This window comes from Corythoichthys intestinalis, chromosome 8 (genome assembly GCF_030265065.1).
Source record: "Corythoichthys intestinalis isolate RoL2023-P3 chromosome 8, ASM3026506v1, whole genome shotgun sequence".
Classification (NCBI taxonomy): Eukaryota; Metazoa; Chordata; class Actinopteri; order Syngnathiformes; family Syngnathidae; genus Corythoichthys; species Corythoichthys intestinalis.
This window is the reverse complement of record NC_080402.1, coordinates 33,073,267-33,192,132: the sequence shown is the minus strand read 5'-3', so window position 1 is coordinate 33,192,132 and position 118,866 is coordinate 33,073,267. Positions and strand designations below refer to the sequence as shown.

At 38.8% G+C, this 118,866-nt stretch overlaps 4 protein-coding genes across 12 annotated transcripts; 3 read left to right on the top strand and 1 right to left on the bottom strand.

Moving 5' to 3' along the window:
* Positions 1-6,666: 6,666 nt before the first annotated feature.
* On the bottom strand, positions 6,667-27,060 carry synpo2b (synaptopodin 2b). 3 transcript variants are annotated; one of them, XM_057842524.1, is made up of 4 exons: positions 26,954-27,060; positions 16,996-17,694; positions 14,398-16,373; positions 6,667-7,568 (listed from the first exon to the last, which is right to left on the bottom strand). In XM_057842524.1, the coding sequence occupies exons 2-4, from the start codon at positions 17,651-17,653 to the stop codon at positions 7,098-7,100; spliced, it is 3,105 nt and encodes a 1,034-aa protein (XP_057698507.1). In that variant the 5' UTR covers positions 17,654-17,694; positions 26,954-27,060; the 3' UTR covers positions 6,667-7,097. The 3 variants fall into 3 exon arrangements, with proteins under 3 accessions (XP_057698507.1, XP_057698506.1, XP_057698504.1); XM_057842523.1 differs by lacking the exon at positions 26,954-27,060 and adding an exon at positions 24,275-24,360; XM_057842521.1 differs by lacking the exon at positions 26,954-27,060 and adding an exon at positions 24,115-24,257.
* LOC130919894 (solute carrier family 22 member 7-like) lies at positions 26,928-36,102 on the top strand. Its single transcript, XM_057842525.1, has 10 exons — positions 26,928-27,305; positions 29,355-29,458; positions 29,538-29,692; positions 29,765-29,933; positions 30,004-30,127; positions 30,208-30,317; positions 30,706-30,920; positions 30,992-31,100; positions 31,183-31,389; positions 35,477-36,102. Exons 1-10 carry the CDS (start codon positions 26,931-26,933, stop codon positions 35,505-35,507), a joined length of 1,599 nt encoding a protein of 532 aa, XP_057698508.1. The 5' UTR covers positions 26,928-26,930; the 3' UTR covers positions 35,508-36,102.
* A 1,922-nt stretch (positions 36,103-38,024) lies between these two features.
* LOC130920627 (solute carrier family 22 member 7-like) lies at positions 38,025-45,713 on the top strand. Its single transcript, XM_057843974.1, has 9 exons — positions 38,025-38,405; positions 38,490-38,593; positions 38,831-38,985; positions 41,640-41,808; positions 41,889-42,012; positions 42,108-42,217; positions 44,848-45,062; positions 45,142-45,250; positions 45,369-45,713. Exons 1-9 carry the CDS (start codon positions 38,025-38,027, stop codon positions 45,577-45,579), a joined length of 1,578 nt encoding a protein of 525 aa, XP_057699957.1. The 3' UTR covers positions 45,580-45,713.
* A 3,727-nt stretch (positions 45,714-49,440) lies between these two features.
* LOC130920055 (myosin-10) lies at positions 49,441-118,446 on the top strand. Of its 7 annotated transcripts, XM_057842890.1 has the most exons (45): positions 49,441-49,584; positions 52,691-53,075; positions 58,374-58,530; positions 69,898-69,925; positions 71,044-71,146; positions 71,341-71,370; positions 72,002-72,019; positions 74,847-74,939; positions 75,099-75,162; positions 75,251-75,349; positions 75,554-75,697; positions 75,972-76,067; positions 78,226-78,344; positions 79,119-79,271; positions 79,340-79,513; positions 79,603-79,776; positions 80,230-80,344; positions 80,512-80,574; positions 82,443-82,636; positions 85,332-85,453; positions 85,531-85,600; positions 85,679-85,839; positions 87,392-87,500; positions 87,577-87,708; positions 87,795-88,001; positions 88,075-88,212; positions 88,371-88,494; positions 90,805-90,976; positions 93,945-94,157; positions 94,239-94,383; positions 94,489-94,695; positions 94,779-94,883; positions 98,901-99,053; positions 99,116-99,364; positions 99,463-99,675; positions 103,302-103,514; positions 103,586-103,747; positions 103,820-103,948; positions 105,567-105,655; positions 105,747-105,870; positions 112,943-113,032; positions 113,114-113,232; positions 113,369-113,477; positions 116,685-116,857; positions 116,918-118,445. In XM_057842890.1, the coding sequence occupies exons 2-45, from the start codon at positions 52,731-52,733 to the stop codon at positions 117,054-117,056; spliced, it is 6,036 nt and encodes a 2,011-aa protein (XP_057698873.1). In that variant the 5' UTR covers positions 49,441-49,584; positions 52,691-52,730; the 3' UTR covers positions 117,057-118,445. The 7 variants fall into 7 exon arrangements, with proteins under 7 accessions (XP_057698873.1, XP_057698874.1, XP_057698876.1 ...); XM_057842891.1 differs by lacking the exon at positions 72,002-72,019; XM_057842893.1 differs by lacking the exon at positions 80,512-80,574 and having other exon boundaries at positions 116,918-118,436.
* The last annotated feature ends 420 nt before the right edge of the window (positions 118,447-118,866 follow it).

The following is a 118,866-nucleotide window of genomic DNA, read 5'->3' as shown; positions in this document are numbered from 1 at the left end:
TCCATAAGGTCGGGTTTTTGGATCACACACATAATTTGTTAAACAATCAAAGCTGCTAAAATTTAACGATCTTGTAAAGTATAATACATCAATAATCCTCTATAAAGCATTCAACAAAGTATTACCAATTAAATTGCAAAACTTTTTTTGTAATGAAAGAGAGAAGTCATAACTTAAGAGGATATGGAGACTTCTTAATACCAAAAATTCGAACAACTCGTAAAAGTTTTTGTGTGTCTGTGTGTGGAGTGAAACTTTGAAATAATCTGGGAATGCAACACAAGCAATGCCAAACTATCTACAGAATTAAAAGGTTATACAAATTTATGGTCTGGTCACAGTATACTGAGTATGAGGTATGAGTGCTGGTTGTTTCTTACCATTGCTGGTATATTTTCCGTGACCGTTGTTGGTATAGTTATCGTTGCAGTTTATAATTTGTTGTCCTGTGTGTGTGGCCTTTACCATTGTTGGTATGGTTTTACTTTCATTTACCATGTTGGTATGAAATTGTTTTTGGTTTGGGTGTTACCTGTGGTAACTTCATCACAAGGGACAAAATTTGTTACAAAAATGTATATGTGCAAAACTGTTTGGACTGATTTTTTGGTTGCCTATATTTTTGGAAGGAAGTTGCAAGAATTTTTTTGTTCTTAATTAGATGAGAATAGGGGTGGGATTAAATAAGTTTTCTTCTTCCCACTCCTTTTCAGGCATGTAGTTGATGTTGCAATGTTACTTAGCTTTGCTGCTCTTTTTTGTTACATGATTATATGAGCTGTATATATTTGTCTTGACAAGGAATCATGGCCTGAAATAAACGAATAAACAAACAAACATGTCTAAATGTTTTTATACAACTCGCCACCTTCCTGAAGGAAGCACCGGACGAACCGACGATGAATGAACCACGTAATTCGCCGGTCCATTCCCGACCACGGTCCGGAGTTGAAAGCACTGCAACTTACCAAAACTGCAGATTGGTAACAATTTATACGAAATGGATCGCCGTATACGTTCTCTTCAAGACAACATGGCCGTGCCAATAAGCCGGCATGTTGCAATAACAAGGTAAGAAAATGTAAATAATAGATGAATAGTAAAACAAACCCTTTTAATTTTATTAGATGTGAAAAATATCATCATGAAAACAATTATTTACAACATGAAAGTTGATTATTATATCACTGTCGTTCGGATCAGGTAATATTGTGCTGACATTGGAACATGAATCATGCGGAATCTTTCTGTCTCCATCCCTGTACCTGTGTAAAACGCGCACCCATGTGCGAGGAAAAGCGTTATATTTGGGGAATTACGGTAAGTGTCCTTGAACCAGATGCTGAACCCTAATTACCCCAAGTTACTTGGGTGGAAGCAGCACCTTTGGTGAATGAATGTGTATGTAACTGGGTAAAGGTGAGCTAATGTAAAACTCTTCGAGCACGTGAAAACGTTTAGACACACTAAAAGTGCTATATAAGTCTTTACTATTTAAGTACTCTGAATTCTGTTGAAACAAACAGCTGTCCTACTGGTCACCTGAGTGTCCCCCTCGGTACTGTAAATGAAGTCATGATGACTCTTATACTACGTATATGCTATCTGACTATAAGTTGTGTTACAATCATGTTTTTGTATCCCCGTTCTCCATATGTTGTTGTTTTTTATCTTGGTGTTGTATTTATGCATAAGTGCAGTTGTTCGTTAAGTACCATATATTGGATAAACATTCAAGAGAAAAAAAATAGACCGAACAGTTTTATATTGGATAATTCAACAGAAACAGCAGGTATGATCATAGGCGTTTTTGTCCTTTCTACATACTGTGGTCAAAACAGGTTATATGCAGTAGACCAAGAATGCAAAATAGTGAATATGTATATATAGATATCCTCCAAACCCTTTTTGTGTTAGATGGTATGTCTCTTTGTGAGGTTGGGTATGGCACCCATCACCTTATCAAAAGTATATACATACAATCAAGCTACTCGAACACCCACATCTATATACAAATTGAAAAGATTGATAGTGGGGGAAAAAAATCAAATATAACATTGAAAAAAAGTCTTTTCAATAAGGGTCTAACTGTACATGTATTTGTGTTGAACCGTTTCGGTACGTGGTCCTCGGTTCAGTACGGGGGCGTACCGAACAAGTTTCTGACGTAATGTAAAGTGCTGTCAAATTTAGCACGTTAACGGGCGGTAATTAATTTTTTGAATTAATCACGTTAAAATATTTGACGCGTTTAACGCAAGCGCGGAATGCTCGCTCATGCGTCCCATAATCCCACTGTTACATCCCACAGACGGCTGCTAAGGGCGTAACATAAAACGAATCACGCACACAAGTTGCAAGTGGACACAAATTTGTTCAACCAAGTCGAAATCGCAATGAACAAAATATACAAAATGCGGAAGAAGCTGGCTTCAGCGTAAGCCCGGGCCAAAACAACAAACAAAATGAAACTACACTTGAACCCCACCCGCTAAATAAACCCTGATCGTAAAAAAGAAAAAACAATACAGCCACTACCCTGGCTTCTACACTAAACAAAACGGGTTGAGCGAAAACGGCAGTTTACCTCTACTGATGCGGTGCTTTTATTTACAGTGGTGAACAAAAACGATCCAATAACGAATGAACACAAAATACATCACCGAAAAAGCGGAAGTGTACCAAAATAGCGATCAAATGCACAGGTGAATGAATGGCGAGCAAACAGCTGGCGAGGAGGTACTCGGCACGTATGCTGTCAAATGCGAAGTTGCGAACTCTGAGTGTTGGCTGTAAAATGACGAGCGGTCAGATGACTTTTGTTAACGCTGCCTTTATTTGGTTAACAAGACTCAGGCACAATAGAACACACACGCGGGTATACAAGCTCAAACAACGGCCTAATAGTACTACCGTGTATCGGATTAGCGGCCTAAAGCAAGTGTCGTTATTGCCGCAAATGTAAACAAAGCGCTGCATAATGGATACATGTCAGATAGCGGCTAGTTCGGGTGGCCCGTCAGCAGCGGTGACGTCGTCTGCCCGTCCGGCGTCAATCAGAGTACGCTGCATTGTGAGGGGATGCAACCACCTGGCGGATGCGGTGATCAGATGACTGACAGTCTCAAAAAAGATAACAATCAAACGGCCAGGGCCGTCGTACCACTCAGAAGTGCAGTGAGCAGCTTGGGTAACGGTTAAATGTTAACATGGAAGATGGGTGGTCCTCTGGGTGGGGAATTCAAATTAAAAAAAGAATATAGATGGAACAACTCTTCACTTCAGTGTTGCAATTGTTCAATTTTGCACATCAGATATTTATTTTAAAGAAAAAGTCTAAGCCAAAGTTTATTTTGTTTTTCAAAATATTTACATTTCAGAATATTGTATTTTCTATTTTTGAGCAGAATTCTAGCTTTGTATAGGCTAATGTTCCTATTGTTGAAAGCACAAAAGTGTGTAATAAACAACTAGCACATTTATATTTTGGATTTTGTTTTCTTACTGTACCGAAAACGAACCGAACCGTGACCTCAAAACCGAGGTACGTACCGAACCGAGATTTTTGTGTACCGTTACACCCCTACTTTTCAAAAATATTGACAATAAACTAGTTCAGTTTGATTTTTCAAGCATACCACTCAGTTTCTATTCGAACAAGACATCACACAGCCCACTCTTCCGTCGTTTGCGCACTGCTGTTAGTCTGTCACTCTTCTAATTCACCAACTCATCGGAAGAAAACGATAAATTTATCCCATTGTCTTCCTCGATTTGATTAAATAAAGCATTAGCTAGCGCAAAATTTAGTTTTTGATTCATTCCGCACATTTTAAAGTCGCTCGATACCACGTCTCCCTCCCCTTAGCTGGCGCCTCGCTCGGCATTTAAAAAAAAAAAAAAGGTTCACATTACGTTTAGCTTTCGACCTCACATTGGCTCCTGCGATATGTAGATTTTTGTGGTGCTTTCGGTTTTGAAAAAGGATAAGGAATTATGGAAATATAGACACAAACACATGGTCCATGCTGTGTTTTAATGATTGTTTAAGAAGGCAAGACAACTGCAAAGGTCAAATGGCATTATCTTCCGATTTAGTTGCTCAATTGACCTCTAGTAAAAACGGGCTTGGACCTCACCTTCATCACTTTGAAATGAGACCAACCAGCGGCACATGGGTGACGTAATTGCAGCGTGACGAGGCTTCAAAGATGATATCCGTAAACGAGTCGCCGCCAACACATTTGGTCTTAAAGGGTTAACCAGACTATTCTTATTATCTTGGGAGTCTAATGATCTGACCACATTCTTTGAACAATTCCTGTATGAATTTAAAACATTCTACAAGGTTTACATTTTCCTTCCACTGCATTGAGAAAAAATGTTCACATTGTCCTTAACATTTTCATGTTTTAATACTGTAATTTGTGCAAAAGGTACCAACAAAATGGAATTTTCCAAATCAGTGATGCAAACAGGGTACGTATGCATGCAACAAACACACCACAATGTTCAAATTGATATAATAATTTTCATACTGATTTTCTTAGTGATTGACTATCACACACAACTGGCAGAGTGGCCTCTCATTATTTCTGCTCTTGACATGCTCTTGTGGAAAATTACATTGAAATGCTTAAAAAAAAAAAAAAAAAAAAACACAAGGATGTTTTAGTGGAAAATGTCACAGCACAAGAAGTGGACATCTTCTCAACACCACTTTTAAACACTTCAAATTCACTTTTAATATCATTAACACAGTGAATCTATTGAAAAATTCCGACAGTGTATCACAAAAGTGAATACACCCCTCGCAGTTCTACAGATATTTAAGTATACCTTTTCATGGGACAACACTGACAAAATGACACTTTGACACAATGAAAAGTAGTTTGTGTGCAGCTTGATGATGGAGTTAATTTATTTTCCCCTCAAAATATAGCCATTAATATTTAAACTCCTGGCAACAAAAGGGAGTACACCCTTTAGAAACTACGTACATCCCTAATTGTCCAAATTGAGTACTGCTTGTCATTTTCCCTCCAAAATGTCATGTGACTCGTTACAGGAGTGCTGTCAGCATTGCTGCAGAGATTGAAGAGGTGGTGGGTCAGCCTGTTAGTGCTCAGACCATACGCCGCACTCTACATCAAATGGCGTACCGCACGCAGGCTATTTTTAGACCGTGACGTCGACTCGTAAAGCGGAAGTAAAGCCGAAGTGGGACATTTTAGACCCGCACTCGCATAGACTCAACGTAATTTGTGCTACTTTTCGCCGGTAATCTTTCAAAAACGAACTTGCTGATCCCGCATTGCTTTTTTGGAACTTTTAGAAACACTCTAGACATTACGACACATGAAGGATGTTTTCTTCATACGTTTCCGGAAACCAAAAACTCGGGAGGAAAAAATGTGAAGACTGAATCAACTTGCGCGGACTTTAACACCAGCTCGGAGAATCCATTCACATTTCATATGCATGAAACATTATGTTGGGTTGGCATGGTCTTTCTGAGGACAAAGAGGTAAGCCATTTTTATATTTTTAACTTATTTTTTTTGCGTAACGTTGTGCCGTACTGCTTCTGACAATGAATGACCTGAAAAGAATTACAATGGTATCTGACTGCCACTGTTACCGTTTCTGTTATATATGTATTAAAAAAAACAACTTTAGTATGGAGGAAGTGTAAATAATTTATAGGATTAAGATGTGTTATCAATGAAAAAATTAAAAGTGTTCGTTGGCTGTCACTGAGTAGCTAAGTGGCAACAAAGCTAACTAAATTACCCCCAAGAACGGTAAGAGACGTAGGACAACCAGAGGATATACTGTATAAGAAAGACAGGGCTGATGGTAAAGGATAGCTTGTTGAAACAGGAGAATGTCATTGTCAGTCGCGTCGATAAAAAAGCTAAAGCTATGCTTAGGTCGGCTCGTTTTTTTCGTCTTTTTCAGCCTTCGACACGAAAGCCATCTCTTTAACTGAACATTTTTATGTTCTTCCACATCTTTGCCACTCAATTTGGCACCAGGCACGTCATTTTCGTAGAGAATTGGTAGGTTTAGCGCTGTAAACATCTCCTTCGTACACGATTTCCATTCATTTCCTATTAGGGACAAATGGTGGCTTGTCCTTACTTAGCAACAGTAGCTAATGTCATGAATAATAATGAGCGGAAGTGACGTGTTGCTTGCGGTACGCCATTGGTGTGCATGGCTGTCACCCCAGGAGGAAGCCTCCTCTGAAGAAGGTACACAAGAAAGCCCACCCGTCTCATCAGACCATAGGACATGGTTCCAGTAATCCATGTGCTTTGTTGACATGTCTTCGGCAAACTGGTTGCGGGTTTTCTTGTGTACAGCACACCAATTTGATGTAGAGTGCGGCATATGGTCTGAGCACTAACAGGCTGACCCCCCACCTCTTCAATTTCTGCAGCAATGCTGACAGCACTCCTGTAACGAGTCACGTGACATTTTGGAGGGAAAATGACAAGCAGTACTCAATTTGGACATTTAGGAATGTACGTAGTTTCTATGCGGTGTACTCACTTTTGTTGCCAGGGGTTTTGATATTAATGGCTATATTTTGAGTTATTTTGAGGGGAAAATAAATTAACTCTATTATACGTGTAAGTTGCACACAGACTACTTTTCATTGTGTGTCAAAGTGTCATTTTGTCCATGTTGTCCCGTGAAAAGATATACCTAAATATATGCCGAAATGCGAAGGGTGTACTCACTTTTGTGATACACTGTATTAAGTGAATGTGTACAATATACCGTACCATTGTGTTTTGGATGCCGAAACACTTTCATGGTGCTTGTTGTGATTTGGGTCCACTCTGGATTTATTGTAAACCAATCGCAAGGCGTGTGTGTGTATACAAACCCTTCACACCTGTTAACATTACGTCTTTAATGAACATAACGTGTTTAGGATTGTGAGAAGAAAACTTACGAAAGCATTGTGAGAAAATGCAAAATCAACGAAAGGCCTGAATTAAGATTCAAACCCAGAACCTCAGTACTGTAATGCAGACACACAAACCACTTCACTACTTAACGTGCTGTCTCAAAGTGTTAAGCCTCTTATATAAGTCTGGGTTTACCAGCCGGTTTAAGTGAATGGGATGGTCTAAAAGAAGGCCTGTATGCTGCTGTTGTTTCGACGCATGCACTTTTCATCCTCATGGGTGCTGAGGTCATGTAAGCAGGGGCCATACGACAATGACCCTGACTGGCAAGCGGTGGATCAAATGACACCCGACGCTTCCATTCCTCTGGAGGCTCAGGCAGGGACCTGCGGGGCCCCACGGCCCTGACACATGAGGCGAATGTCGACGAGACGCTTTGGAACAAGAAGGCATCATCCACTGAACCAAAGGGGCTCCTAGACGCAGCCTCCCAGGGCGTGGGTGGCTTGTAGGAGGAGATGCTCGATGCTCGATTTTGCTTTGCAGGGGAAAGATATGGGCGAGGATCCTGTGTGCTCACTGGTGACAGCGGCCCAGAAAAAGAGGAGTATCTGGGCAGGCTAAGGGAGCGACTTCTACCTTGTCCCTGAAAGAAAATACACAACCTGTTAAAGATTACTAAGATTGTTGAAAAAATGAAAAGCTTTTTCCTCAGTGTTTGTAACAAAATAAGACCAAATTCATCCTGTTTTAGATCAATTTTACCAGAAAAAAAAACATTTTTGAAGTGAATTTCGCATTACTTTCTTCAAACACAGACGTTTACCCTTTGTAAGACAGCTACGCCTTAAAACAATTTTGATCAATCAAAATGATGAAAACTATATCTGTTTATAAACAACAATTCAGTTCCCGATAGTTAGAGACACACCTGGGAATGTATTTGAAGACACATGTGAAGCATATGTTTTTTTACCCTCATTGGATTGTTGAAAAAATTAAAATAAAAAACAACTACGATATTGGGAAGTGAATTGTGGACTTGAACAAATATTGTTCGTCCTTGGTTGCAATGTCCAGCCAGATACTACTCAAATATTGAATAATTACACGTGTTGTATAAATATCTACACAATGTCCAGCTCTTGAGGATGAAGGTGGGTTCTGTGGCCCAAGTCGTGTTACCAATTAAAAAATGAAATGTTTGAGAAGCGAGAAGAAAGTCATGAAAAAATGTCTCCAAAAATAATTTGGCTGTCTGGCATTTAGCTAGTTGCGTACAGTATAGCGAATAGGTTTAGTCTGACTTCAAACAGTAACCACACACAAAAAAAATAACCAAAAAAGAAAATGTGTGTCTTTTGTATATGCAAACATCTGGCTTTAATTAACTACCGTAGTTTTCGAAATATAAGCCGCTTTTTTTTAACCATCATTTTGAATCTTGCTGTTTATAGTCCAGTGCAGCTTATTTTTTTATTTATTTGGGTTAATTGGTAACACTTTATTGGACAGCAGCGTCATAAGACTGTCATAAGACCGTCATAATTGTGACATGACACTATCATGGGTATTACTGAATGCTTAAGACAAATTTCATTAAGTGTCATCCGGCAAGTTATGTCACTAACTCCATTTATGTCCAATTTGAAACCTTTACATCCATTCAAAAGTGAGTTAATTTCCCAGATGACACCAAATGACATCTGTTATAAGCATTCATTAATGTTCATGACGGTGTCATGTCATAATTATGATTGTCTTATGACAGTCTTATGGCACCACTGTCAAATAAGGTGTTACCAAATACCATAACTAGCAATTAATGAAACAACTAGAACAGTTACTGAAGAAATAATTCTGTATTCATCTGTATCGCTGCAATACATGCTAGGAGGCATGTTGGAGGACAACAGTGTTGACAGAAGAGGTTGACCGTCTCCCCCAAGGGAGCAGTAATGGCCAAATGAAGTTTCTTGAAGCAACAAAGCTCTGCAGCCAATTGGTTCAAAGCTTCATGGTGGTTCATTTATGACAGTATTATGATGCTGCTGCCAAATAGTGTATTAAAGGTTAATATCTTTAGGTGTAAATATCCCATATTGTAGTGAGGACAGCTGCTGCTTATAGTCCAGTGCGGTTTATCTATGAACAAAAGCTGTTTTCGTGTCAAATTTGGTGGGTGGTGGCTTATAGTCAGGTGCGCCTTATAGTCCGGAAATTACGGTATATGCGTTCTCGCTGGCTTTCATAAAATAAAATTACCACTTGATCCACCTGGTCAGAGCTTATTGTGAGTATATCGGTTTTGTATTTAACTGCACAGGCCCAGATGGCAAACAAAATCGATTTTTGAGTGAACTATGACAAAATCACTATGATTTAAGTCTATAATTTGTGGCATTGTTTGATAATGTGAAAAAGGATTTTTTTTCATTTGGTAATTAATTGGCTCAAAAGAACTGTAAGGCAAACCGGTCCTCAAGGGCCGCTGTGAGTCCTAGTTTATGTTCCTACCGAGTGAGCACACACCGTTTAACCAATGTGGTTTCTGCTAAAACAAGCAGCACCTGACTACAATTGTAAGACAGTTACAGTTGTAAAACACCAAATTAGTGCAAAGGTGTCATCTAGTTTTGTTGGAAAGAAATCCAGCACCCACTGCGGCTCGATGTGGAATAGTTTGGGGACCCTGTGCGGTGCTGAGTTATTGGAAAAGCAGATTTGTTGACTTTGCTGCCATCCTCTGGTTACATTTTTACAGTGGTATGAAAAAGTGTAAGAACCTTTTGGAATTTCTCACGTTTCTGCTTGAAATCACCATCAAATGTGATCTGATCTTTGTCAAAATCACACAGTTGAAAATACAGTGTCTGCTTTGACTAAAACCACCCAAGCATTTATAGGTTTTCATATTTTAATGAGGATAGCATGTAAACAATTACAGGAGGGGGGGGGGAAATAAGTACAGTGCCTTGCAAAAGTATTCGCCCCCCTTGAATCTTGCAACCTTTCGCCACATTTCAGGCTTCAAATATAAAGATATGAAATTTAATTTTTTTGTCAAGAATCAACAACAAGTGGGACACAGTCGTGAAGTGGAACAACATTTATTGGATAATTTAATCTTTTTTAACAAATAAAAAACTGAAAAGTGGGGCGTGCAATATTATTCGGCCCCTTTACTTTCAGTGCAGCAAACTCACTCCAGAAGTTCAGTGAGGATCTCTGAATGATCCAATGTTGTCCTAAATGACCGATGATGATAAGTAGAATCCACCTGTGTGTAATCAAGTCTCCGTATAAATGCACCTGCTCTGTGATAGTCTCAGGGTTCTGTTTAAAGTGCAGAGAGCATTATGAAAACCAAGGAACACACCAGGCAGGTCCGAGATACTGTTGTGGAGAAGTTTAAAGCCGGATTTGGATACAAAAAGATTTCCCAAGCTTTAAACATCTCAAGGAGCACTGTGCAAGCCATCATATTGAAATGGAAGGAGCATCAGACCACTGCAAATCTACCAAGACTCGGCCGTCCTTCCAAACTTTCTTCTCAAACAAGGAGAAAACTGATCAGAGATGCAGCCAAGAGGCCCATGATCACGCTGGATGAACTGCAGAGATCTACAGCTGAGGTGGGAGAGTCTGTCCATAGGACAACAATCAGTCGTACACTGCACAAATCTGGCCTTTATGGAAGAGTGGCAAGAAGAAAGCCATTTCTCAAAGATATCCATAAAAAGTCTCGTTTAAAGTTTGCCACAAGCCACCTGGGAGACACACCAAACATGTGGAAGAAGGTGCTCTGGTCAGATGAAACCAAAATTGAACTTTTTGGCCACAATGCAAAACGATATGTTTGGCGTAAAAGCAACACAGCTCATCACCCTGAACACACCATCCCCACTGTCAAACATGGTGGTGGCAGCATCATGGTTTGGGCCTGCTTTTCTTCAGCAGGTACAGGGAAGATGGTTAAAATTGACGGGAAGATGGATGCAGCCAAATACAGGAACATTCTGGAAGAAAACCTGTTGGTATCTGCACAAGACCTGAGACTGGGACGGAGATTTATCTTCCAACAGGACAATGATCCAACACATAAACCCAAATCTACAATGGAATGGTTCAAAAATAAACGTATCCAGGTGTTAGAATGGCCAAGTCAAAGTCCAGACCTGAATCCAATCGAGAATCTGTGGAAAGAGCTGAAGACTGCTGTTCACAAACACTCTCCATCCAACCTCACTGAGCTCGAGCTGTTTTGCAAGGAAGAATGGGCAAGAATGTCAGTCTCTCGATGTGCAAAACTGATAGAAACATACCCCAAGCGACTTGCAGCTGTAATTGGAGCAAAAGGTGGCGCTACAAAGTATTAACGCAAGGGGGCCGAATAATATTGCACGCCCCACTTTTCAGTTTTTTATTTGTTCAAAAAGTTTAAATTATCCAATAAATTTTGTTCCACTTCACGATTGTGTCCCACTTGTTGTTGATTCTTGACAAAAAAATTAAAATTTTATATCTTTATGTTTGAAGCCTGAAATGTGGCGAAAGGTTGCAAGGTTCAAGGGGGCCGAATACTTTTGCAAGGCACTGTAAGTGAACCCTCTGCCATAGGAGACTTAAAGAGCAATTAAAACCAATTTTTACAAAACATTTTAATTCAGGTGTGTGCCTATCACTTATGAGTGTTTTAAAGCTGCCCTGCCCACTATGAAACACACAACTGGTAAGAAATGTCTTGAGAAGCATTGTCTGATGTGCATCATGGCTCGGTCAAAAAGCTGTCTGAAGACCTGTGATCAAGGATTGTTGATTTATATAAAGCTAGGAAAGGGTACAAAACCATCTCTAAAAGTCTGGAAGTTCATCAATCGACAGTCAGAGAAGTTGTCTACCAATGGACAGAGTTTGGCACTTTTGCTTCTCTCCCAAGGAGTGGCCGTCCATCAAAGATGATGCCAAGAGTTCAGCGCATAATACTCTGGGAGGTAAAAAAGAACCCTAGAGTGTCTGCTAATGACTTACAGAAATCACTGGCACACTCCAATATCTCTGTGCATACAGAAACGAAATGTAAAACTATGGCCAAGAATGGCGTTCATGGGAGGACTCCACAGAGGAAGCCATTGCTGTCTAAAGAAATGTTCGCAAAAAGGCACTTGAACACTCCACTGAAGTTTTGGCAAAATATTTTGTGGACTGATGAAACCAAAGTTTGGGAGTAACACACAACGTCGTGTGTGGAGGAAAAGTGGAACAGCTCACCAGTATCAACACCTCATCTCCACCGTGAAGCATGGTGGAGGGAGCATCATGATTTGGAGCAGTTTTGCTGCCCCAGGGCCTGGACAACTTGGAATCATGTATGGAAGAATTAGTTCAAAAGTTTATCAGGATGTTTTGCAGGGAAACCTTAGGCTGTCTGTCAAACAGTTGAAGCTATAAAGAGAATGGATGCTGCAACAAGTAGTAAATATCTGAAGTAAAAATCTGAAGTAAATCAACTTCAGAATGGTTTCCGAAGAACAAAATACATGTTCTGAAGCGGTGAAGTCAAAGTCCAGACTTGAACCCCATTGAAATGCTGTGGCATGACCTAAAGACAGTGATTCATGCTACACATCCCAGGAACAAAACTGAACTGCAGCAGTATTGTAGAGAAGAATGGGCCAAGATTAGTCCTGATGGATGTGCCAGACTGATCTGCAGCTACAGCAATCATCTGGTTGAAGTTATTGCTGCCAAGGGGGCAGGGCGGGGCACAAAAATATTAAATGTGATGGTTCACTTACCTATTTTTCCCCCTTGTCTTTGTTTGCATACTATCCTCATTAAAATATAAAAACCTATAAACGTTTGGGTGGTTTTAGTTAAAGCAGACAGTTTTTTCATCTATGTGATTTTGACAACGATCAGATCACATTTGATGGTGATTTTATGCAGAAATGTGACAAATTCCAAAAGGATCAGATAGTTTTTCATACCACTTGTAGTTCAATACAACATCTTTGACAGTGGTAAAATGACGGGATCATTATATGTCACGTCACTATTAAGTAAATATTGTACTCTTATACTTTGGCATGCTTCCAATATAGTAAATGTAACATACAATAATGTTTGTCGGTTTCTTGTTACCGTATGGTAGATTGAATGACTTAGGAATATGAGCAATTCTATAGATCCACTGCAACTGCTGTAGCTAGGTAGCCTGTTTAAAAAAAATGTGTCCCTTGTAAAGTGTAATTAGTTCATATTAATCGGTTGGTGAGCTAGTTGCTCTGTTCTGGTATTTCGATTTCAACCTCTAACTTTCTGGTTCCAATCCAACAAATATCTGTTATACTTAGAGGCTGCCATCACACAACATAAATAGAAATAAATATCGTTGGATTCAGGCTTTAATTTGATACCATAAACTGATGAATTTGGGTAGTAAATCACCGGACAGTAAAACAGATGGCAGTGGAAAAGACAGATAAAAAGAAGAAACAGTAGTTGGACACATAGAAAGTGCACAAGAATGAGAAAAGAGAATTTTAATTCTGCTGACACAAGATGTGTATGAAACAGTTTCATACTGTATTAGAAAGAAAGACAAAAAGGAGAGAAGACATTTTTTTTGTCACTAAATGTGCCACTTCAGGCCATGCGCAATCAATATATTTAACATATTTGGCATAGAATATAAATTGTCTCAGGACTTGGAATGAGATTGAAGGAATTCAAAATGGCATACAAGAAGTGCATGCACTTTTCTCCTAAACACACCTCATGATTAAAAACATTCTCTCAAGACACCAAAAAGGAGTTATTGTATTTCAAATCTTTTTTTTAAGTGTACATACTATACAACGTCAGTGTATTATCATTTCGGTAATATTTTGTACGGATGAGTATACAGGTGTAGACAAAACATCTATTTATCATTGTTGAATTATCCTGCACAAATAAAAGCACATAATGAGAATCATCCTTTATTCTCCTTGACTTCCTGTTTGAACAACTGTCAGAAAGGTGACCTAGAAAAGCTTGAGGTTTCTATTCCAAAGAAGCATGCTCAAGCTCATACTTTGACACATGCTGTCAAGTGAAGCATTTTATTGTCTGCTTTTTTAAACAACTGTTTTCCGTCATCCCAGTGTTGATTGCATTGTGACAGCAGTACGTTATTTCTGGAGCTAATTTAGCATCGCAACAGGCCTCCACTGTTTGGTTGTCGCTACCGACTTCTTAGCAGAAAATTTGGGCCGAGGAGCCAATAGACGTGTGCTTGGTGCGATTAAAGATGCAGAAAAGAAAGAAGAAGCTAAGCCGCCGCTCCTAGACGACTGCTGGAAAAGCGTGTTTGCAGCTTGAATGCTCGGTGCTTGCTTAGCACTTGTGTGATGGCCAGTATGCTTTTCATCCAAGTGACCGTCAACTGCGACAAGCTGAGCCGATTTGGTGGAGGAGGTTGATGAACTTACCGGTCCAGAGGACTTAGCTGAGGACTTGGCAGAGGTCTCTGACTTGCTTTCAAAGTCAGGCTCGGGGATATTAGGAGAATGAGAGTGGGCAGATCTTTGTTTGAGTTTTTTGGTCATTTCAAACTTTGACGGCGGTGCGGGTTTGGCACTGGGGCTTTTAGCCTCTGGAACTGCTTCATAGTGGAAGAGTGATGAATCCAAATAATGCGGCTGATGTTTCATGACATCTAAAGTGTTGAGATGTTTTGGGCTTGATTTGGTTATTACTGTGGTTTTTGTTGGTTGTGTTTTTTTCACTGCTGGTGGAGTATAAAAAGGGGAGTGAAGCGGATTGTATGATAAAGGTGGTGGTGCACGAATATTGGATGAATATCTCCAGGAGTTGGGTAATGACATTGTTGGAGAGGTGCATCTAGCCTGGTTTGATGTTGGATTGCCAACTACAAACTTCTCCATTCTGGATGGTCTTTTGGAAGATGACTCTATGCCTTCATCCGTAATGGTGCGATCAAAACCTCCACCAATGACTTGACCTTTTGGAGGAGGCAGTGGCATTTTTGATGTGAATGGTTTCATTGGTTTTGGTGGACAAGAGGCAACAGAACTTGGAACACTCTCTTGCTTACTTCGCACAGTTGACTGTAAGTGAAATGGGCTGAAAGAAGGAGAGTGTGTCTGCATACTCACAGCAGTTCTTGGTAGTGGTTTGCTCCTGCTGGTCGTGGTTGGCTGAATATGAGGCTTAAAAGAGGAGCTGACCGATACCCGGCCAATGGCAGGTGTTTGAATAGTTGCCTGTGCTTGATCTGCCTCCGAGCAGTTGGCCAACTTTTGAGGTTGAGAGCAGTGCTGGTCCAAGTAACAGTGCTGTTGCTGGGGCCCCGAACGATACTTGGCTTGTGAAATTGAACTCCTTGGAGGAAGACAGGGTTCACTCGGAGGGCCTCTTATCCATGGCGGACTTTTTGGATTGATAGCAGGCTTTGGTGCAACCGGGGGTGGATTCTTGAGTTTAATTGCTCTGGGTTGCATGAAGTTACATGCTTCCGCACCCAGACTAAAACAGTCTTCCTCTGACTCCATATATGCTTTGTTTTCCCGAGAATCTGATCCTTGTTTTTTGGTTGTCTGATGCTGTTTGTTAGAGCTTTTACGCCTTGACTCTGGCAGACTGCAAGCCCTTATTGCAGGTATAGCTATTCGCTCGTCTCTGGAGGCTATGATGTCTGCAGTCGGGGACCAAACATGTGGGTTTGAGATGATAGGAACATGTACTTTAAATGTTGATTCAGTTGATGGATTTTTTCTCACTGGAACAGCAGGGCCAGCAGACATCCTGTTATAAGCTGGACCAGGTTCAACTCCTAAAAAAGGCTTCGCTGTCCTGTTTGAAACCAAAGATCTTTGCTGATTCATCTGATGAATGTGTCTATCCATGTAGCTGACCGGTTCAGAATGATCAGACATTTTCTTCAAGTTGTATATATTCTTTGCTACTGGGAATCCAGGTTCTGACGGCGCTTTCAAATATAATCCTTTATTATGACGTTCTTGCTCTGAAACAACTTCTTCCATGCGTTTACGGCGGTGCGCAAACATCAAGACTCCCTTTCCTGTTGTCCCAGATAACACTTCCATTTTTTCAACACTTCCCCAATTCACACTTAAATCATGTTGCCTGTGATATACGGCGTATTCTTCTCCAAAGTCAGAATCGTCAGTTTTGACAAAGTCAAACTCAGCCTCCTGGATATCACCTGCTTTTTCTTCCAATTGTTCTTGACTGTCAAACTTACTGTCACCAGTCCCATAACTTACAAGTGTATACTTCTTCACCCTTTGCTGACGTTTTTTAAACAAAAGGGCTCCCTTATTTTGAGGGTTGTGTGCCTCAGTTAGAAGGCGAGCAATTCGCTGACATTTGGACTTGTTCTCCTTAACCTGCCTTTGTGATTGGCTTTCATCTTGACCAAGCCCTAATGCAAAGATAGGGAAAGAGAATAAACATGTCAATAAAAAAAAAAAAATCAATGATTTAGTCAACACTTGGGTTTCTGAATATCCCACCTCACTTTCAGGTTAAAGCCATCCTTGTTACAGTTGTCACTGTTAAATGGATAAAGCAAACTAATAGGAAGTCATTGACGGGTCCTAAAGCTCCCAATGCAAAAGCAAGCGCTCTAATAAAAGCATCATATTCACTTACTGCTAACTTAGGGAGGGAGTCAAAGTTAGGAACCCACTTTGGACAAAGGATCAAATGACAGACTGGGCTGACACATGCTAGTGTCTATCAAATAAGGTTATGACGCCGTATCGTATTGTAATATTTTATTCTGATCTTTCTCTGAATAATAAAGCCATGGGATTTTTTCAGCAATTCTCCTTTAAAAAAATCTGCATTTTGCACTTTGCAAACATACTGTTTTATCTGAGCCAATTATGACATTTAAAATCAAAAGAATGTCATGACTTGACATTATTCAATTTATGTACATACAGTACATGCATACCTCAACTTTACATCTTTTCCTACCAAAGCCATCCAAAAATAGCAGGGTTAGACAGGTTAGTGTAAAATGTCGATACTTTACTTACGTGTATACCTTCCCTGGTGACTGTCCTGTTTGCAGAGACCTGTGTCAAAGCCTGGATTTCGCCTCTCTGCCTGCTCAGCACCCTGATCTGAGATTCCAAAGATGAGTGTGGCAGGAGCTACTTCGCTGCTCCCTCCTTCTTCTGAAGATCCAACCCTCCTGTTTCCAGTCCCTTGGCCCTGCCTATAACTGGCCCCCAGGGGCTCAGTGTTCAGGGTCATTTCAGGAGCATGTCCAAGGGAGGAGGAAGATGAATGTGTAAGCGGCCTTGGCATTTGCCCACTCTCAGGGTCTTGGCCCTTTGATTTTGAGAACCGTGAGGTTGGTAGGGTTTTGTTGTGTGCAGTCTTTCCCGGGTCATAAGAGTAAATGTCCACTTCTTGGGATGAACCTTCCTCCTCACCACCACTCAGGTCATTCAAAGACTGTTCCTTACAGACCAGTTTTGACTCTAGTGATTTTAGACCTTTTTGGTACTCCACATCACACTTACAGAAAGAATAGGGCTGTGTGTCCAAGCTTCTTTCTCCATCACTATACTCAACTTCATCATCGGATTCGTCCGGGGATTCAAGGAAACCACAATCTCTGGAACCATCAGAACCTGACCAGGGAGCTGAAGGTTCAATGTTCTCTGGGTCCTCGGTTTCTGCGTCCATTTCTGATTCACTTACAAAATGTTGAGCGTCGCAAACGATACCTTAAATAGAAAGAAAAAGAGCTGTTTCAGTCGCATTTATGTTTTCATTGCAAAGATTAGCTTATGTAAGCATAGGCGGTTGTTTGACTTTTGGGGCAGGGGGGTCACAACATGTTGACGACCCCTAAACGCATAAAAACGCAGTGTCAGCAATAAAATTAACTTACATGAATATTTATAATAATAAGTTGGCAATGAGCGTTTTTTGTTTCCCATCATTCTTGAGGGGAATTCTAAATCAGGCTGCTTAGGCAGTACTTTTCACCAAGATCGTCAACCATTGAATATGGTATGCCCGCCGGTGTCGTACCAATGTGGTTACCCAAGTCAAAAATTGCATCCCCTGGGCGGAGCCATGTGGAGGTAGATTTGTGTCTTTATTATTCAATCAAAAAAAAAGTTGCTTCAATAAAAAAAAGTTGCTTCAATCAAAATATATAATTTCAATTTTAAAAAAGTTGCTTCAACCCAAAAAAAATATCTGAAACTCAAAAAAAATGCACGTGAAAGCTATTTTTCTTTGATTGAATTTTGGGGGGATTGAAGCAACTTTTTTGATTGAAGTAATGTTTATTTGAGTTTGGGCCACATTTTGGCTAGGACGTTTTTGTCTTTATTATTCAATCAAAAAATAAGTTGTTTAAAAAAAATTTATATTTTCAAAAGGAAAAATCACTTCAATCAAAAAAAAAATAAAAATTTAAATCATAGAAAACATTTTTGAATGCGAAAAAAATACTTGAAATTGAAAAATTTGCATTTGAACACTTAATTTTTCATTTTAAAAAAAATTATTTGATTGAAGCAATCCTTTTCGTGTTTGGGCCATATTATGATTAGGACATTTGTGTCTAAATCATTCAATCCCAAAAAAAGTTGCTTCAATCAAAAAAATATTTTCAATGAAAGAAAAATATTATTTGAAAAATAAAAATGCCCTTTCCCAATTTTTTTTTTTTGGGGGGGGGAATTATATACAAAGCAAATGACCGTCTAAGGTGCTAGTCACATGATCTGTTCGAATTATAAAAATATATTTTTTTGTTCATTTCATTCATTTTTGTTGGAGTTATATTGCTTTACAACTTTATACAGTGCCTTGCAAAAGTATTCGACCCCCTTGAACCTTGCAACCTTTCGCCACATTTCAGGCTTCAAACATAAAGATATAAAATTTTAATTTTTTGTCAAGAATCAACAACAAGTGGGACACAATCGTGAAGTGGAACAAAATTTATTGGATAATTTAAACTTTTTTAACAAATAAAAAACTGAAAAGTGGGGCGTGCAATATTATTCGGCCCCCTTGCGTTAATACTTTGTAGCGCCACCTTTTGCTCCAATTACAGCTGCAAGTCGCTTGGGGTATGTTTCTATCAGTTTTGCACATCGAGAGACTGACATTCTTGCCCATTCTTCCTTGCAAAACAGCTCGAGCTCAGTGAGGTTGGATGGAGAGTGTTTGTGAACAGCAGTCTTCAGCTCTTTCCACTGATTCTCGATTGGATTCAGGTCTAGACTTTGACTTGGCCATTCTAACACCTGGATACATTTATTTTTGAACCATTCCATTGTAGATTTGGCTTTATGTTTTGGATCATTGTCCTGTTGGAAGATAAATCTCCGTCCCAGTCTCAGGTCTTGTGCAGATACCAACAGGTTTTCTTCCAGAATGTTCCTGTATTTGGCTGCATCCATCTTCCCGTCAATTTTAACCATCTTCCCTGTCCCTGCTGAAGAAAAGCAGGCCCAAACCATGATGCTGCCACCACCATGTTTGACAGTGGGGATGGTGTGTTCAGGGTGATGAGCTGTGTTGCTTTTACGCCAAACATATCGTTTTGCATTGTGGCCAAAAAGTTAAATTTTGGTTTCATCTGACCAGAGCACCTTCTTCCACATGTTTGGTGTGTCTCCCAGGTGGCTTGTGGCAAACTTTAAACGAGACTTTTTATGGATATCTTTGAGAAATGGCTTTCTTCTTGCCACTCTTCCATAAAGGCCAGATTTGTGCAGTGTACGACTGATTGTTGTCCTATGGACAGACTCTCCCACCTCAGCTGTAGATCTCTGCAGTTCATCCAGAGTGATCATGGGCCTCTTGGCTGCATCTCTGATCAGTTTTCTCCTTGTTTGAGAAGAAAGTTTGGAAGGACGGCCGGGTCTTGGTAGATTTGCAGTGGTCTGATGCTCCTTCCATTTCAATATGATGGCTTGCACAGTGCTCCTTGAGATGTTTATAGCTTGGGAAATCTTTTTGTATCCAAATCCGGCTTTAAACTTCTCCACAACAGTATCTCGGACCTGCCTGGTGTGTTCCTTGGTTTTCATAATGCTCTCTGCACTTTAAACAGAACCCTAAGACTATCACAGAGCAGGTGCATTTATACGGAGACTTGATTACACACAGGTGGATTCTATTTATCATCATCGGTCATTTAGGACAACATTGGATCATTCAGAGATCCTCACTGAACTTCTGGAGTGAGTTTGTTGCACTGAAAGTAAAGGGGCCGAATAATATTGCACGCCCCACTTTTCAGTTTTTTATTTGTTAAAAAAGTTTAAATTATCCAATAAATGTTGTTTCACATCACGATTGTGTCCCACTTGTTGTTGATTCTTGACAAAAAAATTAAATTTCATATCTTTATGTTTGAAGCCTGAAATGTGGCGAAAGGTTGCAAGATTCAAGGGGGCCGAATACTTTTGCAAGGCACTGTATATATATTAGGGGTGTAAAATGATTAAAAATTTTAATCGAGTTAATTACAGCTTTTAATTAATTAATCGTAATTAATCACAATCGCAATTCAAACCATCTATAAAATATGCCATATTTTTCTGTAAAATTATTGTTCGAATGGAAAGATAAGACACAAAATGGATATATCCATTCAACATACGGTACATAAGTACTGTATTTCTTTATTATTACAATAAATCAACAAGATGGCATTACCATTATTAACATTCTGTTAAAGCGATCCATGGATAGAAAGACTTGTAGTTCTTAAAAGATAACTGTTAGTACAAGTTATAGAAATTTTATATTAAAACCCCTCTTCATGTTTTCGTTTTAATAAAATTTGTAAAATTTTCAATCAAAAATAAACTAGTAGCCTGCCATTGTTGATGTCAATAATTACTTACACAATGCTCATGGTTGCTGAAGCCTATAAAATCAGTCGCACCCAAGCTCCAGCAGAGGGAGCCAAAACTCCGAAAAACACAAGTACACGTTTCACTGTGCTGTCAATGTAATCTCTCTGAGCAGGGTATTTGTGCGTTAATTGCGTCAAATATTTTAACCTGATTAATTACAAAAAAAATAATTAACGCCCGTTAACACGATAATTTTGACAGCCCAAATATATATATATAGGAAGGTCAATTTCATGCAATGACACATTTCGGCCACCGGGGGGGCCTGGTCCCCCCCCCCCCCCCCCTTAAAATCCGCTTATGTATTTAAGGAGTAGATTTCCAGCTAGGTAATATTTTAGTCAGAGGTCTTATAGGGAGCGCAACTTTGCTTTTGCCATTTCACTCAAGCTCTAAATGGAATGGTATGTAATATCATGAGGAAACAGTGTTCCCGTCCAAGAGCAGAAGAAAAACAATTGGGTGGATGCTCTCCAACTTCTGCTGTTTATAAAGGGAGGGTTGATGTCACCTTAATGAGCACTGCAGCAACATTTCCATTTATGACCTAAAGACATTACTTGTTTAATGTTAAGGAGATGGTAAAGCCCAGCTACTAAAGCCATTGTTTATTATTCAGTGGGTTAATATTTTTTTTTAGCTGAATTAAAAAAATAAATAGATAAAACTGTCACAAAGACCTTGGTTTGGCATACAGGAGTAAGCCTTTACGAGACCATTTTAACATGCCTGTTTGTAGCTAGTTCCACAAGGTGGTGGCATAGTGGTTATATTTGGGGGACAAACCTGATACACATAGATTCAAATATAAAATGGTGAACATACAGTAGTTGGAATCAGCTATTATTCTTGGAAAATCATAAAATCTTTAACAGTGTTTATTGCTTTCCTAAGGTTATATTCTGTCCTGAAATTTAGCCAAAGGCACTCAAGTAATTTGTACATGGGATTGGCAGACTCGGGTGAGGAGTGTTCAAAATTGTTTGACTATTAAAGTGCCTGTGACAGCATTAAAAAATCATCTTAAAAAGCATTATTATGTGAATAAGAATCATATTTTGAGATGATTCGACTATATACAACAATTTGGCAAAGCGCAGGTGACGAGAAATTAGTCTTTTAATCTGCCGTTTAGCCCTGCCTGTCATTATAGCGCTCTAGCGTTCCCAGCTGAAGTATGATGTCGGCAGGGTCACGATTTCATCTGATTTAAGAATTCAGCCCATTGAGGGGGAATTATTCAGAATGAGGAAAATGCGACAAACAGAGCAGCAAAATGCCATTGTTTCAATCTCTCCAATATTTTTACAGGATATTCATTTTATCCAAGTATTTTTCCTCAATTGCTAAATAAATGGTATGGTCATGATAAATAACAGTCATGTGCTAAATTGAATATGAAATATTAAAAATGTATTTATTCAGTACGACATGGCAAAATTACTCCATAATGGTCAAAACTGTCGACTTCTTGCCCCTCCCGATCGATATTTTATGCCACCGGAGTTAGTCCGGCTTTTGTCATTTCCCTGCCCCGGCTTCGGAGAGCGTAAACAAACCAGGAGGCCCCCGGTTCATCTCACATGGCAGCTGGGTGCGGTTGTCGATTGTCTTTGCTGATCAGCAACCCCCCCGGTGGCGAACAAGTTACAGCTCATCGTTCCCCTGCTGCGGGCAGGAGAGCTCGTTCGCCGGGGAAGCAGCTGGAGAATGACCGCCGGACAAACCGGCCGACGTTGGAGGAGCGCGTAGCTGCTCGAGCCCAACCCAAGGATAGTGGTCTATTTCCAGCCACGCGAACAGGACGATATGGAGAACCGCACGAGCATTAGCCGAGTATAGCGCTCACACGAAGAGGACCGAGAGAGGTGTACGACAAGCCGCCGATCATCGGCCGAGTGGCATTCTCGGTGGACAAGGAGCATTGTGAGCCACAAAATGCAAGCCACCTCTGTGTTAAAATGTCTGCCATGATCCCAGTATTTGACGTAATACAAAACACGACGTAACCCTAACCCTGACCCTTTACTCACTTCCTCGTATGTCCAACAGTCCCACAGTTGTCGGGTTATCGGGTAACCCTAACCCTAACGGGAACTTTTTAAAACCCAAAAAGGCTCACACGCCTCTCCCTGGTGCGGCAACAAAACCCTGCAGCACATTTGGTTGGCGTGATGCGAAAAATATACGAATTAATCTGCAAAATCAGTTGAATCTGCAGTCAGTCTGCATGCAATGCTGTATTGTGAGATCCTGACCCGGGTGACGTCACATTCGCATTCCTCCTCAATACAGGAAGTTGTTCAATTTCATGGCGCAGGATTCGAAAAAATGAGTATATACAATAAATTGATCGCTTCCACTCACATCCAATCGGTCCATTTCATTCAGGAGCATAAAGTACCGCGTGAAATATGAAATAAACATGCTTTTTGCTGTCATAGGCACTTTAAATTCAATTTGCTTAATAAATTTTCACTGTAAACTACATGGCAACACAATTTGTTAAACTGAATCAGAATTTCACTTTGTGTATTGCATACATTATTGCATCGCATGTTGGGACAATATATACATTGCTTCAGACTACAACATTAATGTTTGTTCCAGCTTATGCCTTCTCTCGCCCCCTCTTCACTTTTGGTTCCACTTCATTTTACCACTTAAGACTTAGTGCAGCAAGAATTTCTGCTTCCTAGTAAGGCATTACTTTTGCTACGGTTGCCCATCTCCATGGCAACAGGAAGTTGATATTCTAGAAAAAATGAGTGATGTGGGTATGACCCCCCTTTAGGATTGACCTCGAGCAGATTAGATCTTTCCATAGTAATACCTCAACAAGGAGGTAATGATTTTAGTGATGTCAAAATGTGTAGCAGGATGACCTAAACCTCATGGTCGACCGACATAAACCAGACTCTATGAAATTATGGGTTACCTATAAAGAAGCTTGGTCAAAGTTAACATTTTTGTTTTCCTCGTTATAAGATCAAAAGAAGCTAATAACACTCGTACAGATTTCTCTTTAAACACGTACAGTAGCAGCATGTTTTTCTCTTAATTTTACATTTTATTACACCAAACAATATGTTTGAAAAATGTTTTATTTACAAATAACATTGCTCTAATGTCATGCTGCAAGGCATTAGATAGCAGCAACCAAATTATAAAAGAAATTCAAGTACTGTATATACTGTATGCATATGCAATGCATACATACTAGCAGTAGCACAGTTGTGAAAAATTGTTACTTACAATTATTCCGAGCTCAATGTGCGTCCCTGAAATGGCTACTCTCTTTAGTTGATAACAGCTTTTTATACTCTTAATCTCCTTGTTTGGAAAACCATTGATGGAAAATAGAATCCAAGCACAGACAAGAAAACAGAGAATTGAAGAAGTTTGGGTCACCTACCAACTGGCTGGAGTGACTTTGCTACTCTATTTAAAGAGTGAGAAAAGGTGTTGAAGCTCCCTTGGACACAGTTGAGTTAGCATCTCACATGGCTCCAGTAAGGACGAGTCATGTCCTTGACATTAGCATAAATAGACTTCTTTCAAATTGGGCCTTCATATTCCAATGAAATACTTTTTGTAGAGGTACTTAAGGCTGTGCGTAAATTCAGCTCTACAGTAATCACTTTTCGGCAAGATGTCCCAATATGGGCATAAGTCTAATCTGGTTCATTTTAATTAACTGGATTTTCTTATTATTGCAGTTGAAATGTGTAATATGAATGGAAAATGGGCAAATATCAGAACAGTAGTGTAGCTTTTCCATTTATCGTAAACCATCCATGCATGTTTCAGATTATTATGTACAGGTCAGATAACAGTCATGTTTGCCTTCACCTACCATCATTAAAATAGAAAATGCTTGGAGGTTAAACACAAAAATTATAATACTGTATGCGTGTTGCGTATGTAGCAGAAATTTTGACTTTTGGGGCAAGGGGGGCACAACATGTTGATGACCCCGAAACGCAGTGTCAGCAAAAAGATTAATTTACAAGAATATTTATAATAATAAGTTGAAAATTGGCGTTTTTTTTTTTGTTTCCCATCATTGTTGAGGGGAATTCTAAATCAGGCTGCTTAGGCAATACTTTTCGCCAAGATCGTCATCCATTGAATATGGTACGCCCGCCAGTGTCGTGCCAATGGAGTTACCCCAGTCAAAAATTGTATCCCCTGGGCGGAGCCATATGGAGGCAGATTTGTGTCTTTATTATTCCATCAAAAAAAGTTCAATAAAAAAAAAAAAGCTGCTTCAATCAAAATATATATTTTCAACCAAAAAAAGGACCTTCAATAAAATTTTTTTTTTTTTTTAATGTGTTTGAATCCAAAAATAAATTTGAAACTTGCATGTGAAAGCTATTTTTCTTTGAATTGTTATTATTTATTTATTTATTTATTTATTGGGGATTGTATTTTGGGGGACTTTTTTGATTGGAGTAATGGTGATTTGTGTATGGGCAACATTTTGGCTAGGACATTTTTGCCTTTATTATTCAATCAAAAAATAAGTTGCTTCAAAAAAACATTTATTTTCGAAAAGAAAAATCACTTCTGTTAGGTTTTGTGTTTGGTTTCTCCTTGTGTGACTTGTCCCTGTGATTACCCATTGCTCTCACCTGTGTGTGTTTTCCCAGTGTATCCTGCAATCTGCATCCACCTGTGTTACCCAGCTGTTCCTCGTCTCGTTACCCCTTGTCTGCGTATATAATGACCCAGTTTCTTGCCACTCCTTGTTGCGTCATTGTCTATGTCAATGTCTGTCTATGCGAACGTCAATTTCAAGTCCGGTCAACGCCCTCGTGTACCAGTCCCTCTGTTTAAGTAAGTTTTGGTTTGAACCTTGCCGTTTGATCCATAGTCTTTTTGTTTGTACTTTGTGATTTTTGTTAGCTATTATTAAAACGTTTTTTGAGTTCACTGCCACCTGCCTCGCTGCCTTTTTCGTTTTCCCTGCATTTGGGTCCACACAACCTGCCTGCCTGCCCGCTCATTCCTGACAACTTCAATCAAAAAAAAAAAAAAAAAAAAAGCAAAATTTCAATCATAGAAAAAGTTTTTGAATGGGAAAAAGTCTTTGAGATTGAAAAATTTGCATTTGCACACTTAATTTTTCATTGAAAAAGTTTTCTTTGATTGAAGCAATCCTTTTTGTGTTTGGGCCATATCATGAATTGGATATTTGTGTTTAAATCATTCAATCCCCAAAAAAAAAGTTGCTTCAATCAAAAAAATATATATATATTTTCAATCAACGAAAAAAAAACATTTTTTATTTTGTTTTTTGTGTGTGAAAATTATATGCAAAGCAAATGACAGTCTAAAGTGTTTGAAAAATAATTTTGACCCATTATAAAAATATATATTTATGTTCATTTCATTCATTATTGTTGTAGTTTTTTTGCTTTACAACTTTTATATATATAGGAAAGTCAATTACATGCAACAACACTTTTTGGCCACCGGGGGGGACTGCCCCCCCCCCCTTAAAATCCGCTTATGTATGCCACCCATGATTTTGCTTTAAATTATGTAAAAAAGTTGAACCAGTACTTCAACCATTTTATAAGTGGTGCTGAAGATGAATCAATCATAATTGCTACGGCAGACGATTCGTTTTTTTGTGCAAAGAAACTGTGATTTGTTGTTGTCATTCATGAAAATTGATAATAAAATATAACATATGTATATTTTACATGCAATATTTTCTATTGGTGTGAAGCTCTTGGTTTCTTTTTTGTTAAAAAAAAAAAAAAAATCTATTCCTTATTACATAAGATGATGGACACACAACACACCATTGAAAATAAACTTCTTAAAATATAAACCGGAAAACAATTATTTATATAGAATTATTCCAATGTAACGTAAATAGGGTCCCAAATGATCCCATTCAGTCGTATTATTCACTGAAATAATTTGGTGGCTTGAGAGTTAAGGGAATTTGTAATTATTAACAAAGCAATGATAAAGCTTACCTTGCTCAGGGCTGAGCGCACTTTACTTCCATCTATGTTGGAAGCTCATCTCAGTGACTCCAGAAACAAATCAAAATGAAATTTGACAACATACTCACAGAAATTGGCGGGGTTGGAAAATTCCAAATTAAGTTAATCTTGATCCAGGTCCTTTCTCGAGTCACGCTACCTTGTCACTTCCTGCTGAATAACTTCATGGCTGCGGTTCCCTTTCACTACTGCAACATCAGCGCACTGGATAACTACAGCATCTCCTCAAATTTAAGCTTGGAGCAGAAGATGGCTGTTGCTATTCCGACAGAGTTGGATGGGACTCTGAGCTCCTGTCTAATGTTTTCCAAGCCTCGACATCCGCATCTTTTGAACAGCAGTGAGGAGCCATCTATTGTTCAGTGTCAAAATGGATGGGTGTATGACAAACAAGATTTTCAATCAACGTTGGCAACAGAAGTAAGTTAGTTTTTCTTTCGTTTTGTAATCCACTCTCCATAGCTACAAGTCACAGCTCATGTAATTTCAAGGCCGTTATGATTTTGAGTAAATCTAAAACCTCATCACACATTATAAAACTAACTGGACCCTGACTAGCAGTCTCACATCACATTTCTATTATATTTATATTTAACTATATCTGTTCATGGGACAACACTGAAGATATGACTTTTAGACACATTGAAAAGTAGTCAGTGTACAGCTTATATAACAGCGTAAATTTATTCTTCCCTCAAAATAACTCAAAATACAGCCATTAATGTCTAAACCACTGGCAACAAAAGTGAGTACACCCCTAAGTGAAAATGCCTGAATTGAGCTCAGTCAGTCTTTTTCCTTAGTGTCACGTGACTCACTAATGTTACATAATCTTAGGTGTGAATAGGTTGCACTCGTGTTAAATTTGGTATAACAGATCTTACACACTCACACTGAAAGTTCAATGTGGCATCTCATGGCAAACAACTTTCTGAAAACCTGAAAAACAGAATTTTCTAAATAAACATGGACTATGCTCGAAGAACATTGCCAAGACTTGGATAACACACTTCAACCATGTGCACATTTCCATTTTGACCTAATTTATGCATGAAACAGTTCAAATAATTGGAAGCTGAGTAGAGTGCTTCTTTAAGAGAGCAACTGCTATTTCAACACAAGGGGTAGAGCAACATGTAAACAGATAATATAAAATACTCACAGGTATGCATGTGCCGGTATGAGATTCTGACGGTATGATAACCTTCAGCCAAAATTTCACGGTTTCACGGTATGGCAATTACATCTCTAAAATTTGCTACTTAAAAAAAAAATCAATTGAACAGGATTTTTATTTTTCATATGTTTTGAAAAATAAAAATCCTGTTCAATGGATGGAGCAAATTGGAACATATTCATAATGTTAAATTAAAATTAAAAAAATAAAAAGTATTCTAAATAAAATTAAAACATAGGCAGTCCATCAGGTGAGCCTAAACCCACAGCCACAGTTCAACATTATTACCATCAGAACAAAAATAATTGAATTATTTTCCATAAAAAGCACATGTGTATGACTCGTACCATCCTTACATTATACACACACACTCTTTCTCAACACACACACTTGCCAGAGAGAAAAAAATACCACGTTTTACCACCACTAGACACACTAAACATGCTGGAGTTAACTCTCGTAGCTGGTGAGAAACATTAATGACAGTGTTTGTTAACCTTTAAGTTTGTATAAATGTGAAATCATATGTATTGCCTCCTTGGCAGCCACCCACCGCAAACATGTTTTACATGTCAGTTGGCTCTCTTCCTCTAAGCCACGGCCGTCTGTAACTTTTCTGTAGCCGCAGTATTCCCATACCAGCAATTTTATTTTCTTCGATGGGGGGAAAAAGTTCAAGAGTTTCACCTTCTTCAGCCATCGTGTAGCACAGCTGACTCACTGACAGTGAGCAACAACCGTTGGAGGAGGGTTGAGCCTTGCAGCTGCAAGTGAGGGATTTCTCCCTGCCTTTTTGGGACATAAAAAATAGCTAATACCTTAAGGACGGTATGACGGAATATTTTTTGCGGTTTTGAAACCGTGACTTTTTCATACCACGGTATACCTTGAAACTGGTCCTGGAACTGGCACATGTCTATTCACAGGTATTCTTTATCCCCTCTTTAAAAAATGACAAATATTTCAGCAACTTACTGAGTCGAAGAAAATAAAGTCCATTTTTTGTGTCATGACTGTTTCATTCAGTACAACATCCTGGTGGCCGTTGCGTGTAATTTGGTTTACCGCAAAAAAAAAAAAAAAAAAACCTGATCCACAATTGCTTTCATGTATTTCTGAAATTTAAAGGACTAATTCCTGCTCAAAGGGGAAAAGGAACAAAACAAATTTGGCTGCGTTGTAGCTGCTTCGGATAATTAATGGCCATTTGATGTAATGTTGAAAGATTAAATATACGTGATAAAGATATTGTGCATATTTAAATAAAATGTAACATTTTTGTTTCTTCACAGTGGGATCTTGTGTGCAGCAGGAAAGGTATGAACAAGGCAACGGCCACCATCTTCTTCATTGGTGTCATGTGCGGAGCCCCTTTATTTGGATATCTTAGTGACCGGTACATTGAACTATTTCTTGTGTTACATGGAATGTATTGTTGTACTCCAGTAAAAAGCATCCTTCTTTTCTGTGAGCAGGTTTGGCAGGCGGCGGATGCTGTTGGTGTCCTATTTGTCAACAATGACGTTTGCCGTGCTAAGTGCGTTCTCCACATCCTATGTAATGTTTGGAGTAATGCGTTTTTTTACCGGGATGTCCCTATCTGGAATAAGTATCATCTCCATTGTTCTAAGTACTCTCAGTCATATTTTTTATATTTCACCACATTGGCTTTCTACCAAGTCTTACACAGTTCTCTCCTCAGATTTAGAGTGGTTGGGTGTGGAACAGAGGACTCTCTTTGGTATCATCTTCAGTTTTGATTGGACACTCGGAAACTGCGTTTTGGTTGGAATTGCATACATGGTAAACGAGTGGAGGCTCCTCATTCTAGCTGTAACTTCACCCCTAATACTGTCCCTGGTTGCTTGGAGGTATTAAAGGTGCAGAGCTTCCAATGAGCATGCAGTTATTTTGGATTTGATACAATATATCTATGTTCAGGTGGCTTCCAGAGTCTGGGAGGTGGCTCATGGCTAAAGGGAAGGTGAACGAGGCCCATTATTACATCAATCAATGTGCAAAAATGAACAACAGATACACGTACATGGCCTCCATCACGCCAATGGTACATTTCGACATTTTTTCCTATGGTTCAGTCAGTGTTGAGGTCACCCTGAAGCAAATGTTTACGTCTTTGCTTTGCAGTCATTACTGGAATCTGTTGAAACTGAAACCAATGACAAGAAGTACACTTTTCTTGATCTTTTCAAAACAACAAACATACGAAAAATTGCCATATGCTCTGGCATTGTATGGTAAGTTATGAAGTTTAAAAGAAAATTTTATTGGTAAAATTTTCCACATGGTACTTTGTCACTGAGCAATTCATTGATGAAGCAGATATAATGGAATACTGTTGTTTTATTTTTGCTGAAGCTCAAAGGTTGCACCTTGTTGAAGTATTAAGACGGTTAGTTTTAGGTTTCTGGAAAAATAAGTTAAATAGTATGTTTATGTAGATTTCTGTACTCTGGACAGTTCAAGCCTCCAGCTAGTCATTGTCTGATTTACCACTCAAATGTCAAACTGTTTATCTAATAAATACTGGATATGAAAGTGTGAATTTAAAAGGCAGAAAATTATAAAACTTAATGTGTTCACGTTTTATTGTGGAATAATTCTGTTTGTTTGTTTTTTTCTCAGGTTCGGTGTTGCATTTACCTACTATGGAATAAGTCTGAATATCAGTGGGTTTGGGTTAAACCTGTACCTCACTCAATTTATATTTGCATCAACGGAACTGCCAATGAAGATTGCCCTTTATTTCTTAATGGAAAAAATTGGGAGAAAAGTTTCTCAGGCAGGGACCTTGCTCTCGACTGGGCTCTTCCTATTCATCAACATGTTTGTCTCAAAAGGTAGTTAAATACAGGAAAGGCTTACATTACATACAGTATACAATCTGATCAAATGTTTAAACATCCTTTAGAAAAGTGGATCATTCGTACAATTTTTGGAGTCCTAGGTAAAGCTGTGTCTGAAGCATCGTTTACAGTCATATTCTTCTACACAATTGAGTTATATCCTACAGTTATACGGTTAGTCAGTAACAGTCTTAAGTCAACTACTTTTAATATTCCAATCCGGTTGTGCATTACATGAAACTTTTTTTTCATCCAGACAGAATGGTGTAGGTTACACATCCTTTGTGGCACGGCTGGCCGTTTCTATATCTCCATTGATTGTTCTTCTTGAGGATATGTGGCCTCTCCTACCCTCTATGACTTACTGCGGAATGGCAGTTGTGTCTGGTTTAGTGGCATTACTCCTGCCTGAAACCCGAAATACAAAAATGCCTGAGTTCATTGAGGATATTGACAAACCAAGGTAAAGTGGTGACACCTGTTTTGGCATTTCTGCACCTTTTTCACTGCATGGTTCTTACAGTAGCTTATCTTTAGCTTCACTCACTACCAACAGTTTCTCATTGGCAAGCCAAAGTACTATTTCTAGTCAGCTGGGGTTCCTACCATGTTAAAATGATACCACCCGGGATGAAATAAACCAGTCCTGATTGATTGTTGGTGAAGCAAATTTTTCAAATAATGTTTCTTACATAGTTCATTGACAGTATGTCAATATTTAAAACAACAATTCTAAAACCAGCTCGTATGTGAAGTGCAGTTTTTGTTTTGTTTTTTTAAGAAAACATGTATCCATCACGTCATGAGGGAATTGTGTCGTGTTTTTTTCTGTTTTATTTTGAAGGCTTCACCCTCCTTGTGTCTGTACACTTGCCCTTCCTCTTGTCACCTAATCACCTATTGTTTCCACCTGTTGCCCATTACCTCTTGTTATCTGGGTCGACCCAGATAGTGTTATTCTGGGGGTTTTTTGTTTTTTTTTTGAATGGGATTTCTTCGGCGCGCCGCACAGCCCGAACTGTTTGACCGATCAGCACCGTTCGTATATCGAAACGACTGGAATTTTCCAGCGATGCAGGGATTTTTTTGAACGAACCCGAAAAATATTGCGTTCGCCCATAAACACGAATTTTTCACCAATTTCTCAAAAAAAAACCAACAAAAAAAAAAGATTTTTAAATGTATCTAGTCCTACAATTTTTGACCAAATCACATAATTTGGACATCCAAAATTCCGGGACAGTGAGGGGCATAAAAGTTGTATACAGAATTTGGAAAAAAAAATTACGGTTCCCCGGGAATTTGCCAAAAACTTTCCCATTCATTTTAAATAGGATGCAACGTTCAAATTTCCCATTCAATTCCAATGTAATTTCCAGTGGAATTTACAATGCATTGATGCCATTGACGGTCATTTATGTCGAATCTATTGATGCCAATGTACTTGGATTCCATTGACGCCTATGTACTGTATGTCGATGCCACTGACGGCTGTGGTCCTCCAAATTTCCCATTCATTTCCAATGGCATTAATTATGCATTGAGGCCAATTTAGACAGAGGCCATTGACGGCGATGTATGTCATTTCTATTGATGCCAATGTACAGTACTTGGATTCCATTGACGCATATGGATTTCAATGCCATTGACGGCCATGGACGTCCAAATTTTTTCCCATTGATTTTCAAAGGCAAAAAAAAACAATGTCCCCAAATCAAAAGGAAATGACCAGATGTCAATAGGATGTGTCTCCCAAATGTCCCCGATTCCACTGAAGCTTATGGAGGGTGATGCTATTGACAGCCATTGATGTCCAAATTTCCCATTCATTTCCATTAACATTTACTTTTTTTAATGCCATTGACAGGCATGTTTGTCCATTCTCTTGATGCCAACGTGCTTGGATTTCATTGACGCCTACGTAAATCGATGCCATTGACAGCCATGGACCCATTCATTTTCAATGGCAAAAAAAAAACAATGTCCCCAAATCAACATGAAATGACCAGGAAACACCCCCCAAATGTACCCAAATGACCTGATAAGACTAGGACACACCCTCCAAATGTCCCCAAATGACAAGATATGACTAGGCCACGCTCCCCAAATGTTCCCAAATGACCTGATATGACCAGGCCACGCCCCCAAAATCTCCCCAAATGACCTGATATGACCAGACCACGCCCTCCAAATGCCCCCAAATCAACAGGAAGTGACCTGATATTGTTCCCGAAATTTCCCAAACCTACCAGGGTGGGGCCAGGATCTGTATCTCCACACAGCAAAGACCCGGAGTAATTTCTCCAGAAGTGTATAAATAGTCTGCATCTCCCTTGTCTTGTGCCAAATTGTCTTACTAACCATGTGATCACATCAGCCTAGTTTTTGAGCAATCATAGTTGTCTAGATATTATCCTCCATTTGGAGCGCTTTGTGTTTGAAATTTTTTATCTTAGTTGTCTTGGCTTTTTCCTCCGTTTGGAGTGTTTTATGTTTGCACTTTTCCTCATCCCCTCATGCCAGTGGAAGAACCTTTGTTTTCTTAATAAAGTTTTTGTAGCCAGTACTCCACAGCTGAGTCCACCTCGTCAACTCGGCCTGACAGTATTCAATAGTTTATTTTAAAAAATTGACATGATAGAGAAAACTTGGAACATTTTTAGATTCTGCACCCAAAAATTTGTTTAAAAAACTGTCATACCTGAAACAACATTGTGTTGCCTAGTGTGCTACACATTCTCCACAAATGACTATTGTCTTTCTTAATTATTATTTGTCTACATGTTACATTCCGATTGCCTTCTTCACTGTTTCATGAGTTTAATAGTTTACTCCTATAAAATTTTAAAGTGGACAAAACAACTGTCCCAAACATTCTCAGGTAGAGCCAAGTTACAATGAGCTACAGTAAGTACAGTGCAGTGGAAAATGTGTCTAAACATTTAATGTGTATACAGTCATGTGAAAAAATTAGGACACTCTGTTGTCTAACATATTTGGTCATATCAATATTTTAATATCAATTTTAACAATCTTGAGAGATTCAAGTAATAGAACCAAACATATAAAACTGAAAAAAAAAGATATATTTTTTTATAACTTTCTGTAAAATGTAATTTTAAATAAATGCAATTTCGTTTGAGGAATAAATTAGGACACCCCCACATTTAATCCCACTTAAAATGGCTAAAATCGCCCACAGGGGTATCACATCAGATGCACATGATTAGAACATCAATAGTGTTTTGAAGGAGAACTTCCTTTTTTAAACATCACATTTAGTTTGATGTGCCCCTGAGTATTGAAGTGAGAGAAAACACCATGGTGAGATCAAAGGAGCTGTCTTAGGCCTTCAAAAAGAAGATTGTAGTCGCTTATGAGTCTGGTAAGGGATTTCAAAAGAATATAAAATCAGCCAAATTCACTGTCCGGAAAATAGTCTACAAGTGAAGGACATTCAAAACAACAGCCAACATGCCTAGGTATGCCCTAAAATGTCATCACGGGACCTACAGTAGGCTTTTTGCTACTGTTCAGAAAGAGACTTCACAAGTTTAAACTTGGAGGTGCGCAAGGAGGAAACCTTTGCTCTCCAAGAAGAACATGAAGGCCAGACTGAAGTTTGCCAGAGTCAATGTAAACAAAGACCAGGACTTCTGAAATAATGTTCTTTGGACAGATGAATCTAAAATTGAATTATTTGGACACCAGCACAGAAAACATGTTTGGCGTAAACCCAATGCAGCATTCAGTAAAAAGAACCTCATACCAACCGTGAAGCATGGAGGTGGAAGTGTCATGGTTTGGGGATTCTTTGCTACAACAGGACCTGGCCAGCTGACCATCATAGAATCCACCATGAATTCACCACTTCATTTCGTGTATCAGAGGGTGCTTCAGGAACATGTAAAATCTGTGAAAAAATTAAAGCTGAAGCGAAACTGGACCCTGCAACATGATAATGACCCAAAACAACAATGACAGTAAATCCACCAAGGACTGGCTGAAAAGGACGAAATGAGTCCTGAAATGGCCAAGTCAAAGCCCAGATCTTAATCCCATTGAGATGCTGTGGGGTGACTTGAAACGGGCTGTACATGCAAGAAGCCCCTCAAACAGCTCACAGCTGAAAGTATTCTGTGTTGAGGAGTGGGGGCAAACTTTCTTCAGACCGATGTCAAAGACTGGTAGATAGCTACAAAAAGCGTCTCACTGAAGTTATTTCAGCCAAAGGGGGAGACACTAGCTATTAGGTTGTAGGGTGTCCTAACTTTTTCCTCAGTTTGAATATGCATTTTTGTTTATATATTTGGTTTAATGAGTAAAACAATGTTAATTTTTGTTGTTTACCTGCAATTAAATCCCTTTCTTTTCCAGAGATAAAGAAAAACAAGATCAGATATTGATATGTGAACATTTCTTAATAAAGAACTGGATATTTCATGGGGTGTCCTAATTTTTTCACATGACTGTATACATATATGTATTTTTGTGAACAAAATATTTCATGCATGAAACAACTAATCTACATCCTATGTACTACATTACAGGGAAAAAATAACTGCGGCTAAGACCATCTAATGAAGAATGAAATTGTGTACAGCCTGTTCAAGTTTTTTTCAGTCTGCCCAGGAAAGGAAACAACTCTGGAACTGCAAAAGTACTTGGCAATAAAGTTTGAAAACTCAAGAACTTACTCTTCATTTGACTGGAACTAGAGGCGACAATAACCTATGTTATGCAAATGTGTGGAAATGATTACAAATGAGGATTAGACATTGGAAGAGTTATGTCAGGGGCATTTTTAAAAATTTGGTTTGGAAATATGGAAATAAGTTGGAAGAATGTGTGTGTAATTATAAAAGATTTATGTATTGACCTATTCAACTTTCAAAGGTGGCTGATGTATTGTTGTACAGCAGAGACCCTGTGAGGGGGATTAAAGAAGTACTGTATTATTTGACCTGATATTATAATTTTTTTGTCATTGCTGTTTCTGGCTGCAACGCTCCAATTGGAAGAATGACAATTTAAAGTGAACCTCACATGCATGTTTTTGGAATGTGGGAGGAAAAAGACAAAAATAAAAAAGAAACTGGGAAGAACATACACATAAACTCAACCTTTGAGATTTTGTTTGTTTGTTTTCATTTGATTTGAACTCTGAACCTTGCAAATGGTGAACCTTTTACGAACCAAAATAAAATCCATTCAATGTCAATTACTGACATTAAACTAAATTTTGTCATTGTCATTTGTCAAAATTTTAGTAAGGCTATCAAATTTATCACATTAACGGGCGGTAATTTTTTTTTTTTTTTTTTAATTAATCACGTTAAAATATTAACGCATGCGTGGAACGACCCACTCATGCACTGCCGCAAACAGACTACAATGGTGCCGTCTTATGTATATTGAGAGTTGAGGGGCAGAGACAAGCGAGTGAAGTGGACACAGGCATCCACTGGTGCCGCTCTATTTATTGGCATAAGCTTTGGCATCTCTTCCACAATAATTATATCTATTGTGGCAAGCGACGTGGGGAAGAATAACAGGAGACTTTTTCTTAACACCCTGTATTTAACACTACGCAGAGATATATACAATAGATAGAAATAGATAGATATATATAAGATATACAATTTGCAGCCACCACTGACAGTCATGGTTGCCAAACTTCCCATCATGCATTTGGGTGGAACAGTTAAGTCGCTACAGTATCATTTATTGAAAGCACAAAAAAATATATATATATTCCTATCGCTCAAAAAAAATAATGTTCACAAAAAGAAAAGCGCTCAATGCAAAGAGAACTGGCATTCCCAATCAAAATAGCTATGCAAAATAATACTCAGACATTGGTCAAACGCTATTCAAACATTTCATTAGCTCATCAAATACACTAGATGGCAATATTTAGTCACAATATACAATCTATCAGAGGTCTCGTACGTTGTGAAATCAACACTCAAATGAACATAAGGTACAATGAACCCGGAAAGTACGGCGTCAGTCGAGGGGCAAAATGCACTAGAAAAACTTGGCTAGATCTCTAATTAATTTAAAACTTGCCCTTGACATCTTGTTGTGTATTTCAATCACTACCTTCCACAATGGCGAGCTATTAGTTTATTTTTTTGATTGAAAATTTTACAAATTTTATTAAAACGAAAACATGCAGAGGGGTTTTAATATAAATTTACTATAAGTTGTACTCACGTTTATCTTTTAAAGAATTACAAGTCTTTCTATCCTTGGATCCCTTTCACATAAAGACTCTTAATAATGTTAATGCCATCTTGTGGATTTATTGTTATAATAAACAAATACAGTACTTATGTCCAGTATGTTGAATGTATATATCCGTCTTATCTTTCCATTCCAACAATAATTTACAGAAAAATATGGCATATTTTAGAGATCGTTTGAATTGCGATTAATTACGATTAATCAATTTTTAAGCTGTGATTAACTCAATTAAAAATTTTAATCGTTTGACAGCCCTACAAAATTTGCTCGATAGACGTAAGGAAATACAGTACTCTGGGATCAGAATAAAGCAGTTTCCCCAAAGGGATGTCAAATTTGTCTTGAAAAGGCTTGAAAGTGTTATTGAACAAAGCTGAAGCTCCAAACAATTATAAACTTCACTTCCAAACACTTTCTAAAGAAACTTTTGGTCAGTCATTAGCCAATGCTTGAGAGGAGTCGAAACCTGCAGTCCCAACTTGTTTGTGCAAGTAAGTAAATCAAATATTATGTGAAGAAAGCTTCATCTCCCTCGTCAATAAATTATGAGAGAAAGACAGTTCTTGCTCAGGTCAATTATTACATTGTTTTCTTCAAACCACATGTTGGTTAGCAACAGCTCGAATCAGCAGGGAGTCAGGGAAATTCTTGTAATGTATATTTGCAACAAGTACCCAGCGTTAACTGGCAAATCATTTATTCTTAAAATAGGTTACTTGCCAAATTCTGTTTATGCTTATGCAATTTTGGACCATGCTGTCACAGACTCCCATAACTGTCCATTAACTAAGGCTCCGAGACTGTTTTCTCTGCATTCTCGCTCCACATTGCAACTTCACTACTTTCAGGATGAAGTTTGATGATTTGTTATCAGAACTGAAAGGCTTTGGGCCTTTCCAATTAAGGCTAGTGCTAATGATGGCGATTCCTCGTCTGATTTTGCCTTTTCAATTTCTTCTGAACAATTTCATTGCATTTATTCCTTCTCACCACTGCAACATCAGTGCTTTTGATGACGAAGCTGCTTTTAGTCCTCTCTCTAGCAGGGAAAGGCTCATTGTCAGTATTCCAGTACAGGATAATGACAGTTTGAGCTCTTGTCAGATGTTTGCAGAGCCTCAATATCATCTGTTGCTGAACTTCTCTGACACCAATGCGCTGCCTACAGAGTTATGTCAGAACGGGTGGGTGTACGATACCTCCACCATGAGGTCTACTCTGGCCACAGAGGTGAGTTGGATCTCAATTTCTTTATAATGCTTCAAGGAAAACCTTAATTTTTGTTCAAGTAATTAATTATGATCGGCTCTGCAGTGGGATTTGGTTTGTGAGAGAAAGAGACTGAACAAAACCATAGCCACTATCTTCTTCTTGGGCGTCATGTTTGGTGCAGCAGTGCTGGGCACTCTCAGTGACAGGTCCTTTTGATTTATGTATATTCATTTTACATAATGTGATATATGTCTATTATGCATAACACATGTGATTGTGCTAAAAGAAGCAAATTGTCATGTTTTTGGCTGTAGCATGTTTGTGCTTTGAGTTATTTGTCGCCTAGCTCTTGAAGCTAGTTTCAAAAATCCAGATTGTTAGCAGTGAAAGACACTAGATATTTTTTTTGTACCCTTTTAATTCAGTATTTTTTTGTCTGGCAGATTTGGCAGAAAAACCATGCTCTTGGTGTCCTATCTGATCACCGCAATCTTTGGATTCGGTAGTGCTCTGTCAACTAATTTTGCCATGTTTGCAGTCATGAGGTTCTTCACCGGCTTTGGAAGTTCTGGAATCAGTATAATCACCGTTGTTCTATGTGAGTTGTATATTGCATCTTGCTAATTTACTGAAGTAGAGTGGGGCAAATAAGTATTTAGTCAACCACTAATTGTGCAAGTTCTCCCACTTGAAAATATTAGAGAGGCCTGTAATTGTCAGCATGGATAAACCTCAACCATGAGAGACAGAATGTGGAAAAAAAAAACAAACAGAAAATCACATTGATTTTTAAAGAATTTATTTGCAAATCATGGTGGAAAATAAGTATTTGGTCAATACCAAAAGTTTATCTCAATACTTTGTTATGTACCCTTTGTTGGCAATAACAGAGGCCAAACATTTTCTGGAACTCTTCACAAGCTTTTCACACGCTGTTGCTGGTATTTTGGCCCATTCCTCCACGCAGATCTCCTCTAGAGCAGTGATGTTTTGGGGCTGTCGTCGGGCAACACGGACTTTCAACTCCCTCCACAGATTTTCTATGGGGATGAGATCTGGAGACTGGCTAGGCCACTCCAGGACCTTGAAATGCTTCTTACAAAGCAACTCCTTTGTTGCCCTGGCTGTGTGATTGTGATCATTGTCATGCTGAAAGACCTAGCCACATCTCATCTTCAATGCCCTTGCTGATGGAAGGAGATTTTCACTCAAAATCTCTCGATACATGGCCCCATTCATTCTTTCCTTTACACAGATCAGTCGTCCTGGTCTCTTTGCAGAAAAACAGCCCCAAAGCATAATGTTTCCACCCATGTTTCACCGTGGGTATGGTATTCTTCGGATGCAATTCAGTATTCTTTCTCCTCCAAACACGAGCATATGTGTTTCTACCAAAAAGTACTATTTTGGTTTCATCTGACCATAACACTTTTTTTTTTTTTTTTTTTTTTTTTTTTTAAATTTTCCTTTCAGGCATGACAAATCCAAACAAATATAGAGCATTTATATGTGTTTACAATTAATTCAACCTGAACAGAAAAGGGCTGACGGGAGAAGCCGAAGCTTATTGAAACCCGTCCCCAGTATACCATATAAGACGCAGAAAATATCGAATATCAATTTTTGGCATTCAGAAGGTTTTTTTTGTTTTGTTTTTTTTTTTTTTAATAATAACCATCCCCTCTGATTGTTCATTTTCCCAATAGTCCACATTCTCCCAGTCCTCTTCTGGATCATCCAAATGCTCTCTAGCGAACCGCAGACGGGCCTGGACGTGTACTTTCTTCAGCAGGGGGACACGTCTGGCAGTGCAGGATTTGAGTCCCTGGCAGCCCATTGTGTCACTGATAGCAGCCTTTGTTACTGTGGTCCCAGCTCTCTGTAGGTCATTCACTAGGTCCCCCTATGTGGTTCTTGGATTTTTGCTAACCGTTCTTGTTATCATTTTGACGCCACGGGGTGAGATCTTGCATGGAGCCCCAGATCGAAGGAGATTATTAGTGGTCTTGTATGTCTTCCATTTTCTAATAATTGCTCCCACAGGTGATTTCTTTACACCAAGCGTTTTACCTATTGCAGATTCTGTTTTCCCAGCCTGGTGAAGGTCTACAATTTTGTCTCTGGTGTTCTTCGACTGCTCTTTGGTCTTGGCCATAGTGGAGTTTGGAGTGTGACTGACTTAGGTTGTGGACAGGTGTCTTTTATACCGATAATGAGTTAAAACAGGTGCCATTAATACAGGTAATGAGTGGAGCCTCGTTAGACCCCGTTAGAATAAGTTAGACCTCTTTGACAGCCATAAATCTTGCTTGTTTCTAGGTGACCAAATACTATTATATAATAATACAGAAGATATTCTCTTTTAAGTTTTTATTAATTTATTATTTAAATTTATTAATTAAAAAAGGGAAATATTTTTTAATGATAGTACTGTAAATAATCTCGTTTTATTAATTTATTATTTAAATGTATCAAATAAAAAGGAGGAAAATATTATTTTTTTATTTTTTTTATTGTTTTGTTTTATTATTTTAAAAAAACTTAAATAGGAGGAAAATAGTAAAGATTCTCTTTATTTTCAAATTAAAAGTTTATTTTTCAAAAGTTTTTTTTGATTACAGTAAATAGTCTGATTTCTCTAATCTTTGATCTTTAATTGCAACAGAAAATGTATTTCATTTTAACCCTTTCATGAGTGCCCTGTAAGGATTAATCCTTACAGGGCACTCATTCAACTCAGTGGCTGCCATTGACGGTGCTCGACATCCAATCCATTTGGAATTATTTATAATTGCAACAAGTAATTTACAAAAATACACCAATGAGTAAGAATGTAAAAATATATATATATACTAGTAGAATCATTGTTTATCCTTACAAGGGTCGCTGGAGCCTATCCCAGCTAAATATGGGCAGTAGGCAGGGTACAACCTGAAATGGTTGCCAGCCAATCGCAGGGTACAAGAAGACAAGCAACCATTCACGTATTCACTCATACCTAATAATAATTTAGAGTGGTCAAGCATGTTTTGGGATGTGGGAGGAAACTGGAGCACCCGGAGAAAACCCACACAGGTGTGGGGAGAACATGCAAATTCCACACAGGAAGGCCGGAGCCTGTGGATTAAACCTTTGTTCGTAGAACTGTGCAGCAGACAGGCTAATCACTCAGCACCGTGTTTCTGTCCTGAACATAGACTGCGATGCAACTAGAATGTTTCCAAAATGATGCTGAGATGTCTTTCATTGTAGGCATAGAATGGGCGGATATCAAGCGTCGGTCTTCTGTGTGCATTTTAATGAGTATGGACTGGAGTGTGGGCAGTTCGCTGCTTGGTGCTCTGGCCTACTTGGTGAATGACTGGCGCTATCTGATTGCCGTGTCAACAAGCCCTCTCTTGCCGGCGACAATTTGTTGGTGGTAAGAAGTAATTTTTTTGCAGGATTGAGGAATCAAAGCAATTTTTATTATCACAAATTTTGTTTCATTTGCCTATACAGGTGGCTTCCAGAGTCTGCCAGATGGCTGATAAGCCATGGGAAGGTTAACCCCGCTTATTTTTACTTAAGGAAGTGTGCAAAAGCAAACCGCAGAGAACGATTCATGCATGACCTAAAACCTGAGGTGCAAACGTTTGTCAGTGTATTTAACAAGACTGAAGCCATTTTTTAAAAATCTGTTTCTTAAAAAAATACTTTGGCCTTCCTTACCTTCTGCAGGATTTGTTAAAAATAACTGTGGTAGAAAATGAAAAAAGAAAATATTCCTTACTGGATCTGGTGCGGACTCCAATGATGAGAAGACTGACTCTAATTGCTGGCTCTGTGTGGTATGGTTCATACCATGTCTTTGTCATAATTACATATACAGTATATGCACCTTTTGTAGGACTTGGTTGTTGTCCATTTTACAGTTTTTCTCAATTGCTTTGGTATGTTTCTCAGATCAAAATTGAAATCCTCAAAACACTTTGTGCCTTTCTCAAAACACGTCGCACAAGTAGCAAAACAACATGGATTACCTGCAAAAGCCAGTTTTTTTCTGCAAAATTCGTAGTCTATCGCTCAAAATTAAATTTCTCTGTCAATGAACATGTCAGTGCTGTCAGAATGACAAGTCCTTGCTTTATTGTGTACGGACAAGACAGTCAAATTGCTTATTATTATTATTATTGATGCTTTCAATTGAACAGTTTCTGTGGTGGAAGGCTCTGATGCTGAAGATAGTTCATGATTTTTTTTATGAAAATAGTAAGTTACACCTTTGTGTGTAGGAGATTGATTGCATTGTCCCAAACATTACAAATTTTGGCAGGTTAAAAGAAGTTACGTAAAATAAGTAACGAAAATGCTTAGAAAAAAGCTCACACGTGTTGACATATTCTGACATGTTAATCCATTTTGCACGTAAAGACTTATGCAAAGAACTAATGACTAAATGTTGTGGGTGGTGAGACTTCGATAGAGACCCATGATAATCCATTTCGACCATCATGACAGATGCAGCTGAAATAGCAGAGACTTGTACAAATCATTTTCATGGATGTACAGTGCCTTGCAAAAGTATTCGTCCCCCTTGAATCTTGCAACCTTTCGCCACATTTCAGGCTTCAAACATAAAGATATGAAATTTAATATTTTTGTCAAGAATCAACAACAAGTGGGACACAATCGTGAAGTGGAACAACATTTATTGGATAATTTAAACTTTTTTAACAAATAAAAAGCTGAAAAGTGGGGCGTGCAATATTATTCGGCCCCTTTACTTTCAGTGCAGCAAACTCACTCCAGAAGTTCAGTGAGGATCTCTGAATGATCCAATGTTGTCCTAAATGACCGATGATGATAAATAGAATCCACCTGTGTGTAATCAAGTCTCCGTATAAATGCACCTGCTCTGTGATAGTCTCAGGGTTCTGTATAAAGTGCAGAGAGCCATATGAAAACCAAGGAACACACAAGGCAGGTCTGAGATACCGTTGTGGAGAAGTTTAAAGCCGGATTTGGATACAAAAAGATTTCCCAAGCTTTAAACATCTCAAGGAGCACTGTGCAAGCCATCATATTGAAATGGAAGGCGCATCAGACCACTGCAAATCTACCAAGACCCGGCCGTCCTTCCAAACTTTCTTCTCAAACAAGGAGAAAACTGATCAGAGATGCAGCCAAGAGGCCCATGATCACTCTGGATGAACTGCAGAGATCTACAGCTGAGGTGGAAGAGTCTGTCCATAGGACAACAATCAGTCGTACACTGCACAAATCTGGCCTTTATGGAAGAGTGGCAAGAAGAAAGCCATTTCTCAAAGATATCCATAAAAAGTCTCGTTTAAAGTTTGCCACAAGCCACCTGGGAGACACACCAAACATGTGGAAGAAGGTGCTCTGGTCAGATGAAACCAAAATTAAACTTTTTGGCCACAATGCAAAACGATATGTTTGGCGTAAAAGCAACACAGCTCATCACCCTGAACACACCATCCCCACTGTCAAACATGGTGGTGGCAGCATCATGGTTTGGGCCTGCTTTTCTTCAGCAGGGACAGGGAAGATGGTTAAAATTGACGGGAAGATGGATGCAGCCAAATACAGGAACATTCTGGAAGAAAACCTGTTGGTATCTGCACAAGACCTGAGACTGGGACGGAGATTTATCTTCCAACAGGACAATGATCCAAAACATAAAGCCAAATCTACAATGGAATGGTTCAAAAATAAACGTATCCAGGTGTTAGAATGGCCAAGTCAAAGTCCAGACCTGAATCCAATCGAGAATCTGTGGAAAGAGCTGAAGACTGCTGTTCACAAACACTCTCCATCCAACCTCACTGAGCTCGAGCTGTTTTGCAAGGAAGAATGGGCAAGAATGTCAGTCTCTCGATGTGCAAAACTGATAGAAACATACCCCAAGCGACTTGCAGCTGTAATTGGAGCAAAAGGTGGTGCCACAAAGTATTAACGCAAGGGGGCCGAATAATATTGCACGCCCCACTTTTCAGTTTTTTATTTGTTAAAAAAGTTTAAATTATCCAATAAATTTTGTTCCACTTCACGATTGTGTCCCACTTGTTGTTGATTCTTGACAAAAAATTTAAATTTTATATCTTTATGTTTGAAGCCTGAAATGTGGCGAAAGGTTGCAAGGTTCAAGGGGGCCGAATACTTTTGCAAGGCACTGTACAAAAACATCTGCAACTTCTTCAAAGAAACGAGAAACTGATTTTTTGATATGCACCAGTGATGCAATGTTGTGAAGATTGAACAAGTAGTTTTGAGAATTTCAAGTCTGAGCAGAGAAACTAAAGCAATTGAGAAAAACTGTAATATGCATGCCTTTGATTTTGGGTGAATATTTTTGTGGAATTATGAATTGTTGGACCTTTGACTTGAAAGTTTCGACTATATCGTGATTACAGTATGTTGTACAGTTTTATGAATTGATCTCTTTTTCCATTCGTAGGTTTGGAATAGCTTGCAGTTATTACGGAATCAGCTTGAATGTCTCTGGATACGGTGTCAACATTTTTGTCACACAGTTGATCTACGGCGTCAGCGAAATACCAGCCAAGCTTTTCTGCCTCTTTACTTTGAGAAAAATTGGGCGAAAAGTGAATCAGACTGGTGGACTTCTTCTGACTGCACTGTGTTTGTTTTGTAACGTACTAATACCATCTAGTAAGTGACTGGGAGAGAGAGATAGGAAAGAACTGGTCAGTGGACATAAAAATGTGCCACGTGGATGTCTTTATTTCAGATATGGCTGCATGTCGGACAGCAGTGGCTGCAGTGGGCAAGATGTTTTCTGAAGCAGCCTTTACAGTTTTGTATTTGTACACATCAGAACTCTATCCAACTGTATTAAGGTCAGTAAAACAAAAACTACAGTGATGCCTTCACTTCCCTAAACTTTTTTTTTTTTTTTTAATTTGGGTTCAATCAGTTTAATCTAAAAGTTATGGGTTCTTATTTGTGTTCTTGCAGGCAAAATGGTTTTGGCTGTTGTTCCTTCCTTGCCCGTCTCGGTGTGGCAGTATCCCCTCTGGTGGCTCTTCTTGACGAGGTGTGGGCTGGTCTACCAAAACTCATGTTTTCCATGATGGCTTTAGTTGCCGGCTTGTTGACCATGCTTCTTCCTGAGACAAATAACGCTCGCCTACCAGAGACGATAGAAGATGTGGAGCAGAGAAAGTAACTATATTGCTACTGTCAAGTTAAAATTTTAGTTTAGGAAAAAACTTTTTATTTCCAAGAAGATCTGACTACGTCTAACAGGAATGCTCTTCCATGTTTGCAATTAGAAGGTCTCACTAAACTCATTCTAATGAACAGTCCATTCATAATTCTTTTGATCACACAACAAAATGTTTCATTGTTTGAGTCAATAAAGATTCTGAAACACAAAAGTAAATTGGATGTACAATTCTGAATTCATGGGACTGATGAATCGATGAATGACTATGAATGTTAAATTTGTAATTATTCTTGAGCCAAACAGTTATGACCGATTGAAAGATAAGAAGAATATGACTGAGCATTTGTCCTGTGTAAGTGTCAAACTCATGTTTTAAATGTCAAATATCGTCTTAGTTGCAGTGCACTCTATTCTATTATTAGTTTTCAAAAACTGATGAATCCATCATCAATTGCTGCCCACTTTTTTGGACAAGAGCGACCGAGCATGTGTTACGAGTATGACGCATGCTTTGAATTGTAATATCTCTCAAAATCAACAGAGGGCGACATTTAAACATATATGAATAAAACGCCGTAAACTGTTTTCTTATCCAGTTCAGTGGTTATTAAGTGGTATTGAACGACACAAGTTTCACATCTGAAACCTTCGGAATTAAATAATAAAGCTTTTTTTTTTTTTTAATTCAAAATTGATATAGCTTAGCTATAGCAAGCTAATATCTGAGTGAATTCCCATTCAATTTATCTCAAATTTCAAATATACTACAAATAAACCTTCTTTCCAAATGTATCACATTTTATACACTTAGAATTTCATGATTTTGAGACTAATTCAGAATTTTGAAATATCTTTCCTCAAAAAAAAAAAAAAATAATAATAATAATAATAATAATAATGGATGCAAGTCAACTCATGCATCTGCAGGTTCCATGAGAAAAAAAAAAAACAGGATTCAGCCAGGGATATTATAGATATTAGAGCGCTTATTACACTTTTTTTTTTTTTCATTTTTACAAATTTGAAAAAAAGGTTTCATTAAGACCTTGTTTTTCAAATTTGGTGATTCTGACATTGCTTCATATTGCAGGCACTGAAGGGATAATTGTGCCTTTTGCTGTTGATTTTCACATTGGAAAATGAGTTTTTTGTTTTCATATCTACATTCTCCTTTTAGTGTTGCATCCTTGCATCACATACTATTTTCATAGTGTAAAATGTGACATAATTGTTCTTTTTTTTGTTATACTTTCTCATACCAAGTGCAGGTCAACCTTCCACTGGGCAAACCTGTTTCTCCTCCCATCAGATAGAGGGCTAGCAGTTGAAAGAAATGGAATGAAGCCTGTGAATTGGGGGCAAACCAGTCCAAAACTTTAGTCTAAAACGACACTTTGCTTTTAGTCAGTGTACTAAAATAGGGCCCTGCATGTCTCAACCTTCGCCAAACCCCTGAGACTTATTCACCGAACCCCTGGGGTTCGAGCGAACCCAGGTTAAGAACCCTGATCTACAGTCCCTGACAAAAGTCTTGTCGCATATCCATTTTGTAGAAACAATTGCTAATAACCTGACTTTTAATTATTCAATTGGTTTCAGAAATGGCTCATATGAAAGCTAAGACCCTCCCAAATTATGTTGAATGTACAAAAATATACTTGTTTCACTGAAAAAAGATTTATCATTTAATGAAGACATAAAGGTCCAATTTTGGCAAGACAAAAGTTTTGTCGCCAACAGAAAGTAGTGTGAAAATTGAACAAAAAATGTGCTTCAAATACAAAAATATGTTACATAACATAAGCGAATTAAGTAGTGGTGCTATGAGATCCAAATTTAGTTTGTATGACTTCCATGGGCTTCCATCCGGTTCGGCAAGGATTCATACAATTTATTGATGAAGTCATCAGGAAGATCAAAGAAAGCAGTCTTGCATGCCTCCCAGAGTTCATCAACATTCTTGGGTTTCGTCTTCCATGCTTCTTCTTTCATCCTACCCCAGACATGCTTAATGATGTTCATGTCTGGTGACTGGGCTGGCCAGTCCTGGAGGATCTTGATCTTCTTTGCGTTGAGGAAAATTTGACCTTTATCTCTTCATTAAATGATCAATCTTTTTTTAGTGAAACAAATATATTTTTATACATTCAACATCATTTGGGAGGGTCTTAGCTTTCATATGAGCCATTTCTGAAACCAATTGAATAATTAGAAGTCAGGTTATTAGCAGTTGTTTCTACAAAATGGATAAGCGACAAGACTTTTGTCAGGGACTGTATTTTCATAGTGTAAAATGTGACACAATTGTTCTTTTCTTTCTGTTATACTTTCTCATAACAAGTGCAGGTCAACCTTCCACTGCGCAAACCTGTTTCTCTTCCCATTAGATAGAGGGCTAGCAGTTGAAAGAAATGTAATGAAGCCTGTGAATTGGGGGCAAACCAGTCCAAAACCTTAGTCTAAAACGACACTTTGCTTTTAGTCAGTGTACGAAAATAGGGCCCTGTGTGTCTTAACCTTTGCCAAACCCCTGAGACGTACTCACAGAACCCCTAGGGTTCGAGCGAACCCAGGTTAAGAATCGCTGATCTACAATCCCTGACAAAAGTCTTATATGTTTTATTTGTTATATGTCTATTATGTTACATAACATAAGCGAATTAAGTAGTGGTGCTGTGAGATCCAAATATAATATTTTGTATGGCTTCCATGGGCTAGAAGGACTACATCCGTGCGGTTCGGCAAGGATTCATACAATTTATTGATGAAGTCATCAGGAGCATCAAAGAAAGCAGTCTTGCATGTTCATCAACATTCTTGGGTTTCGTCTTCCATGCTTCCTCTTTCATCATGTTCATGTCTGGTCAGGACTGGCCAGTCCTGGAGGATCTTGATCTTCTTTGCCTTGAGGAACATTGAGGTAGAGATTGAAGTATGCGATGGAGCACCATCCTGCTGCAGAATTTGTCCTTTTTTATGGTTAGGAATGTAAGAGGCAGCTGAATCCAGTATGAATCCTTGCCGAACCGCATGGATGCAGTCCTTCAAGCCCATGGAAGTCATACAAAATATTAAATTGTGATCTCACAGCACCACTACTTAATTCGCTTATGTTATGTAACATATTTTTGTATTTGACGTTCATTTTTTGTTCAATTTTCACACTACTTTCTGTAGGCGACAAAACTTTTGTCTTGCCAAAATTTGACCTTTATGTCTTCATTAAATGATAAATCTTTTTTCAGTGAAACAAGTACATTTTTGTAAATTCAACATCATTTGGGAGGGCCTTAGCTTTCATAGGAGCCATTTCTGAAACCAATTGAATAATTAAATGTCAGGTTATTAGTAATTATTTCTACAAAATGGATAAGCGACAAGACTTTTGTCAGGAACTGTAGTTAAATGAGCGGTATAATCCACGGTTAGTTGTTCACCAAAAAACAGTTTTAGACATTTAGTACTGTTGCACGAATCCACGTTATCGTTTCAAAACAATGAGCATTAAAGACATATATTGTTAAATGTAAAACAAAAGAAATAAAATAACCCAAAACAAGACTAATGTATTTTATACACATATTTTAAACAGACGAAATCAAAAATTCAGGAAAAAAAAATAATAATAAAGGACATTAAAAAAATGTTAATCTGCAGTATGGAACGTGGAGGATGAGGTAAACTAGCTACCGCAGCAGCATCCACCACCCGTCCGCAGTGTCTCGTTCTGGAGATGGAAATCACTTCTATCCAATGGCTGATGAGCGTTCATTTACGTACACCAATCAAATCACGGATTTAGGTTGTGGGCGTCACTCATCGCCAAGACTTCCCCTTTGGGCCGGCCAGAGTTTGGTTGAGGGGAATTTCAAGAATACCACCGGATGGTGGAGTACCACTGATGAGAGAGCGGGCAAATAAAGAAGGGCTCTTTTACTTCGCATTGTGCTTCCACGCGGATACTGGTAAACGCCACAGGAGGATTTTCTTCACCTGCTGCGTGCGGTATGTGCTTCCAGATGGACCTTAAAAGTGTTTTTCTCATCGTTGGCATGGATAGCAGTGGTGTGAGTCAACTGTAGCTAGCGGATTATTTGTGCTGTGACTTTTCAATGATGGAGGACCTAATGCTAGCCGGCGTCACTGCATTTCAACAAAACTGCCTAGAATCAGTCTTCTGTTGATGTGGTTATGTGGACTAAATGCGTATTTTCAAGGAGTGCACGAGTTTGAGGCGGTGCGGTCATTGTCCGCGTTGCATTTATTTGATCCCCAGTCAGACGTCTTTAAGCCGCCCACACCCATGATGGGGTTCAGTCTCAAGCCGCACTAGAAAAGTCACATGTCCACGCAAAATGAATTTGCAAATCACCTGTTAATGTTCATTTTACTGTCAAGGAGTTTTATTGTTTGGTACATTTTCAGTTAGTTCGTGATTCAGTTAGTTAATCTTCTCGACCAATTCAACTTGATGCTAGCCGGTTAGCAAGCCGTTGTACTTCACAAATACAGTTGTGCATTCAAATCTATAACTCTTTATAGGACAAGTGACTATTTTTGATGATTAAAAAAACTTAAATTTATTATAGTAAATTTAAATGAATAAAAACCTTAACACTCCCCAAGTAAAACTCTAAAGTTTTTTTTTTTTTTTTTCATAGTAATTAACTTATTGCATTCCATTCAAGGCGATAAACGTCCAATTTAAGCTGGGAAGACTGGCTGTGAATGCTCATCATTCAGTGCCATTGACGTTGCTAGACGTCCAATTCGTTTTGAATGGGAAGAGCGAATTAAAAAATGTTCATTCACCCCTCCCGGTCAAAATGAATTGGACATATAGCGCCATCAAAGTTAAAGTTAAATGAGTGCCCTGTAAGGGTTAAAAGAAAGAGATAATTCGTCCATGAAATGGTTAAAACTAATAAAAATGCTATTAAAAAAAAAAAAAACACTGAATTTCTTTAGAAAAAAAATATATATATATAACTTGTATAAATATGAAATCATGTATGTAAATGAAGTGGTTATATGAATAGTAATCAAATAACACACATTAGTGTTGATGTGGCGATGTGTCTTTAAAGGATGGAACCTAGTGTGTGACATCATGAGTTTAGGCTCAGTGGGGTTCCTCCCTTGTTCCAGCAGGCGCGTCTGCTGCCAGTATTTGTGTGTTTGACTCTTTCTCCAGTTCAATAAATGTCTGAAAGTGCATTGGCAATTACTGCTCTCCTTTCCCATTTTGTTGTCAGTTTACTCAAGCAGCAGCTTATGTAAACCTTGCTTAAAAATCAAACTCTTAACACCAACAAAGCAAAAAAAAAACTGAACACCCGCGGCACCTTGACCTCTGAGTTAAAAATTGTAAAATGAAATGAATCTTGTGAGCTGGATTTGAGTATTTGTCTCCAACCTAAATTGAATTAAGATGCTTCATACTTTCTATCTGAAGCTCACTTGTACCACACATTTTGGCTCTCTTATAATTCGGTATGCCTCGGGGCATACAAAGTAGGGCTAAGGGGATGCAGTGACCCACAGCAGCCACACTGATCCTCCCCTCCCCATTATTATTCCGTGACCTGACCCACATTTGTGTCCCACAGGCGCTTGCCGGGTTCAAGCATGGGACCTGCATGTGGGTTCGACATCTCCGAGCGTTCGTCAGTAAATCTTCCCCCACGTGATATGCAGGCTCACTGCCCGGAGAGAGTCTTCCTTGTCAAAGCAGTCACACTGAATCATCTAAAGAACTTTAGTGCCAAATATATTTTCCCTGTGCTTAATCGCATTCAAATTTCTGCAGATTCACTTAATGATTTTTTATTTTTAATCACAATTATATCGCAGATTTTTCGCTATATCGCAGAATTTTGCAGGCACTATTGTAAACACTGACATGTTACTGATAAATCATGTTGTACAAACTAAAACTTTGGGCTATCTTTGTCCTTTACAGTCTCCTTCCTCCTCGCTACATTCGCACTGAATTATTTCTATAGGGAGTTTTGCCTGTAACTGCAGTAATATTAGTCTGTGTAGAAAAAAATGAATGCAATGCGATGTGTCAAAGTAGATTTTGCTTTGACCTTTTGGTTTTCACACCAACATCAGTGACACTCTGATGAAAGCAGAAGTAGTTGCCGAAACATGTCAGGTAAATAAAACAACCTAAAACAATTGTCTGGGATAAAAGAAAAAAATCAACTACTCTATGAGTGTAGACAAAATGTACTCAGTGCAACTAAGTCGATTGTCATTGATATTAAAAAAAAAAAAAAAAGTCCTCTTTTCTAGTGTTGTAAATAAAATTATTGACAATTATTACGTATAAGAGCATCTTAAACTGTAGTCGAGGTTTTTATGGGTGACTATGCCGCAGTGCATGTGGGCTGGTTATGTGCAAGGATGGAGGTGTGAAGCCTTGGAGGTCTGTGTAGGCATCAAATACTTATGTATAATGTTTTAAATGAAACAAACATATTTCTGAAGAAATCTTTTCCATATATTGTCACAATAATTGTGAAAAAATATAATTGCAAAGACAAATTCAGGGAATATTCAGTTACTTTTACACATGTCAATGAAGTTTATAAAAACAAAAAATCGTATGCTGCCGGACAGCTGTGTGTCGTCCCTTCAAAGCAGTAGAAATTGGTTGAATTGCGATTGTAAAGCATCATTTTGTTTGCAAGCAGCTCTTTGAAAATGTTTCCTTTTAAAAATCAAATAGATTTATTTATAATTATTCAGTTTAATTTGAAATGTACCGTAGTAATTGATGACAGACATCTGGGATTACTTTTAATGTGGCTTTGGTCAGTTATTGTTCATTTTTGCTCAAGATGTTGATGGCAATAATTGAGAGTTGCAACTGGTTGAAAGACTTCCATGCTAGGGCCGATTCAAACCCAATTATACAAATATAATTTTCCTATTTTCAGTATCACAGTAGAGTCCTTTAAATATCAAACTGGTGAGAATTAATAATTGGAGTTTGTGACTAAATCTTAGACCTTTTCCCCCTTAAAGGCTATTGTCGTTTTGAGCTTTCTAGCAGAAGTGATCCTCCAAAAACATATACTAATACTTTGTGTCTTCATTGTAGGTGCCCAAGTAAGGAGGGGTGCTTCTCGTAACCGCCAACAATGTCACAGAGGAGTGGGCAAGAGGACCCAGAGCGTTACCTCTTTGTGGATCGCGCCGTGGTCTACAACCCAGCCTCGCAGGCGGATTGGACCGCTAAGAGGCTGGTATGGGTCCCGTCGGAGCGCCACGGCTTTGAGGCGGCCAGCATTCGTGAAGAACGCGGTGAAGAGGTGTTCGTGGAGCTGGCGGAGAATGGGAAGAAGGCCTCAGTCAACAAAGATGACATCCAAAAGATGAACCCGCCAAAGTTCAGCAAGGTGGAGGACATGGCCGAGCTCACTTGCCTCAATGAAGCTTCCGTACTACACAACCTCAAGGACCGTTACTACTCAGGTCTCATTTATGTAAGTAGTTTTGTCCTACAGAGGTTGCAAATGACTTGCTTTTTATTGACCTCCAATTTTGGCCTGGAGGGATGGGTGATATCTATGCTTATGAATGTTTGGATAAGAATTAGTGTGTGCCTGTGCTTTACTGGTTTCACGTTCAATAAATGGCAACAACAATATAAAATACAGGCAGTATAGTTAGTAAATAATGTATAAAACATTTATGATAAAAAAGAGACATATTACTGAGGTAATAATTGTATTTAAACACTTGTAGTCAATAGATTTAAAAAAAAAAAAATTTTTTTTTAAACAGTAAGTACAGCAGTAGCTGAGCATGTCATCTTGCGTGGAACAATGTATTCCTATTCTGCTGTGCAATTTAGAGTGGTATAAAAAGTATCTAAACCTTTCGAATTTCTCACATTTCTGCACAAAATCAACAGCAAATGTGGTCTGATCAATGTCAAAATCACACAGATGTAAAAACTGTCTGCTTTCACTCAAACCATCCAAACATTTATAGGTTTTCATATTTTAATGAGGATAGAATGCAAACAGTGACAGAAGGGGGAAAATAAGTAAGTGAATCCTCTACCTCAGGAGACTTAAAGAGCAATTGTGAAACCAATTTTTACCAAACAATTTAAGTCGGGTATGTGCCCAATCACTGATGAGTTGTTTAAAGCTGCCCTGCCCACTATAAAACACACCTGGTAAGAATTGTCTTGATGAGAAGCATTGTCTGATGTGCATCATGGCTCGGTCAAAAGAGCTGTCTGAAGACCTGCAATCAAGGATTGTTGATTTGTACAAAGCTGGGAAAGGATACAAAACAATCTGTAAAAGTCTGGATGTTCATCAATCTACAGTCAGAGAAGTTGTCAACAAATGGAGAGAGTTTGGCACTGTTGCTTCTCTCCCAAGGATTGGCCATTCACCAAAGATGAAACCAAGAGCTCAGCGCGGAATACTCAGAGAGGTAAAAAAGAACCCTAGGGTGTCAGTCCAATATCTCTGTGCATCAACTATATGTAAAACTATGGCCAAGAGTGGTGTTCATGGGAGGACTCCACAGAGGAGGTCACTGCTGTCTAAAAAAAAATCATGCACGTTTAATGTTCGCAAAAAGGCACTTGGACACTCCATAGAAGTTTTGGCAAAATATTTTGTGAACTGATGAAACCAAAGTTGAATTGTTTAGGAGTAACACACAACGTCATGACAGAGGAAAAATGGAACAGCTCACCATCATCAACACTTCATCCCCACCGTGAAGCATGGTGGAGGGAGCTTGGGCCTTGAAATCATTAATGGAAGAATGAATTCAAAAGTTTATCAGGATGCTTAGCAGGGAAAACCTGGGCCCGTCTGTCAGACAGTTGAAACTAAAAAGAGGATGGATGCTGCAACAAGACAATGATCCAAAACACAGAAGTAAATCAACTTCAGAATGGTTTCAGAAGAACAAAATACACGTTCTGGAGTGGCCAAGTTAAAGTTCAGACTTGAAACCCATTGAGATGCTGTGGCATGACCTAGAGACAGCGATTCATGCCAGACATCCCAGGAATCTGACTGAACTACAGCAGTTTTGTTGAGAAGAATGGGCCAAGATTAGTCCTGATTGATATGCCGGACAGATCTGCAGCTACAGAAAGCCTCTGGTTGATTATATTGCTGCCGAAGGGGGGCCACGAAATATCAAAAGTGATGGTTCACTTACTTACTTTTCCCCCTTCTGTCATTGTTTGCATACCATCCTCATTAAAATATGAAAACATATAAATGTTTGGATGGTTTTAGTAAAAGCAGACTTTTTTTTCATCTGTGTGATTTTGACAAAGATCAGATCACATTTGATGATGATTTTATGCAGAAATGTGAGAAATTCCAAAAGGTTCAGATACTTTTTCATACCACTGTAGTTCATGTGTTGCTGTTTTTAATTTCGAAACTGAATTTTGGGACTTTTGTTGAACAGATGACCCCCTGTCAATAAACTTCTGCAGCTCCAAATATTCAAAACTACACAGTACATACCATTGAGACTGCGTTTCTTTGAATGCACTGATACCATTTTTCTTCCCTGAGAGTACAAGTACTTATGGGCATTTAAATACCAATACTGTTGATACTGATACTTAATAATGCCATTACAACTTCCAGATTCGATTGAAATTGATCAAATATTGTTTGTTTGTTTGTTTTCTTGGAATATTTACCCAAATATAACACGAAAACACTAATAGAATAATTCGAAACAAAAGCAGATTTAATCATGGTCACCTCCTTCATTTATATTTACAAAGTGTACCAGAGCACAGTTCTCGCAGCTGTTACATGACTACTAGTACAAACATGAATAGCAGCTCCAATAAGAGTAAGCAAGCAATAAATAAAGGACGTAGAGGTTAAGAAACAAAACAAACAAAAGATATGCAAGATGCATGGAGTTACTTTCGGCACTTTCATCTGCGCAGCACACACAACTGCAGAATAGTTCGGTACAAAAATGATTCACTTCAGGATGCAAAATGTGTCATTAAAGATGACAGGCCACACTTAAACCTCATGAGAATCATTGAATGCTTTTATAATCAAATTGCACAATTGAATACAAAACATGAAAAAGATATGAACACCCAGTTTTCATCTATTCCTGACCATCAAGAAACATGACTCACCACGCTATGAATGCGGGGCTGGTGCAACTCTGCTCCCTTGTCGGTGGACAAGTTCATCCTCTATTTAGCACAGTGTAATTTGCATTCTCCTGATAGGGCAATTATCCATGTCCTTAAAATATTCCCATGTACACAGCTCACATGGTTCCTAACTGAAATGTGCTGTATGTCAGGCTGGTGATTTAGAATCAGTGTGTACAATAATGGATTTCACAATACCCAGTTTTTTTTGCTGCATTCCTACTTTTTAGCTGACAAATTTTCCAAATGGCTCACACAAAGCACCCAAATAAAAACACCAGCAATGCAAAAATGTCAACTTTGTTGCATCTCCTCTTTGCTGGATCTCTCTATTACTTTGTATGCATGAAGTAGGGTACTCGCATTACAAAGTAGTTGTATAAAGACACAGGTCTCAAACTCAATGTCTTGGGGCCAGATCTTGCCTGCCGCATTATTAGTGTGGCCTGTAAAAGCAAATCGTGCATCCAATTCATGTTTCTTGCTAAAATGACAAAATTGCCCCTTGTTGTCTCTTAAAAAGTAAGATTGCAAGAGTTTTTTGTTACAAATCCCCTTTTAAAATGAAATTGAAAAAATATCACTGATTTATCTGATTTTAAAGCCAGGTATCAATTCGTTTTGTATGTGTTTACATTACAATCATATTGATGTTAACGTTTTTAATCAGTATCTCACATAGGAAGAAATATAAATAGACAATCTGTTCAAACTTGAATTAACTAACTGACTGCCATTGATGGTGATAGATATCCAATCCATTTGAACAGGAAGGTTTACGTACGTCCTACAGATTGAAGTACAGATTAATTTATATTGTCTTATTTTAAGGAAATGTAAGTCAATGTCACAATACATTGTATTCAAGTACTTTTTTGTAGGCTCAATATGTTTTTTTTTCTTACTGAGACTATTCAGATGCCTGGTGGGATTACAAACAGTGCACCAGCTCCCTATTGGTGCATTCGAAATTCCACAATTGATTGCTTTTTTTATGACTGTTTGTTACATTTGGAATGTTGAGCTGTACACCTTTAACATTAGAATTCTTAGCCACTTACTTGACATTTTGTAATCATTTCTTCCTAGCACCTCGCTAACAGCCAACAATCTGTCCAATTTCATACTGCCTTTTATGTCCATTACGCACTATGCCCATTCTGGATTCCTGAGATTTACTGTAAAGCAAGAATAGCTGGAGTCAAAAATTTGTAAACAACTGATTCAAATTAAACCGGTAAGCATGCCCTCATCCATCCTTAAATTTCAAATTGAAGTCTCGTCATGGACTAATAAGCTCTCCTTGACCATTGAGAGAAAACTGAGGCTCTGTTGCAAAGCATTTAACATTTCACTGAGATTTAGTTGTACATTCCCTGAGTGCTTAGGGTCATTCAAACTAAAAAGTTCTGGTGATACTGGTGAACCAAGATGTGTATTGTTGCCTAATTAAAATATTATAAATCTAGAATTGTTCAGCATAATGTATTTGTAGTTGTGGGAGGGGGCGGTATTTTACTGGCTAGTGTCCAGTCATTGCTGCCCATCTAGGCAGTCAACCTCGTGCCTTCAGAGGCCCGCTAATCCTGCAATTACCTCCTGGGGTCCACAGTCAAGGGCAGCAAGCTGAGTCATTCCCGTCTCCCCACTACCCGTGGCCCATGCTGTGTCTGTAGCAGTGATCTGTCTGTCTGGCGCTGTGCCCACTGTATGGGGTCCATCAAGGGGTTTCTGTGGCTCACAATACAGTATGTACAGGGAATTTACTCAATGCCAGCTAAAAAGGTTTGAATTTTTGCATGATTAGTTATGAACAGTTATTTATTTTTACACATCACAAGTAAAATACTGTGACTTTTGTACAGATCCAAAAATTCTATGCCGTACTGTACAGTGCTACAATTATTTAGGGATAATGCATTAGAGGGTGTGTTGGATGCCCAAACCCATGAAAGATCATGCCAAACAATCAAAAACTATTTAGGTAACTTCAAAATTGAGCCATTGCTTGTGGGCAGCAATCTGTTTACCATACAGATTAGATGCAGATTTTTTTTATCTTCTTCTTACAGTATCATGACACATACTGTATCTGAGCTATGAATTTAGTTCACTGGAATTTGTCAAATGAGAAGAGAGATCTTTATTCCTACAGATCCAGGAGTATTCACATGAAAAAAAAAATAAAAACAATTTACATAATTTCCACACACTATTTACACACATGGATTAACCCTACTCAAGATTATGTGTTTACATTATGTAGCTGCACTGGCTGTGATTACCGTGCCAAATTCACCATCGGATTTTGGTCACTAATTAATAAAACTATGTATCCCTCCCATATATAGTATATATGGGAGGGATAATTTATCTCCACTTAAACAAAATGCCTACTGCATACAGGTATTTTACATGTATATATTGGTACAAGGTGCAATCTTGTGTGTACTTTGGGTTCTGATGAAGGGAAATATATTGATTTTTGTGCAGCGTCATTGCCCACTTATTCCACAGTATAAACGGACTACGTTCATATAAAAATAACATCAAACACAGTTTTGTATTTAAATTGACTAAAGTTTCTCTGTGCTTTTTTTAATAGACATATTCTGGCCTCTTCTGCGTAGTCATAAATCCCTACAAAAACCTCCCCATCTACTCAGAGAACATAGTGGAAATGTACAGAGGCAAGAAAAGGCATGAGATGCCCCCTCACATCTATGCCATCTCAGAATCTGCTTACAGATGCATGTTACAAGGTAAGTGAGCTGCATTCCATTTCCATAGCAAACTACTTTTTTTTGTAAAATAGCCAATAAACTAGGATTATTTTATACCATCTGCTTTCCATACAGTATTTGACAACCCCGCACATAATGTGATTATAACTTTAAATGATGTCACAATCGTTGGACTAAAATGACTTTTAAAAAGAAATCTCTTTGATATGATTAACATTTGCTGGTTTTCACTCACAAAAAGCATCATATTTCTGCTAACCGCTTTGCACATGTACGGTACATGCACGTTAAACATCATGTTGATCAAGAGAGTATGTTGGTTAGGTAGGCCAAAAACTATGCAACTACTTTAGACTCCACTCAAATCTGTTATTTTAGATTAAGTCTGTATATACCATGGTGATTCAAAATACCTAAAAATAACCTTATTGATTGTGTCATGTCAGCCCAAACTTGTGACTGAAATCCTTTATTCTGAATTGTATTCTTCAAGCATCTTTGTAGTTGGCAAACCTCCCAACTCTTTGAGTGAACAGTGACCGAATGGGCACAGACCAACCAGAAATAGAGGGTGACCCCATTGTGCTCAACAATAAGCCCTTTGTACAACCGGGATGGTTTTCGAATGATGGTGGTGACAAATTTGACAGCTTGTCAGGCCTTTCGAGGCAAAACAAAATGATCTTTTTTAATTTAATTCTTTTCTGTCTGTTCAGGGATTCGGGCTAGTGTTGTTTTTTTCCTAGAAGGACAATGGCCCATAACCTGGAATTTTAGGGACACAAAATAAAAATATAGGGTGCAAACTGTATATCAATTTGCCAATATTCAGATTTCCTCTCATTTTCACTATAGTACTAATATAAAATTTACACTTCACAACAAATATGGACATGTGGTTGAACTGTTAAGCATCTTCTAGTATTATCAACAAATTTCACATTCCTGCCATGTTGTGGGTATTGACAGCAACATTATTTATTTCATTGAATTTGTTTGCCTGAAATGGCTGTACAGTACTAAATGTTTAACATTTTATTTCCACCATTAATGTGTGTTGTCAATGCTTCTATCTTTAGACCATTGCTCTGAAGCTTCATTGAGATATTGGAAGCAACCAGGAATAGATTATTAATATCAGTATGAATAGGATGGCTCGGCCATCTGCAGTCATGCTCTGCAATGTCGGAAGCTCCAGCAAAAGAGTTCATTGTGGCAACATTAGGTCAGCATATTTAATGTAAAATGATTGTGGCAACATTAAGTCAGCATATCTAATGTAAAATGAAATAAGCATAGTAATAGTGGAATTTACATTATATTATTAGGGCTCACTTTTGTCCTCTGGAGACTTCAGTTTCTGCATCTTAATTGTGTCTGTGGAATCTTGGATTAAGGATTTGCTTTTTTTATACATTGATGATGTCATGACTGTTTCCTCTAGGCCCACCGGATTTTTAAATAGCGCAAATAAAATATTTTATCCCTTCGTTATTATCACACAGTCTGCTCAAATGTCATATTTCATAGTGGGAGCAAGGACGGAAACACTTTAACACACCACTATTCCAAGTTCCAACCCATTTCCAGTTGTATTCAGTGTTGTGTTTGGAGAGAAAAAAGAGGTTTGTAGGTTGGAGATTAGTGGATGCCAGCTGCTCTGTGTGGTAGCCCAGAGCATCTCAACAACCTGATTAATATGAGTGATGATCCGTTTTGATAGTAAAACACAAGTGGTTTCTGTTAAAGATGGTCAGAAAGTCATTAAGAAATTGCACACTACAACACTTAAATAATGGGCCTCTTAGAGATTAAAGTCAGAAAATTAAGTTTTTGTAACTTGAATTTTATTTGATTAATTAGTATGATTGTGTTTCGACTGCAACATTGTTTGCAATATCAACAATTGGGGTAGGAACCTCAGGGCATGTCACGATATACCATTCATGATGCAAGGATCATGATAACGATTATCTGTCACGCCAGGGGGAAGGTTCTGTCCTGTCTAAGTTTATTGTTGTGTCTGTTCCTGTTTTATTTTGAAGGCTCACCCTCCTGTTTTCACCACTCATCATTCCTGCTGCCTCACCTGTCTCTGATTGTGTATACGTATTGTTGTCACCTGTGTGCCGTTCTTCATGTGCTTAAATTGTTTGTCACTCCCTAGTCTCGTGCCAAAGTGTCTTCGCTCTTTTTTTGCCACAGATATTCTACATTGTAAGTTTGTTTATAGTGTTCTGCCTCAGTTTGTTGTTATGTTGTGCCTCCTGCCTAGTTCTTTGTTGTAGTAACTTACTCCAGTGCATTTTGCCTGGCTTCCTTGTTTCTCGTTTGTATCATTTTGTTTTTCCTTAATTTTTTTTCTCCTTTTGGAGTTTCCTCATTTGCTCCCGCCTCTGAGCATTTGTGTTAATAAAGACTGAATTCTGCGTCTTAGTCCGCTCCATTTCGTCTTCAGTGTGGCATTATTCATTATTATTGTTATTATTCAACGATTATCGATACCAGGGTCAGAAAATCAATCTACGATACTATTAAAACAGTGCACTTTTTTTGTGCAACGTTGCTGTAAAATACAAATCTACTGCACAACCTTTGACTCGAAAGAGGGAACAAACCACAAAACAAAATGGATTACACAGTTCAAGTCCAATAATGTAAATATCATCAGCAATTATGTAATTTAAATAATGCATATAAACATATACATATTATGGGTGTGTGTGTGTGGGGGGGGGTGTATATAATATATATATATAAAGCTCTAGTTCAAAGTGGAAATTAGATTTTGGTTCACTAACTCCGGATGATGCCCTGCAAGTGGATGAGTGGTTTTTACACTGTGCCTTATTTTTGTTAGACAGTTCTTGCATACATCAAAGCCCCTGTCCAGTTTAGTGCCTTTATTAATTGTGTAAAATCCAAAGTCTATCCACACATGTGATTTGTAGGCTGCCAGTGCATCTTAAACTTATGTCTCTCACTTGTTCCTCTGCCATTCTCCCTCAACTGCTGTTTTTCAACCCATGTCGTGTATCTTGTTCTCTACACAATTTCTGCGCAATTCACCGTGACTCAGACACCCCCAGCAGGCTGCCAAGGAGTTACTCAACAAACAAGCCTGAATTAACAGCTTACAGCATCCGTAGAATGGCCACCATACGTCAAATAAAAGCAGTGGTACCTCTACATACGAAGTTAATTAATTCCAGGACCTTGTTTGTAAGTCAAAATGGTCGTATGTCGAGCAGGATTTTCCCATAAGAATACATTATAATTCCATGAATTTGTTCCACAGCCCGAAACCTACACTAAATTCCTAATAAATATTGATGTTACCATTGCAAATATAAATTACAAAGAGAAAAACAAATACATTACGAATAAAAATCGTAATAATAATATAACAATAGCAATAATATCAATACCTGTAATAATGTAACAAACCGGGTTCTAATGTGGCGAATGTGTTTTTGTGTGGTGTACCTGAACGCATCACTTGGCAGACTGGACAGAGTGAACCTTTTTTAGTTTCATTTTGTTTACTTGCTGCGGGGGACATTAGGCACAAGTTCATGGAATAAATGGTTAGAAACCTGACGAAGCTGGCGATTTCTTTGGCGATGTTGCCACAATAATAATTGCCACCTTAAATTATAACGACCGGCGAATGGAGGAGGCCCGTCATAGACCGTCTACGGCTGTATTGTTGAGCAAGCCATATCACGGATGCGCACCCCACGCTGATATTTTTCTATCATATCTATCTTTATGTCAGTGTTAACGGTAAGCATCACCTTTTTTCCTTTTTTTTCACCACCTGCACTAACATTGTTGGAACCCATGTGGATTTCTCTGACAAGAAAATCTGCCATGCGTCCGTCCTGCGGGAAAACAAAGAAACTGCGGTGCTCTCATAGATCGCCGTATTTAGAGCATGTCGTCGGATGTAGAAACAAATGGCGAGTCAAAATTTGTCAGATGTCGAAAAGATCGTGTGTCGAAGCGATCGTATGTTGAGGTACCACTGTATCGATACTTGGCGGGAGCAAATCGATAATCTATCGGGTTGCAAATTATTGTGATATTTACCTGTTGAGATATTGTAACACTCTTAATCAAAAATGCCTATTAATATTAAAAAAATTTTTGCAAATACCGTAATGGAATTCTGTTATTTGCCAACAGGAGTCTGTTTGGCAATGCCACCAATGCCTTGATGGGCTGTTTAATGAGGTGTTATCTAACACAAACTGAGTGTGTAAGCAAAACAGTAAAACTTAATGCACATCTGTTGTTGATTAGTGCTCTTATTTTTCACCAATTTTTTTTTTTTTTTTTTACTCTAAAGGAGCTTTGTACGTTTAAAAAAAGCGTGTTAAAAGATATTATGTCTAGAGTTATTGGTTTCTCTCAAAGTCGAGCAGTCTTTGAAGGGTCTCGAGGTACAGTAGTGAAAACGGGGGTCTTTGTTACAGTAAGAAAACCCCCCTCCTTGACTCTTCCTGCTTTATAATCTGAGACTGAGGTTGTTGTCTGTCAACATCCATCTTCAGGCTGGTTTATGCTTCTGTGGCAGACCTATGCCGTCAAGGCAGGGCAGACCCGATTTACGACCCTCCACCGTAGCCTGACGTGCACCTTCACAAAATCCTGACGTCTTGACGTGACACTAATGGACTGTGATTATTCCGCTCGGAATGTTGTTTCCGGTTCAGCGCAAAAGCACCGCCATTTACAAACATTCTTGCTCTACACTCAAAAATGGACCAAGCCTCCGAGAGGATCATCAAAGAGGTCGCAAGTACGTCCACTTGTACAATGTTTCGTCAAGGCATTATAAAGATTGCCAAATGGCAAGCAATTCGTAGAAGGAGATTGCTAAAAATAAATAAAAATACGGGGCTGGAGGTCAGCGAATGCATAAAAAATTAGAAGAACCTCAGAGACAAGTATGTGTGTGTGTTCGGAAGCGAATGACAACATTAAGCGGTGACCCAGCTGGCCAGAAACTGCCAGCTTTTTATCACTTACACTCTTACAAGTACAGTAGCTACTGTAGCTTCTAGATTTAAAAAAAAAAAAAAAAAAAATTGAATAATTGACCTTCTTGTGGTAATATCCACCAACGCCAGACTTTATGCAGTCACTACATTGGTTGCTCATGTACTCACGAATAACCTGCAAATAAGTTCATGATTGACTTCCCACTTCTTTCACAACAGAGTGAAACCCCAGAAAAACATGATCTCTTCAGCTGTTTGGAAAAATGTGACTTTAAACGTGAGAAACACATTGATTGCTAATAACAATGTTTTGTGTGTGTTTGTTAGCAATAGTTGTTGAATGTTTGCATTAACTTTCTTATACAAATGATTGATTGAAGTTACGCTGCTTTTATCAAACCATGACTTTTGTTTGTGTGGATTACAATGGCCTTTCGGTTAAATCGGTTGTTTTGTATACTTGTATTGTTTAGAAGTGTGCTGTGAGCTGTAACCTTGCATAAATACAAATTGCGTACTGCTCATCATGCACATTGAAAATCCATTCCATTCTTTGTACCTTCTCATTAGGTGCTGGAATCTACCATGGCTAGACTAGGGCATGAGGCAGGGCACACCTTGAACTGGTTGTCAGCCAATTACAGGGAATATATACACTCACCGGCCACTTTATTAGGTACACCATACTAGTAACGGGTTAGACCCCCTTTTGCCTTCAGAACTGCCTCAATTCTTCATGGCATAGATTCAACAAGGTGCTGGAAGCATTCCTCAGAGAGTTTGGTCCATATTGACATGATGGCATCACACAGTTGGTGCCGATTTGTCGGCTGCACATCCATGATGCGAATCTCCCAAAGATGCTCTATTGGATTGAGATCTGGTGACTGTGGAGGCCATTTGAGTACAGTGAACTCATTGTTATGTTCAAGAAAGCAGTCTGAGATGATTCCAGCTTTATGACATGGCGCATTATCCTGCTGAAAGTAGCCATCAGAAGTTGGGTACATTGTGGTCATAAAGGGATGGACATGGTCAACAACAATACTCAGGTAGGCTGTGGCGTTCCAACGATGCTCAATTGGTACCAAGGGGCCCAAAGAGTGCCAAGAAAATATTCCCCACACCATTACACCACCACCACCTGCCTGAACCGTTGATACAAGGCCGGATGGATCCATGCTTTCATGTTGTTGACGCCAAATTCTGACCCTACCATCCGAATGTCGTAGCAGAAATCGAGACTCATCAGACCAGGCAACATTTTTCCAATCTTCTATTATCCAATTTCGATGAGCTTGTGCAAATTGTAGCCTCAGTTTCCTGTTCTTAGCTAAAAGGAGTGGCACCCGGCGTGGTCTTCTGCTGCTGTAGCACATCTGCCTCAAAGTTCGACGTACTGTGCGTTCAGAGATGCTCTTCTGCCTACCTTGGTTGTAACGGGTTGTTATTTGAGTCACTGTTGCCTTTCTATCAGCTCGGACCAGTCTGGCCATTCTCCTCTGACCTCTGGCATCAACAAGGCAATTCCGCCCACAGAACTGCCGCTCACTGGATATTTTTTCTTTTTCGGACCATTCTCTGTAAACCGTAGAGATGGTTTTCCGTGAAAATCCCAGTAGATCAGCAGTTTCTGAAATACTCAGACCAGCCCTTCTGGCACCAACAACCATACCACGTTCAAAGTCACTCAAATCGCCTTTCTTCCCCATACTGATGCTCGGTTTGAACTGCTGGAGATTGAGGAATGCTTCCAGCACCTTGTTGAATCTATGCCACGAAGAATTGAGGCAGTTCTGAAGGCAAAAGGGGGTCCGACCCGTTACTAGCATGGTGTACCTAATAAAGTGGCCGGTGAGTGTATAAAGAGCATAGAGGAGCATTCACATTTCTATTCAGTTTCCAATTAACCTAGCATTCATGTTTTTGGAATGTTGGGGGCGGGGCAGTAGTACTCAGAGAAAACGTGCGAAGGAGGGAGGCTACAGCCCAGATTTGAACCTGCAACCTTAGAACTGTAAGCCCGTTCGTGTTAACTAGTTATCCACCATGCCACCTGCAACGAAGGTGCTTAGTATATACAGTAATAATATCAATGCCATTCACATCAATGATAAACAAAATGTATTTATCTTTGTTTCAATTGTTGGCCTAATGGGAAAGGAATCATCAAATTTGATTTTTTTTTTCAATTATAAATGGGTTAATCTCAGCCAGGCCAATTAATCATACCCTACTACAGTATTTTCTCCTCTTTAGTTGGTTTTGTCTGCTGTGAGTGGCAAGGAGGAATTGGAGGTAATGTTATCCAAATATGTCTTCATGGTCACCTCGTCAGTGACTTATTTTCCTTTCTCCAGTCAGTTCTTGGCTACCTAACTCCCTGTCAGACGTGATTTGTTATCAATATTTTCATTAAGCAGATATGTTTTTTCAGTTTGCATGATTACCTTGATTGAAATTTTAAATATTATTGTGAAAATTCCTCTTAAAATAGGTTTCCCTATTAGATTCCGTAGCCATCTCCTAAAAAAATTCCACATTTGAAAGCAAATACTGAAGACCTCTGCTGCATATGTTTCCATTTTTAAAACTGTGGCTGACACACACCAGCTCAACTCTACTGACACCAGCGCTTTTTGTCATTTTCCTCCTGCAGTAAATTATTTTAATCGATTCACCTCTCTGACTTTTAAAACACTGTTGACATCCATGTCAATTGACTGATCCAGTCCCTTATTTCCAGTAATAAGTGTTTCCTGATATGTGGAAGATGTGCTACGATGCGAATCCATGACATTGAAACTTTCAGGGTCCTTACTGGTATGCAAGCAATAATTAGCGATCAAAATATACACTCAACTCAATAGAATACTTAAAAGAAAGAGCAAAATCAGATGTAGCTTTTTGTGCTGTTTAAATTAAGTCATGTTATAGTTTTGATATTTGTTAACACATACATGTTACTTTCTTTGGGTGAAAGCTAATAATTTTCAGGTAGTGTATACTGTACATAAATACAAAATCAATCATTTTTTTCCCCATGTATGATTTTTATCTTTTTGTTTCTTTTTCTCTTGACGTATCTGCAACAGTTTGATGGCTTAACCGCTCCCTTAGACAGGTGCCTGTTTATATTAAGCAATTACTAGTGATTGTCATTCACTGCTATTGACGAGTATACTGCGCCGGCATCAGCAGAGAGAGGGTAGAGCTAAAGCTACCGTGGCGCTGATTTCACTAATGTGTCACCTCGTTGAATCTTACCTATTGGTGGCTAAATTTGCTTCCCCGCAAATGCAGGCAGTTTTTTAAACTTCTGCACTATTTAACTGCAATCATGATTTAGCAAAATTTTCAATTCTCTTTTATTAAAAAAAAAATTTGCTCTGTTTTACCTCGTCATTGGGTATATCCCGATGCTGATTTTTTACTTCCGATCGTATCCGATTTTTTTCAAGATATGTGTTGTCGATCCATAACCCATATTTTAAGAACAGTAAAAATAATGCAAAAATATAATGCAACTAGTAAATGATAAATCATATTTTTTTTGTATCTGCTGGTACCGGATAAATAAATGCTCTGTTACAAATATTATACGATGTTATGTTACTATGATTAATTTCCAAAGAGAAGTAACGTTACCCTACTGGTTTGATTTACAGCAGCCAGAATCGCGATAGTGCTGAAAACACTGGAATACTGGATCGGATCCGATCATGTGACCAAATGTGCTACTGTCCAATACTCCAAAAATAGCCTTATTGGGAGCTGATACTGGTACTGAGTATCAGATGGGAAATCGAAAAACCACTTGTCACTTGTGGCTTTTGGAGGGGTATTGTTAAGTGCTGTAGCCTTAAGCGACTCATATGAACCTGGCACAGTCGCCTAATCATTTGCAGCCCACAAACTCACCTTATGACCATTATACTAAAATTTAGTGTGAGTGTTTTTTTTTTTTTTTTTTTTTTTTTTTTTGACTCGATTGCAAAGATTTCGAGATTATGAAAGAGAAACGACACGATTCCCATTTCTACTGCGTCTGCAGTAAGTCTGACAAACAGGAGCTACATAACTGAGTGGTCATAGTGTGCTGCTTCAGATGCAACATAGTTAAAAAGGGTTGTTGAAACAGCAACATACTGCTTTTGTTCTTTTTTTATTTTACTGTACTTGTATTTCTACTAATTCTTAAAATGGTAATTCTTATTTGTGTTTTTCACTGATTTCGAAATGTCATCTCGTGTCGTGTGTGAAACTCTAAAACCATGTCCCATTCTAACACAAACCATTTACCCAGTTGACTTTTCTGATACTACCTTAAACTCCTGCTTTTCCCTACTCAATGTTAATGCTCAAATGTACTGAACAGTGTCTGAGAAATTCAAACTTGGCTGTATAAGTCATTGGTTGGCTTATCATTTTTCCTTGATATATCCCTGCTCTGATGTTTCACTACGAACAACCTTCTGTAACCATCTGATTTATACTATGGATAAATTTAAGAGGAACATGGTGGCTTATGCTGAAGATTATTTACTTTGACAGGACAGAGGTGGAACCTGGTGTTGGATCAGAAAGTCTTTCTCATCTCCTCAAGATTAAAACGGTTTTAAAAGGAATTGTACTGTACAGGTCCTAGGTCACATTATGAAATACCTGGGTAAATCCTCATCATCTGATTGGTTTTTGCTCTCAATCATTCGGCCCATTGCACATGGGTTCCATAGATGTCATCAATCAAGCAATTTGGATCCATTCACTGTGCACTTTTGGACCCATATGTTTTGAGCCATTGCAAGGATGACCGGAGCTACGTTTGTTCACGCACGTTCACCGATGTTCACAACTACGATATATGGACTATCTCCGATAAGAATGCTGATGTGAGCAATAACAATCAAGTATTGACAGACCGTACACTGAGAACTACCTATGCATTAGCAGCTACAGTATATGCTGTATGTAGCTAGCTGGCTTAGTGTCATATACTGTTAAACAAATAATGAATGTGTTTTCATTTGTGCAATGGAAAGAATATTTAATCTGGGGAAAGATAATATGCTAGTCTTCGCCTTGTTGAATTGTTCACTTAGTCTTCCACCTCACTAAATATTCACTCATAAACATTCATCATTTGTATAATATTGTTGGGGGGGTCTGTTGTGCTCTCATTGGTGTGATGCATGGACTTGTTAAAGTACCACTGTGAAGCTTTCACAATGTATCTGTTTTCTTGCAAACTCTGGTATTGGGAAAAGTTCAAATACTATAGGTGAGAGTGTGGTCGCACCCCCTTGTCACAGAATTTAACTGCAGGAAGTTCCCAGTCAACGCCAGGAAATCCAGATTGTCCCTGATTATTCTTCCAGCTGTGTCCTCATACAGATTCCTTTCCACATAGTCTGCACTTTACCTCTGTCAATCTGCCAGTGTCAAGCTGTCACTGCTTCAACATCTCCATAATATGTGACATATACACACAACTCCGTGAAAGTGTTTTTCAAATCAATCCTGCTTAAATTGAGTTCATGCCAGCCAGTGAAATCCCTCGAAGGTTCCACTACTCTTTCTGCCAACCATTTCTGCTTCTGTAATTATGTCTAACTCATAACTTCAGTTGAGTCACTCACTGCGCATTAGAAAATGTGGATAAGACAATCCTTTTATGATGTTTATGGAGGTCAAGCAAGAATTTCCATTGAATGTGACCAATGTGAGTCAAGGGATTCCCTCCCCCATCTAATCTTTGTGCTACTCAGTTAGCCATTTTGAATATTAAAAAAAAAAAAAAAAAAAATCTTCACTCTGATGTGGTATTCTTCTTAAAAATTGAAGAAATGACCTCACAAAGTGGCCTGGAGGGGATTGCCAGATATTTCAGGGTACAGCATCTATTTGATAGCCTTTCGCGAAATATTAAATATTTCATTAAATAAACATTTTTTTTTTTGTCACTGTCTGAAGAAATACAGTTTGAAGAAAAATGGTATATGCTTTCAAGCTGTTCCTTATCTCTTTGGGGGGAAAAAATATATACTGTGCTTATTTCATTCATGCGACTGTTCTGAATGTGACTTTCCAGTAGTCTTATCTCACTTGTGCAGTTGTTTGGCTTCATAGTGCCACTCCGAAGGGCCATTTTAACGGACACCTATGAAGTTTTCCTTCTTTAAAACATATTTACTTTATAATAAAATTTGTAATAATTTGTAAAACCTCTGACATCCCTCAATTCTGAAAACTGCAGGTTAGACTTTACACAGACTGTTGTAATTGTTAATGCCCTCAGTCTAAGTGCCAATGACAAAAGCATGAAAGACAGACAGCTGAGGTTGACTTATCCTTGTATTTTGCTCTTTGTTTACCACAGATCGAGAGGACCAGTCCATTCTTTGCACGTGAGTCCACTACGGTTTATACACTTTATCTTACGGAATAAAACTAGAACAATTATGTACATGAACACAGATGAATTTGAAAGTAGCAGCCATATAATTAGTGAAATCAGCCAGTGTCACACAAGTTCCTGTTGCCTCAGGTGCCTTTGACACTGACTAGACTGTTTTTCCTTGAAGGAAAAACATTTTTTAAATTTTTGTCACAAAGCCCTCTGGCCTTTTTACAATCAAGATCGTACAGATGACAGGAATGAAGATTGATAAAATTTCAGTTATCAAGACCTGAACCATGCCACAGCCCTGCTCTTCAAATAGAGGCGTCTTATTTTGTCCTACCATTTTTACATCGACCGCAAATACCAAACTGTAGTTGCTTTTCGACCAACTCAGATTTTTCCAGCCAACATTTGTTTTCCAACATTTTGCATCAGACAAAAATCTCACAATCTGTGAGAAATTGAGTTTTACAAACCAGTGGTGCTTATTACAAACACTAATGAGAATTTATTGTTTTCACATTTTAATTTTGTCGTCATCGGTTGCATTATGTGTCCAACCATATTATAAAGGTTTTTCTGAAGTAGAAATATATACATTATATTCAAGAAATGGTTACATGTGGAATGTCACACTTAATACTTTTACTCTTAATAAGTGATGCCTTGAGATTAATCCCTCCACTGTTACCTTTGCTTCAACTGTATTTATATCGACACCCATTCTCTCTCACCCTTTAGAGTCCAACTTTTTTGTGCATTCTTGGCATGTGCTAATTTGCAGTTACATTAAAACCCCAGACATGCTTAAAATCTCAGCTGTCCCTCAATTCAAACATTTTTAAGGGTTTACAGGATTGAAGAGACTTTGCTTCCTGTTTTTTTTTTTTGTACGTGAGCTTGACATTTATTTTACTACAACTTGCTTAGACTAATACATCAAGTTCATAGAGAAGTGTTTCGTTTTTGTTTTTGCTATTTTTATTGTTAAGAGGAGTTTTGCTTCGTTGTTATTCTTTGTAAAGCAGAGCTGAGATGGCATAGTTTGGTAGTTCATTCCAGCATGGGAGATTTGCAAAGCTTGATCTGAGCTTTATCTAATTACTTTTGTTTCACACACAGCGGAGAGTCAGGAGCTGGCAAGACTGAGAACACAAAGAAGGTCATCCAGTACCTAGCACATGTTGCCTCCTCCCACAAAGGAAGGAAAGATCACAACATTCCTGTGAGTATTACTTGAGCAATGTTCTATTAAAGAAAGCTAAACAATTTAAATCGATATACACATAAGTAAGTGATATACATACAGAGATTGCTATTGGGTTCAGATTTTCTTATCGTGAATGAGTTAACCCCCAATGGCCAGGGGCCAATGCTTGCATTCTAACACTTTGCAATTTGTTTATTTGTAACAAACAGCCAGAATCTCCTAAACCAATGAAGCTGCAGGCAAGTCTCTATTTTCATTATGCACCTTTATTTCATTTATTCGCATGCAACACTCAAACAATCTTTCATTATATTGGTCAAATACTCTTAAACATCAGTCAACACTTAGCTGGAGGAAAATAATCAGTTTTGGAATCAAAACAACCATTGAATCCAGTTGGACAACTTTGAAACATGGAATTTCTTGTTCATTTTGTTTTTTACTCTCAGACACAAAATGCAGTTGTAAGTACAGTACTTCTATATAAGATGGCATGTACTTTTAAAATTCCATTATTGTGTCTCATGTACATACAGTCTATTGTCTATGTGAATGTACCAATATGTAGTTATATACTTGACTACCTGTCTTTATTTGTTGTTGTTAATGCTGTTATCATATGTACGTTTTTAAGTATTTTATTGGTTTCTTTTCCAACCAATATTCAAAAACATTTCAAGTTGACCGTCCAAAACACCAACAATACTTTAGGTTATTGAAGTCTGCAAAGCTAGTAAGGCCATATTCTCTTTTGTTATTTTCACTATAATTCATTTGGTTTCCAAGAATGTTAGGTTGTTTAAAACATGACGTTGATGTAAATTTTGACTCTACGTGATGATAACACTTGAATACCCCCATGTCCTACAGAGTGGAGGCCTCTTTTATGTGAGTAGAAAGTAGCTTTTCACCTGCTTACCTTGCTTAAAATAAAAGATGGGATTGGGTATACCAGCTCTGCTTCCACCACACTTTGCTTAGAAAGGCTATTAACACTTTAATATTTGGTCTTCGGCTGGTCTATAGGTGCTTTTCATCCACATCCATTCACTTGCGGTGGTTGTCCTTTATTTCCAGCACAGCATGAAACTGTACTTGTGCTCACTAAATGAGTGGAATTTTCGGCTCACAGCAGCTACTTTATATACGTACTCGATGGCTCTTACAGCATTAATCAATCATGTTTAAAGTGGAACCTCAAAAGTCTAATTGTTTAATATTTTTTTAATTACTGGTTAACTTATTTTCACATTTTGATGACTCTAGAGAAGCACTTTTTATGCTTCCTGATTTGTCATTAAAGTTTTGAAAGTGTTGAAATGTGGACTTGTATAGAGATTAGAATATTAAAATGAATTATTTCCCATGCTAAAATCTGTAAGAATTTTCTCGGTTTCACTATATTTTTTAATCAATTTGATTTTTAACTTTTAGTTGTTCGCTGCGTCGTCTAAGATTTAATTGTATAAATGTCGCTGCTGCATTGTTGAATGCAGCGGTGCCTTGATTTTGCCCATCACTGTAACCATACATCGTCTAATGGTACAAGAAGGCACACTCATTCACCACTGTACTTGGTCATTCTTTGAAAAACCTTTTCGCCCCCAAATAAAATGTTAAGTGTTTTTTTTTTTTTTTTTTTTTTTAATCAATACATATCAATAAACTGTACTCAGCCATGCTCTGACAGGCAAACAAATTTGGTTTATAGTACAATATGTACCTATCATTGGAAAGGAAAGCTGACATAAACGTGGACCTTTATTTAGGACTCTCTAAGGTTAGATCACTGTGGGAGCAAGACTTTCTTGATCGCCGTTGTTTCCTATAGATGAATCTAGCTAACTACTCACATCAACTTGGTCTTGAGCAGATTTAACTATTTTTAACCATTTTCAGTGAGTTGACTTCTACTTGCTCTTCAAATAAGTGAACATTTATTGTGACCTACGGAGCAGATGTTTGACCACGGAGTACACATCCTCAACTGGAAAGCTTTAGTGGAGCAGTTTTACTGATCCTCTTTGACTCTTCTCAATCTGTCCAGTCTTCTTTATGACATGCCAAAAGTGGCTGTGCTGCAGTCAGGTACAAAGTTGTAGTTTAGACAGAGATATGCAAAAAAATTATTGAATAATAAAAACCTCAAAAGGAATGGCTGTACAATTCAGTAGCATCTGCACAACAATTGGAGTCACTTATGGGTGGCTGTGCCAATTAACAGATACATCACTAACTCCCATGCATCAGAAATGTGGGTCAGCTAAAGTGGACCCCCTCCGGCTTAATAATCGGCTTGATTTTTTTTTGTGTGTGTGTGTATGTCTGTGTTTTTTGCAAGCCAAAGAAAAAAAACTCACATTTGAGTAGAGGTTTCCAATTCACAATCCCAATCTGCACCACATGATCGCTGAGTTAAATAAAAACAGATAACTGGACTTGTACCAGCTTTTGGCCAGTGTCACACTTAAGTCCAGCTGCTCGAAGACTCAATTAAAAGCATGAACACCCTCCTTCCAAGTCTGACATCACATGCCTCAACACTGATCCGTCATGTTACTCTTTGTGGAAAAACGGCCCCTTTGAGCTTCGTCAGTTATTCTTGAAATTTGGCAAATATATTCTCCAGAAATAATGTAGCAGGAAAAAAATGTCTTTCCCTCAGCATTTTTTTCTTTTCTTTTTTTTTTTCCTTTTATTCTCTGGTTAAGATTTAACACATAATGTGGCTTTAGTTGGAAACAGTCAATGTGCCACATGTTTAAACAGCTGCTCTGTTCGGGTATTTATTTATTTAGCTTCTCCAAAGTGTCCACTTCAACAGCCTGTTCATGGAAAAAATCTCTTTTGTCTATAAAGACAGCCAGAAAATACATTTCCTAAGATAGCTTCTTGTTAATTATTTTTTATTGTGCCCTCCCCGAATATTTTAAAAGCCCAATTCAAGCAACAGTAATAGATATAAAGAAAGCAATCCGATTTAAAAAAAATACTGTTCAGAGGACAGATGCACTCAAAATTGCAAGACTGTTTAAATAGCTCAACACCACTATCAAAACACCTTTGTAATGGTAACATCGTGTACACGTTGCCCCAGAGTTCCGGTTAAAACATTTTCATGCAACCATTTTCTTTTGATCTCAAATAATTTCTTTGCTAATTTATACTAATTATCTGACAAGGAAACGATTGGTAAGAAATTAGAATAGCATTACCTTGAACAATGCTTATGTAAAATCTGCAGTCATGGATAATTATGACATTTTTAGTCAGTTCAATATTTAGTTCAATTACATTAGGTACAAAATATCTAAAAGAGTAAATATTTCATTTTTTATCTAATTTTAAATTTTATGTTATTACCCGGTAATTGCGTTTTGGTACAGAAAACCAAATCTGAATGGATGTAAAACATTATGCAATAATGTTCAATCAGCCTTTGTTGTTTATTTAATGATTTCTGTCCTTTTACTCCCCATGTTGCTGTCAAAATCTATCTAGCTCTATTTTGTCTACTTACAAATTGTCGATGTGTCTGTCCTGCCTGTATAAAACACATGACATCCAGATGTTTGCTGCCTGTCTGCATGGAGCCTTTTTTATTTCTTGGAAAATCACCGACACACAATTATTTTGTCATTATTGTGCTTGTTGTTCTTTAAAATTAAGTGTTCACAAAGCATCGCTGTAACACCCTTATGTTTTTTTCCTACAGGGTGAACTGGAACGTCAGCTTTTACAAGCCAACCCCATCCTCGAATCATTTGGGAACGCAAAGACTGTGAAAAACGACAACTCGTCACGTTTTGTAAGTGTGAAATTATTCTTATCGTGCAAAGTTAATTCTAAAGGACCACAAAATGTCATCGCCTTGTTTCATAACAAAGTACAAATATTCCAAATACCGGTAAGTTGGTACCATTGATGAGCATAGCTTGTGGACTAAAACTCGTACTTTCTGTTACAGGGAAAATTCATTCGCATCAACTTTGATGTCACTGGCTATATTGTTGGGGCCAACATTGAAACATGTACATATCCTTTTTATCATCATACTTGTAGGAAAGAAATCAGATGTGAAATGCTTAGATTTTTTCTTTTTGAACATTTGGCTTTCAGATTTATTGGAGAAATCCAGAGCCATCCGCCAAGCCAAAGATGAGCGCACCTTCCACATTTTTTACCAGCTGTTGGCCGGAGCCGGAGAACACCTCAAATGTGAGTATATAATTTGGATACTCAATTGCACTGGTTCTTATACTTTTAAAGTATACTGTATACAATAAGGATGAAACTGATCAAAACTTGGATAGCGTTGGTGCATGGGGTAAAGGAGAACCCAGACCTAATTCATGCCAATTTTTGGCATCCCCATTGTATCAGTGTTTCTGAAGGTTTATTACTGCATTCTTACCTTCATAGCTGACCTGCTTTTGGAGGGATTTAACAACTACCGTTTCCTGTCCAATGGCAACATCCCAATCCCAGGACAGCAGGATAAAGACAACTTCCATGAGACCATGGAGGCCATGCACATTATGAGCTTCTCCCATGAGGAGATACTGGGTAAGTGTCCATTAGTTATAGTGGTGGTGACCATCAACAAGACATAGAAGAAAAGTGATTTGAGCAATTTAATGATGTGACATATTCACCATGCAATCTTAATGAAGACAAAGGCCATACACAATGGATAAATTAAAAAAAACCCTGATGATGTCTGAGATGATTCACGAATTGGTTCTTTTTACTCCCTTTTGACTATTTGACCACACTGATGTGAAACAAACATTAGGCATAATTTGTAATGTTTTACTTTTTTGTTTGTTTGTTTTCTTAGCCATGTTGAAAGTGGTGTCGTCGGTGCTACAGTTTGGAAACATTATCTTTAAAAAGGAAAGGAACACTGACCAGGCTTCCATGCCTGATAATACAGGTAAATATGTTCCTCAGATCATTTTTGCTGGTATTTTCTCCCAACACGTTTCTAATGGTATAGGGATTGACATACAGTACTTTGAGTAAAGATAATTTTAAAAAAGGCTGGAAATTGGAACACACAAATCAGTTCAGGGACCACAGATATTGCCTTCAACTAAGTGTTCCTCCCATAAATTGACACGGGCTGTACCTAGAAGTTCCCGTCTTTTCCTCTTTCCATTTAATCTTGTAGTCTCTTTCACACTTTGATCTGTGTGAGGAGAATCACAGGATGTGGATTTATGGACTTTCCTCAAACGTTGTCAACCTGCTATTATAGCACATCATTCTGAAGATTTACTCCTGAAAGGAAATGGGGCCCATTTCCTCCAAATGTGGCTGTGCATAGCTGTCCTTTTAAAATGAAGCGAGCGAGACACACACGCACACAATGAGAGACCAAGCCACGAGTGCCAAAGATGCAACTACGCAAAATATTCCCATACTCTCTGTCTGATTTAGACCAGAGGTTGCGCTAGACTTTTTCGTTGTCTGTCATTTTGACTGACAGGGTCATAAAAATCCGGTCATAATCTATTTTTACCCGTCACTTAAATTTTAAAAATGATAATAATGACATATTCACTAGTATTTAGTTTTCATTCATTTTTAATTAATATTCTGTCCGAACAAGCTTAACAGAGAATCCACACCGTGCCATCACACATCAAGCAGATGAATATGTAACTTTTTCTCCGCAGTGACAAAAACAGCTGACTGTGGCCCCAGTAGGTAGGCTACGAGCCGACCTAAGCATAGCTTTAGCTTTTTTATCGACGCGACTGACAATGACATTCTCCTGTTTCAACAAGCTATCCTTTACCATCAGCCCTGTCTTTCTTATATATCCTCTGGTGGTCCTACGTCTCTTACCGTTCTTGGGGGTAATTTAGTTAGCTTTGTGTAGCGATCGCAAATGCTACTCAGTGACAGCCAACGAACACTTGTAATTTATTCATTGATAACATATCTTAATCCTATAATTTATTTACACTTCCCCCTTACTAAAGTTGTTTTATATATATATATATATATATATATATATATATATATATATATATATATATATATATATAACAGAAACGGTAACAGTGGCAGTCAAATACCATTGTAATTCTTTTCAGAAGCAGTACGGCACACCGTTACGCTAAAAAAATAAGTTAAAAATATAAAAATGGCCTACCTCTTTGTCCTCTGAAAGACCATGCCAAGCAAACATAATGTTTACTGCATATGAAATGTGAATGGATTCGCCGAGCTGGTGTTAAAGTCCGCACAAGTTAATTCGGTCTTCACATTTTTTCCTCCCTAGTTTTTGGTTCCGGAAACGTATGAAGAAAACATCCTTCATGTGTCGTAGTGTCTAGAGTCGTTTCTACAAGTTCCAAAAAAGCAATGCGTGATCGGCATGTTCGTTTTTGAAAGATTACCGGAGAAAAGTAGCACTTTTTACGTTGGGTCTATGCGAGGGTGGGTCTATAAATGTCCCACTTCGGCTTTACTTCCGCTTTACAATGCGACGTCACGGTCTAAAAATAGCCTGCGTGCGGTACGCCATTGCGTGCCCGCTTGTGCATAATCAAATGTCTCAAGTGGGATTGCTGCAGAGGCTGTCCTTCATCCTCCACTGCATCAGTCCCTCTTTTTTCACCTCTTTTATTAACACCATCGTCGTTTTGGGGCTTTTTGAAGAAACTTCGGACACTCAGTTGCCTTGACATTTTTCCGAGTAAGGCCAACGACGTCATGCATCAAGAGAGACAATAGCTAATTAATATGCTCACTCGCCGCCCTGTGGTCTGGGGTGTGAATTGCAACCTGTCAAAATGACGGATGGACTTCAGTTTTTTCCGTCACCGTTTTAAAAAACCGGTCAATGACGGAAAATATTCGGTTAACGCGACCCCTGATTTAGACTTTTTTTTTTCCCACGTGATCTTCAGACAGTTGCTTTATATTTTATACAAAAGGTGAAATCAGCCATACAATTTGAGGAAAAACCTGGATGTAAATAGATTTAATCCATTTTTAAATGTCATGTCAATTTCTCAAACACACAGAGTAAAATCCATAATGTCGGTTTTATTCTTTCCTTCTTGACTTTGCTTTCTCAGCTGCTCAGAAGCTGTGTCATCTGTTGGGCATGAGTGTCATGGAGTTCACCAGGGCCATCCTCTCACCAAGGATCAAAGTGGGAAGAGACTATGTCCAGAAAGCTCAAACCAAAGAGCAGGTTGGTCTTCTGTTTTTTTCTTTTTTACAGCACCACTAAAACTATAGGAGAAAGATGGCTTAACACATATTGTAGCTTTTGTCCAGTATGTAGGGGTGTGATGAGCTATTGAGTGTTACCCACTAAATAAAACAAACATCACTTCTAATATGTTACCTATTTTAAAATTCCAATCAACAATGTGACTTATATTCATGGACATGGTGTCCACGGGTAAATATAATTAGCTAACGATAGCACCACTATGTTCATAGGTAGCATAGGCGTGTAAAAATGTATTTGTTGTTGTTTGTTTTTCCCCTCTTCTTCTTCTCCTTTCTGTCCCCCATAACTCCTTCCCATTCGCTGCTTTCTCCTAATGAATGAAACTGTTCAGACCTTAAGGACACTCAGATTCCTCTTCTCTGCGCCTAAGCAGCTGAACAGAACAGGTTTAAAAAAATAAAATAAAATAAAAAACTTACATTACTGACTTGCTTATATTCCAGTGAGACTTACTTTTGTGTGACTTATAGTCCAAAAAATGTGATATTTAACAGAATTAGATATTCAACCGAAGTCACTGCTACTATGTTTTAATTAGGTTTATTTGCCTCCCTTTGCTTTTCACACTCAGTGACAGTGAGAATGTGAGTGCAAACGGTTATCTGCCAAAAGCCGTCTCTCTGTCACCTGATGAAGTGCAATACAGTTTACCGATCATACTGTTGAATGCACTATATCACTATTTGGGGCGTTACTGGTGAACTGAATCACCACTCTGGTCCGTTCCAGGCCGACTTTGCTGTGGAGGCCTTGGCTAAAGCAACCTACGAGCGTCTCTTCCGTTGGCTGGTACATCGCATAAACAGAGCTCTGGATAGGACCAAAAGACAGGGCGCCTCCTTCATTGGCATTCTGGACATTGCTGGCTTTGAGATCTTCCAGGTTTGACCTTTTTCGGAACAACCTTGTTGGTTAATGAATGATAATGGTTTCTCCCTTTTTCTTAAAAGCTGAACTCTTTCGAGCAACTGTGCATCAACTATACCAATGAGAAGCTGCAGCAGCTCTTCAACCACACCATGTTCATCCTTGAGCAGGAAGAATATCAGAGGGAAGGAATCGAATGGAGTTTCATTGACTTTGGCCTCGACCTTCAGCCCTGCATCGATCTCATTGAGAGGCCTGTCAGTAGTCACATCCAAATGACATTTTGGTTTAATGACAGTAAAAGTCTTCAATACGAGGGTTAGAATTTCTGTTTCTGTTGCTCCAGGCAAACCCTCCAGGGGTATTAGCTCTATTGGATGAGGAGTGTTGGTTCCCCAAGGCCACAGACAAGACCTTTGTGGACAAGCTAATCCAGGAACAGGGTACACATACCAAGTTCCAGAAACCACGCCAACTCAAAGACAAAGCTGACTTCTGCATCATCCACTATGCTGGAAGGGTACGTTTTATTTTCCAGCCTTCTTTTAGTGATGCATTGTATCATAATGTTATACCATAAGTATTCCTTTTCCTCTGTTATTATATGCAAGTGGAAAGATAGTTCTGGTCAGACCTGATCTGATGCAAGCTACTCTGTGGTAGAAATCCGAGTGGAATTACTGCTAGTAGAGTTATGCAATAAATAGCATCTATCAAACAGCGAGAGAGACCTGCTGAGGGGGACATCTGCTTAGCATTAAAAGCATTGCCGTCTTACACAACTATCACTGAAAACCGCAAAGATTTGCAATTTTGTGCGGTTGGTGGAAAGAATTCTGAAGTGCAGAGCCACCTCGCCAAATGTTCAAATGATCTAGTGTGAACAGAGTTCACTATGATCTGTGTACAATTAATTTATGAAATTCTCCATCATAGATTTGACAAAATGCTGTAGCGTGTATTGTTTCCTCAGGTGGACTATAAGGCAGATGAGTGGTTGATGAAGAACATGGACCCCCTCAATGACAACGTGGCTACGCTACTGCATCAGTCCGCTGACAAATTTGTGGCAGAGCTGTGGAAAGACGGTAAGTTATTTCTAACAAATGAAAAAATTTCTTTAAAAAAACAAATTTATCTGAACATTTCACTACTTAAGCACTTCACTTACTCAAGCTACCAACAGTCTGCCTAACTGAGCTGATCTCAACTTCTTTAACATCCCTCCTTCCCTCTCTCTCTGTCTGTGTTATAGAGATTCAGACCATTCAAAGGGCTTCATTCTATGACAATGTCACTAGTCTGGATGAGCCAGCAGGTGAATAGTAGTGTCATGGCAGACCTGGGCCAAAATATTAGTTGCATTATGAAAACGATATGCTCAAGTACAAAACAACAGGTTGACGGCCTGTCAGTACATTTTAGCCCAGATCTGATGGATCTATGTGTCATTCTTCAGACAGTGTTGCCATTTGCTTAAAGATTGCATGGCTCCTTGTCTTGGCCATCAACAGTAGCACTAAGCCCTGAGCTAGAGTAGTGTACACAGTAGCTGCCTTTAGTTGTGTACATTGTGTGCTCTTATGGATTTTTTGTTATATTTCTAAACAAGCTATTAGGGTGTAGCACAGTTGTATGGATTTTGACTATCTTTTATTGTGTTCCCGCTGTTGTTTGATAAAAAGCAAGGTACGTCAAGGTCTCTAGAGGTAACATTCAATGGCATCGGTTTGCCTTTTCACAGTTCTGACCAAATGAAACCAGATGCCGTTTGTGGTGTTTGTGTTGGCCCTGAGCTGAGCGTTGGAGGGTTCACACAGCCGGCACATATTGCATTGCTTTAGTCTGCAACTCATTAAATTCTTGTGACCGTAATTCACCCAATGTTAGGTCACAAGTGAGTGGATGTGTCACTTTGGGGGGTTTTAATACAATTTGTCTGCTCTACAGAGTGTATGTAGATGGACTAGATGGATTATATTTGTTGTCATGTGATTGAGACTAGACAAAACTTTCTCTGCTATGTAATCTTGACCTTAGTTTTTACATGTTTATGCTGTAGGAATGTTCTGGGGCATGGTAGTAATAGTTCAAATTAACAAAAAGATTATTGCATACCTCTGGACAAACTCCTCATAGCTCCAAAATGGAACGATTTGAATGCCCGGCCGTCACACTGCTTTGTGTTGCCACAGCCCAATGTCAGATTTTTCCAAAATCACCACAAATGCCATCAAAGTAGTCAGTCATTTACAAGTCGTTATATATGCCATTTATTTTTTTCGGTTTAGCGTTATCGTCAAAAAATATTAGTGAATGCTTTGCAACGTTCATTTTATGGAAATTCGACAGCTCCTTTGGTGAATTTACGCTGAACATGGTGCACACATTCTAAGCGTGTGTAATTCCAGGCCCCCCTCCAATTTTTCTTGTGTGGGCCAAGAGGTTGTTTGAAAACCTGCTTGAGCCTGGCTCCTCTCTATTGGTTCTGTTTATTTTCAAAAGAGGCAAATTCACAAAAACAAAGATTATTTAAATTAATTGAGATGAGGGGCACATGTTGATTCCACACACTCATCAATTGGGCTGCAAGCAGCTCTGCCTCTTCCTCAATCCAAAATTACATTATTAGCGACTGGTCAACAATCACGCCTAGTTGACAAGTCTGTACAACCTTTACTTCACCTATTATGATGATATGATATCAAACTTCTGTAATGCGACAACGGTAGTAATAGCCCTCACTGAATGTTATACATCTAAGATTTAAATTAAAGAGACAATGACGAACCTCTTGTTAGCGCTTACCAAGCATCGCATCATATTGCTCTGTTACCCCCTCTATTATTTTTATACCATTTCAATGGTTCCTGGAGATTATTATATGGTTGGACCAACAGTATTATCTTATTGCCCTGCGTTTATTGATGCCATACTTATGACTCTCTTACTACAAGCTTGCCAAACTAGTTAACAATTGAAAGGAAAAAATAAATGTTATGAAATGAAGCAAGCTACAATTAGGATGCCAGTTTGTGTGTCTGTCGCTGTCTTCCGGTCATGCATAGTGTTCCTGTCATCCATCTGCATTGGGCCTTGTAACTACATCAACACACTAGTCACAGTTGCTTCCTTCACTCGCAAGTCTCGCACTTCTAACAAGTTGTCGTCATCTCCCCCCACCAGTGGATCGTATAGTGGGCTTGGACCAGGTGGCAGGCATGAACGAGACCGCATTTGGTGCCACCTATAAAACGAAAAAGGGCATGTTTAGGACTGTGGGTCAACTCTACAAGGAGTCACTCACCAAGCTCATGGCCACACTGAGGAACACCAACCCTAACTTTGTCCGCTGTATCATCCCCAACCACGAAAAACGGGTAAATACACACTTTAAATGTTCAGTACTTGAATACCGTAATTTCCCGAATATAAGGCGCACCCGTGTATAATGTGCACCCCAAATTTACTTGTAAAATCTAGGGGAAATTATTGTACCCGTTTATAACGCGCACCCTAATTTTAGCACCAATAAATAGAAGAATACAAGAAAACAGAGCTCGTGTACAGATACAGAGATGTCATTTTACTGACTGGTGAAACACAGCACAAGCATAGCACATTGGTAGTTCAAAACATTACCGTAAACTGACAATATTTATGGTAATAATATGATTTGACAACTTCTCCAACTTACCAGAATCTAGGAGAAAAGAAAACAGATGTGACTTTTCTTTTAAAGGCTGCTGTATAACTTGCTCGTTTCCTCATGATGAATAAATCTTTCTTCCATGGATTGATACGGTAAAATGAAAGTGAGAACGTAAGTCGGAAATCCGAGAGCGCTCATCGCTGTCAACACGACAGTAACAAAAAGCACTATTGTTATTTGGGTTTGAGTTTCCCGAGGGACCGATATAGTTGACGGACAAAGGAAGTGTGTGTCCTTACATTTGTTATGGCCCGAATTGCGGAGCTGCAATAAACGTCGACTCAAATGAGTTCAAGAAACTAAATTCTGTGCTTTATGAAGAGTGAAAAAAGCAGAATTTAACACAGACGAAATCATTCGGCCGATTAGAGTGAAGTATTACCGAAACAAAATGGTGACGTCACGCACCGTAATGGTCGGCAACGGGTCGCCGCATACGTTTCTTCAACACAACGTGGCCGTGTCAATGAAAAAAAATCGGTTTATATATATATGTAATACATATATATTTCTGTCTCCATCCATGTACCCGTTTATAATGCGCACCATGAGTTTACAAGTTGATTTTGGGGGGGAAAAAAGTGCGCGTTATATTCGGGAAATTACGGTATATAGTATTGAATAATAGTACTTGAAAAGGCAATAAAATACACTGCTGGCCAAAAGTATTTGCACCCCTGCAATTCTGTCAGATAATGCTTAGTTTCTCACAAAAAATGATTAAAATTACAAATGCTTTGGTAGTAATATCTTCATTTATTTTGCTTGCAATGAAAAAACACAAGACAATGGGGGGAAAAAATCATTATCATTGCATACAAAACTCCAAAAATGGGCCGGACAAAAGTATTGGCACCCTCAGCCTAATACTTGGTAGCACAACCTTTAGACAAAATAACTCCGAACAACCGCTTCGTGTATCCATCAGTGAGTTTCTTACAATGCTCTGCTGGAATTTTAGACCATTCTTCTTCGGCCAACTGCTCCAGGTCGCTGAGATTTGAAGGGTGCCTTCTCCAAACTGCCATTTTCTCTCCATAGATGTTCTATCGGATTCAGGTCTGGATTCATTGCTGGCCACTTTAGAAGTCTCCAGTGCTTTTTCTCAAACCATTTTTAGTGCTTTTTGTAATGTCTTTTGGATCATTGTCAAGCTGGACGACCCATGACCTCTGAGGGAGACCCAGCTTTCTCACACTGGGCCCTATATCATGCTGCAAAATTTGTTGGTCGTCTTCAGACTTCATAATGCCATGCACACAGTCAAGCAGTCCAGTGCCAGAGGTAGCAAAGCAACCCCAAAACATCAGGGAACCTCCGCTATGTTTGACTGTGGGGACCGTGGTCTTTTCTTTGAAGGCCCCCCCCCGGAAACTCTACATTTAATCTTTTTCCCAAAAGGGTCTACTTTTGTCTCATCTGACCAGAAAACATTCTTCCAAAATGTTTTTGTCTTTCTCAGGTAAGTTTTGTCAAAGTCCAGCCTAACTTTTTTATGTCTCTGGGTCAGAACTGGGGTCTTCCTGGGTATCCTACCATAGAGTCCCTTTTTAATTCAGACGCGCCGATGGATAGTACAGGTTGACACTGTTGTACCCTCGGACTACAGGACAGCTTAAACTTGTTTGGATGTTAGTCGAGGTTCTTTATCCACCATCCGCACAATCATTCGTTGAAATCCCTGGTCAAGTTTTCTTTTCCGTCCACATCTAGGGAGGTTAGCCACAGTGCCATGGGCTTTACACTTATTGATGACACTGCGCACAGTAGACACAGGAACATTCAGGTCTTTGGAGATGGACTTGTAGCCTTGAGATTGCCCTTGCTTCCTCACAATTTTGCATTTCAAGTCCTCAGATAGTTCTTTGGTCTTCTTTCTTTTCTCCATGCTCAATGTGGTACACACAAGGACATAGGACAGAGGTTGAGTAAACTTGAATCCATTTTAACTGGCTGCAAGTGTGATTTAGTTATTGCCACCACCCGTTATGTGCCACAGGTAAGTAACAGGTGCTGTTAATGACACAATTTAGAGAAGCATCACATGATTTTTCAAAGAGTGTCAATACTTTTGTTCGGCCCATTTTTGGAATTTTGTGTAAAATGATAATGATTTTTTTAAAATTACGTCTCTTTTGTGTTTTTTCATTGCAAACAAAATAAATGAAGATATTACTACCAAAGCATTTGTAATTGCAATCATTTTCTGGGAGAAAATGAGCATTATCTGACAGAATTGCAAGGCTGCCAATACTTTTGGCCAGCAGTGTATGTTTGTTATAATTTTTGGTGGTACAAATACGGTTTTCTAAACAGTTGGAAGTTGTAGTCACCACTTCGTTTGATTATTTGTTCTTTTCCAGGCAGGTAAGCTAGAGCCTCATCTGGTTCTGGACCAGCTGAGATGCAATGGAGTTTTGGAGGGGATCCGTATCTGCAGACAGGGCTTCCCTAATCGCATTGTCTTCCAGGAGTTCAGACAGAGGTGACATACAATTTTATAATTTTCTACTGTTATTGCATTTATTTTTAGCTAACTTTTCGGTTCCTTACTGCTTACAGATATGAAATCCTCACTCCCAATGCTATCCCCAAGGGGTTCATGGATGGGAAACAAGCTTGTGAGAGAATGGTAACATGTTTGGTGATTGTAATCACTGTCCATTTGATTGTGATGGCAATGCAACAATTTTCCGTGTTCTTTTTCTAGATTCAAGCCCTTGAGCTGGATCCCAATCTGTTTCGCATTGGCCAAAGTAAGATCTTCTTCAGAACTGGTGTCCTGGCTCACTTGGAGGAGGAGCGTGATCTGAAGATCACTGACATCATCATTTACTTCCAATCTGTGTGCCGTGGATACTTGGCACGCAAGTGAGTTTCATAAGGCCAGTTTTAGATTAACTCATTGGCTGCCATTGACAGCGCTAGACATCCAATCCATTTTGACTGGGAGAGGCTGACAATGAATGATCACTGGCAATCTTGTACTGTATATCAAACGTTAATACTCTGGTCTCCATAACTCAAAATATAATGTCCACATATGTGGGCGGCAGGCCTTAATGAGTTTATTAAGGTTGTTGTTGTTTTTTAACTATCAAAAAGAGTCACTTGTCTTTTAAAAGATGAAGGATCACTGTGAAAAATATTAATGTTACATGCTAATTTATTGCCAGGTGCGCCTTATAGCTTATTTAGGCTTTCTAGGTCCATGATAAAACTGCTTGGTAGGTATTGAGACAGTTTTTGAGTTGTACAATATGAGATGTAAATAGGGACGTCGCGATCCAATCACGTGACTGAAAATTGGGCCGATCGCGCCATTTTTCAGGTGAAAAGGATCGGGTTTTTAATTAAAAAATATATATAAATTTGTTTTCTGCTTTGTACTTGTACAGCCTCTCACTCTCCCTCCTGCTGTTTTTTTTTTTTTTTTTTTTGTCAGCAGTGCCCTGGAGTTAACTATTCAAAGTTAATGATGATTGACAGGGGTATAGCTTTGATCTTGCCAGGGAAGCTTGGTACCGCTACCATCAAAGGGCTGAATGTGTCAATCATCATTTAGCTTGTTAAACACTACCGGTAGTGCGTTGTGGCAACTCATTGTGTAAGTGAGAGGCTGTTCTCAGCAGCGTGGGCGTCAAAGCTGGAGTGGACTCACTCAATGAAGCATTTAACAAAGACAAGCATTTTTCGACATTATTTTTGTTCAAATATAATTCACAATATGAAGGTGGCAAACATTTTTTTTTTTTTCGGTATCGGCAGATTCTCAATCAGGTCACTCTGACTCGGGTGTAAAAATATGCGATCAGGACGTCCCTATGTGTAATGTAAATGTTAAAGGCAAGAGTATGTATACAGGTATATGTAATATAAACAACCATAAATTTCAGGCTAAAAACTGCTACTTTTTCCCTCCCAACTATAACCCTGTGGATTTTAATCATGTGCATCTTACGTATTTATGGATTTTTACATGCTATTGAGCTTTGAAATAAATATCCCATAATACAATGTGGATGCTTGATGCTTACAGTCCAATGCTGCTTATATATGAATAAATACAGTTCTCTTACTAAATTTGGTGGGTCCAGCTGATAGTTAGGTGCACCTTTTAGTTAAAAAATTAACTGTGTGTAGTTGTTCTAATTTTTTTTTTTTTTTTTTTTTGGATAAACAAAGGCACATTTTTCAGCTCTTGCAGTGAAATATTAGATCAAGTTCATTGTTGTTAAATCTCATTACATTATACCTCCTTTTGATCTGGAAAAAACCTGTATCATAACTGCACACTTATACGTTTTACAGGTGATGAATGGGAGAGGTCTGCACTCTCTAAGTGCTCTTTATGTGATTTTTAATGATTGTCCTCGACAGGTCCCAACATAATACATATTAATGTAATGTTTTTCTCCTGTAGGGCCTTTGCCAAGAAACAGCAACAGCTAAGTGCCCTAAAGGTTCTCCAGAGGAACTGTGCTGCTTATCTAAAACTGCGACACTGGCAGTGGTGGAGACTCTTTACCAAGGTGAGCAAGCACACACCTGCATCTATCTTCCATTACTAAAAACTTCCTCTTAAATCAACGTCTTTCCTCCCATCAGGTGAAGCCTCTTCTGCAGGTTACTAGACAGGAGGAGGAGATGCAAGCCAAAGATGAGGAGCTGCTCAAGGTGAAGGAGAGGCAGCTGATGGTGGAGAATGATCTTGTAGAGATGGAGAGGAAACACCAACAGGTTTACATATCAATTACTTTGAATTGAAGCTAAATTTTGTCCTTTTTCTAAATAGTGGTAAATTCAACAAATTTCTCTTTGGGCAGCTTTTGGAGGAGAAGACAATTCTTGCAGAGCAGCTTCAGGCAGAAACAGAGCTGTTTGCTGAGGCTGAAGAGATGAGAGCTCGTCTGGCCTCCAGGAAGCAAGAGCTCGAGGAGATCCTTCACGACTTGGAGTCTCGGGTGGAGGAAGAGGAGGAGAGGAATCAGAGTCTACAGAATGAGAAGAAGAAGATGCAGTCACATATTCAGGTGTGATTGTTGTGGGGAATCAGCCTTGAATTTGTTGCTGAATGGTTGCTGATCCTTGTTGTATTGGGCGAAGGACCTAGAGGAGCAGCTTGATGAGGAAGAGGCCGCACGACAGAAGCTTCAACTTGATAAAGTGACTGCTGAGGCAAAGATCAAGAAATTAGAAGAAGACATTGTGTTGCTTGAGGACCAAAACACCAAGTTCCACAAGGTGAGAAGTCATCTTGTGAATTATTTAAATTTAGATTTATAAATGTAATTTATGGAAGGGGGCTTTTTATGATTAAAGACGTCAAGCGTGACACCAGCCAAACAAGCATAAAAGGTTTGGTTGAAAATATATTTTTTGTATGTGTGTGCTCACCACAGGAGAAGAAGCTTCTGGAAGACCGAATCAATGAAGCGACTACCATGCTGACGGAGGAGGAGGAAAAGGCAAAGAACCTTGGAAAACTTAAGAATAAGCAGGAGATGATGATGGTCGATCTGGAGGGTAAGAGAGGCCACTTAGAGTTCTCACAAATTTAGTATTGTTTGGCACTTAGCAATAAAAAAAAAAAAAAAATTAAGCCATATGCATTATTTGCTCACATTTTTATTGATTTTTTTATCATTTAAAATATGTACTACAGAATAATGACAGGGTTGTCCAACCTTTTTTCCTCTGAGAGCTACTCATTTCTGAAACAGATTTTTCATAGCTTAATTAACACAAACAAAACTAAATAAGCTTAAAATTATTAAAACGTAGGCATCATCAATACAAATTTGGTATTACAACACATACAGAAATAATAAATAAATAACCATTTCACATAAAACAAAATGAAAACCAAAATACATTCAAAAAATAATGTTATCTGTTGTTATTATTATTATTGTTATTATTATTGACGCAAATCCAACTGTCACAGGTGAATTTGCGTCAGCTTTTGACACCAATCTCAATCAATGAGATTCAATCAATGTAGAATTACATTTCCCAGAACACAACTTGGAATCAGCTCTTAAAATTAATTTCGTTCTTTTCAACATCTATTGAATTCAATTTCAATTTTTGTTTTGATTAATAATGAAAAAATATATGGTACATTATTATTGTTTTATTCAAATGATTTTTTTTTTTTTTTTTTTTTTTTTTGTAGTTTTAACCTTTTTTAAGAAGAACTAGATCGCCGATAATGCTCATTTATCAGTGGAACTGCAATGTTTCCACCACAACCCTTCCCCCCCTGACTTTTTGTGGGTATAATAAGAATATATCCAGAGATTATTATAGGGGAAACCTGTTGAACGGGAGTTTATTGATTTGGGATGGGTTTTTTTATTGAGATGTACGGGTTTTATGGTTTTATTGGCCTTGAGACCGTCTTTCCAATCTGGCGACCTTGTTTGTAGCTGCCATAAGCAGATTTTAAGGGGGGCCAGCCCCCCCGTTGGCAGAAAAGTGTGATTGCATGTAATTGACTTTTATATATATAAAAGTTGTAAAGCAATAAAACTGCAACAAAAGTGAATGAAATGAACAAAAAAATAAATTTTTATAATGGGTCAAAATTATTTTTTCGAACAGATCATGTGACTAGCAACTTAGACGGCCATTTGCTTTGCATATAATTTTTTTTTTTTAAATTATGGAAGGGCAATTTTGTTTTTCAAATCATTTTTTTCTTTGATTGAAAATATTTTTTTGATTGAAGCAACTTTTTGGGGGGGATTAAATTATTTAGACACAAAAGTCCTACTCATAATATGGCCCAAACACAAAAAAGATTGCTTCAATCAAACAAAACTTTTTCAATGAAAAATTAAGTGTTCAAATGCAAATTTTTCAATCTCTTAATATTTTTTCGGATTCAAAAACTTTTTCCATGATTATTTTTTTTTTATATATATATATATAAGTGATTTTTCTTTTTGAAAACATATTTTTTGATTGAATAATAAACACAAATATGTCATAGCCAAAATGTGGCCAAAACACAAATCAATATTACTTCAATCAAAAAAGGTGCTTCAATCCCCCCCCCCAAAAAAAAAAAATCAAATAGCTTTCACATGCATTTTTTTTTTTTTTACTTTTAAAGTTATTTTTGCATTCAAACATTTTTATTTTTTTATTTTTTGATTGGAGCGACTTGTTTTGGGTTGAGAATATCTATTTTGATTGAATAATAAAGACACAAATCTACCTCCATATGGCCATATTCAGTGGATGACGATCTTGGCGAAAAGTATCACCTAAGCACTAAGCAGCCTGATTTAGAATTCCACTCTAGAATGATGGGAAACAAAAAACGCTCATTGTCAACTTATTATTATAAATATTCTTGTAAGTAAATTTTATTGCTGACACTGCGTATCGGGGTCATCAACGTGTTGTGCCCCCCCTGCCCCAAAAGTCAAACTCCGCCTATGGTAGCTGCTACCTGCTTGAAAGTTCCATGAAAAGTTACCATGGACCTTTTGTGAACTGGCACTCGACGTTTCATCGTTTTCCGACTGACACACTTGCCCTGCAGATCACGCACATACAGTAAATCTATCATTTACATTCATAGAACAAAACTGCCTCCCACTCCTAATGAAAATACTGTGTTTTCTGCTTTTTGTTGACATACATAGTGCTTTCTATGCTTGCTGCTGAACATAAGCACAACTGATTTACAACTGATCGACAAATGAAATGAATAGCCTGAAGATGGAGCACATTTCAAATTTGCAGAGGGACAAGGCGACGTCACTTGTGGTCGACGTGTTGGCGACTGATGTTATACAATAATTGCCATTTGTGTTCCTCCAGAGCGTCTGAAGACGGAAGAGAAAACACGTCAGGAGCTTGAAAAGGTCAAGCGTAAGCTGGATGCTGAGACGACAGATCTGCAGGACCAGATTGCTGAGCTCCAGGCACAAATTGAAGAATTGAAGATGCAATTGGCCAAGAAGGAGGAGGAGCTGCAGGCTTCTTTGGCTAGGTATAGTTGCATTGAAGCATAATGTTAAATAGTTTAAGAGTTTTGGTTTTGTGCAATGCTTGGATGAATATTGTTTTTTATTCTAAATTTCATCACCTAATAAAATAAACAGATAGTCGGAATTCTAGCGAATTTTGCCGTTCAGTGGATTCCACTTTCCGCGTTGTACTTTCGGAGACATCCTCCTTGGTGTTGAGTACTTCATTTCCATAGCAACTACACTGCAAAGTGCTCAACCTCCTGCATGCTACAAATAGACGCGACAACAAAGACGGTGGCGAGAATATGAATACCGAGAGCGTCAACAGCGTCTTCTGCTCTTTATCAGCCAGGGCACACTGAGCACCTACGCAAACACTTGCACTTTTCTTTCTCACCAATCACAAATTGCATCGAGAGGTCTATTCTAGGAAATTTGATATTCATGGATTTGCCTACTCACTAGCTGCCCAACAAATAGTTTGTAATAATATTCTATTTAATTAATAAATAAATAAAGGGAAATACAGTACATGCATCTTGTCCGTGGGAATAATGAGGGATGTTTAACTTCAAAGGGGCCTTTTTTTTTTTTCCTTTAACCCTCTGTCCATTTTCATTTCTCTTCAGTAGGGTCAAAGGTGAGTTGAGGCTATTCCAGCAGAAAGAAGCAACTGCACTGTGTAAAATACAAATTTCTACTCGTCATGTTAAGTACATTTTAAGTAAACTCAAATTGCATGATCAAGTTTAAATAAATTCCTGAGTAAATAATGCGAAACGATGAGTTGTGCAAACTTAATAATAATATAACATGAATTTAATAACTAAATTTGTCCTTAGTTTTCTTAAGCAACTTGTTATTGTCTCACTTAATTGTTGTGAACTACATTAGACTTGTTGAATTAACTTGCATGAAGATGTATGTGTGCCATACGTAAATATTAGTAAACTGAACTTAAAATGGCAAGTTTTCTGAAATAGTTGCAGCCTCACTCTGCCTTCAAAAGAGTGTGCTGGCAAATGGGCAGGAAGTAAGAGTATTTAGTTGAGTTATCTGTGGCATCTAAGGTTTCTATCCCTGGTTGGGTCAAAATATATACTGTATTCAATACCTAACCTGATGTCCAGATTTCTTAATATGTTGAGTTCAAGCTACTTAACTGACCTTCAGTTTACTTAGAATGTTGTGTTTCGAGAAGTGTTGCACCGATACCATTTTTTTGGCCCCGATACTGATACCTGGCTGTGCAGTATTGAATAATACCGATATTATACCGATACCACTTCATTTGAACACACACAAAGTGAATCCAGTAGAACTTTTTATTGCATACCTGGCATGGTGACAATAGTTAAATAAACATTTGGCTCTCAAAGGCCAAAACAGTGCTAAATTCGTAAAATTAAAACATGTATAATACCAGCCCAACAGTAAGAAAGTAAAAATACAATGAATGAATAATGAATAAACTTGTTTAAAGCCTGAGTTTTGTCTCTTATAGGCCAAACAATGCAACTTTCATGAAATTATAAGTAATAATAATTAACCACACCATTCTCTCTATTCTCTCTGTGCACCAGAGAACAACATACACTTAGCTTACTTTCCTTACTTCTACAGCACTTTTGAATAGGCTTGCCACCCGTCCTTTGAAATAAGGAATCGTTCCGAATTGGGAATTAAAAGTTGCGTTCCGTATTGAGCCAATACGGAATATATATAAATAGATACATTTCTATGCATTTTAGGAGTTTGGGGATGTCCCTTTTTTTCGGCGCCTGTACAGCTTTGGCCGCGTGGGGGGCGTCCCTTAGTTCTATTTCTGAAAGGTGGCAAGCCTACTTTGGAAACAGGTCTCAAATTACTGCGGCATTTCTTTCAGTAAAAGACAATAAAAGTAAGTAGACATAGTGAACTGACCAGAGATTGTTGCTCAGGTCCAGAACCCCTTACTCTGGATAGCAGTCCTGCTGTTGCAGCAACTCTTTGTGTTTGTTCACATGTTTCGTCTTCAAATGTTTATGAGGTTCGAGGTATTGAAACTGGCCGATTTAACACCACCTCTCGACACTTTTAGGCCGCAAATCTTGCATGCAGCCATTGATTGTACTGGACGGAATTTCTATGCTGAGATATTTCTAGACCGCTGCCATTTCTCCTGGTTTGTTTTTCCTCCATATGAAAAAGCTGCCCCGGCATTGTTTAGGAGCGGCTATTGTCCCGCGCTCATTGGTCTGGAGCAGGCCAATAGCGATAGCTGCTTGGCATGCAAAATGATCACGTGTCATCACACCACACAGAGACAGAGTGTAGTGAGTGACAGGAGGAAAAAAGCTGCGGTCAAGTGTTGTAATACTGGACCGGCAAATGGTATTGGCGCCCTCTTTCTTGGTACTCGTCGATACGGATACCACCATTTCGGACCGGATCGCCGACCCCCCCCCCACCCCCCCAAACCCCCCCCCCCTCCCCCCCCCCTCCCCCACCCCCCCGCCGATACTGCTATCTGTTTTGGTGCATCTTTACTTCAAAGTGTGAACTTTTTCCCCCTAGTTTTCCATCAAAACTTGAAAATTCAAATGAAATTGTTTCAGTTGAAACTTCAAGACCCACCAACTTTTTTAGTAATATTATTTTTACGATGTGGTTGGCAGTGCACAGTAGAACTACCAGCATTCGCAAATCTCAGCACTGTGAGGCAGATGTGCAAACTACTGTACTATTTTAGCACCCTTTCTCAAGTCAGTTTCCCATTTGATTTAATTAACCATAAAATACCAACATAATAAACTGAAATATGAGATTGTTGGGACCACAAATCAATTGATAACAATAAAATATATTTACTGGAAAGATGTTAAATTAGGTATTTGTAAATGAGAATAGAGTTATAATAAAATCTCAATGTGAATACTTGATTGTGAAATTCTGTCAAACAATTTAGGCAAATATACATTTATCATGCCTTTGTACTTTTCCTAACAGGAATGATGAAGAGACAGCGCAGAAGAACAATGCTCTCAAGCAGATCCGAGAGCTGCAAGCCCAACTGGCTGAGCTGCAAGAGGACCTGGAGTCCGAGAAGATGTGTCGAAGTAAAGCTGAAAAACTAAAGCGGGACCTCAGCGAGGAGCTGGAGGCTCTGAAGACTGAGCTGGAGGACACACTAGACACCACCGCTGCGCAACAGGAACTCAGGTGCTTAATAGATGTTGCTCAACCAAATGAGGAAGAAAAAAAAAATTTGATTTTTTTTTTTTTTTTTAATTCTCATACAAGGACCAAACGAGAGCAAGAAGTAGCTGAGCTGAAAAAAGCGATTGATGAGGAGAGCAAAAACCATGAGGCCCAAATCCAGGAAATGAGGCAGCGGCACGCCATCGCGCTGGAGGAACTGTCTGAACAACTGGATCAGGCAAAGAGAGTGAGTCTTCTCATCAGGTGGCTACATTGTCAGTGGTCAACAAGCAAGACCAGACAAATGTGATCTGTTGACGGAACATCACTCCAACACATACTTTTTGTGCAGTTCAAGTCTAATTTGGAGAAGAACAAGCAGTGTCTGGAAAACGACAACAAAGAGTTGGTCTGTGAGGTGAAGCTTCTGCAGCAGACCAAGACAGAATCCGAACATAAAAGGAAGAAGCTGGAGTCTTTAATGCAGGAGTTCACGGCTAGAACCACTGAGATGGAGCGGGCAAAGGGGGAGATGGCCGACCGTTCCCACAAACTCCAGGTACACTTCCCTAAAAACAGCGTTTTCTTATCAAACTGTAGATAGTTATATTTTTTTGTTGACTATTTCATTGGCTCCCTTAGATGGAGCTGGACAATGTGTCGGCCCTGCTGGAGGACGCGGAGAAGAAGGGAATTAAACTGGCCAAGGATGCTGACAACCTAGGAAGCCAGCTGCAGGATGCCCAAGTATGAAATTCTCCAATGTCAAATTGCACTTTTTCTGTCAAAAAAAAATCCAGAAATCTCAGTTCACACCCTGAAAACTGTATCAACACTTGGTAAATTGGACAGTACAGCATTCCTTTTGTATCACATGCTCCCACTTTTAGTGCTAAGTCACAATTGCTCTTGTGCTGCATCTGAATAGAAGTGTTCAAATAAGCAACATTTTTTTTATTAATATAGTTTGCTACTACTATTTGTATCAGCACTTTGAATTATGAAAGGACTTGAAAAACATCACTTATTTGAAGAGTTGAAGTTAGAATTCGGCAGATTTATCATTAAAATTTAGCATTTGAATGTGAGCAGAAGCCAAAAGGAATGCAACCAATAATCATTTCATGTTATTAACAATCACAAAAATTTCAACATTTTAATATTCATGTAATATCAAACCGAATTAAAATGATATGCCATTTAGTGAAATTATTTATTATGATCCAAGTGGGCCAAAAGAAACCCCTCAAAAATGCTAAATTGGCAGATATATTAACATTTCATCATCAATTTGAGCAAGCCATGTTCGACACTTTAGATTGTTAAAATAAATAAATAAATAAAAAACGCTTCGCATGGGGACTGACCAATAGTATAGGCTTAAAAATAAAATAAATAAAGTTCAAATAAACTATGAGCACCAGGCTCATTCCCTAAACGTCTCTTCAACCTAGAGACATAGTAGGCAAACCCATAGTGTGTGTGTCTGCACTCTACTAGCCAACTCAGTACATACAGTACAGACAACAAGTTCACACTTAACTAATAAGCCGTGAGATTAAAAAAAAAAAAAAAAAAAAAATGTTAAATCGGGCTCTGCGAATCGATGCACACACCTCCTATAATGTACCTACCAAATTTCATTCTTATCCATCCGCAAATAATGGTGGAGCAGCCATTTTCCTTATTTCTCCACAGAAAAAAAACAAATCTAGTGAGTTATTGAGCCCTCCCTCTGGGTCAGTAGTCCCCAACCACTGGGCCGCGGACCGTTACCGGCATTTGCTTCCGGGCCGCAGAGAAGTAAATGATTTATTAACGACTGCTATCTGGCCTTTGGCTCCTGACACATCAATATCCCTGTCTTCTCTAGAGACTAATCTGAGTAAAGGTTTGTATAGGTTGCCATCTGGTGGTTGGCTCCAATTACTAGGGTGTTTGCACACCTAAAACAGCCCAGCGCCAGTCAATGTAAACAGTAACTTTAGCTGCTGTTGGCTGTGTGCTTCAGGCGGCGACGTCTTTGGACAGCTTTTTTACAGGGAAAAGGCCGCCTGAGCCACAAGAGGAGCCCACAAAAAAGTCCATTCTGCATAATATGTGGCTATAAGCTAGCAAACAAGGCAACAAAAGTGAATGCACTGAGAGCATCATACCTCGTGGCGAAAAGTATTGCTAAAGCTAAGAAACCTTTCACGTTTAGAGAAGAACTCATTATGGTTGCGACCACGGATATTTGCCGACAAGTTTTAGGAGAGGCAGCTGTTTAAAAAAGTTGATTCAGTGTATGGTGAGAGACATTTTCCCTGCACTTAATATTGTTTTTTAGCCTTGACGTGTTATTTTATATTTACAGTGCCTTGCAAAAGTATTCGGCCCCCTTGAACCTTGCAACCTTTCGCCACATTTCAGGCTTCAAACATAAAGATATAAAATTTTAATTTTTTGTCAAGAATCAACAACAAGTGGGACACAATCGTGAAGTAGAACAAAATTTATTGGATAATTTAAACTTTTTTAACAAATAAAAAACTGAAAAGTGGGGCGTGCAATATTATTCGGCCCCCTTGCGTTAATACTTTGTAGCGCCAGCTTTTGCTCCAATTACAGCTGCAAGTCGCTTGGGGTATGTTTCTATCAGTTTTGCACATCGAGAGACTGACATTCTTGCCCATTCTTCCGTGCAAAACAGCTCGAGCTCAGTGAGGTTGGATGGAGAGTGTTTGTGAACAGCAGTCTTCAGCTCTTTCCACAGATTCTCGATTGGATTCAGGTCTGGACTTTGACTTGGCCATTCTAACACCTGGATACGTTTATTTTTGAACCATTCCATTGTAGATTTGGCTTTATGTTTTGGATCATTGTCCTGTTGGAAGATAAATCTCCGTCCCAGTCTCAGGTCTTGTGCAGATACCAACAGGTTTTCTTCCAGAATGTTCCTGTATTTGGCTGCATCCATCTTCCCGTCAATTTTAACCATCTTCCCTGTCCCTGCTGAAGAAAAGCAGGCCCAAACCATGATGCTGCCACCACCATGTTTGACAGTGGGGATGGTGTGTTCAGGGTGATGAGCTGTGTTGCTTTTATGCCAAACATATCGTTTTGCATTGTGGCCAAAAAGTTCAATTTTGGTTTCATCTGACCAGAGCACCTTCTTCCACATGTTTGGTGTGTCTCCCAGGTGGCTTGTGGCAAACTTTAAACGAGACTTTTTATGGATATCTTTGAGAAATGGCTTTCTTCTTGCCACTCTTCCATAAAGGCCAGATTTGTGCAGTGTACGACTGATTGTTGTCCTATGGACAGACTCTCCCACCTCAGCTGTAGATCTCTGCAGTTCATCCAGAGTGATCATGGGCCTCTTGGCTGCATCTCTGATCAGTTTTCTCCTTGTTTGACAAGAAAGTTTGGAAGGACGGCCGGGTCTTGGTAGATTTGCAGTGGTCTGATGCTCCTTCCATTTCAATATGATTGCTTGCACAGTGCTCCTTGAGATGTTTAAAGCTTGGGAAATCTTTTTGTATCCAAATCCGGCTTTAAACTTCTCCACAACAGTATCTCGGACCTGCCTGGTGTGTTCCTTGGTTTTCATAATGCTCTCTGCACTTTAAACAGAACCCTGGGACTATCACAGAGCAGGTGCATTTATAGGGAGACTTGATTACACACAGGTGGATTCTATTTATCATCATCGGTCATTTAGGACAACATTGGATCATTCAGAGATCCTCACTGAACTTCTGGAGTGAGTTTGCTGCACTGAAAGCAAAGGGGCCGAATAATATTGCACGCCCCACTTTTCAGTTTTTTATTTGTTAAAAAAGTTTAAATTATCCAATAAATGTTGTTCCACTTCACGATTGTGTCCCACTTGTTGTTGATTCTTGACAAAAAAATTAAATTTCCTATCTTTATGTTTGAAGCCTGAAATGTGGCGAAAGGTTGCAAGATTCAAGGGGGCCGTATACTTTTGCAAGGCACTGTACTGTCATTTTCTGCCACACATTGCCGGTCCGTGAAAAAAAGGCCCACATTACACTGGTCCGTGGTGCAAAAAAGGTTGGGGCCCACTGCTCGGGGTGGTAAAAAATGAAATGGACTGAATGTGGACTTGATGTTCCTGCTCAACAGTGACAATATGTTGATTTGCCCATTGATGATCCTTCAATTTAGGACTGTCTTTGTGTCACCCTCAAATACAGCACCCACCAAAGACGAAGCGAAATATTTAAATGTTCCAAGTTAAATACAAATTTCTTCATTTATAGGCACCAAATTTATAAGGGAGAAATGTTGCTTATAGACATGTAATATTATTTTCAAATCCATGCCACAGGGTTTCCCCCAGAAAGCTTGCAAAGCCTGGGGGAAGCGATGCCCACCATTTTTTTTTCCCTTTAGAGGGGGAGCAATAAATAAAGAAAAATATGAATAATTTTAACAAATAAACACAATTAAATTTAATAAATTATTTTACCTAACTTAAGTCATTTTTTAAAAAACTGATGTAAAAAGTGCTAACATGGCCAAGGGGGAAAACTGATGCCGTGTGACCGTTTCAGTTTTGTTCTGCACAAGGTGCAGGTTGGATCAATGCAAGTAATCTAATCACCTAACTGACATTAAATATGTGTGTACCTACTGGGGGAAATCCTGATGCAAACATGATCAAGATGCCACACAAACAAATCTTTGCACAGTGCAATGGAATGTTAGGTACATTTACATTACCATCAAGCAAGTTTGTCTGGCTGTGTGGTACAGGAGTTACTGCAGGAGGAGACTCGCCAAAAGCTTAACCTGGGTAGTAGAGTGCGTCAGCTGGAGGAGGAGAAGAACACCTTGCTGGAACAGCAGGAGGAAGAGGAGGAGGCTCGCCGCAATTTGGAAAAACAGCTGCAGACGGCCCAGGCTCAGGTATGAAATGGAAAACTCTTTAAACGTAATCTTTGGGCATTCAAATTCATGACTTACTGTAGCTGATGGAGACCAAGAAAAAGCTGGAAGAGGACGTGGGAGTCATGGAGGGCTTGGAGGAGCTGAAAAGAAAACTCCAGAAAGATGTGGAGCTGAGCAACCAGCGTCTGGAGGAGAAGGCCATGGGCATGGACAAGATGGAGAAAACCAAAAACCGACTGCAGCAGGAGCTGGATGACCTAATGGTTGACCTGGACCACCAGAGGCAGATTGTCTCCAACCTGGAGAAGAAGCAGAAGAAGTTTGACCAGGTTGTCACAATGACCGAACATATTCCATTGAAATAAACAATCCTGCTGTGTGTCAGTTCTTCTGAATGCGACTGCCATGTCTGGTTTGTACGACACAGATGTTGGCTGAGGAAAAGACCGTGTCTGCTCGATACGCCGAAGAACGTGACCGTGCGGAGGCTGAGGCCAGGGAGAAAGAAACCAAGGCCTTGTCCATGGCCAGGGCTCTAGAGGAGGCTCTGGAGGCCAAGGAGGAGCTGGAGAGGTTCAACAAACAACTCCGTGCAGAAATGGAGGACCTAATGAGCTCCAAAGACGATGTAGGGAAAAATGTAAGTAGACTCACTTATCCATTAGATAACAAACTTATGGATGTGCCTCATGATGTTTGAACTCAGAGGAAAGACATGCAGTGCAGGAACTAATGTCAGTACTCCTTAAGCCTATCACCCACCCTCCCTGAGATAAACACACATAACAGCCAGTCAGATCTAATTATTCGAGTCACAACACATGCAACGCATACAGCCTTGTCCTCTAGTCCAAAACAATGGCAATATGCGAGAGCGAGTCCCAAATTAATTAAAATACAGAAGACCTCCACTTCTATGAGGTATAATAGAATGACTTCCTTTTTGCAACATATTGGGCACGTTTGGACTTCTCATAATGCTATGACACTAACTACTAAGCGGGAGCTGAGAGAGCAAAAGGTGAAGGAGCCAAAATCCGACATTTCCTGAGAGTAGTCAATCTTTATTTATTTTAGATTTTTAAAAAAATATTTTTTAAGCAAATGTGTTTTCATAACTGTTTCAGTGCATGTTAATCATAACGGTTATGTCCCATAAGGGTTCAGTGTGCTAAAATACAGACTCTTTTTGTCTGTACAAGGGAAACAATACGTATATCACATCTGCATTCAATACATAGTAATGTTTTCCAGTAAGTAAGTAATTATACACTTAAAAATGTGTGATCACCCACCTACTCTGCTAAGACCAAAATGTATAGAGCCAAAAGGTCTTCTCCTTAAGCTTGCAGTATGTAGAGTTGGCATGGATCCTTAAAACTTAGGTTTTTAAAGATATGGCTTTTCAAATGTCATACAAAAACTACATAACTCGCTGACAAAAGTACAGGGATCCCTCGTTTTTCGCGGTTAAAGGGGACCAGAACCCGCCGCGATAAGTGAAAAACCGCCAAGTAGTGCCCCCCTTCCAAAAAAAAAAAAAAAAAAAATATATATATATATATATATATATATATATATATATATATATATATATATATATATATATATATATATATATATATATATATATATATACTGTCTATATAATATTTTTGTGTGTGTGTAGGCCTATATTTTTTTGTGTGTGTTCAATGTATTTATTCATATATAGCATTGGAAAGAGATACATACAGGACATGTTTAATTTAAATCATTTAAAGAAACCTTTTATGTATAGATATAAAGGGTGATTCAAAATGAATGTGCCAAAATCCCAACACAACATGTCAAAAATAAAAAACATTTCAAAACTCTAGCTTGGACACATGTGTTAAACATCATTTCAAGTTTCATTTAATGTTTTATAAGTGCTCAGACTACTACTACTACTACCAGTGATGTCACAGATTACTTGAAAAAATAATTTGATTACTGATTACTCCTCAAAAAAGTAATCTAGTTACTTTACTGATTACTTTATTATCAAAGTAACTAAGTTACTTTAAAAGTAATTTGTCAATTACTTTTCCCAATTTTTCTCCCTTTGCTGCCTCAACAGAAAAATTTCATCGCATGTAATTGAATTTTTCAGATAAGGCTTTATCTTCGAGTTAGCAGGGGTTTAATGGAGTTGATTTCAACCACCACTGACTTGCGCTAGCTCAGCCACTCCGGAGCCTTGAAACTGACAAATACCTGACAAACTGCACAGAATTTGTTCAAAACAACTCCAACGACTAATTAAACCCCCACTAACTCAAAGATTAAGCCTAACATCAAAAATTCTGAACTCCCCCTTTAAAATAATGATCTAGCCGTTAAAATGCTGTCTATAACAGTTGTAAAGCAATAAGACAAACAACAAAAACAAATGAAATGAACAAGAATCCTACAAAGTATTTCATAATGCATTCAGTATAGGCCAAAAGTTTGGAGACACCTCAAGGGTGGACATTTTGAAGAATGTACAATATAAAACCTGTTTACAAGAACATAATTCCTCATGTTCATTCATAGTTTTAATATTTTCACTAAGAATTTACAATAGTAGTGAAAATATATAAAAAGCACAAATGATGAGGCGTGTCCAAACTTTTGACTCGCTCTTTTGTCATCATCATTTCCCCCACACACACACACAACGTCACACTCCGCCTATGGTTACAAACTATAACTATAAAATGTACGTAAAACAAACTGTAAAAGTGCTGGCTGTCTCGTTACCTGTTGGCTTTGATTCGATTTTTGTCGCGTTGTGCTGTAATTCCAAGTGGTTCCTTGAATTAGATGTAGAGTTATTAGCGGTCGACTGCCCTTTTGAGCCAGTGCAAAGAGTATATTTGCACGGAGATATTTTTTGTCATCTTTATTGGAGAGAAATGTGAAGTCATGGCTCTATGTCCAATAAGCAAATGCAGCCGTTTGTGGTTCTTCTCCTACGTCTTCCACTGTTAGCATCCTGAGAGGTAGCCAGTTGTTTGTTAGCCGCCAACAGCGCTCATAGCATGGTAAAACACGTGAGCCGGTTTTTTTACCCCGATGAGAAAACGTGACATCCAACGGAGATACTTTTGTCATCTTTACTGGACAGAAATGTGAGGTAATGGCTGTATTTCCAGTGAGCAAAGGCATCTATTTGCGGTACATATCCTGCCTTTCACTGTTAGCCTCGCTGCCTCGTCAGAATGTATGTTGTTGGCCGCCGTGGCAGACAGCCTCAAACAGCACCGTAAAACACGTGACCCGTTTTTTTTTTTCCCCGATGAGAAATGCTCTTCGTACATGACTACAGTATTCTTCATTCTACATACATTATGAGGACAAAAACAAAATAGTAACGCACCGGCACTAGGGAAACTAACTTTAATCGGATTACTGGCTTGGAAAACTTAACGCGTTAGATTACTCGTTACTGAAGAAAGTAATCAGATTACAGTAACGCGTTACTAAGTAACAACACTGACTACTACTACTACAAACGACTACTTACAAGTAGTCAATGTGGCACGATCAAGCTGATGGGAGAATTCCTTCCTTGCGCGCCTCAGCGTGTCATGTCATCGATATTTGCTGGGAGTTTGAGCACTTGTAAAACATAAAATAAAACTTGAAATGATGTTCAACACATGTGTCCAAACTAGAATTTTGTAATGTTTTTCATTTTTGACATGCTGTGTTAGGATTTTGGCATATTCATTTTGAATCACCTTGTATATATTAATAAATGTTTTTTTAAGCACTTCAAATGTAATAATTATAAGTTTTAAACATGTTACTGTCCCACCGAATTATTTTTAAACAAGAATAAAGTAGAAAAATGCTTTTCTGCTCACTTACACACAATAAGTTGCCACAGCAACTGTTTAACAAGTTAAACAATGATTGACGCAACCGGCGCTTTGAAGTTTCAGCTTCCAGGCATCTCTTGCAAGATCAAACCTTAACGTCTGTCAATCATCGTTAACTTCAATAAGCAATTCCAGTACACAGCCTGACCAGGAAAAGGAGCAGGAGGGAGAGTGAGACTACATGATCGGATCGGGACAGCTCATCTATTATTTTTTATTTTATTTTAATTGAAAAAAAATCCGGGATGGACTGAAGGTGCAAAGTTTAAAGCACGAAGTAGCAAGGGATCACTGTAAACACAAATTGCAGGTCAATGAAAACAGCTTGAAATGGACCTGGATCATAGCTGAAAAGTGTTGCTGTTGTTCCTCACAGGTCCACGAGCTGGAGAAGTCCAAGCGTACGCTGGAGCAACAGGTGGAGGAGATGCGAACTCAGCTGGAGGAGCTGGAGGATGAGCTGCAGGCAACCGAGGACGCCAAATTACGTCTGGAGGTTAACATGCAGGCCATGAAGGCCCAGTTTGATAGAGATTTGCAGGCGAGGGACGAGCAGGGCGACGAGAAGAAGAGGGCGCTTGTCAAACAGGTTTGTCTTTGGAACTTGGAACTTTTGTCTTAAAAAAAAGATGTGAGTATAGGGTGGCGTGCTGCGAACAGGTGCGTGAAATGGAGGCAGAGTTAGAGGACGAGAGGAAACAGAGGACGCTCGCTGTGGCCTCCAAGAAGAAGCTGGAGATGGATCTCAACGAGCTGGAAGGACAGATAGAAGCAGCCAACAAAGGCAGAGACGAGGCAATGAAACAACTAAAAAAATTACAGGTACACACACTCGCCCACCTTTATTATCTTATCAGTTCTATCTCACCATTGAGTGTTCATTCACATTTTTAGGCACAGATGAAGGACTACCAGAGGGAGCTGGAGGAGGCGCGGGCCTCCAGGGATGAGATCTTCACGCAGTCCAAAGAAAACGAGAAAAAACTCAAGAGTCTTGAAGCTGAAATCTTGCAACTACAAGAGGTCAGTACACAAATATATTGTCGTACTCTACTTAAAATCATCAGTACAAGCAGTAGCCAGTCCAGCTCACTGTTGAACTCCTTCACTGTTTTTGCCAGTGAAAGACGTTCAGTCTATTTTGACTAGGAGAGGCTGCCAGTAAATAAAAGCTATAGTCACTTTTTGTCAAAATGGATTGGACGTCCTTCGCTGTTGGTCCGAGTACGTTTTGGTCATTGTTTTGTTGTGTTTTTTAGGTGGGGCGGTGATCCTATTTAAAAAAAATTGTTGTGTGTTTAAAAATCAGAAATGTATCATCTTCCATTTCATGTTCATAATTGGTCACTGAAAATTTGATTTTTTTTTTTTTTTTTTAATTCCAGTGTTAGGCAAGTCACAACTAAAATACGGTCGTTATTGGTTTTGTTTTTTCCCCAAGTTAGCATTGCGGTGACCCGGAAGATGCGGTTCCTTCTATTCTGTGGTGCTAAATCTGTATTAGCCTTTTATTAGCTAGTGCGACAATGTTGAGGCTTTTGGACTTTGTGCCTATTGTTTTGTGGTGGTAAACGTTTAACTCTGAAAAATGATATGATGGTCTGACAAATTTTTCAGGTGAGTTAACAAGGATTGTTTTCGGCAGCCCTTTAAATTTTCGTCAGTCTTTTGGATGGAAATACTTATTAGTCAGTCATTTTTTTAGTCATTTGAAAATGTTTTCACCCTTGTCTACTTTTAGTTGACAAATTTTGTCCAGTTTGTCTGTAAAATTCAAAAGTTTTAGTACATAAATAAATAGAGGTTTCCAGCAATCTTGAAGGAACATATAACAAGGACAGATAAGTACATATTGTAGTGTCTACTAGCACGCACTTAGCAGGACAACAGTACTATATTTTCAATTAATTAAACTCATCTGGACACTATGAACAGACCTTAAACAACATTGCCAAGATAGAAAACAAATCTTACCGTTTGTTTCAAAACAAGCAAGCCTGGAGCGTAGCCTATCTTGCAGCACATCTTAAACACCGGTGGGGGAGGAGGGTGCAGAACATGCCACATGAGTGAGACAACCCAAACACTGCTATGATGCATGCTGATGTACTACAAGTACAAGAAGAAATGTCACACAATGTGAACATATGACAAAAATTATGTCGCATTTTCGTGTTGTTGTCCCGTGAGACGAAAACTGGAATTAGTCTCATTATCATCCAAAGCATGTTTTAGCTCGTCATCATCGTGAAAAAATTGTTCGTCAACAAAATGTTCTCGTTATTGTCATCGTTGGCATAAACAACAATGGAGTTGACCCAAGGAATCAAAATTGGGATTAGCAGGGGGTCAGCAAACTCCAACTGCAGAAAGTCTTCCAGGTTCCGGCAAAGTAAACTTTATATTTTATTTCGCGACTTGTACGAAGTGAACTTATAATGGAACATCAGATAAAGGCTCATTTTTCAGTTACCAATAATTGAATTAGGAAACATTCATCCCTTCACAACATTTATTCCTCGGTTTTTTTGTTGACGCACATGAAACGGAAATAGACTCGTCTTTTTCTTAATTTTAAAAACTGGCTTATACCTACACAAACCACCATTATGGGCACTGAAACATGAAATGTGTCACACAGGACCACGCGGCGTCTGAACGAGCCCGCCGGCATGCCGAACAGGAGCGAGATGAGCTGGCTGACGAAATCTCCAACAGCACTTCCGGAAAGTCCGTGTCCAGCACATTTTTATTGACAGTTGGAAATGATAAAGTTTGTTTACAGCTTAACTTTTTTTTTTTTTTTTTTTTTTTTTTCCAGATCCATGTTGCTAGAAGAAAAAAGGCGACTGGAGGCTCAAATTGCCCAGCTTGAAGAAGAGTTAGAGGAGGAGCAGGGAAACACTGAGCTGCTTAACGAGCGCTTCAGAAAGAGTACGATTCAGGTAACATGGTCAATTTCTAAAGAAATGGCAAATAGTTGATCATATTTATAAGACAGTGTTTATACTTACTTGCAATGTAATTGACTGACTCACTGCCTTGAACATCTTGACATCAAGAGCCACAAAATATTGTATTCTATTCACTGAATCTACCCTTGAACCCCTTTGACTATTCTTTAACCTTTTATTGGCCTTGCCTATTTAAAAAAAAAAAAAAACTTAACCCCAGAAATACCTGGCGTCGACACTGCATTATGTGTCATGTAAGCCTCAATATTACCTTTTAGTAATACAAATGTGGCTTACGTTACCCGAAATCTGATATACAAATACAGTATGTGGACACCAGGTTTATTTATTAGTTATGTGATTATAGTTTTTTATTAATCATGTATTTTTGAATATATTTTTATGCATTAATAAACGTAGAAATGTATGTAATAATAAAATAAAATACAATTAAAAAAATAAAATAAAAACCGAAATATACTCTGGTTGTGGCCCCTAATACTGATAACACTATAAAGTTTTTTTCCCTGGTAATTAAATTATTTCATGCCCCAGGGCGCTTCCACACCAGCACTGTTTGGTATGTTTTAAACGGACCAAAGTTCTTTTTCTCGGATAGTCCGCTTTGTTTTGTAAATGTGAACGTGCATCCGAACTCTAGTTCGTACCAAACAAACTAATTCTGGTCCGCTCAAAAATCGTGGGTCTCGGTCCGCTGCTAGCCCACACTGCTTCGCTTGTGAATGCAACCGGAGCAGGGTCAGCTTTTGCTACTCTGCAGTAGAGCTGAAACGAATACTCGAGCAACTCGTTTAATTTTGCCAGCTCATCAAGCATCACGTTTTGCCCGTACTACTTTTAATGCGGGACAACGCGTTGACGTCACGTGCGTAGAGGAAGAAGCAATAAAATAAAATAAAAAACTACGAACTACGCCGACATTGCTAAAAACTGCGCCTGCTGATGCTAGTGTGGTAGCAGGTAGTGTCTGATGCGTCTCATAGATATCGCATGCATTTAGGACTAGATGCAAAATGACAGACTCGGCCACGTCTGTGCAGCGTTAGTAAGCAACCGCCATCTTTAAGCAGTAGACTTCTCAGAGCTAATAAATATAACGTTACTGTCACTCGCTCACGTAACGTTAGCCCTTCGGAGGGCTGTTACTATGGATTATGACCACTGTCAATGTGTGGCTAACGTGTCTTACATACAGGTTTTATTTAATCTGTAAAAACACAGCGCTGTAGAGTGATGAGGGTGTAAAATTAAAACATAATAAAGCTAACTGTCAGTGTTAGCTCAGTAGTCATTGCTGAATAAAACACCAAGTAGCACTGGTCCCTAATGTGCTCCAATACAGCAGGTATTATACATTATTTTGAACACTGCAAAAACTCAAAATCCTATCAGTGCTTACAGTTTAGACTAACTTAAAACTTAACTAGAACCTAAAAATAGCTTGACACAAATGGAAATTCAATTGAAACACGTGGGAAAAACACATAGCTTTCAAGTGATGTGTGTTATCAAGCGTAATTACATTTTTAGGTAAGCAATATGGTTTTTTTTGTATAAGATTTTAAGTTTTTTGAGTGAAAGCGGTGAATTTTTTTTTTCTAGTCACATCTGAGACGCAATGGTTGGCTGTTTTCAACAATGTACATCGGAGATAAAGACATTGGTTGACTGAAAATGGTTCAATATTGTATTAAATGTCTTTTTTTCTCATGTATATTTATAATTGCTCTTTACCTAAAAAAAAAAAAAAAAAAAATGTTTTATCCGATTAATTGATAGAATTTTCAGTCGATGTCTCGATTACTAAAATATTCGATAGTTGCAGAACTACTCTGCAGCCTCACAGCTGTGATGCCCCAGGCTGTGACAGTACACGCAGGGCATCCATGGAAGCGAAAGTACAGCGCGCATGCCATTCAAAATCAACAATGGCAAGATGACAGACGATTAGCCATGGCCAAATGTTGTTGTGCTGCGCTAAGCAGTGGAATCATTTGGTACACAGAATCGGGTTCTACTGTGGCAGTTGCGTTTTGCATGCTTTTGCGAGTGACATTAACAGGCGGAACTTCAGGGCGGACGTTTCGTGAGTCTCGCTCTCCCGGAAGTGGCGACAATTTGACAATCCAAAACGTTACGAAAGTGAGAGTGATTGATCAAAATATGATCACTCTGGAATGACATACAGCTAGGCAAGGCAAGGCAAGGCAAATTTATTTATATAGCACAATTCAACACAAGGCAATTCAAAGTGCTTTACATCACATGAAAACCATAAAAATCACATTTAAATCAACACAGCGTAAAAACCAAGACAAAAGATCGCATTTAATCACAGAATAAAAATAAATAAATGAAAATAAAACAAAAATAGAAATAAAGCAAAAACTACTACTAATAATAATCATTGAAATCAGCAATGGAGATAAGCACAAGAGGAATAGAAGGCAGGTAGATTGAAATATATAGACAGTTATGGATATGCAGTGCTAAACAAAAGCGTTTTTAGCCCTGATTTAAAGGAGCTAACGGTTTGAGCATACTTCAGACGTTCGGGTAACTTGTTCCAGAGGTGAGGAGCATAATAACTAAATGCTGCCTCACCCTGCTTGGTTCTTGTTCTTGGAACATGCAGAAGACCCGTTCCAGACGACCTTAGGGGTCTAGATGTCTCATAGGAATCTAACAAGTCAAGCATGTATTTTGGTCCAAGGCCATTAAGTGTTTTGTAGACGAGCAGTAGTATTTTATAGTCTATCCTTTGACTCACTGGAAGCCAGTGTAGCGATTTCAAAACCGGTGTAATGTGGTCCAGCTTCCTTGTATTTGTGAGGACTCTGGCTGCAGCATTCTGTACTAGCTGCAGCTTCCTGACTGATTTTTTATCAAGACCTGTAAATATACCGTTGCAGTAGTCCAATCTGCTGAAAACGAATGCATGCATAAGTTTTTCCATGTCTTGTTGAGTCAGAAGCCCCTTAATTCTGGTTATATTTTTTAGGTGGTAATAAGCGGATTTAGTGACGGACTTTAGATGGCTATCAAATTTTAGGTCTGAGTCAATAATTACGCCAAGGTTTCTGACTTGATTTGTAGCTGTAAGTGACATTGTGCTAAGTTGGCTGCTTATCTTTGACCTTTCCTTTTTTGGCCCAAAAATGATCACCTCTGTTTTCTCCACATTTAACAGGAGAAAATTCTGGCACATCCATTCATTGATTTGATGAATGCATTTACTCAGGGAGACTAAGGGACTATAATCATGTGGGGACACAGAAATGTACAGTTGTGTGTCATCTGCATAGGCGTGATAGGAGATGTCATACTGTTCCATTATCTGAGCTAACGGAAGCATATAGATGTTAAATAAGAGTGGTCCAAGAATTGACCCTTGAGGGACTCCACACGTGAATTTGGTTCGTTCTGACTGATAATTTCCGATTGACACAAAGAAATCCCTATCATGTAAATAGGATGTGAACCACTGAAGAATAGTGTCAGTAAGCCCTACCCACTGTTCCAATCTGCTGAGTAGTATGTTGTGATCAACCGTGTCAAATGCGGCGCTGAGATCCAATAGTAGCAGAACAGATGATTTGCCTGCATCGGTATTCCGACGAATATCATTTAGGACTTTGATAAGCACGGTCTCGGTGCTGTGTTGTGGCCGAAATCCAGACTGAAATGAGTTAAAAAGATTGTTTTGGATCATAAAAGTCTGGATCTGTTCAAACACAACCCTTTCGATAATTTTCCCCAGGAATGTCAGATTTGATATTGGCCTGTAATTACTAATGGTTGAGGCATCCAGATTGGGTTTTTTTAGGAGAGGTTTTATTACTGCAGTTTTTAAAGTCTGAGGAAACTCTCCTGTTTGGAGGGAAGTATTTATAATCTGAAGTATGTCTGGGGCTATGCAATGAAAAACAGTTTTGAAAAAGTTTGAAGGAAGGATGTCAAGGCAGCATGTTGTGGGCTTTAGTTTCGACACAATTTCTGTTAAAGTGGCATAGTCCAAGAGGCTAAACTGTCTAAGATTGACGTGGGGGACATGTTGGGAGGCATTTAGTGTAACATTTGTTAATCCGGAGTTGCACACAGTCTGTCTAATCATTAGTACTTTGTGTGTAAAAAATGCTGCGAAATTATTACAGGACACCTCAGATGCCAATTCCTGAGGTATTGATGCTTGTGGGTTTGTCAGTTTGTCAACAACAGAAAATAGTGTGCGAGTATTGTTGGTGTTTCTACTAATGATCTCTGAAAAATATGATTGTCTAGCATTTTTCAGTTCCTGGTTGTATTTGCGAAGACTCTCTTTGTAGATATCATAAAAAACTAGGAGTTTGTTTTTTCGCCATCTGCGTTCTGCTCGTCTACAAACTTGCTTTTGTTTTATAGCTAGTATGGCATTTCTCCAGGGTGACCTCTTCTTTCTTGACAAAGTTTTTGTCTTAATCGGGGCAATAGTGTCCATTACAGTCATCACACCGGAACTGAAACTATTTACAAGTTCTTCCACTGGAGCTATTGTAGGGGTTAATAATGAGGCATAGGCCTGTGTGAATAACGCACATGTGTTATCACTTATGTAACGCTTCCTAATAAACTCTGTTTCCCTTTTCAGAGGATGGACAGGGGTGGTCATTTTAAACATAATGCAGTAGTGATCAGACAGAGCAACATCATTCACTGTGACCTCAGAGATGTTAAGACCTTTGGATATTATTAAGTCCAGTATGTGCCCTCTGTTATGTGTTGGAACTGTGACATGCTGAGATAAACCAAATGTATCCAAAATATTTAAAAGCTCTCTAGCACATCCTTCTTCAGGATTATCAACATGAATGTTAAAGTCACCCACTAAAACAACACAATCAAAGTCCATGCACACAGAAGACAGTATTTTGGTAAACTCATCAAAAAACATTGTGTTATACTTCGGTGGTCTGTAAATTGTTACCAAGGCAGCTCTGCAAGGGCTTTTTAGCTGAATGACAATATACTCAAAGGAATCAAACTGACCACATGAAATATTCGTGCATTGAAAACTGTCCCTGATCAGACTGGCAACCCCACCTCCTTTCTTATGGGTTCTTGGCGCACTAAAGAAATTGAAGTTTGCGGGGGTTGCCTCGATCAGAACTGTCGAACTCTTATCTTGATCTAACCAAGTTTCTGTTAGGAACAACATGTCAAGGTTATGTTTGCAGATAAAATCATTAATTAAGAAAGATTTGCCAGCTAAAGATCTAATATTTAGCAGAGCCAATTGGAGATGCCAGACTGGATTCACTGGTGAGCTTTGGGAATGACATAATATGGTTAACAGGTTGGCAGAATTTATTGAACGTTTTTTATTTCTCACCAGTCTAGCCCTTTTTTTGTTGTTTATCACCACTGGGATTGTTGAGCATACATACTGTACTCCATAAGGCCCCGGCTTTTGCTGGGACAGAAAAGTCTTTGTAATGTTGTCACAGCCTGGACCCGGTGCACATCATATTGGTGTCGCAAACACCTAGCACACGCAAACAGCTAGCATGTTATATTTGTTTTGATGTTTCTGCACATGCGGGTCTCTTTGCTGAGCGCATCTCGGATACGTGCGTGATACTTGAACAGTCTCAATGGACAAACGCAGTCTGAACGGGCACGCCCAAAAAACAGATATGGCAAAAAATCGGATTTGTGCATTAAAGGGTATGAAAACACTAAGGGGCTGTGATATATCAATAGAACCGTTATGTGGCAAGATAACAAATATTAATAAAGTTAACAAAAAAATAAATCGCATTCATGAGCAATTATCGAAAATAGATCGAAAATTACGAACATTTCCGAAAGTATTCCGGAAACAGCCGAATGGGGCGGAGACGTCATAACAAGGAAACAAAAGGTTGTGGCAGCTGCCATCGTTGTTTATCGACGAGAGAGTTGCGTTCGTGTTTTATCAAAAAATCGCTAAAATGGTTCAAACCTGTCATGCTATGTGGTTTACAAATAGCCATTTGTCGCAATGTAGTACCCATGAGTTCCCGAACGCGAGAAAAAGAGCTGGACTACGCAGACAATGAGTAAAGTTCGTCAGTGCTAAGAGGGCTAATTTTGCAGACCCAGCCTCCGGCACGGTTTTGTGTGGTGCGCATTTTACACCTGAAAGTTATACGGACTATGGACAAATGAAATCAGGTTTTGCTAAGAAATTGCTGCTGAAAGCAGATGCGGTGCCCACTTACACGCGCAGCCACCTAAATGTCCCGAGATAACAAGAAAGAGGACGATGACTGGCTCTGATGAGACCACCCCAGACAAAGCAAAGGAGGGAAATGGCCAGAGTCAGTACTCTTTTATAATAAAAAATATATCAGGCATTGGATATAGGACTGGACACATGTATAAATTATCCCTCGTAAAATATATAGAACAAATCCTCTAATCCCATTCATATTTGTGTCGGTTGGCAGAGCGAAAACCGATGATAGCACATTAAATTATAATTATTCTATACATTATTTTGCGGTCACGGTGTATCAGCTTCATAAAAAGAAATGCAAAACAAACCATTCGGTGTTTCTGTTGCCGCCGGTGTTTCGTCAGTGTGATTGCTCCCGTCAATGATCCTTTCATTAGGCTGTATTGGCTTTCGTTTGGGCTCAAATTGATAACCCAAAATACCAAAGAAAGGTTCATAACTCTCTTCGTCACCATTAGAAGAATGTTCGTTACGTCGGATTCGTCGCTGCAACTAGAAACAAAATTGTCCGCCATCATCGCCGCCATTCAGTACTAAGCACTGAGCCGGTTGTTTCCTTATAGTGACGTCACGCACACAATATGCTAGATTTCCGGCATCTCGGGGGCGGGTCCTTTTAGCTTGACAATCGACCTAATTTCTATCATTTTCTTGGTGTTGCGATGTGTGTAATTACACGAAGTGGCATGATATGAATTCAAAAGGCATGCGTTGATGGATAAATGATGGAATATTAGCATTTCCCCAGGTGTTGTCATACCCTTTAAGACATGATGCTTTCTTTAGGCAGAGACTTTAAACACAGAGCTGGCTGCAGAGCGCGCTGCCTCCCAAAAGAGTGAGAACGCTCGGCAACAGATGGAGCGCCAGAACAAGGTCCTATCTACGTCTGAAAAGCATTATGTTGACGTTCGCTAATATAAACCTAACTTGAAAATTCCCGTTGGTACCACACAGGAGCTGAAGGCCAAGCTGGCAGAGCTGGAAGGCTCGGTCAAATCCAAGTTTAAGGCTTCGATCATGGCGTTGGAAGCTAAAACTCTGCAGCTGGAGGAACAGCTCGAACAGGAAGCAAAGTAGGTGCTGGCGTTATTTAGGGTACTCATTGATTGACATCCCAGTATCACCTCTACAGCCGCCGATGACTTAAACACACCCACTGAAGAACACCGTTAAATATTTCTCAACTTTCATGTCGGTTGCCATCTTCAGAGAGCGAGCAGCAGCCAATAAATTAGTCCGGCGCACGGAGAAGAAGCTTAAGGAGGTAATGATGCAGGTGGAAGACGAGCGACGTCATGCCGACCAGTACAAAGAACAGGTGAGCCCACAGACGCATTGTTATGAAAACACATTTTTCCCCCTCTCTCTACCTTTAATTTGACGGCATCCAGATCAAGTATATTATCCTTAATGAATAACAAAACCGAAAACTAGAATTGAAAAGTTCAATCAAATGAAATGAAAATGCAAGGAGACTTGTGCTCTTTTGGCGAAGACGTCAACCTGCAACAACACCGTAGCGCCTGTGCACGTCATAATATTTAGCCACCCAAATTGAAATTGTCATCAACAGTAGGCCAATAGGAGAACAGAATCGCTTTACTGAACCATGATGGGAAAGATTATGGCCAATAGGGCAGTAAGATCTTATGGTGCGACATTTAAAAGCAGAAGACGCATATACGTATCTTTTACAGTACTGTTTAGTATTTTTGCCTCTAATAGTCTGAAATTTCTTTACCAAGACGCAATATTTTCCCATTTAGGTGTGTCGTAACCTGAAAATTCTGTTTGTGGAGACTGTCGTAAGTAGAGGTACCACTGTAATATTTATGACTCTTATTTACACTATTGAAACAAACTTGCAGAACAAAGAGAAAATGTCCAGCGACAGCAAAAAAAAAAAAAAAAAAAGAAAAAAATATTCTAGAAAATCACAACTGAGATAGCTCAATTTATCAAACCAGATTATTTTTTATACACCTTTATATACTGTATAATTTAATTTATGCAAAGCACTGAAATTCTGCGCAATTTCCTACATGTATTCAACATGTTGTCAGGTTTTGATCCCGGAGCCAGTGTTGTTTTCGCCAGCAGTGACGATAACGAAAATATTTGGTCGACGAACAATTTTTGCGTGACGGCAAGCTAAAAACATGGCTTGGGAGACTAGAAAATGATGAGACGAATTATTGTGAATAAATGCTTAAATCCCTGAAATCTTCATAGATATGGACGTAAAACATTCTCAATTCTTGGTTAAAGGCAAATAAACTGTGCAGTTAGCGTTTATTTTACGTAAATATGTCGAAGTACAATGCTACTCTGTTAGCGAATGAGGCTAGCAGCCGCCTGATGTAACAGAGCTTTTCTGGTGAAAATTCTTGTTAATAAATGCTAATAATAATAATAATGATAATGCTTGTTAATAAATCTCAGAATTCTTTATAGAAATGGGCATAAAACAGTCTCGATTCTTGGTTAAAAGTAAAAAAAAAAAACGTGCAGTTAGCGTTTATTTTACGTAAATATGGCGAACTATGATGCCATTGCGTAGAGGCTGATTTCTCCCATTGATTTTTTTCACAGCGGTTAAAAATGCATGCATGGTACGAAAAATATAATAATTACCTAGAATCCTCGAACACAGCACTCCTGAGACAATCCTTCGAGTTTGTATGCGGTATAGCTTTTGTACTTTTTCAACCTAAATCCGGGGTTGGCTCGCTGAATGTGTTGACTAACTGCAAATAACTGAAGCGGACTATAGGACGGCCCCCTACTTGAAGGCATTGCGCGGTGGCTGACAGATGTGACCTGTCAATACAATTATGAAGTCTATGCCTAGCATTAGCGTAGCATTAGCTTTAGCTTCAGAATGACGAGTGTCTTCTTAAAACACTGGCCAGTCCAAAGTAGTGCCACTTGGCTTTTTCTGGTCGTTAAGTCTAGAGGATGTTTTTTTTTTTTTCCACTTTTTTTACATGCAGTTTGTGACTTCTAGTAGGGCTGGGCGATATGGCCTTAAGTACGTATCACGATAAATTGAGCAGATTTAACTCGATAATGATGAATGACGATAAATTTGCCCAAGCGAACTGTTATAAAATTTGAAAATTTGAATCAATGCATGGAATGCAAATTAACAGTTCGTTAAATTTATTTACCAGCTTTCAATTTAACAATTGCACATGCAGTCTAAACATTAAGTATTAAAAAAAAATCTTGTAAACAATAAGAATTCTAGTGTGAACATTTATAACAGCTTGTATGACTTGAAAAATGTACATTATAAAAATCAATATGACGACTGTGCAAACATGTCATTCTAACAGAAATGACTTGCAGCTTTAACAGTACACTTCAGACAACTTACTGGTAATGGCTGCTGTGACATAATTATTCAACACAAGTGTTTACGTCAAGGTTTCAGGTTTTTTTTACCAGAACATTTTTTAATACATGCACCCCCCACACAGACACAACCAGATTAAAGCTGTATTGCTCTGGTGCCAATGAAACATTTAAGATTGTATGATGGTAGAATAAAGCAAACACATACAGAAAAATAGCCGTGGCCATTAAACTGTCATATATATGGGCTTCACTGTTGGATTATACTTTATGATGAGTGCTTTACCATCATGAAAGCTTTCAGAGAAATCACACAGAGATACCGAATAACGCGACATAATGATTGCTACATGAAGTCCGTGCCCAGTCCACTCATTAATTTCAGCCCTTTCGACAACTATCCGACTCCATCACGTTCATTTGTACCGTTAGCCGCTAGCGTTAGCCTGTGGCTTGGCTACCAGAAGAAAGCACTGAAAGCATCCTCTCCTGAAATCGTGAGAACCAGGGAGGACAGCGGGTGAAAGCCCGTCTGGAACCCGCCAAGAGTTTACTTAATGTTGGGTGAAAGTTTGGCGAAGCTAAATTAAGCCCGACTCCATCCCGTTTACTTGTAGCGTTAGCCGCTAGCGTTAGCCTACCGGGCTTCTGTTTGTTTGGCTTCCTGAAAACCATGTGACTCCATACGTAAGCACACTGTCTGCTTTCTTAAAGGGGAATGAACATAGCCGAATAACACAGAGTCAAAGCGGGATGAAAAGACTATATTTTGTTTTATTAAATTACCGAATTTACCAAAGTGGTCAAAATTACGTCGGTCATCATGAAGAAATTCAGTAACGGTAAATTTTCGGTTTACCGCCCTGCTCTGGCTTCTAGGTGGGTATAATTGAAAATAATGTACTGCTTTTCGTGCTGAATGTTTAATATCATCAAAAAGTTGGCGTTGTCCTTGTAGATGCTACAATATGTGCTGGTCTGTCTATGTTTATTCAAAATTCTTGGAAACCTTTATTTTTGGACTAAAACTTTGAATTCTACAGACGAAAATATTTTGGGTAGCTGTCAACTAAAACTAGACAAAAACATTTTGAAATGACTAATGGGTCGGGGGAGGGGGTTAAAATAAAAGTAAACTGTCCAAAACTTAATGTAACCTTTTCCCCAGGTGGACAAAGGCAACTCGCGTATGAAGCAACTGAAGCGTCAGCTGGAGGAAGCCGAGGAGGAAGCCACCAAAGCCAACGCGTCTCGCAGGAAGCTGCAAAGGGAGCTGGACGACGCCAGCGAAGCCAGCGAGGGACTCAGCCGAGAAATCAGCAGCCTCAAGAGCAGACTCAGGTAACGCCGCACGAAGAATTGAAGCGCTTTACAGTTTACCCATTGAGATCTGGCTTCCAGGCGAGGCGGTCCCGTGGGCTTTTCGTCGGGCCGCTCGGGTCACCACAACTTGAACGTGGACGGCGCCTCCGCGGACCGCTCGGACGACGACGCCGACAGCCGCACCAGCGACTTCAACGACATCGGCAACCTGGAGTGAACACGTCCGCCCGCTAACACCGCACTCTACAGCCGTACCTTGACTTATGAGCGCCCGCGAGTATTTTACGCTTCTAGAAAAATTGACCGATTGGCTGAAAACACAGATATACGCACAAGCACTTTACACAAACAATACCAAGTTATTCAACTCACATTTCTGACATTTAAATAATACACTTTAATTGTAATGCTAAATGTACACTGCACAAACAGATTTTTTTTAATGATATAAAAACAAATACAGAATAAAAAATAGTACCATTTGACCTCATTTTGTTTTTGGCGCTAGTGTTTTCCAAATTATTTTACATTCATTTTAATACCATTATTATTGCAAATTTTCCAAAAATGTGACATTTGAACTCATTTCATTGGCGAAAACATGGAACAGATTTAACTCTTAAGTCAGGGCACTGCTGTTTTTTTTTTTTTTTTTAAATAAACGGACACTCCGACATTTGTTGCACGTGGAGGAAATTTTCCTTGCAACATTGACATCCCCGGAAATAAACAAACATATTTAGTCTCACGTGGAAAACCTGTTGAGCATATTATCCACCTTAAGGTCTATTAGTTAGACGATTTGGGAAAACTCTGGATAGTCTCATTTAAAGTGCACATCATCTCCTTTGTGTAAAAGGACAAAGATTCAACGTCTGTTTCTTTAAACGTGCCTTAGACACTAAATAAGAACATCAACGGCCGAGGATTTTTGCTCCAAAAGCTAAACCGATACCATTTATCGTTTTCTTGTGTTGCTTCATATCAGCACGTGATGATGCGCCACTCGCCATCACAGTTGAACTCATTTCGGCTCCGAATCGGAAGAACTCGCGGGCCGCCGTTGACGGCGACAGATGTTATTTCCATTTGAAGTGAGAGGTACGGCAGCGAATCGACGTCCATCGTCGTCACTGGCAGCCCACGGGTAAATAAATTTCAAGTTATTGTTGTACAGCATCTTTTGCATTTGGTTGGAAGCTTTAACATCCTCAAATAGTTCATTAACAACCAGTTGATATTAGTGTTACAATGCTGATGATTGTTGTTATTATCCAGCAGGCATTCCACTACAAATACTCCCAGTGTTATTTCTTGTATACTTGGATTTCTAGACAATAATCATTTTTTTTCTTTTCTTTTTGTTTTTTTAAATAAGGAAAATAAAGCGGATTCATTGTTTTCATGTCCTTTCGCCTCAATTGTTTCCTTTGGGATGTTTGTGTTCCTTGCTAAAGTTTGTGTAAATATTGAAAATTATTATAATTCAGAAAAGTTCATTACCAAGAAGAAAATACTTGCAGGTGGAATAAAGGAAAAAAGGAGTGAAATACCACATTTCATTTCAAGCCTATTACTGGAGTGTTTATGCCTGCAACCAAGGATATTTGCTGTTTTAGGAGAGGCCGCTGTTAAAAAAAAATAAAAGTTTGGGATCGGGCGTTCTCAGGGTAGCATGGCCGTAAGCTCGGGTTGGCCCCTGCGTGTGTTTGGTTGGGCTGACCCGGTTACCCTGAAAACCCCCGTTTACAGACGTCGCGCAACCGCTTTTGTTTCAACCCAGCCATAAAGAAAGGTAATTGATTATATTTATTATTCAAAATGTCTGTCGTTTTTAGCTTAGAATCATTAATTGATGACTCATTTCGTTTAAAAAAAAAACCTGCAAAACAGCGGCACAGTGGCTGAGTGGTTAGCACGTCTTCCTCAGAGTTCTGAGATCAAGGGTTCAATCCCGTGCTTCGGCCTTCCTGTGTGGAGTTTGTATGTTCTCCCCGTGCGTGCATGGGTTTCCTCCCACATCCCAA

Bases quoted from the DNA above. Each gene is read 5' to 3' on its own strand.
- LOC130920627 (XM_057843974.1), top strand. From the start codon at position 38,025: ATGAAGTTTGATGATTTGTTATCAGAACTGAAAGGCTTTGGGCCTTTC. The intron at 38,986-41,639 runs GTGAGTTGTATA...CTTTCATTGTAG, and splicing joins TATAATCACCGTTGTTCTAT to GCATAGAATGGGCGGATATC. The intron at 45,251-45,368 runs GTCAGTAAAACA...GTGTTCTTGCAG, and splicing joins CTCTATCCAACTGTATTAAG to GCAAAATGGTTTTGGCTGTT.
- synpo2b (XM_057842524.1), bottom strand. From the start codon at position 17,653: ATGGACGCAGAAACCGAGGACCCAGAGAACATTGAACCTTCAGCTCCC. The intron at 16,374-16,995 runs GTAAGTAAAGTA...TCTTTGCATTAG, and splicing joins TCACCAGGGAAGGTATACAC to GGCTTGGTCAAGATGAAAGC. The intron at 7,569-14,397 runs GTAAGTTCATCA...ATTTTCTTTCAG, and splicing joins CAGCTAAGTCCTCTGGACCG to GGACAAGGTAGAAGTCGCTC.
- LOC130920055 (XM_057842890.1), top strand. From the start codon at position 52,731: ATGTCACAGAGGAGTGGGCAAGAGGACCCAGAGCGTTACCTCTTTGTG. The intron at 94,158-94,238 runs GTGCTTAATAGA...TTCTCATACAAG, and splicing joins GCTGCGCAACAGGAACTCAG to GACCAAACGAGAGCAAGAAG. The intron at 103,515-103,585 runs GTTTGTCTTTGG...TGCTGCGAACAG, and splicing joins AGAGGGCGCTTGTCAAACAG to GTGCGTGAAATGGAGGCAGA.
- LOC130919894 (XM_057842525.1), top strand. From the start codon at position 26,931: ATGAAATTTGACAACATACTCACAGAAATTGGCGGGGTTGGAAAATTC. The intron at 29,459-29,537 runs GTACATTGAACT...TTCTGTGAGCAG, and splicing joins TTTGGATATCTTAGTGACCG to GTTTGGCAGGCGGCGGATGC. The intron at 29,693-29,764 runs GTACTCTCAGTC...TTCTCTCCTCAG, and splicing joins TATCATCTCCATTGTTCTAA to ATTTAGAGTGGTTGGGTGTG.